This window comes from Cervus canadensis, chromosome 8, assembly GCF_019320065.1.
Source record: "Cervus canadensis isolate Bull #8, Minnesota chromosome 8, ASM1932006v1, whole genome shotgun sequence".
Taxonomy (NCBI): domain Eukaryota; kingdom Metazoa; phylum Chordata; class Mammalia; order Artiodactyla; family Cervidae; genus Cervus; species Cervus canadensis.
Genome location: NC_057393.1, coordinates 20,547,251 through 20,691,429, shown reverse-complemented (window position 1 = coordinate 20,691,429; position 144,179 = coordinate 20,547,251). Strand labels below are relative to the sequence as shown.

Here is a 144,179-nt window from a genome sequence, read left to right as displayed (position 1 = left end):
CTGCTCACAGTGTGAAGTAGTTTTACTTTTTCAAACTGTGGATCATAAACCATTAGTGGGCAGTGAAATCAATTTAGCCAGTTGCAATCCCTGGGTCAGGAAGATCCCCTGGAGGAGGGCATGGCAACCCACTCCAGTATTCTTGCCTGGAGAATTCCATGGAGAGAGGAGCCTGGCGGGCTACAGTCTGTAGGGATGCAAAGAATCAGACAAAACTGAAGTGACTTAGCACTTGTACACAACCAGCTTAAAACAAATGAATTTGACTAGAATGGAAAATAAGAGCACACTGCATTTAAGACAGATTTTTTTTTTTTCCCTGAAACACATGTACACATATGTCCGTGCTGGGTTATGCCAGCAAATGTGTTTCTCACTGTGGGTTGTGATAGGAAAGTTTGAAAAATACTGCCATAGAGCAGATGAAGGGAAAAGTCAGGTGAGAGGTGCCCTCATCTTCTGACTCAGCCTGTGTGACTCTGGTGAAGGCCGCGGGGACAGCGGCCTCTCACTGGCGGAGCGATTGTGGAATAGATTTTAGGATTAGCAGTGTCACCTTGCCGGACCCAGAGAATGACAGAGGCCTTCTTTGTTATTCACCAGGCTCCAGAAATGCAACTATTCTTTCATTCCTTTTTCAAATGCTGCCTATCCTCCCTGACCAGAAAGCACCTTTCTGTCTGGGAAAACAGGTTTATTGAAGCTCTCGCTTCTTGCTTCAACTTAGACATTCAGAAAGCTGCTTAAACTCTGAAGACTCACTTTGATGTCTCTAGCTATTGGATTGTCCTTTTTTTAAAACTGCAGTGACTTGGCCTAAGTCTTTTCTTTTTTCTGGTTCTATGTGACGGGTGAGTATTCTTTAAAATGTTGAGGTGTTTCATACTGACCAATTAGAGCAAACATCCTGTGGATCTTTATTTATTCCTCAATTAAGGTGTGCTTTTTTCAAGTCCCAACTCAGCACTTAACCAGTTGTGTGGCTTTGAGCAGGATCTGCTCTCTTTTTTTTTTTTTTTTTTTTTTAGGATCTGCTCTCTTTGTGCCTCTTTCTTCCCATCTGTCTAATGGGGTAATGAAATCTGCCTCACCAGGAAGTTATGGGGATTAAATGAGCCCCTTATCACAGTCCTGATGCATGGTAAGAGCTCAATTAAGAACTAATTTAGTCACTGCTCCTCCGCCTGCTTCTTGGAGTATAACTCATCTGTTTACTTGAAACCTGAGGTGAACTGGTTCAGCCTCTGTCTTTCAAGGGACGTTTCAAGGTTTGTAAAAAAAAAAAAGCCTGGAGTATTTAGATGTGGGTTCCCAAATCTCCAGATACCCTAGCTTTCTTTCACCTCTTCCCTGGATGGGAAGAGCCTAGTGTACTGAAAAATTCAGGTGGGCTCTTGTGTGCCTTGGGGAAGCACTTGGGACCTTCTGAAGCTGATCTCAACCTGCCTTCCCTATAGGGTCTGCCCAGGACTTTGCAGGTGGCTCAGTGGTAGAGAATGCGCCTGCAATGCAGGAGACATAATGAGACTTGGGTTTGATCCCTGAGTGGGGAAGATCCCCTGCAGGAAGGGCTGGCAACCTACTCCAGTATTCTTGCCTGGAGAATCCCCTGGACAGAGGAGCCTGGCAGACTACATTCCATGGGGTCTCAAAGAACCAGACACAACTGAGCAAGCACTTGCAGGAGTTTTCACTGAAAGTTCTGCATCCTGGGAACTGCCTCTCTCCCCAGAAAACACGAGTCAGTTACCCTACTTCCCAGGTCCCCTGACGTTTACCTCTACACCCTCAACCAGCGTTCACTGCAGCCTCTCACTGGGAATCACCTCCCTTCTCCAACACTCAGCCGTCTTGGCCCTGGGCTGGGCTCTGGCTCCCAGAGTCCCTTGATTTCAAATGCCCCAGGCTCACTGACATTTCTCGCTTGACTTATTCACCTTCTCAACTAGACTCTGGTCCCTTGAGGCCAGGAACTATGTCTTGTCCTATCAAATTCAGCCTTGTATCCCTCAGTAACTTTGAGAGCAGAGACCTGGGAGGAGGCCTGGTGAAGTCCAGCGACTGGAAGCAAGTGGGGAGGGAGGACCGGCGAGTGATCGATGTCGGGCAGCCCACTGGGGCGTCAGGGAGGCAGCAGCAGGAAGAAGATCCCGGACTGCCGCTTCCTTCCTTCACTGCCCAGTGTACAAACCCAGCCTGCCCCGGGCATGAGTAGAGCTAACCGAGAGTCCTTCTCTCAACTACAGCTTCCCACAACAGGGACAATGTGGACTCCGACCTTGATCAGAGTCTTGGTCACTGGGCCCTCTCATCAGAAATACTAAAGGCCTTTATTAAAAACATCTCTGGTGGACTCAATCAGAATCTTGGGCAGAGGCCAGGAACCTGCTTTTGAACAGTTGATTCTGCTGTAAACTAAGATTTAAGACACCTGTGATCTAGTTGTAGCACTTCCTTACTTGCCCCACCCTCCTGGACTTGACCACTGGCTCTTACCCTCCCAGGAAGGCAAATGTAGGCCCAGTAGTTTCAGGACAAGGGGACAGGTGTGAGATGGAGTTGCCCAATAGCATGGGCTCTCAGAAGAAGGCGTGGCTAGAGCTGACCTTTTCATCAGCCTTGGGGTAGATGCCAGGATCTGGGATTGGTGAAGGGGAAAGAGAGCTGCAGGGCAGCCTGGACGAAGACACCAGGCCTGTGCGTCCCTGCTCCAGCACGTGGTCTTCCTGGATGGGTAAAGGCGCATCTTTGTTTTGAGCTTTGATTTTTTTTTTTTTTAATTCATCCATAGTCATTGTTAACCTAGAATTGGTCCCCAAAAGAGGATTTCAGAAGAGCCTTATCTTATATTCCCTAAAATTAAGTACACAGTTTTATGTGTTTTGAACGGGGAAGGGTGCATGCTTCTCTGGAGTAAGGCAGAATAGAATAATAGTTAATGATGTAGACTTTGGGGTCAAACTCACTGAATTTGAAGTCTGGCTCTCGCAGTTTACAAGCATTGACACAGTTACTCAACCTCTCTGAGGCTCTGTTTTCTCATCCGTTAAATGGGTATACCCTATAGATTTGTTGCTAGGATGAAATGAATCAATATGTGCAAAGCACCTAGAAGAGTACTCGGGCCATGGCAAATATTACTGATCATTAGCTGTGATGACAAAATAATAGCTTTTTGGCACATCTTCCAACGTCGGTGATCCAAAAGTAGGTTAAGAAACACTGAAATTCTCTGGGGGCTTGAGAGGCAGCATGTAGCACGGTTGTTGTGTTAGCCGCTCAGTTGTGTCCGACTCTTTGTGACCCCATGGATTGTAGCCCAGCAGGCTCCTCTGTCCAAGGACTTCTCCAGGCCAGAACACTGGAGTGGGTAGCCATTTCCTTCTCCCGGGAATCTTTCCCACTCAGGAATCAAACCTGGGTCTCCTGCATTGCAGGCAGATTCTTTACTGTCTGAGCCACCAGGAAAGTACAGTACCCCCATCAGTGAGATCTGAAGGCTCTGTCAGTTATTGTGGGGTTGGGGACAAGTAATGTCACTCTCCAAGCTTGTTAACTGGTCTGTAAAATGCAAGCAGTCATAGTACTTACTTCCTGAGATTCTCATGAGGGTTAACAGAGAGACTGCCTATGGGGAGGCTCAGCAGGCATCCCCATCCATCATTTTGGTCACGCAGAGACTCCTAGAAACAGGACTTCACTAACATTGTCCCTTCTACTCATCTCCCCAAAGCCATCTTCCATCCCACCAAAGTAGTTGGGAAAACGGTCCAAGGAAAACTCTCTCCCTCTCTCCACGCTTTCAGATAAGGCATAACTTGTCTGCAAGGGAGCCGTTACAGGGAGAACAGGCTCCTAACTGCTGGCCTCAGGGTGGGAAGAATCAAGAATCCCCCTTGGAGCTGGAAATGAAAGGATGTCTCTCCCTCACCTCCCCCACCTGCCTCCCACTTGGCAAATCTGGCTTCCCTCTGCTTTCTGCTGGCTCCCAGGGTTCCTCCCAGCCCTGTTCCTCATATCTCTGGGGCATCAGGGCGGCTCTGAAGACAGCTCAGGTGCCCTAGAGCCATTAGAAGGTGCCAGAAAGTCTGACACTTTGATTCAGGAAAGACTTGCCTAAAAATAGAATCACAAAATCTCAGTCCACACAGGAGTTGGAAGCCCTGAGATGCATCTGGTCCAGCTTCCTCAGTGCTTGCCTAGTGTCTGCTGAAAACAAACTGCGGCCCTCCCTGGAGGTTCAACTGCGGTTCTGCGGTAAGGCCTGGGATGCTGGGTACAAAGGAACATCTAGGGTGATTCCTGTGATCAGGCAGGTTATTTACACCATCTCTGGAATACCTCTGAGAATGGGGAGCACCTCTAGGGGATGGGGGAGAGGATGGGTCTTAATGGTTAAAAGTGTGGACGTGGAGCCAGGTGTGGATAGGGACCTTCCCCACTTGCTAACTCAGCCACATTCAACCAGTTACTGAACTTCACTGAGCTTAACTCCTCATCCATGCTGTAAGGACACTAATTACTTGCAGGCATCTACTTCCCAGCCTGTTAGGAAGCTTACTTAAGGCAGTGCAGATATGAGTCCTTAGCGTAAAGCTCAATACCCTCCGCTGTCTTCAGTAAACAGCAGCTGTGAGAGTAATAATAACAATAACAAAAAAGCAGTCTTACTTATGTTAAGCTGACACTGCCCCCTTAAGACACACCCACCGCACTCTTTCTGCCCTCTGTAGTCCAACTTCCTGATCTCTTCTGTTAGGTTTTCAGGTATCTGCAAGAGGCAGATGCCACACGCCACTTTTTCTTTTCCTTTCTGTTTTACTGAGGTCTGATCGACAACTATAAATTGTATAAAGTGTACAAAATGATGTTTTGATATATATGGACACGGTGAAATGATTGCAACAATCAAGCTAATTAACACATAGCTATCTTTGTATGCATGTGTGTGTGCGGGTGAACATTTAAGGTCTACTCTCAGCAAATTTCAAGTACACAACACAAATTTCAAGTAACCTCATTCACCATGCTGCACTTTAGGTGTCCAGAAATTATTCATCTTACAACTGAAAGATGGACCCTTTGACCAAAATCTCCCCCATCCCTCCCATCACCCAGCTTCTGGTAACTGTCATTCTACTCTCTGTTACTATGTTTGACTATTTTTTAGATTCCGTGTATGAGTGAGATCATGCAGCATTTGTCTTTCTATGTCTGGCTTATTTCACTTAGCATAATGTCCTCCAGGTTCATCCATGCTGTCAGAAAAGGCAGGATTTCCTTTTTATTTATTTATTTTGGTTGCTCTGTGCCCTCATTGCTGCACACAGACTCTCTAGTTGCAGCGAGTGGGGGCTACTCTTCATTGCCGTGGATGGGCGTCTTCTCATTTTTTGTGGCTTCTCTTGTTGCAGAGCACAGGCTCTAGATACACAGGCTTCCGTAGCTATAGTACATGGGCTCAGTAAATGTGACACATGGGCTTTGCTGCTCCACAGCATGTGGAATCTTCCCAGATCAGGGATCAAACCTGTGTCCCCTGCATTGGCAGGCAGATTCTTATCCACTGTACCCCCAGGGAAGTCCCCCCTATTCCATTGTGTATATATGTATATGTGTGTGTATATATTTATACATAAACATAGGGTGTGTATGTATATGTATACATACTACCCACCATATTTTCTTTATCCATTCATCTGTTGACAATGCTTAGATTGTTTCCATATCATGGCCACACCCCACTTAATCACCCCCACCCCTGCAAGATTTTTTCTACCCTTGAATGTGAGGACCGCAAGGCAGGGTGACAACCTCCCAGGTTTGATTTGAGGAAAAGATAGAGATCTGTCCCTCAGACTTCCTGTGGTGTCACAAAACCCCAACACTTCCCATTTTAGTCCTGTAAGGCCTTTGTAAAAATGTTTGTGACTCAAAGGAGGAACAGGTGACTTTAGCAGCCAATAGCCCACTAGCTCAACTTAGCTGTAGAATATGTTGGAGAAGAGTCAGGTGCCGAGGAAAAGGGCCCCAGGGCCTAGGCTCTGCCTGGGATCAGAGGCCGAGGGGCCTGCAGCAAGCTGGCAAGCCAAGGTGGCTGATCGCAGGTGTCCTGAGCACGCACCCTCCCCACTCCCCACCCAGGACACTCCCCCTCCCAATGAACAAGTGCCCTGTGACGTCTGAAATAAGAGCTCCCTCTTTTCTCTGGAGGGAGAGGTGCCTTTTAAAACTTCCCATTAACTGGTTATCATGGAATGGAGGACAAGATGGATTTTTTCCAACTCTGAGAGGAATCCAGAGTTTCCCATGGTATAGTGGGTGAGAGCTTAGGCTCTGGAACCAGACTGTCTTGTCTCTACCTCTTAATATTTCTAAGCCTCTATTCGTTCATTTGCAAAATAAATAAATAACCAGTAATCACTTCACCTGGCTACTTGGGACATAAATATGTGTGTGTGTGCGTACTTAGTCATGTCCGACTCTTTGCGACCCCGTGGTCTATAGTCCACCAAGCTCCTCTGTCCATGGAATTTTCCAGGCAAGAATACTGGAGCGGGTTGCCATTTCCTCCTCCAAGGGATCTTCCCGACCCAGGAATCCAATCCGTGTCTCCTGCATTGGCAGGCAGATTCTTCACCACTGGGAAGCCCTTGAGACATAAATAAGATCACCCACATAAAAGTATATAACGAGCCTTTGCTACTGTTACTAGTAGAAGAAGCTAAAGCTACTCTCCAGCTGTGTGGGGAATGGTCCAAATGTGAGGTGTCTTTTGCTTTGCTCCCCATGTTTTGATCAGCCACAGCTGCTCTGCCTGTTTCCACAGCTGGGAAATGTTTGGTGTCAAGGTTCTGGGTGTCAAAGCATCATATGGGGTCCCTGCGAGCGGCTGTTTGTCCGCAGAGAAAGGGAAATAATCTGGACCAAGGGCTGGGGCTCACACCCCTGAGCAGCTGCTGGGTGAGGCAGCTGAAGTGGTGACGCCCAGGGCTGTTCCTGGAGCTGCCCTGGTGCCCTTTGTGACCGGACTCCAGCCACGGCTGCAGCCCCAGGAAGGGGAGGACCAGTCTCTGTGTCCTTTTCTCTGAGCCTGTGGTAGGCACTTTGGGGGCCCATGTGCAGGCCCCTTGCTGGGGGCAGGAACGGGTGTGGGTTAAAGAGCATTTCTGGTGACCTAGGAGGTTTGGTGGGAGGGGAGGGAGCAGTTGCGGTAGGGGTGGGGTTGAGGTGGGGATCTCTTCTTTTCCTAACAGCCTCAAGTCAGAGGTTTGAAGCCACCCACAGATGATTTTCCCTTCTGTTTGCCTTTGATCTCTGGGAGGCTAAGCCTGATGGGTGGTCCTTCCCAGAGAGGACCCCCCCCTTATTGCCTTCCTCCTAGCCCACTTATTGTGTAGCCACTGCGGGCTGCTAAAGCCACCAGTGGCCAAAAATGTTTTTGTTTTTTTTTTTAACTACTAACAAAGAAGACTTCCTCTATCCTCTACTGCACTGAGGATCAGTAAACTTTAGAACAGAGATGAGAGATTAGGATCAAAATATGAAACCAGAAAAAAAAATCTCATCCTGTTTCCTTGGGAGTTTTGCTGCAACTTGATGAAATATTCCTGGCTTTGGAGCTCATCCATACTCACCTCTCACCCAGGTCTAAGAGCGATTGCCTTAAAGTCTGGCAGCGGGTGGAGCTAGGGCCGGCATCCTGTCTCACGATGACTCCTCTTTGGAAGGCAATGATCCCTCTTGGAGAGCAAGATCTTCCTTTCCCTTCAGGTCCAGTGGTTTTCCACTTGACGTCTTGGTAGGCTCCTCTCGGGGCTCTGAGCTGGGAGGACCTCGGGGTCACACAGGGAACCCGACCCTGTTGTCATGATGAGGAACCTGAGAGGAAATGACTCACCCAAGATCACAGCCAAATGAATCCTAGGGGGAGATCACACCTCACATTTCAGGGTTGAACAGACTTGCGTCCAAATCACCACTGTACGATGCTGTATATACAGCCGATCTTCCTGAGACATACGTTCATCCACATAAAATAATACCTCCTTCTGCAGGGTGGTTGTGACTATGAAATTATGGTCTTATACAATGCCTGACCCTTAACTAATAGGCCATGAACTAATCATCTATGAGCCCCACCCCCGGCCCCCACACAGAGTTATTAGTCATGCCCTTCTCTGCCCCAGTTCCCGCAACACTTTATTACTCTCTTGAGGTATTTTTTAAATTATTTCAATATAGTTATTTAAGTCAGTCTCTATCTGTGAGCACCTTGAGAAGTTAGAAGATCCAAAAGGCAACAACCACAGTCCCGATTCCATTCTTATGCCTGTCTCAGCCTGAGGTCCAAAACTCACACACCCCAATCCATTCACAGGAAGATGGTAGACGTCATACACCATTGGCCAGTGGTGGCAGAGATGGCATCAGGAAAGTTGGATGCAAGGGCCTTGGCTTCCTGCTTTCTGCCTCTACCCTGGGGGTGGGAGACCTACCTCCTCTTTGTCAGGGTCCTATGCCCTTGGGGTCTTCCTTCTCCCTCCTCATTAAAATGTGAAAATGACCCACATGGCTTCAAGGAGGCAAGTGGGGTGGTAAGTCAGGGTTAGGATTTGCATTTTAATATAAAGTCTTTTAGCTCCATGCTTTTTGAAGTATAGCTCTAGGACCACATGTATTAGCATCACTTGACAGGCTTGTTGACAAATACTCAAGTCTGTAGTCTGAATCAGGAAGGTGGGGCCCTGGAATCTGTATATTTATCAAGCATCTGAAGTTCACCTCAAACTAAGTTTGAGAACAGATGAGTTGAGTCCCAAACTGCAATTTGGGGCACTAATCAGTGGGTTAGAGAGGGTATTTAAAGGGGATATATGCACTGACCTCCCTTTGACCCCCAGAAACATCCTACAGTGAGCATCCTGATAGTAAAACCTAGCTTCTTCGAATCAGTTGGATGCACAGCTCACCTTTTCACTGCTCATCTTTGTTCTTTCTTATCCTTATGCAGTGATTGCTATTTATATTAAAAAACAGAACAAAAAAACTCAAATGCAGTTGAGGCTGATCCTCCAAGTGAAGGATGAGAAGCAAAGTTATTGATGTGATTTGAAGGGCACTAAATAGACCTCCCTGAACTCCAAAACTCTCCCCCAGCACATTGGCCTTGTAACTGAAATCCCATTTTAGGTGTTGCTGTATGGTGTGGCTTTGAATTTCTGAGGGTCTGTGTGTTGGGAACACCAACGCACTGGGGATCCATCATTAAGCCACCGAAAATCCACAATAATTCCCCCACTGCTATGTGTTTCTTTAATTCTAATTTCCACAATTGGTGTTTTACACAGTGTTCTAAAAGTCAGATAACATGTGTGTCTCTCTTGCTAGTTTCTAGACTCCTCACTGCATATTTAACTTACATGACCAAGCAATTACTGTCATGCCCATTTACCTTAAAACAACTGCTATTTTTATTTTATGATGTCTTCCTGCAGTCGTTGTCACTGTGCATATATGATTTTACACAAGTATGAGTGCTCAGAAACTGTTTTGCATTTTTTGTTTTATAAGCATTATTTTGCATGTACTTTTCCATGGATCTACTTAAACTTCATCATCGTCCTTATTAATGGTAAAGCAATAGTTCTTCAATTTGATAACACGAAGTTTGCTTAACCAATTCTCTTTTGTTGGGTATTTGGGCAATTTCTAGGCTTTTAACACTCTGAATCACTCTGCTATCAATACCTTTGTTCAAATAACTTTTTAACTTTTGAAAAATTTCCTGGAGTTGGCTTCCCCAGAAGGGCATTTCCCAGGACCCATTTGGATTTCGAGCTCCTGGAAGGCAGAAACTGATCTTACAGTTTCACTGGCATTTCATATCCGCCCCGTGCCCACCTCCCAAACTCTGATCTGACTGAGGACAGAAATCTGCCTGTGGGGAGGGAAGGCTCTGTCCATGCGCTGACTGACACCGCCAGGGGGTAGCCCTGTCTTTCCTACTGTCCTTCTAGAAACAAGTTGATGATCTTTATTCAATAAATACTCTAATCCTTGAAGGTTTCAGCTGCTGGGACACATTGTCCAGTGGTGGCTGGAGAGGATGCTCCAGTGATGATGTAAGAAGGGCCCTCGGTGCAAATCGGCTGGCCACCCACATGTCAGCTGCAGAGTTTGACTTGGATGGTTCTTGAGAACTGCTGTGGGTCCTTTTATTTCCTGGCAGTGAGTGATGAGGGCAATGAGAGGTTCTTTGCCTTAGAAAAAAGGTTCCTCAACTAAAAAACCCAAAACCTTGGTGCTGAGCCAAAGTGAGGTTTGAGTTGTGTTTTCAGGAAATGAGGAACATTTCAAGTTATCTGCATTCAGTAAACAAGAAAGCAGAGGTTAATATCCTATTAGCGGGAAACTTCATGGGCCCTCAGTGCTGCAATAAACTGGTTTATTAGGGGCAGTGCGGGCCCTGGGAGTCCCAGTCCTGCCACTTTTGGGCTGTGTATCAAAGGGCGAAGTACTGACTCCAGTGCTATTCTTCGAGGCTGTACAATGGGGACAATGTTGATCCTCAGGGGCTCTGCAGAGTGGGAAATTCAACAATGTAATATATGTGAAAGTGCTTTGTAAGCTGTAAGCAAATGCCATGTATTTCTGTTATTATTGGTATTTGAATTATCATCATTGGTTAATGGGAGAAGACTCCTGTTATGCCTTCAAGTGGGCTATGACCTGTGCCTTCTCTTTGAGCATCAGGTAACTGAGCTTAACAGTTAAGTTCAACCTTGTCAAGAAAATTATGACTTTGATCATCATGTATTGAATGTTATTTTATGTGCAAGACATTGAGCTTCCTGTGGAAAGAGAAGGAGAGTCCAGGTGCTGGTGTCTTTCCCATCTACTGTTTGATTCAACCCCTATTAGAACCTCATATGATAGATGCTATTATTCCCATGTAATAGCTCAAAATTTACTTGCCACGGGTGCTATCTCTGACGATGCCAGACCTGGGATTCGAACTCTGTCCAATGCCAGGGTCTATGCTCTTACCCTAAGAACTTGTAATTTCTCTGCCCCAGGAACTTTAGTCTAGATGGGAAAAAGATCAAGATATATAGACATGAAGTATGACAGGAGGGAGAAAGTACACCAATAGCTTGCTATGGGTATTAGTTAGCTATGGCTGCATAACACACCACCTCCAACTTCAGTGGCTTAAAATAAAAAAGCAGAAAAATGGTGCTCAAGTCTATGTCTTGGCCAGGTGAATCTTCTGGTCTAAGGGGGCTGTACTCATGCTCCTGCGGACAGTCATGGGTCATTTGTGGGCTGATCATGGCAGGGCTTTCTCCCATGCCTGGGACCTCAGCTGGGAAGGGAAGGTGAAATCAGCTCTGAGTCTCTTAACATCCAGCAGGTTGGCCTGAGCTTGTTCTCATGGCAGAAGCAGGGCTCTAACAAAAGAGAAGTGGGTAAGACCTCTTGGGGCCCAGAACGGGCCCACTGTGATTTCTCAAAGTCACATAGCCAAGGGCTTAATTGAGGCCATCTCTGCACGAAATCTACAGTACAATAGTTCTGTTCTACATGCTTTATCTGTATTAAGGCATTTCATCCTCATAACACCTCTATGAGATGGACACTGTGTGTTGCCCCACTTTACAGATGGAGACATTGAGGTACGGATGGATTAAGCAAATTTGCCGAAAGTGGGCTTCCCAGGTGCTGCTGGTGATGAAGAACCCATCTGCCAATACAGGAGACGTAAGAGACACAAGTTTCATCCCTGGGTCCAGAAGATCCCCTGGAGAAGGTCATGGCAACCCACTCCAGTATTCTTGTCTGGAGAATCACATGAACAGAGGATCCTGGTGGGCTACGGTCCATGGGGTGACAAACAGTTGGACAACGACTGGAGCGACTTAGCACTCATACATGGTGCATCTGCTAAGTGACAGGGGGAAGACTGTGTGTGTCACAGTGAGGTGTCTTCACAGCACACTGCTCCCCTGGGGAAGGGCAGACCCCAAGGCCACGGAGGGAGATGAGACAGGCTACAAGGTGGTCAGTTTAACCAACTTACTTGACCTCCTCTTGAGAAGCTCTGAGGGAAGGGAGGGAAGGTGTTCTGGAAGGTGTCAGAGTGCAGCCACGACGGCCGGCCCCTGTATCCCTGAAAATGTTTGCTTTGTTGCATTTAATTTTTTAGAAACGTCCCCTGGCTGGAACTTCCCGTGTCTGGCCCGGTCTGTTTGTCTGGGAAGAGCTGGGAAGCCCTTGGACGTCGGAGGCCCCAGCTGCCGCGTCAGCTCAGCATTGTCACGAAAATAGCCCTTCTCAGGGAAGGCAGGTACTTCCTCTGGCTGGCTTCCCCTCTCAGCCTGGCCCTCAGAAGAAAAGAGGGGAGAACCAACTGCACACAGGATCGGGATGTGGTTGGTAAGAGGGCTTTACGGGGACTCAACAGTAACAAAGGGAGGAAATGAATATGCAGTATTAGTAATTATACTGTACACATCCCAGTTTGTATTTCAATATGTCATTTCCATAATAAAACTGCCAGAGCGAGTAACTAATGACACGTACTCACGTCAGGGAGTTGGAGGAGGGTTGGTGGGTGGGGGGGGCATAGAGGCTTTTTTTCACCTAATAACAAAATTGCCTTCAGTGAGAAACTCCTGGCAGGCTGGCTTTTTACAAGGCAAATGTATTCCAGGAGATGAAGCTTCGACCCAAGGAAAAGGAGTGAAGGTTGACTGGCCAGCTGAGAGCTCCTGGAGTTCCATAACTGGGGTAGTTGTTCCAGGGTGGAGAGGCAGCCTACAGGATGGTCAGGCCAGAGCAGAACAAACTGAGATGGGCTTTGGGCTTTGGAAACTCCATAAGATAAAATCATGAGCTGGCAGCAGCCTTGTGAATTGGACAGCCCTACAAAGGCTCCTAAAGCTGAAGCTCCAATACTTTGGCCACCTGATGCAGAGTCAACTTACAAGAAAAGACCCTGATGCTGGAAAAGATTGAGGGTAGGAAGAGAAGGGGACAGCAGAGGACAAGATGGCAAGATAGCATCACTGACTCAACAGACATGAATCTGAGCAAACTCTGGAAGATGGTGAAGGACAGGGAAGCTGAGCGTGCCGCAGTCCATGGGGGCCACAAAGAGTTGGACATGACTTAGTGACTGAACAGCAACAAGAAACAAAGGCTCCTGAAACTACTATATTGTTGAAAACCACCATGCCTTTGCACATACTATTTCTCCCACTTGGAATGCACTTTCCCCATCCTTTGCCTACCTGTTTGTCTGTTTGAACCCAGCATATGATCACCTCCCTGGAAGTCATTCCTGACCACCAGTCCCCAGCATCAGATTTCATATTCTGCGAGAATCTGTTTTCCAAAAATTCAGACAACATCCGCAATACTTACCAAACAGGTGGTAATTGTCACTTCACTTCTCCCCTCCCCGCCTGGACTGTAAGCCCCTATCCCCTGAGGACACAGAACTCTATGAGCCCCTCCTGGAAAAGAGGAACAAGAGCAAATGGCACATCCCTCTCCATCTCTCCTATGGCCAGGTAAGACTGGATTTGTCCAAAGCTCCTTTCCCTACATATAAATGGACTAGAATGTAATCTTCAGGAAAAATGACAGAATAAATATCTGGGCATTAAAAAGTAATGATAGGTCCGCTGAATTATATGGTGTTCCCTGGTGGTTCAGACAGTTGAGGATCTGCCTGCAATCTGCCTGGGAGACCTGGGTTTGATCCCTGAGTTGAGAAGATCCTCTGAAGAAGGGAATAACAACCCACTCCAGTATTCTTGTCTGGAGAATTCCATGGACAGAGGAGCCTGGTGGGGTACAGTCCATGGGATTGCGAAGAGTCAGACATGACTGAGTGACTAACACTTTTCCTTTCACTTTATCTTTCACTTTGCAGTAGTCTTTGTAGACTACTGCAACTGATTTTCTCATAACACAATGAAGTAAGTGGACAGGTATTATCATTATTCTCAATTCATAGAAAAGAAGCAAGAATAAGTGACTTGTCCAAGGTCACAAAGATGCATGGAGCTGAGACTTGAACCCGGGTCTTCAATTTCAATTCCAGAGCTCTTCCCATTAATATGAAAAGTGTCAGAGGTGGTTTCTTAAAGTAAACTGCTCATCAGACTCCGAAGCCATCATAGCCCTGAAAGAGGACAGCTGGAGTTACCATTAGCAGATATTTTTTAAAGAAGCTAGTACAAAAAGGTTTAATATATATATATATATATATACAGGAAGAGCTTGCCTTTTCTGAAGTTGACATTTGGTGAATGCTCTTTAGAAATATCCTCTAGTGAATTTCTATCTTAGACCCAGAAGTTTTGGGCAGAATGAAAGAAAATGAAGTTGGTTCCCCAACTGAGAGACCCAGCAAACACATGTTTTCAAGTTAAAATTTACATACTATTTAGTTTGATCTTAAATTTCTCAAAATCTCCCTTCTCATTCATTGCCTGGTGCCCACAGCAAAAATATTACACTTAGGCACTTCATTTTATCTTAAAAGATAAAACAATACCAACCAACAAGCAAATATAAGAAACATCTTCCCTCAGCCCTGTCTTCCTTTTCTGTCCTGCAATAGGCTTCTAGGAAGATCTTTCCCCAGTTCTCCACATCTCCTCTCTTTTTTTTTTTTTTCACATCTCCTCTCAAGTCCACTATCCACTCCACTTGCTTTATTCGGAGCCCCTTTCTTTCTCCTGGTCCATTGATGCAGGCTCTTGACCTAGGCTTATCCTCCCCACTGCCCACCAACACAAGCTCTCCAAAACCCCAGTGTTACAAACAGGGCTCCGTCTATGACTCAGCCAGGTCCTAGGCTCTGACATGGTTTCATTCAGAGGCCTGGGGTGGGCAGAATATAGGACTCATCCTACAGTGCCCACCTCCTAGTCCCTGGGACCTGTGATAAGTTACCCAAACGTGGAGAAAGGAACTCTGCAGCTATGTTGAAGCTGGGGATCCAGAGATGAAGCAAGCAGCCTAGGTTATCCAGCTGAGCCCAACATAACCACAGGGCTCCTTATATGTGGAAAAGGGGGGCGAGGGAGAGTGAAAGAGAAAGTGATTTGGAGATACTACACTGCCAGCTTTGAAGATGGAGAGGGGGCAACAGGCCAAGAAATGTAGGCAGCCTCTAGAGGCTTGAAGAGTCAAGGAAATGGATTGTCCCCCAAAGCCCCCAGAAGAAATAGAGTCCTGCGGGCACCTTGATTTTAGCCCAGTAAGATCCGTTTTAGGTTTCTGATCTCGAGATCCATGAGATACTAAATTGGTATTGTTTTAAGCCACTAAGTGCTAAGTGCAATAGGAGAGTAATACAGAGCCGTGGTCTCTCCTGACCTACTTTGCCAACCTCATCTCCTGATCATGCCCCCTTCGCCTGCCCAGCTTCTCAGTCCTCCAGTCAGTCAGACATTCCTCAGACATGCCGTAATCTTTCATACCTCTGTGCCTTTGCAAAGACTGTTCTCTCCAACTCAAACGCTCTTCCCCTTTGGGCTGCTTGCAAATTTCCCCTTGTCCTTCAAGACTGATCTCAAATGTTGTCTCTATGTGCAGCTTCAGGCTAACATAACTGCCCCCTCTCCCAGGCACTGAGTGTCTATCTCCCTTTATTTGAGCTTCTAAGGTAGGTTCTATGCATTTTTATTTGTTTTGTTCACTGCTGCATCCTTTATAGTGGAGTAGGCTCTCAAGAAACAAATGTTTGAAAGGCTGTGTCTTTCTTTCCTGATAGAACCAGGGATCCTGGCACCTAAACTTCTCCTTCTTTATATCTCTAGCATCTAGGGCAATGCCCTGTGCCTGGTAACTCCTCAAATATAGTCTTAATTGACTAATTAATGGCAGTAAACCATGGTTTAAAAATAGATTGCTCTAATGGCTCATGTGATTTCAGAGAAGTAAAACTTTGACTTCTCCCCTACTTCCTGGAAAAACTGGATTCCTCCACATCAGGGCAGGACATAGAACAGCTTGCTCGACATCCTGTCACCTGTTGCAGAACAACCCTGTGTGGTCTGTGTGATTTTCCCCTGCTTTACCCCTGAAGCAACTCTGAAGTCAGCCTGGGAGGTTGGCATCCAATCTATGTTCCAAACACCGAAGCTACGGCTCCTTCCACCCAATCTCTCATGTGTGGGATGACCAGCACACACCAGCACCCACATGGACTGTTATTTCTCTCCCTCAAAGCCCTGCCCTCTGCCAATTTGCATGGAGATAGGAGGAGGGAAGAAAGGGGGCAGTGAGGGACTGCTTGTGAATTCCCCCTTGCGGTTTAAATCACAGACAGTCTTGGCGCTATGCTTGTGTGTGTGCACAGAATATCTTCAGAAGAACACACAGGAAATCAAGCGACCGGAGGTGGCGGTCCAGGAGTGGGTGGGAGACGCCCTTCATTTACTGGGTCACTATATGTCAAATAACGTTTTAGGTGTCGGGTATATTTCAGTGGACAAGATAGGCACCACATACACCTCTTTGAACTCTTTGAATTTATCCATGTATGTATTCCCCTTTCAAAATAAAAACAACCATTTAATTATGAAATAAAATAGAGGAGGTGCAGATCATATCCATACTATTGAATACTACATAGCTATTCAAAAGGATGGGCTTCCCTGGTGGCTCAGTAGCAAAGATTCTGCCTGCAATGCAGGAGACATGGATTCAATCCCTGGGTGGGGAAGCTCCTCTGAAGGAGGAAATGACAGTCCACTCCAGTATTCTTGCCAGGAAAATTCCATGGACAGAGGAACCTAGCAGGTTACAGTCCACAGGCTTGCAAAGAGTCAGACACGATTGAGTGACTGAACACATATACACTTTCTTTTTTTTCTTTTTTCATTTTATTTTTATTTATTTTTTTATTTTTTTATCTTTTTATTAGTTGGAGGCTAATTACTTCACAACATTTCAGTGGGTTTTGTCATACATTGACATGAATCAGCCATGGAGTTACATGTATTCCCCATCCCGATCCCCCCTCCCACCTCCCTCTCCACCCGATTCCTCTGGGTCTTCCCAGTGCACCAGGCCCGAGCACTTGTCTCATGCATCCCACCTGGGCTGGTGATCTATTTCACCATAGATAATATACATGCTGTTCATACACACACTCACATACATACACACATACACCCTTTCAAAAGGATGGAAAGAACAAGATATATTTTTATGTGAAAAATAATCACAACTTATATTATTTTGTGCATGAAAAGTATACATCTATAAAATATAATATATTTATGTTTGCACAGATAAATGCAAAAGTATGAAGAAAAACCTGGAAAGATTGTGGTAAGTGATGGGGGATATGATAGGATGAATGAGAATTGTACTGTTTACACTACTCACTTCTTTATCATTTCAAATGTGTTTGAAATATATAACTTTTATGCATAGAAATATATAATTTTAGATTAAAAAAGGACCCTGAGACCCCCAAGGCTGATCTCAGAACAGAGATCCCAGTGGGGGGAAGATTCCATCGGTCCTTGAAAGCTGCTTCAGTTGCAAGTTTGGACTGGCATCCCAAACAGAGCCAGGACCCAAACGCGCTCCCTTCTCTTCTTTGCAAATATAGAAAGCCTGCTGGCCTTGAAAACTGATGATATACCTGCAGATAAGCCCAGAGCCCTTAGGAAGGCTGGAGGGGGTGGGAGGGCCGTGAGCTGATATGTCACCTCAGCCCCCACTCCAGGAAACAACAATGAAAAGATATTGGCAACTTTGACATGGAGGAAATTGCTTTCTTCTGTCGGAAAGAGGAGTTCTGTTTTGAGGACAAAACACCACTTGCCCTGACAAAATGCTTAATTAGGAGATAAGCCAGGGAGCAGTGTGAGCTGTGTTGTTTGCCAGGGGTCCTGGGGAGCGAGTACACAGATGCTGTCCTGGCGTGCCACGGTCACTGCTGATCATGGCTCTGCGAGCCACTGCAGAAGCGATGTGGGATTATGGTCAGGGCTCTCCTGGCCTTGGGACGAGCTGTCGGATCTGTCAGGACCTCAATTTATTCATCTGTAAACTAGAAACTGTCAACCCCACTTCACCAAAGGTGGAGGAGATCAAGTGAGACTCTGTGTTTCAAGTTCTCAGCACTGTGCCAGACACCCCGTGCATCTGTTCAGTGGCTGGTGGCCGTGTGATGACTATACGGGCAGTTCTGCATGGTGGCTAAGCACGTGGGCTCTGGGGTCACACCACCTGGGTCAGATTTCCAGCTCCCTCATTTATCAGCTATGGGACTTGGGCAGTCTCTTGACCTCTATGGGCCTTATCAGTAAAATGGGGATAATGCTGGTACTTACTTACCTCTCAGGGTTTGTTAAGATTAAATGAGCTAATTATCTGTCAGGCTGTAAGTGTCTGGCCCATGGTGGGCAGCACTTGGTATCAGTTAGGGACTATTAAGGATAACAGCGATGATAAACACAGGATGAGCGTGTCCTGAGGGCTCAAAGTCTGCTTTCTCACCATACATTTCCCCATTGTCCAGTCCTGCTAGGTTGCAAGAGACTTGAAAACGGGACATCCCTTCTCCCAGTTATCAGGATGGATGACATAGAGGGAAGAGGTTTTTATTCCTGATCCCCAGCTTCCCTCCTGGGGAGTTGGGACCCAAGACCCCCATTTCCTTGGTTTCAGAACCAATTCTCTGGGACTTCCCTGGTGGTCCTATAGGTAAGAAGCCACCTGCCAATGCAGGGGCATGGGTTCAATCCCTAGTCCAGGAAGATCCCACATGCCACGAGGCAACTAAGCCCGTGTTCCTCAACTGCTGAGCCCACTCTCTAGAGCCTGAACTCCACAACAGGGGGAGCTATTGCAGGGAGAAACCCACACATGGCAACTAGTGAGGTGCCCCCACTTGCTGCAGTTAGAGAAAGCCTGTGAGCAGTAACAAAGACCCAGCACAGCAAAAAAAAAAAGAATAAATAAATAAAATTTTAAAAAAGAACCAATGCTCTTCTCTTGACACGTGGCTCACAGGCAGCCTGGCCAGACTCTCAGGGATGTGGACTGATTGCCCACTTGGAGGGAGGATGGCAAGATGCAGATGATTCTGTGCGGAATTTGAAACCAGAACTGGGTTACAAGCAGGTGCTGCCATTCCTGAAGTTGATAATCCTGGAAGTAGAGAAAATATGTGCATGTTCTGGTCTCAAGGTACCCACCTTGAGAGATTTAGGTTCTACTGGTTTTGAATGGACTCAGTCCTTCCCAAAAGGGGAGGGAGAGAGGGGTGCTCACAGCAAACTGCCCTCCAGTGTGGTGAGTAAGAGTCGGGGATAGCCCAAAGGCACCTCCCCTGATCTCTGAGCACCAGAGCAAAGGTTACAGAGGCGGGTCCGTGAAAGGAGTCACACCACCCACCTCAGGTACCTGCATCTAAAATGCAAATTGCCGTGGAAAAGTCTGAAGTTTGTCATCATCCTAAACCTTTGGCATCAGTTAAGAACTGATCAGGAAATTGTTGGCAGCTCCTTGAAAAGCAGAATGGTACCCAAGTGATAGGAATGCTGCGTGAGTATTGGGGAGAGGGGGTGGGATTTTTTAATATGCAGAGAAAGGGAGCAAATTAACTGCAGGACAATTTGACAAAACCTTTTATAACCTAAAAAATGTGCAAACATATACCCAGCTATTCCCTTCCAGGAACGTATCCTAAGGAAATAATTAAGGACTAAGATTTTGTTCCAGGATGTTTATTGCAACATTGTTTACAGCAGCAAAAAATATTTGGAAATAATTTAAATGCCTACAATTGGGAGGCTGGTTAAATAAATTATGGTACAGTCATACAATGGAATATTGTGTAGCCATTAAAATATTGTAAAAGCGTATTTATTGACCTGGAAAGATGTTCATGATTCATTACTGAGTGAAAAAGAGGTTACAAAACAGCCTGTACAGTATGATCTCATTTTTTATTAAAAAAAAGTGTACATATATTTATATAAGATAGCTTGGGAGAATATTCTTTTAGGGAAGATCTTGCTAGAGGCATATGTAATATAGGACCTTATGCAGGATGTTTCTGCATTATGATAATATAGCTTTATCGCTTAACATGCCCAAGAGGGAAGGGTGGTACAAATTAAGGGCCTGAAGTGGATAAAGTAGGTGTATTTGTGAGTATATATCACCCAAGACCGGAGAAGGAAATGGCACCCGACTCCAATAGTCTAGCCTGGAAAATTCCAAGGACAGAGAAGCCTAGGGGGCTACAGTCCATGGGGTCACAAAGAGTCAAACATGGCTGAGTGACTGAACACATGGCACATCAAGCAAGATATTGTAAGTAGCAGCTGGGATTTTGATGGGTTTTATTATCTTATTTTTTTCTTCTCTGCGTTTTGTGTTATTTACTTTAAGTTTTTTAAGTCGATGGGGAAAAAAAGACTAAAAGCAATCCAAGCTAGATGGCTGGAGGACTGGGAGAGCTGGGAGGGAGGAGAGGCAAGTTGAGAGAGCAACCTGGCAAGCTCCACTTGCTTCTGAATCTCATCTGCAATCTGATCTCCCAAGGACAATGTCGATGACCTTACCTGGGCCCCGGGACACACATTACCAATTGCCAGGCCATCTTTTCTATAATCATGTCTCCTTCGGGCAATTGTCTGGACACGTACTAGATTCTGAATCTGGGCAAATAATGTCTCCTCAGCCAGACTGCCATGTGGCCCCCACATTTGACATACATATCTTCTGTATTTAAGAACGTGGGACATGGCTGTATCTTCTAAGGCTAACTCTAATCCCTTCCCCCTACTTTTTAATTAAATATTTTATTTTAATACAATTACGGATCCCGTCTACTCATTACCTGGTTTTCCCCAATGGTACCATCTTAACAAGAAACTTGTCAGTGTGTATGTTTATGGTTCTCTTTTCCCAGTTTTATGGAGATATAATTGACATATAAGACTGTATAAATTTAAGGCATGTAATGTGATGATTTCATACACATATGTATTGTGAAATGGTTGCCACAATCAGGTTAATTAACTTATCACCTCACATAGTTACCTTTTTGTATGTATGTTTGGTAAGTACTTCTAAGATCTGTTCTCTTGGCATCTTTCAAGTATATAATACAATATTATTAACTATAGTCACCCTGCTGTAATCAGATCCCTGGAACTTACTGGTTTTATAACTGGAAGTCTGCACTCTGATCACCTTCACCCATTTACCCCAACCTTGCCTCTGGCAGCCACTGATCTACTGTTTCTATGGGTTCAGATGTTCTTGGTTTTTTGTTTTGTTTTGCTTGTTTTAGATCCCACATGTAAGAGAGATCATACAGTATTTGACTTTCTCTGTCTTACTTATTTCACTTAGCATAATGACCTCAAGTTTTACCCATGTGTTTGCAGATGGCAGGATTTCCTTCTTTTTATGACTGAATAATATTCCATTGTGTGTGTATCACATTTTCTTGAACCATTCATCTGTTGATGAACACCTAAGTTGTTTTCATGTCTTAGCTATTGTAAATAATGTTGCAATGAACATGAAGTACAGATATCTCTTTGAGATAGTGATTTCATTTCCTTCAGATATATACCCAGGAATGGGATTGATGGATTGTATGGTAATTCTACTTTTAATTTCTTAAGGAACTTTCATACCATTATAGTGGCTGCACCAATTTACATTCCCCATCAACAGTGCACATGAATTCCCTTTTTTTCACATCCTCACCAGCACTTGTTATCTTTTTGGTAATAGCCATTCTAAACAGTGGCACTAGTAAAGAACTTGCCTGCCAGTGCAGGAGACATAAGAGATCCCTGAGTCAGGAAGATGTCCCGGAGAAGGGAATGGCAACCCACTCCAGTATTCTTGCCTGGAGAATCCCATGGACAGAGGAGCCTGGCTGTCTACAGTCCATGGGGTCATAAAAAGTCAGACACAGCTGACACGATGAGTATGTACATGTATTCTAAAAGGTATGAGATAAGATCTTATTGTGGTTTTGATTTGCATTTCCCTGATGATTAGTGGTGTTGAGCACTTTTTGTGTACCTATTGGTTATCTTTATTGAAAAAATGTTTATTTAGGACATTTGCCCATTTTAAAATTAGATTCTTTTTTCTTTGCTCTTGAGATATATGATTTCTTTATATGTTTTGGATATTAACACCTTATGGATATACATTGCAAATAATTTCTCCCACTCCGTAGGTTGCCTTTTCATTTTGTTGATTGTTTCCTTTGTCATGCAAAAGCTTTTTAGTTTGATGTACTTGTTTATTTTTGCTTTTGTTACTTGCACATTCAGTGTCATATCAAAAACTCATTGTCAAGGTCAAAGTCAAGGAGCATTTTCCTTATGTTTTCTTCTAGAGTTTTTATGTTTTCAGGTTTTACACTGAGTCTTTAATCCATTTCAATTTAATTTTTGTGAGTGGTATAAGAGAGAGTTTATACTAAGTCTTGATATCAAGCAGATGGAGTTAAAACTGTTTTAGTTATTCTGATTCACTTGCCTTTCCATACAAATTTTAGAATAATCTTGTTTACATCTACACTTTTTTTTTCTGGCTGCTTTCAGGATTTTTTCTTTGTTTTTAGTTGTCAGAAATTTAATTATGGTATGTCTTATCATGGATTTCTTTGAATTTATCATGTCTGGGATTCACTCAGCTTCTTGAATCAGTGTTTTTGTCTCAGCAAACTCGGGGAGTTCTCAATCATTATTTCTTCAAGTTGGTCTTTTTTTTTTTTTTTCAGCTTTGCCCTCTTTCTCCTCTCCTTCTGAGATTCCACTGACTTTAATCTTAGATGATTTTCTCTAGTCCCATGTTCTGAATCTCTGTCCTTTTTTTTTTTTAATCCTATTTTCTCTCAGTTGTTCGGACAGGATAATCTCTACTGCTCCATCTTCTAAATCACTGATTATTTTTCCTCTCCCCTCCATTCTGCTGTTGAGCCCATCTACTGAGCTTTCTATTTTGGTTACTGTGATTTTAGTTCTAAAACTCCGTTGGTTCTTTTGTAGATCTTTGATTTCTGTGCTGAGCCTTTCCATTGTTTAATTTGTTTCAGGCATTTTGTAATCATTCCTTGAACTACTTTCATCATGGCTATTTCTCTGTTATCTGGGTATTGGCATCCTTTGATTGTCTTTTTCCACTTGGTGTGAGATCTCCCTGGTTCTTAGAATGATGAATGATTTTTCTGTTGAAGCTTGGTCATCTTCATATTATAAGACTCTGCATCTTATTTAAACCTCTGTTTCATGTGACTTCCTTTGACACCGCTGTGGCAGGAGAAGAGAGAGAGGCAGGGAACTGCCTTGTTACCACTCTGCAGAGCTTGGAGTCCAGATTCCCCTCTCAGCCCATTTGACACCTGATGAGGATGCCCTTTTGTTAAGCTGTGCAGACGGGAATTCCCCATGTGATCTGTACTAACACTGAAGGAGAGGGGTCCTTTTCACCAGCTGGTAGGGGTGAAAGTCCTGGTTCTCTGTTCTGCCATTTCTGGGACCATTTTGGCAGAGGATGTTGGGGAGCCTTGTTACAGCCTAGCTAGGATGGAATTCTGTTCTCCCCAGTTGACCTTTACTGGTGTGAGTGTGGGTGGGGTCACAGTTTTTCTGTGGTGTTTGGCTGAAGCAGAGTGGTTATTATCCAGAAGTTTTTTTGTCTTATTAGGCTACCCCGTTCCTGATCATTTGGCTGGAAAGGACAGACTTTTGTTTGTCTCTCTCTCTTTTTTCTTGTCTGCCCTAGCTTCTTCAACTCCAAGTCTGGGATAAATGAGACAAAAACAAAACGCAGAGACTTCATCACTGTGTTGTTCCTTGGGTCCTGAGATCCCTAGCTGGTCTGCCTCTCTCTCTGTACCTCTAAGAGTTTTCTTATATTTGCTGTATACATAATGACCAAGGATTTTAATTGTGTTTAGTAGAAAGAATAGAGATTTATGTCTGCCTCATCTTCTTAGAAGTGGAAATTCTTTCCTCACTGTGTTTTACTTACATCTCTTAACAAAAGCAAAAAACCCACTGAAATTTAAGTATCACGCTAACTTCTAGCATAATTTACCAACACTTTTAAGTGATCAAAATCTTTTGCTATTAGAATATCTTCATGAGATATTTCGTGACTCACTTTCCAAAGAGATAATCAGTCTTGAACTATGCAAGGATCCTCTCTGGGTAAATCTGTAATCAGAGTAAAATTAACCCCATCAAAGGATGTTACATTTTGATAGTTCAAAGGGAGGAGGTGGATATAGCTTCATACCCAGGATGGCTGTCTTAAAAATACCAAAATGACCAGCTACTAAGACTTGCTTCACCATGCCAAAACTGCAAGTTTGCTGACAAAGTCCCCCCAGATTAATTATCTGCAACCCCGCCCAACCTTTTGGGTTGGATTTCCCAGAAATAGTGCCCCAGTTCTTATTTTGTTTCTTTCAGCACAGCAAGTTACCAAAACCAAATCAGGAAAAAAATCTCTGAATATTATTAATAAAGGAGGAGTTTCCTTTGAACTAGAGTTTTTTAAACCGCATTTCCCAGAGATTTCCTGTGCAGTTTCAAAAGAAGTTCATGACCACTTTGATTAGGACTTTATCTCAAGCACTAATGGAGATAGGCGTGTTCTCAGACTATCCATCAGCATGGATGTTAGCCAATTATGTCCCCTTGTAAAAAAGTAACAGAACCGCTCCTTGGGATCCACACTAATAAAATGATCTTCTTCATCAGAGATGAGAGTCTACTGTTTCTCTAGCTCTGAGCCAAGAAAACTTGGGGAAACCAAAGAAGATTTTTCTGTTGTAACTCGGTGTATTTGTAGGTCCATCCTGTATTGAACACACATGGACAAAATGCTGTCAGTTGCAACCAGACTCTTTTATTGCACTATTATTTCAGTTATTTAGGGGTTGGAGAAAGATGGTGGGTGGGGGATGGCTAATGGAGACAGATGGCCAGTGCAATCATCACTTGAAAAACAGGTTTGTCCTTTAAAAATGACAACAGCAGTGGACTCTCAGTGGCAGGTGAAATTTGAAAAAGGATTAGTAAGGGATTACCTAAGAGAAAAAGACAGGTGTATCTAGGGTGCTCCAGTTGGAGGGGGCACTTTAGCTTTTGAATGACACCCTTAAAATTGCCCCCTCACATTTCAGTTCCATTTGTACCCGTGGACTTTGGCAATGCCAGTGGTGGAGAGTCTGGACTCATCTTTAAGAAGGACAAAAGACAGAATAAATACTGAAGTTTCCCTCCATTATTTGAAGGGAAAATATAGAGAGTATATACTGGACTTTTTAGCAGAGTATGTATGTACCTAAAGAGAAGGCAGGAAGCCCACAACTCAGAGCTCTCTGTCCTGCTTGAATCCTGAATCTCTACTTCAGAAGCCTGGGAACAGGTAAAAAAGAATCTTAACTCTCCGAGGAGAGTGGCTAGGGACTCAGGGCCAGAATTTCTACAAGCGAGCTGATCACAGGGCACTATGGCTAGATGTGACCATCTGACCTACATCCTTTTGATAGATGAAGAAACTTAGAAGTGCAATGACCTGCCCAAGACCATGACTGGTCAGTGACAAAGTCATAAATGGAATTCAGGGAGTCATGTCCTTTTTATGCAATCCACCTTTCTCTTTGGCATGAGTAATCCTATCTTACAAGGCTTGGTTAAGGGCTCAAAGCCAGAAGGCTGAGAACAAGAGGGTCTGAGCTTGTGTGCTGGACTCCTTGGGGAGCTCTAGATCAGACAGGACTGTAGCCCCACCTGTATGATTTTTAGCTGCCAAGCTTTGGGAAAGGAAGCTCTACAGGGCCATCAGGGAAAGGTAGAAGCAGTGAAACAACAGCTACATTGTAGCTCAGATGGTAAAGAATCTGTCTGCAATGCAGGAGACAGGAGACCAGTGTTTGATCCCTGGATCAGGAAGATCCCCGGGAGGTGGAAATGGCAGTCCAGATATATATCCAGGAGTGGAATTGCTAGATTGTATGATAACTCTACTTTTAATTTCTTAAGGAACTTTCATACCATTATAGTGGCTGCACCAATTTACATTCCCCATCAACAGTGCACATGAATTCCCTTTTTTTTTCACATCCTCACCAGCACTTGTTATCTTTTTGGTAATAGCCATTCTAAACAGTGGCACTAGTAAAGAACTTGCCTGCCAATGCAGGAGACATAAGAGATCCCTGAGTCAGGAAGATGCCCTGGAGAAGGGAATGGCAATCCACTCCAGTATTCTTGCCTGGAGAATCCCATGGACAGAGGAGCCTGGCTGTCTACAGTCCACGGGGTCATAAGAGTTGGGCACGACTTAGCGACTAAACCACCACTTATTGGATGCTTCCTCCCTACTAGGCATTGGGCACTTTACAGGCATTATCTCATTTGAGCCTCACAATGAACTTGTGAGGTAAGTATAATTGTCACTTCCATCTGCAGATGAAAAACTGAGATTCAGAGAGGTTATGTAACTTGCCCAAACATATATATGAGAAAATGAGAGAAACAGAATTCGAACCCATCTCTGCTCAGCATCAGACCCCAAGCTTTTAACCCATGTGCTGTGTCACTTCTCAAAGGCACATTATACTCCGAGTTTCTCAAGTCACAGTCGAAATTTGGGTGCCTGCTTAATTCATATACACATAGGAAATAAAATTGGATGCCTGCTAGCTCTGCTGTATCAGGGTGGAGGTGGTAGAGGGAAGACCCATGCCTTTGGAGGGCACCAAGCTCCTTGGAAATGGTGCTGGGCCCCCCTGTGTGGCTCTGGAGACACGATACTGGCTGCATAATCCGGTGCTTGGTAGCTGGAATGTGGCCTGGAAGTGGACCCTTGGGTAAGTGAAGTTTGTCACATGTCTCTACCACTTTCTGCTCAGGGGTTACACACCCTAAGCCAAACCCCACTCCCCCTCCTTTGCCTTCCACCATATTAGGTCCCTTCTATCAGTGATTCGCAAGCCCAGTTGCACAGAAGAATCACCTAGGAAATCTTTTAAATTATTGGTAACTGAACCCCATTTCCAGAGGCCTAATTTAGTTGACTAGGTTAAGCTCTCCAGTTAAGTTGCTGGATAAAACACAAGACACTCAGTCAAATTTGAATTTCAGATGAACAACAAATAGCATAAGCATGTCCCCCAAACTGGAGCTTCCCAGGCAGCACTGTTGGTAAAGAACCCATCTGCCAATGCAGGAGATGTAAGAAATGCAGGTTCCACCAGGAAGATGCCCTGGAGAACGGCATGGCAACCCACACCAGTATTCTTGCCTGGAGAATCCCATGGACAGAGGAGCCTGGCAGGCTACAGTCCATGGGGTCGCAAAGAATCAGACACGACCAATCGACTTAGCACACACACACTCACACTTGTCCCCCAAATTGCATGGGTCATACTTATACTAAAATATCATTTGCTGTTTATCTGAAATTCAAATTAAAATGTGCATCCCTGTGTTTTCATTACATAAATCTGGCAATCCTATCTCCAGGTCATTCTAAGGCACAAGCCCAGGCTGAGAACCTCTTTCCTACATGACCAACAATCTTTCTAAGTGCACTTGTGTATTGCACTCAGCTTTGCAACCTCTGGGGTGGGTGGCCAATATGTAAGTTTTCTTAGGACCTTCTGTGGCATGGTGTCTGTCCTCTAGCCCAGCAGTGAGGCTAATTGTGGAAAAGGGTGGACAGATCATGAGAAGTTAGCTTGGCCACCAATGGAAGATTGCCAATATCTGATAAATAACACTAAAGGTGCTGCCTGCACCTGATTTGATCCGGAACAAAGTTCCTAGTAGTTGAACAATGTGTGTGTGGTTTTTTTTTGGCGGCGGGGGGGGGGGGCGAAGTGCCAAATGGAATGTGGGGTCTTAACTCCCGAATGAGGGATGGAACCCATGACCCCTGCATTGGAAGCATGGAGTCTTAGCCCCTGGACCACCAGAGAAGTCCCTGAACAAGGTGTATTGCACAGTTGTTTTATGAGTGATAGTTGCTCAGTCATGTCCGACTCTTTGCGATTCCATGGAATGTAACCTGCCAGGCTCCTTTGTCCACAGAATTCTATTTTATTATTTTATGCAAGGCACCTATTAGGCACTGCAGGGGAAGCCGTGGAAGCTGTGGAAGAACTCACAACCTAGGAAGGGAGAATCCAGGTTTCCTTTCCAGGAGAAATGTTCAGTCTATCATCTAATGAGGATTTTCCACAAGCTTCCTTGTTATGTACATAAACCCAGCTAGTGAGACTGCATAAACTTATACCCAACCCACATGCCTGGACAGAACTGGATGAAAGTAAGTGGGTTATAAACAGGAAGAAGGAACATCCTGCTGTGTTCGGCTGGAGACCAGGGAGCGCCCCAGCCCTGTCACTTGCTTGCTGTGCCATCTGAGACAAAGCACTTGTTTTTTCTCAGTCTCCATTTCTTCATCTGTAAAATGGGGGTGATGACAATAGCTTTTGGAGTTGTTTTGAGAATGAAATAAAACTATGCATGGAGAACAGGGCTTGAAGTATTATAAGCATTCCGTGAATACTAGCTGTTATACTTAAAATAACAAAATACGGGACCACATTACATGTATGTACAGTGCACTTAAAAGCGCCCACATCCAAAGTATGAAAAACTAACAAGACAAGAAGAGATGTCCTTAACAGTCAGACTATGATCTGACAGAGTCCATTTCTTCTAGGACTTTGACAAGTGAACCAGGAAATGGAGAAACATGTCTGAATTCTAGCCTCTGTATTTGGGATTTTCTTCTCAATTTTACATTAACAATGATGCAATTAAGAATCAAACGTCTAGGGCAGATTCTTGTGACTATATGCCAACATGTTATTCTCATGTGCCTGCCTGTCTAGGATGGTGTTTTTAGGGTGTAGTTATATGGAAATAGCCTCTGATTACGTTTCTGACTTTTCCAGGTAACTTATAATTTTAGACAGTTGTTTTGACGTGATTCTTTGCCAGGCTACACATGCCTGTGAGATTTTTTAGAACTCTGTGAATTAGAATAACATGAAAATTTTTAAAAATTTAACTATTCTGATACATAATGTAGTGCGCCTTACTACGTGGAACCACACAAGAGGTCAGTGTATACAAGTGAAAGTCAGTTTCCCACGTAAGCAAGAGAGAAAGGGTTTCCAGTGAAGGCAAACCCTTCCATAGTCTCTCATGATATTTCTGTGATGCATAACAGAATGTAACAGCCCTGCTGTATGAGTCTCTGTTACTCTGGCTCCAGCGTGGAGTTTGCCTATCATTTTCTGAAAGACACTGGAGTAAAGGGTTTTTGTGTGCTTGTATGTGCCTATATGTATACCTGCATGCACACCCACTGGTCCTAGGTCATGTGTACACCAGGATAAGAAATAAGTCCTGAGAGGGTGGGAGTTTGGACCCTTTGCTCACTTCTGTGTCCTGACACCTTGGAGAAGACTGATGTGTGGGAGACTCCGTCTTCTGATGGAATGAAGTCATGTGTATGTCGAGTACATGCTCACACATCTGTTATCCCTGATAAATCACACTTCAGTGCCCATCAGCCTTTTCACCCAAGAGAATTGAGCTCTTGGTTAGGAAGGGGAGAGTGCAAACTGCAGGCCTCGGGCAGGAGTGATGAAAAAAAGAAGGGAGAGAAAGAAAAGTTTTCAGAGGGGAGAAGAGCATGGGTGGTGGACAAGCGCCCAGGCAAAAGGTCAGGAACTAGAAGCAGTACCATTCCAGGCTGCTTCCTCCCTGGAGATTTTGTGTAGCCCCCAATGCGGGGGCTGCTTCCCAGATTGCTGAGTCCAGTGGTTCACAGACAGGGCTCCTGTTCCCCCAGACCTCTTTGAAGACACGAATGGGTCTCTTCCAAGTGTTTCTTGTTTGTTTTCCAAAAAAGAGAATCAAAGGGAGGAAAGTTTTTCCCAGACCTGAGATTGCCAGTTTCTTTACTTTTGGCTAGCATTTTACCAGCTCCGTGTGGTCATCTGGTTCTCTCAAGTTGATCCCAAACCCCCATGGACAGTGACATCCCTGTCTGTGATTAATGAACATGGAGGAGATGAATTGAGGATGCTTTTCAGACTGGGGGAGAGAGGTAGACTGAATGCCAATGGCACTCTCCCATTGTAGGGGAGAACCCTGACCCTGCAGATGGTGAGATTATTTCTCCAAAATGACAGAGCCATGCAATGGCCCCAAATTCTCACATCTTTTTGCCATTGTTTCTGTTTTCCCTGAAAATCTTCCAGGACTCTCTTAGCCCATTACTATCCTGACATGTGCACAATACTTCACAGTTTCCAAAGTTCCTTTATAGATACCCTTTCGGCAAGGCAAAGATTGTTCTTCCCACTTTGTAGATGAGAAGACCGAGGCTTTGAGTGACTTATACAATCAACCAGCTCATCATTAGGGGGAAGCTCCTTTGCCACCTGCATACTGCTTTCCCCTTCCATCTCCTAAAGCCTAACATTTCACCATTAGACCTGTATTCCTTTAGCTTAAGGCATTGGCCATCTTTTAATTCCAAATGTTTCTGGAAACGATCATATTTGAGCTAGTGTCAGTCACTGGTACCTTAAAGTACCTGAATTTGCAATCTTTGTTGAAATCGTTTTAAAAATATGGAGACGTTAAAGAAAATAGATTGCTGTAGGAATGCCCCCCCTGCCCCCCCCACCCCCCGCACCACCCCAGCCCCAGGATACACGAGAGAATAAGAAGGTGTAACGAAAGTAAGCTCTGTATGATTCTCACTTGGTCGCAGGGCACTGACTTCATTGCCTGGTAATCCTGGAAGATCCTCCTTTAGAGGCAATTTATTGTTTTGGAGGCTCATCTTGTCCCCAGATATGTACAACAGTCAGAACAGGGAAAGGGTGGCTGGGCCACTGCACTTTTGGGGAAGGGAATTTCCACCATCTGGCTCAATGTGTTTCTGGCTACTCTACAGAGGCAGCATTTTGATATTTAAACTTTAATGTGAGTGACTCAGGAATAGTTTTGCAGACAGTGTTCAGTGCCTCTTCTTACCATGCCGGAGCAAGGAAGCCGGGAAAGGCCAGCACCAAGGTTCAGCCAGGCGAGGAAAGGTCATTCATCTCTTTGATGAATGGGCCACACTTGTGCCATGCTAGGTGCTAGGGCCTGGGGATGGTGGGGGAGCAAGTCATGCTCCCTGCCCTTGATGAGCTCAAAGTCTATCAAACCCTTTAAGAACTGGGCATTGCATGGGAGAAGCCCAGGAGCTGCCTGAGACAGGAAGGGCCTGCCAACCTCAGAGGTCCAGGAGAAGGGAGGGCAGAGTCCAGAAGGGCAGAGATAATGCCCAGGAGTAGGTGACATCCGGGTGAGCTCCAATGTAGGGTGGAGGCTCTTTATCCTCTGCTTATGTCTACACCCACTGGTGAGTGTGTGGGTGGGGGTGGGGGCATGGGGAGTGGCTGAAGGAGGCCTAGTCAGCACTTCTAAGCCTGTGCAGGAGCCAGTGGGAGAGGCAGAGTCCCACAGTTCTAGTTCCTGCCATTCTGCTTGTGCCTAACAGTTCCTAACCGCCCCCCCCCACCCCCCCCCCCAACTCCTGGGCTTCCCCTGAAGCCACTTCTAATAGATAAAGACAAGATAAAGGCTCCTAAGGAGAGAAGGAGTCCTGAGCCAGCTCATCAGATCATTGCCGACAATCCCTTTCCAAAGGGAAAGTTGCCCAGGAAAAACCTGGCTAGGAAAGCTCTAAGGATTAGGACTCAAGAGACAATGCAGGGGACAGATCTCTTGATGGTGTTTACCAAGCCCGAGTGCAAAGACCACAGGTCAAAGAGCGGAGAAGAACCTGACTGGTTGTGCTAACAAGGATCAAGGAAAAGCTAGATGTTGGAGGGTAGCTTCAGGCAGAAAGGGCTAGTGAGGGGAGCACAGGTGAGGAGGAAGGGCAGGCTTAAGGAGCCCAGGAGAGCCAAAGTGGTCCAGGATGGGGAAGGGCATCCCATCCAAATGCAGGATGGGGAGGTCTGGGGGCAGCTCTCATATCACAGCCTCAGTAATTAACCAGCCTCTGTGTACCTGAAGACATAATTACAGGCAAAACAACTCCTTTGATGTAAGAGTGTAGTGTAGTCTGGGGGGAAAGATGGGCAAATAAAGAATGATTTTGCTTTAATATGCAAATAAGGTTGTTGGAAAAATAGTGCCAAATAGGCCAAGCAAAGAAACAGAAGGTTGAGAAAATGTGACCCAGGCTGAGTGGGCACCCAAGACATTTAGGGTCCTTGGGAACATCATGGCTGGCCTGACCGGGCACCGCAAAAATTCACTGCTTTCCTTTAACATAGTTCACATGTTCCTACAGGCTGATTGCCTTCTCATCCTCTCCCTGCTGTCTGCAGATATTCTCAGCAAGTTTCTAAAGAGGCCTGTTTATTTATGGAATCAAGGCTCCAGAGAAGGACTTCCCTGGTGGTCCAGTGGTTAAGAATCTGCCTTCCAACGCAGAGGATTTCAGTTTGATCCCTGGTGGGGGAACTAAGATCCCATATGCCACGGGGCAACTAAGCCCATGTGTTGCAACTTGAGAGAAGCCTGCGTGCCACAACTACTGAGCCTGCACGCTCTGGACCCCGTGTGCCCCAATTAGAGAAGCCAGTGCTTTGCAGTGAAGACTGAGTGCAGATGAAAAAAAAAAGGCCCAGGAGAAAGAGGTACAAAGGGTATGAACAGCTCCTCCTAGGAAGCAAAGGTAATCAGGAATGGCGCTGAGCTTGTGACCCAGCTCATTCTGCCCTGTGATATAACTTCTGAAACAGCCCTCTTTACGTTTGGAGCCAACTTTATTAGAGAAATCTATTGATTGGGGAATGGTTAGGGAGGAGGGATGCTCACATGATTTAACACTTGATGGGTTCTGAAAAAAAATAAGGAAGAGCCTTTGAGCTTTAGCACATTCATCGTTCCAAAGACACGTTACCAAAATGAATGTATGCAACTCTACTGTATGTGAGACTCTGGGGCACAATAGCCTAGATGCTGTGAAACAAAAAGGCATTTCTCCTGCCTCCACTGTGTCTCTTGTGGTGCCATTGTCTGATGCTAAGAACTCACATAATAACAAAAAACAATGCCCCTATGATGGGAGGGAAGACTTGATTTGGCACCAGCAGTGGTGTTTTCCATGGGAATGATGGTGGGGGCTGTGGCTGACTGTGGGAATAGTGCAAATCAGCACTTTTTTGTAGATTTTCTTCAAGCCATTGTTTATTTTGGCTTTGGTCAGATCCGTGGCCCAGCTTGAAGATTCCCACTGGGCTTTCTGAAGCTCACAGACCTATGAGAGATGAAACAGGGATAAATAAATAATGACAAAACACTCTACCCCTGCCCTGGCATTCATGTGTGGGGTGTGCCTATCTTGCTGGGTGTGTATACATGCAGATTGAAGTACAGTATATGTACACATTTGGCCCACACCTTCACCGGGGAATCAGAAATCAAGGTTTTCTCTGGGCTTAGAAGGTTCTTTGTCTCACTTTCACCAGGGGCAAGGGAGATCAATTTTTGCAAAATGGCATTGGATAAAACTTGTTTATACTTCCTAAAGTCCTTAGATGTTTATAGACTTTAAAATATGAGTAACTCAGATTGTGGTTCCAACAGAACAAAAAGTAAATAGCTGTTGTGAAGATGGAAAAAAAGTGAAGTGAAAGTGTCAGTCATGTCCAACTCTTTGCGACTCCATGGACTGTAGCCTGCCAGGCTCCTCTGTCCATGGAATTCTCCAGCCAAGAATACTGGAGTGAGTTTCCATTCCCTTCTCCAGGGAATCTTCCCAACCCAGGGATTGAACCCAGGTCTCCTGCACTGCAGGCAGATTCCATACCAGGGAATGAGCCACCAGTAAAGGTGAACTTTTATCTCACAGCTTTTAGGAGTTTCTTCTCTACCCTAGCTAAAGGATTCAGAGATCAATCAAGATGGAAAATGAGCAGGGAATATGTGTAGTATGATTATATTATGGTCCAAAATGTAGCTTTAAAAGCTTTTAAAGCTAAATCAGCTTTAAAATGCCAAATACTGATTCAGTAACAGGTTATTGCAGTCTAAAAATACAAGACTTCAGTGAGGGTGCATGTATTTATTTTACATACATACATAGTGTTTTGTGTTTTTTTTTTTTTACAAAGAAACACACTTTCTTATCCTTTTTTCCAAAAGTTTCCATTTCCAGGAAAAGTCTTCCTGACAAGTGTATGTGAAGCTGTCTCTAAGCAGGGTGGCTGGGTTGCACAACTCCAGGGGGCAGCATTCACTGTGTCTTCTATATAAATGGTTTCCCTAGAGGAAACCTCCAGGAGACCTTGCAAGGCCACAATATTTAGATAAGCTTATTGCACAGATGTTTTTCAACAAAGTGCAGAAGAGTCTTGTTTCCTATAACTTTTCTCCTTTTAGCTGCCAAGTAGGGGACTGAGGTTCTTATCTGGGTTTATATTGGAAGAAAAGGATCACACTACGAGCCAGGCAGCATGCTGACTGCAGATATACTTTAATCAACTCATGAATCTTATCAGAGGTTTCATGGATGGGGAAACAGGCTGAGAGAGTTTAGAGGACTTGCCCAGGCACACACGCAGTCCAGCCTGTGTACAGCAGAGCTGGGCTTGAATGCCTCTCTATGGCACTCCCCAAGGGCCCTGACTGCCACTACACTTCCCAGGCCTGGAAAGCATCCATGGTTCCTGCAGATCCTGAGTGGGTCTGCACTGGCCGTGGAACAGTGTCACCCAGGGTAGGGGTCTTCAGAACCAAAAGGTGGAATTCAGCCAGGGTCGGGGTGGGAAGTTCCTGGGCTGCCACCTGCGCCTTTCTGCCAAATAAAATAAAAGAGAGCCAGGTGTGGAGGCTCCCTACTGTGAGCTTTGCACAGCTGGAGTAAGGCTGGGAAGAGGAGTGCGGGGAGAGACGCTTCCATCTCCTCCCCCTTCCTGGAAAATAACTCTGCATTTGAAGGGAGAAAGAAAGAGTGAGTAAATTTGTAACTGGGATTTGGTGGCCTGGGGATTTCATTTGGCCCTGTGAAGGCAGATGCCTGTGCCTCTGTGTGTGCGTGTGCGTGCGTGTGTGTGTGTGTGTGTGTGTGTGGAGGAGTGTGTTCATTGCGGGGAGAGAACCTGAGGTAACGTGTATGATTTTTTTGGATTGGACTTTTATTTTTTAAGTCATAGCAGCTACCGTTGGAATCTAGTATGTGGTGCCAGGCATTGGTATTATTTTCACGTGAAGTAAAAGAATAACAGTTTAATAGTTTGTTTTTCTGTGGGTACGCTCAGAGCCTTCGAGTATTTTTTCCATTTGGGTTTAAATACTACGCTCTACAATGGGATAAGATTGGGGAGAGGCGGGGTAGTGTGCCGGGGCTGGCAGGGGCGGTCCCTGCCTCGCTTGTCTCCGCCTTTCATTTTGACCAGTCCGATGGCGACAGGCTCGCACTAGGACCCAGGCGCCAGAGCGCCTCCGTCTGTCCTGTAGGTTCATTCAATCTCCCATACACACAGACCCACAGCGAGACCGACACACACTCACACACACGCAGACACACAACAGCACGCAGCGAGGCTCGGGAAGTCAGGTCGCCTTCTCGCCTCGGCGCCTTCTTCGCTCCAGCCAGCCGGCTCTCCCCAGGGGCCCGGAGCTCGGTCCGGGCCGCGCAGCCCCAAAAGAGGACGAGCTCGGTGGACCCCGCGGTCCCTCCATGGGCAAACGCGGGCGGCCGCGCAAGGAGGCGCGCTGCGAGGGCGCGGGGCTGGCCCCCGCCGCGCCCCCGGCCGTGACCGCGCCCCAGCCCCCGGCCCAGCCGGAGGAGCCCGCGGGGGCCAAGCTCAGGTGCCCCTTCTCGGACATTTTCAACACCAGCGAGAACTCGATGGAGAAGCACATCAACACTTTCCTGCAGAACGTGCAGATTCTGCTCGAGGCCGCCAGCTACCTGGAGCAGATCGAGAAAGAAAACAAAAGTAAGTTTGGGGGCCCTGGCTCCTCTTCGGCGCCGGGCTCTTTCTTGCTTGCCCACTTCGGCGACCCCTGTCGCCTGCTTAGCCCCCTCTCCCCAACACACTCACATCCCGCCCGCGGCAGTAAAGCCGATGACACCGGAGAAAGGACACGAACGCACAAAGCTGCTAAAGATGTAACAAAGACGAGCGGGGGGTAGGCGGCGGCGGCGGGGGCGGGGGGCTGTCGGTGCGTCCGTCTGTCCGTCTCCGCGAGGCTGGGAGAACCGCTGGGCCGAGGAGCGGGGGAGTGTTGTTGTTTGCTGACAACTCAGCCGAGAGCTCATCTCTTCGAGGTCGCCTTTCTTACTTTTTTTTTTTCCCCTCTCCTTTTTTTTTTTTTCTTCCCCGGAGCCTTCTCGGGCAGACAAGTGTTGTTTTTCTGTCGCTCGTTCCTGGGTGGGGTGAGGATTACAAGACGAAAGTTGGAAACTGTAGGCAGAGCTCGGCGGTTCCAGAAAGAAAACACATAGACACACACGACAACGATAACAACAAGCAAACAGCCCTCCACGGCGTGGGCTCCGGCTGGCTCGGCTCTGCTTCTTCCTCCTGTCTACTTTGCTTTTTCCTCTCCTCTCGCTGCAAGGCTGGGCTCAGGCCATCGCGTCCACGGAGACAGTCCCCCTGCGCCTCTGCTGCCCTAGGTGCCCCTGCCCCCGCACCCCCCCCCCCGCCCCCCAAAGAAACAGGCCGGCAAAACCAACAGCTCGCCAGCAGCTCGCCCGGGACCCGCGGTGCTGCGCCGGGGAAACTTGGCGAGGGGGACGCAGCGAGAAGGAAACTTTGGGATCTCGCAGGAAACAATAGTTGTGGAAGAAGGTGTGGGCTGTTATGTGCTGTTTCTTTATTTTCCGGGATACGGCTCCCGAGTGAGCGCGCTGGGCGAGGAGGGCAGATGCCTTCCTGGTGGATTTCTACTGCTCCCCCCACCCCCACCGCAGATTCAGGTGGAGAGAGATGGCTGCGGGGGGGGGGGGGGGGTGGGGGGGGCGGCGGTGCTGGGAGCCCCACCCCGGCCTGGCCTCCTTTTTTGTATTTGTTTGTTTCATTTTTGCCTGGGTCCCCCAATCATCCCCAGGCCGTCGCCTCAGCGCCCTAACGGGGGCACGCGAGTGCGGCGTCTCCAGCACGGTCCTCACAAATAATAGCTGCGAGAAGGGGGAAAGGGCCGAGGCGGACAGACCGACAGACTAGAGAAAAGCTAGCTGATTAATCTGTCCGAACAAGTAGGAAGATCAATGAGATGGGGAGGGGGGTGCGGAGAGAGAAAGGGAGAAAAATGGTCCGATTGCAACGTGTCAGGTCTTGCAACCTACCCCCCCAAACACAACAACAACCACCCTCAAACACAAAAACACCCTAGCTGACCGACACCTCAGGCCTTCGGGGTTAAAGTAACCGCGTGATGGCAACGAAATCGTGCAGTAGCTTAAGGCAAAAACAAGGATTTGTGTTGGGAGGTCGGTGGTGCGTTCTTTTCTTCTCTCCCTGTTTTCTTGGGATGCCTGGGTTACGAGAAAGGCGCATCGCCGGCGGTTGCAGCCGAATCAGTTTGCGATTATTTGGGGTGTGGGATGGGGGGCAGTATGCCTTCGCCTGTAGGGTCAGAGCTGGCGGGGAGGTGGGTGAAGACGTGGTTTTGTTTGGTGTGTTTGCTTTTGTTGGAGGGGGGAGGGGCGTGATTTCTTACTCTACACCCCCCCCCCCGCCCAGGTCCCCCATTCCCCCAAGTCTGTCCCGTGGCTCCGCCTTTGGCGGGGGGTGCACCCAAAGAGGGCACCTTGGCAGAGAGTGGCAAACCTGGTTTGCCCCCGCCCCGTCCCCTCCACAGAGGGGTGTACCAGAGAGGCTGCTGGAGCTTCCTCGGCGTCCCGCGCCCCCCGCCCCTCGCACTCGCAGACAATCGGAGACCTCTGTTCCCAACCTCGCTGCCCCCACCCTCGCTCCCCGACCGCCTCGGCCGCCGCCACCTCCTTGTTTACCCGGTGCCGGGGCTCCGGCGTGGCCACCAGTCACGTAAGCAGAGGGCCGGGCGCGCCGGGCCGGACTGCCCCGCACGGGGCGGGCCAGAGGTAGTGGAGCCGGGCTCTGGGGACCGTGGAAGCCAAGGGGCTTCCTCCCGGTCCCCTTCCCTAGGCGTCCGCGCTGCTACCCCCCGAGAGGGGCTCGGGAACCTGGGCGCCCTCAACTTCGTGTGCGTAATCAGCCCCTCGGCCCGGTTGCCCTCCTCCTCCGGCCGGCTCCCCGCTGGAGTATTTTTAGCTCTCTTGCCTCTTTTCCAGCCGCTGTTTGGCTCAGCATGACGTGATGCCAGCGGCCCCCAGATTTCCCCGAGAGCTGGGACCCTGCTCTGGGCCCTCGCGCCCTCCCCACGAGCTCACGCAGGCGAGGGGGACCTGCAGCAAACTATGGGGCGACCGTCCACAGGGCCTTCTATTATCTCCTCTGCAAATTGGAGCGGCCGACGGGGGCCACTTTATTTTCCCCACTCTCGCCCCCGCTCCGGCCCGGGTCTAGGTCTCCCGGTACGGAAAACAACGGGCCCTACATCTGCCTCATTTAATCGGGGGTGCTTCATCGCGCTGGCGGCGCTCGCCGTTGTTTTCTGCTCGATGCACACAATGCCCGCGCGTCACGGCGGTCCGCGTGTGCACAGCAATAACGCGAGTGTGGGGGCGGGTCGTGCGTGCGCCGGGCTCGGGCACTGAGGGTCCCTCCGCGCGCGCGGGGCTTGTTTTGCTTCAGAGCCCTGCTTTCCGAAACGCTTACATCATTCAGTCGTTAGGGGAGGGAGGGGAATCTAGGCGTTCCGACAGGATTCCAGCATTTCTCAGGTCCCTCCCTGGTTTTTGGAAGGAAGCAAGGACCCTAGCTGTTTATTTTTATGATGGGGGGGCGGGGACTCAAGTTTTGTTTGTTGGGTAAGGTTTGTTTCTGGTTTTAGGTCACTACTGCAAACGACAATACTGGCCGGCTCAGGTGCACAACCTCCTCGCTTTCATTTCAGCCAGTTCTCCTGTAATCACTTGATCTGTTTCTCCGCCTCCACCGCTTCCCCCTCCCAGCGAGAGACACATGGTTTCCACATGGAGACAAACTTCTTTCCTCTGACTGGACTTGACCTAGCAGCGTCGCTCAGCCAATCGGCAGCCTCCGCTTCCTCTGACGTCACGCGTTGCTGAGGCCAGAGACTGGGGGGTGGAGCCTGGAGGCAAGCCAGAAAATCTCTGGGAGCTGTAGTGTGGCCAGCTGGTACAATCCCTTCTTAAAGGGACGCTCTTCACCCCGAGAAGGGTATTGAGCCTCAATTCTCCATTTCCGGTTCTGTGAAACATTCTCGAAATGCATCGATAGGCCCTGGTCATGAGTTCTCACGTTCCGCTTTTACTGTATGCAAAGTCCTTACTTGGCAGGAGCTTGCTTTATTTTCCATTGTCACCAGAACTGCTTTTCATGCTTCGTTGAGGTTTCCGTTCTAGGAGAGCTCACCAAGTGTGTCCACAGTGCTGAGTTATTCTCAGTATTTATGATGAGTTTCCTTGGGGTGTTCAAATTGAGTCACTCAGCATTGACTGCTCTGTGCAAGGCAATGATTCCCTAGAAGATGCAAGTACATTCTTGCAAAGTTCCAACTGATGTGAATCCCTAAGAATCTCAAATTAAAGGCCTCCAGAAATATTAATTATGGATACTGTGACCCTGTTATCACAAATTCAGAAATTATATATAAATAACTTCTGACATATCACCTATCCATTCAGGGTCCAGTGAAGGGGTAGCAATTTAGGACTCACTGATCAGTTGGGAAAAAAAATTTACTTCCTGTTTTGGAAAAGGTTAAAACGAAAGAGAAAAAGAAATTAATTCACAAAGGGGTGTTCTGTGCGTAAAAGTTGTTGAGCAGGCAAGTGGAATCTACAGGACACAAGAGGGCTTCCCAGTGTCTAGGGAAGGTGGCTTGGGGGCAATGCTTGAGATAGAAAAGAATGATGAAATGGGAGTAGAAGCCTTGAGTGGCTCTCCGGAGTGCATTACCTGGGTTGGAAGGTAAGGTGCTTTCCTAGGGGCATTGACAGGCCAAAGAGCAGCCTCTGCCTGCTGACAGAGTAAGCTGTGGTTGTTTGGTGTCATTTGGCCCCACCCTGCCTTCCCAACTTAATCTCCTCTACTCCCGTCCAGCAGGTCTACCAGCAAGCAGCCTTTATAGTCATCCCTCTGTGCTTGACTCAGACTCTTCCCTCTGTCTAGCATGCCCTCATTCTCTTACTCCCCTGGGATTATCTGTGTCTAACCTAGCTTCAAAGCCTAGGTCAGATCCTACCTCCTCCAGGAAGCCTCCCCTGGATATTTCTCAAGTCAGGGAATGAATGAGAGAATGAAAGCTTTACAAGTCACCCAGAGCAGGGCCCAAGTTACCCCTTCACTGCTTACTGGCTCTGTGGCCTTGGGCACAAGCTGCCTAACCTCTCTGAGGTTTCATTTCTTTTTTTGTCAAATGAGGATAGCCATAGCATCAGCTTCCTGCTGTTGCTGAACAACTAACTGAGACACTTCATTTAAAGTACCTGGAATATAGTAGGTGCTCAATAAATAGTCACTTCTCTGAGCTTTGATAATCAGCAGTGCTCTACTTCCATGCTGTACATTAGATTTATCCTCACAGGGAGAAGATTAGCATCTTAAGGGAAAAGATCACTCAACAGTATTTCAGTATATGTCACCATTGCATAACATTGGACATACACGAGACAATTAATATACATCCCTTGATTGCTTGGATTTGTCATTTACTGGCTGTGGCACAGTGATCAGGTTTGAAGGCAGAAAGGACACATGATAGACTTTCTGAAGACTTGGAGTTGGAAATAACTGATCTCTTTCAAGGAGGGAAGATGTCTCCCATAATCAATGCAGACTGCTCCTGGGCTTTAAAGATTAGGGCCTATACAGAGATGGCGGGTCAGGCCCGGAGAGCTGAAACTGCATCACCTGTGACCCTGCAGATGGATCAGTTATTGGTTTACAGAGCGACTTATGCTAAAATTTGACAGCAACTAGTGTTTATGCAGATCATATTTCTGCATGGCAGGCATCTTACGATTCAGTCATTCATTCATTCCACAAATTATGTATCGAGCATTTACGATGTGCAATTGCTTTTTTTCCCCCTGAAAACTCTGTGAGTTGATTTATGATGGGAATGGAGTGAGGTATTTGTTTTTGGTGAAGTTGTATAAAGAGCATTCTTAACTCAGGCTTCTATTTCCTCTACATCCTAAATTATGCTCCCCAGATTCAACTCTTTTTGATCTCTGCCCATTGCTAAATGCCAGAAGTGGACTTTTGGGGATACTGTTGTGGCTTTCAGAGTCCCAGAGCACCTAGGGACTGGGTACGCTGTGGAGGGGACCCAGGAAAAGAATCTGGACCTTACGAACTTAGAGAAGCTGAATTGAGTCATTCATGGTTTGGTGGGGAAAAAGAAACTCCATCAGATCCAAGACAGAACAAGAGCTGCTCACCTACCTGCTCTCTTTGACCAAAACACTCTCCTATTTGGCACACTTAAGAAATGGAGATTTTCATCTGAGAATGGCCAGCAAAATCTAGAGGTAGAACTGAAGGAAGTGAAGAGGGTGCCCGCATTGCAGCAGCAGCAACTAACTGCACTGTGTAACACCAACACTGGCAACCATTCACTGAGCACTGACTACACTTGGTAAAGTATGGGGCTAAAGACGTGTTATCTCCTCCCACACTTCACAGCAACCCCATGGCGTGTGTACTTTCAGTTCAGTTCAGTCGCTCAGTCGTGTCTGACTCTTTTTGCGACCCCATGAATCGCATTGCTCCCATTTTACAGAGGGGGTAACTGAGTAACTTGCCCAAAGGTCACATAGTAATGGTGGAGCTGAGTTTTGAACCTAGACCTCTGATTGGACTGAGCCCGCAGTTTTATACAACCATATATGCATGGATGCATTTTCCAGTCAAGGAATGAAGTCCAGAGAGGTGAAATGACTTGCTCAAGGTCGCCCAACAACCTGAAGCAGAGTGGGTGCTTGTAACACCTTGTTGATTGTTCAAGGTCTTCCTAAACACACCCTGCTTAGAAAAGGTTTAGAAACGAAGCTGGAGACAGAAAAGCCAACCAGAGAGGTTTTTTTTTTTTTCTTTTTTGTCTTTGTTTTTCAGAGTTGTTCAACTCTCCTGGCCCTAACTCAAGTTTAGGCTCCTAGGAAACACCACCCCCTTCGTGCTGCCGTTCCCAAGTCTGTCCTCTGGACATATTAGAGGACTTGGGGCTGTTGCTATGGTACTGGGGCCAACAGCAGGTTCATCAAAAGCCGAGTCTTTTGCCTTTTAAAAAAGAAAAAAGACTGGCCCTGCAGAAACGAATTGGCCACAAAGATTTGCATCAGTCATTGTGGCTTGTTCTGTTTTAGATCCCCCTGCCTCCCCACCCCACCCACTCTTCCCTACCACCACCACTTTCTATAAATACAGTTGGATAAATATTGATTTAAACTGGGTTTCTGGAGGAGAAGCACATGGTTGCCCTGGCCTGGTCCTCACTTAGATACCACCAGTATGCCAGGCATGACACACCTAAACCCTGACAACTCTGGCTTCCAGATGACCCGTTTTGGGGAGGTGAATTGTGGTTTTGTGGCTTTTGAGTTAAAAAAGAGAGACAGAAAGAAAAAGAAGTGTAAAAGGCAATAACCCAGCAAAAAATGGAAATCTTCCTGCAGGATGAAGAAAGCCATTTTCAGCAGGCAGAAATGAGGGGAGGTTTACGGTAGCCTGGCCTTCTGAACCAGTAGTTCTCTTCCCTTTCCCATTCTTCCTTCCATCCCCTTTCGGTTATGTTTTTGAAGGAGGCAGGTGGTAAGAGAACATCAGTGCCAGGAAAAGCCCCAGAGGTCATAGAGCTTCCATCATCCTCACTATACAGATGGGGAGGCTGAGGCCCAGAAAAGGACAGTGGCCTGCCCAAGACGACACAGCAGAGGCAGAACCAAGTCTGTCTGGGCTGTGTTCCCTCCTGCCTGATGTGAGAATGGGTCCCAGGCAGAGCCCCAAACTAGGCTTTTGTTTTACAGGTCAGGTGCTCATAAAGTCAGCAACCCTCAACCCTGGTTTACTGATCGCAGGGTGTGTCTGGTTATTGCAAAGGTCATTGCAACATTCTCAATAGTCTTTCAAAATGAAGATAATTTGAATTCACCATTTAGAAAAAATATTTTCTTGTATGTCTATAGTAGGGAGCGTGGGTGGAACCCAAAGGTGATGACAGTGATAGGACGGCTCTCCAGCCTTAACTGAGGAGGCGGCTTTCAGGTCTTCCCAGAGGGGCCTCCCTCTGGGGGTGGAGGGTGGAGCTCTTGCTCCACTGGTGAGAAGAAGCTTTGATTCCAACGGGAGCGACACCTGCTCTCTGACTCTTTTGCTAAACTAAAGGGAAGTGATTTTCTCTGATACTGTTGTCCCTGAGTGGCCTGGCTGGAGGTGTTAAAGCTGTCAGCAGCTGACTTGATCTCTCTGGCCAAAACGAATGGGCATTTGCCACCACCCATTTGAGCTGGAGGTTCCTCCTTTGCTTCCTCATCTTGGCAGAATGTTCTACTGGGCCCCCTGCTTGTGAAATATTTTGAAAGTTCAGGTGACCCTCATTTTGAGCAATACATCTCCAGGAAATATATGTAAATAGGATCTCTCTCTCTCTCTCTCTTTTTTAAATTTAGGTTAGTGAACCTCTCTTTAAAAGGCCCCCATGGCAAATAATTTTATAAAATGTGGAATTATGTTGCATGCCAGGAATTCTCCCTAAATGTGTTCTGTGAGTCTGTTCATCCAGCCATTCATCAAGCTGGTATTTAAGGCGTACACATTGCTTTATGTCAGGCTTTGTGCTAGGGTCCAGAGATACAGTCCCTGCCATCGTGGACTTAAACTCTATTCCAGTGCCAGATTTTAGAAATTCACGTGTCTTAAAGTAAACCTCAACAATGTGGATTGCATCTGACGTGGGCTTGGTGTCTTTGCTTTTAGCCATCATTACAGAGAGAACAAAAATTTATACTGGGCTTCAAAAAAAAAAAGAGAGAATAGTTCCTCTCCTCCCTCCATGTACCCTGCCATCCCCCAGCCTGATGTTTAAAATCCTTTGTGTTTTGTGTTTATCCTTATAATTTTTATAGATCTGACTCTCGCCCACTCCCCCTTTTTAAGCTGCCCAAGCCTAGGAAATCAAGTACTGTGTAAGCAACCTTGTAAATAAACACATTCCATTCTTAGTTGCTTACAGATTGGGGCACTCTGCACTTGGAGGATTGTCCATACCAATGTTTCTACCATGCCCGCTGTCCCATCGAACATGCCTTTGGACTCATCTCTCTAATATCCAACTACAGTGTCTGCTGAGGAAATTTAAACATAGCAAAATTAGAAAGATAAACACAGTGTCCCAAGGGAGAGAAAGATTGGGACATTTAAAGCTAATAAAGGGGGATTTGGATTACCTGTTATTTGAGATATTTTGCTCTGTATTTTTATTGCCATTAGCAAGTATACTTGACTAAAGATGACTTGGGACTGTTTTAATACCACTGTATTAAAATGGAGGGCATGCCCAGGGCTGCTCTGTTTCTGGTCAAGAGTGGCAAGCGCGAGCCTTTGTTTTTATTTCTATAGGGGCCCAGAACTACTGTACAGTCCTGTGTGATCTTCTTACTTCAACCATACCTGACCATCTCTACTATATTTCTTGACTCCCAAGATTCTGAGTGCCTTGCATACAACTTTATTTCCTTTTTTCCACCAGCTGTAAAGTTTAGCTCAATACAACACGTCATTTCTAACACCTGTGAGGAGCCGAGCATCATGCCTGGTGCTTCCAAAGTGCAATGTGTATGATCTCCAGGTCGAGTTCTATATTCTAGTGCAAGTGACAGACAAATAGGGATCAATAAATAATACCTGTTTCCTGGGAGTCTGATAGCCTGTCCCTAGGGTGGGGGCGGGTAGCTGCTGACAAGTGTATTGTTGTCTCTGTTTTCCAAAGGAACAGTGATAATGGTGCTTTTTTAATGAGCAGTTACTATGCACCAGCACAATGCTACGTGCTTTATATTAAATCCTGACATTCATCCAATAGGAGGGTGCTATCATTATCCTCATTTTACAAACGAGGAAAGCCTTAGCCTTAGCAAGGCAAGCTAACTTTCCCAAGCCCACCTGCTAACAAAGAGTGGGGCTGAGACTCAAAATCAGGTTTTCTTGCTAGGAGACTTCAGGGCTCTTAGAGAAGTGTCAGAGAGCAAGAGGCAAGACATGGAATGTGGAATGTTTGAAGACCAGGCTGAGGGTCCCCTTGGGGAAGCCTCCCGGGAGTGACTCTCTACTTCCCATTCATCCGAGGGCAGAGAGAGGACAGCCAGAGCCTTCTGGGGTTCTTCAGGCATTGACACCAAAGCAGACAGGGCCCTTGTTCTGCAAGGCACTGGCCTAGGGTGTTCTGCTTGGCCTTGCAGTACCCCCTGGGGAACTCACCCAACCAGCAGGGCTCCTGAGGCTCTGCACGCGCGGGTGTCGGGTTGTGAATCCACACCCTGTCAGGCTCTTCTAGGTTTCCCGAAGGCGCCTGAGCTTGTAGGGCAACTGGTCTGGCCCAAGCTTGGCAAGTGTGAGCCACACAGATGAGCTTTAGGCCCTGGCTGCCTCCTTGCTAACGTGGGCCAGCTGGTTCTGGTCGAACGGCATTGGTCCAACCTCTTGCTCTCCTCCATCGAGATCTAGGAAACCAGCATGATCTTAAATAGAACTGGGTTCATATCATTTACTTGGTTAAAGCCCTTCAATAGTTTCCTTCCTGTCTCACTTAGAATAAAATCCCAATTCCCTGCATGGCCATCACCCCTACTGTTTGGCATGAGTGTAGTCTGAAGATAGAAGCCTTGGTGTCTCCTAGGACCTTGTCAGAAATGGGTCTCCCAGGTCCCACCCCAGAACTGCTGAATCCAAAACTCCATTTTAGCATGATTCCCAGGTGATCTATGTGCTTATGAAAGTCTGAGGAGCTGGCCAAATACCCTTGTGATTGCCCTGATCCCTCCACCCACCTAAAGCTATCCTCACCCTCATTTATTATTTATCCCTTATTCCTACTTATCACAATTTACAATGCTTTTACTTGCTTATCATCAGTCTGTCAGGCTAGAATGCAAGCACTTTGAGGACAGAGACCACAAGTAGCTTTGTTCTTTGTTCTCTTTGGCATCTAGGTTAGTGTGCAGCAAGTAACAGAGGCTTAAGGAATATTTGTTGAACAAACGATAAGTTCTCTGCCTTCAACCCTCTGACCTATCAACAAGGGGACTATTGATGAGACAGTTCCTCTTGAGCAGATTAATCTGGAATACTGCAGGATTTAACATCCCTGGTTCCTACTCACTAAATGTCAGTAGAACTCCCAAGTCATGGTGACACTCAAGAAAGACACTCCTACACATTTCCAAAGCCTCCAGGTGGATTGTATTATCCTGATTGAGGCCACTGCCTTAACCAGCTTTGTTTGACCTTGTCTGACAAAACATACCCTGATGTACTCTAAGGGGTCCAAGAGTTAGGAAACCGAGGTTTGAATCCGTTAGCTACCTGTATGACTCTGGGCAAATCACTTAACCTTTCTGGGCCTTGAATGCGAAACAAGAATCTCAGAACATGTTGAGGATTAAGTGAATTGACTGTACCAGTGGCACCACAGCTATAGGCAAATGGAAGCATGTTATTCTTGGATCTCTGGAGAATCCTGGAATCAGCATGCTGGAATTGGAAGAGATGGTGAGATCACACACGTCCTTGGGCAAGCAAGGGCCTGGTGTTTTATTCTAACTAGTGTACCTGAGGCTGAAAACTCAGCCACAAGGTAGCAAGGCTGGGTGTGTGACTCAGTGTCCAGGGTCTGGCTGAGCCCTAAGAGTGACTGCCACAAGTTTCTGCTGCTTGGAAGTGGGTGGTGATGTCAAGGGGTGGAGGCAGGGCCACTGTAGGCAGGCTTCTGCCAGCGGAGGGAGGGTTACCGGGGCTGTGTAAGAATGTGGGCCATCCTCCCAACAGCAGGGGAAGGCTTCTGGTAATCTTTTTTTTCTTTTTTTAAGGCTTTAAAATCAAGTTGCATCTAACTTTGAAAGACTAGGTCATTACCTCCAAAACCTGATAAGTGCAACAAAAAATTACAGTGCATTCTGGCTTTTGAATGTGGATGCAAACATTCTAAATAAAATATTCACTCATGGAATGAGCAGTGTTTTAAAGAACAACATACAATGGCTGACCAGGATATATATGCCAGAGATGGCTGAAAGTCACAAGATCTATCAGTATAAAGGATTGTAATCACAAATTAAGGAGAATAAACATGACCACAGCAACACAAGATGAAATGTCATTTGAAAAAAGTATTCAGGAGACATTCCTAATGAAGGAAGCTACTTCCATACAACAGAGATCATTTACCTGTGCTGGTCTTCTAATTAAAATGAGGTAGTGTGGCTGAGCCCATGGCTTGTGATCATCACCAGCAGAGGAGTTGATTTTTTCCTTTTCCTAAGACCCTTGAACAGAAAACAAAACAGAACAGGCTTTGGATCCCTTTGGAATATAACTTGATATTGAGAGGATTAATCCTTGGGGCTCCATAAAATTTAAAAGACCATAAAATGTATTCCACTTTATTTATCTGTTTATTTTTAAAACCACAGATCAACTAGAAGAAGAATTAGGGAGATGGGTAGACAGCACTGGATGAGATTCTGTAGGACTAAGTCCTAATCCTTGCTCTATCAGTTTGATAGATAGCAGTGTGGCCTTGGTATGTTACCATACCTCTCTGAGCCTCAGTTTTATCATCTGAAAAATGGAGACTGGACTGCAGAATAAGCTTAATGATACAGCGTCTATGAAAACAAACCATGAAATGTTATTTGGAGGAATATTCATTTGGGATGGCCGAAGCAAGAGCTTCCATCAGTTGCACCCTCAAGTGAAGTGCCCCAGGGTAAGCAAGAATCTTATGTGTGCATATTAATTAAGTCCTGCAATGCAGATCTCTTCTTGGACCCACGTTAATGCAAAAAAAGAAGGAAAAGGACATTTGAGAGATTAACACATTCATTATAATCACCTAAATAGGCCCTAAATAAGGGCCATTTAATAAAATGTAAGAAGCCCTTTTCTAAGAGAGAAGACACAGGCCAGGATGGAAGTCAAGTGCAGCTGTTTGAGCCTCTGCCAGTGGCCTGATCTCACCAGAAAACCAAAGTTAAAAAACAACAAACTTCCAGATTCAGCGATCTCAGAGTACCGCTGCCTCCCCCTGCCATTTCCTCCCACCCCCATGTCCTTTCTTTCCCTTTCTCCCCAGTTCAGGCACCTGGGTCGTGGTGCTTTTCCGTGTGGTTGGGATGTCAGCCGGCAGCCCTGGCGACTGGAGCCCTGGGAGGCGGCAGCCACCTCTCTGGTTTAGCATTACGTCATCCCTTCTAGACCCAAATTTATCTCGGCTGCACACAGACCCGCAGCTCTGAGCTGCTGCTGACTCGAGGAGAGCTTACGCATGAAGTTAGGCAAGGCTGACTCACTCGGCAGAAGAAAAGGTTTTCTGCTGCTTTTCACGTTTCTGGGCTCCGAGGGGAGAGGCAAGGAGGACGCTGTGGTTGTCACTCTGGGGTGGGGGATGGAAAGATGTATAACTGTTACGGTTCTTATTTAGGAGCTCAGGACTCACCCTGTTCCCAACCTTGATTATTTGAAGACACCGCCCCCCCCCCCCACCTTAAAGATAATTTCGGAAAACAGTGCCCTGCACAGTTAAACACTTTGCAGTTTCAAGGAAGTTCTCTTAAGCACCAGGTGTCACTAGTAGTGACTTTGGACTTGCACCTTTAACCTCAGGGCCCCTTCCCCTCTTTTCTGTCTGCAGAAGTGATGTAACACAGACCAGGCTCCTCCTCTGTTCATGAATCTGCAATAAGGCTTTTGAAAATCTACCTTGAATAAACCGTTCAGGGTAAGGACCCCTAAGAATGGAGAGCTTTGCCTGCTTCCTCCAGAAGACAGACTGTTCCCATCCAGGCTGTGTTTGTTATAGGGCTGGGGGACTCTGGAGGACTTTTTCCACCATCAAATGAGACTCCCCTGAGTGAGATACTCCCTTGAGGGAGAGGACAGAAGAACCAGAGCCTATGACTAAGATTCCAGGTTCTTTTGTCAGTAGACTTTAGAAGCCCTGTTTTTCCTCAGTTTCCCCATTTGCATTTGTAGTGCAATTCGGATTTATCTGCAAAAGAGAAGACATGGCTGCCTCTGGGTTCCCACAGGCTGGGCTGGTGCTTAGGATGGTTTGTGAGTGACATCCTTTTCTAGGCTACAGCCCCAAGCTTTGTGCCGTAGGAGGCCCTTGTGGCCAGTATCTGGGAGTCAGCTGGAGCAGGAAAAGGAAGTGACACCTTCAACTGCTGTTAGAAAAGGCTGGATATTTCTGTACAGAAACCAGTGCTTAACACTGCCCACCATCACCATCATCTCATCTCTTCTTCAACATATGCAGGTGGCTTTTTGGGGATTCTCACACTACTTTTCATCTCCTCCACTCCCTTCTGGCCATAGCTTTAAAAGAAGGGTTGGTTAATTCATCTGGAGGTCAACTGTGAAAGGTCAGGCATGTGCACCAAGCATCCTGCTTTCTCATAATAACCTGCTAGGGCTTATGATGTGTGGATTTAAACCCATCTTGAACCCATGTGTATTTTCAGTCTGTACTTTTTTCCTTGATTGAATGTCACAAAGTTTACCTCCCATGGGGTAGAATTTTATTTGTTATAAAACTACCTCTTTTAAGTTCCTGGGGTAGCCCTTAGCAATTTAGGATCTAAAGCTTAAAGTGGTTTTGCAAGTGGTAGAAACTTTCCACCTAATAATTTCTATCCTCAACTTACAGATGTTCTGAGTGAATAGGTATTTTCTTTTAAATAATTCCTTTCTCCCCCTACCCAACATGTCCCTTGTTGAATGTGGAGGGTGGTAGTTACCAACACCCAGTGGGAAAGCCCAGATCTGAAGCAACCTAGCTAACAGCTGAAAAAGCACAGTTCCTGTTTCAACGTCTTTAAAAAAATTCTCTCGTGGCTTGTGAACATCTCTCATTTTGGGTCTCCCTGTATTTGATGGAACATCTATTCAGTTCTTAAATGTGGTGCCAAGTGTAATATTTTAAAAGGTTGGCAGAATTTTGCAGCTTTTGACCTCACTGGAAATCTTGTTCACTTTGGGGGGAGAAAGGGGGGAGAGTATATTAGAAAGCAGCATGAAGCCCATGACATTTTTGAGAATAACATTTTCATTCTGAGATGGTATTTTCTGCAGTAGCCGCTGGAATGACCACAGGGAAGGGGACATTCTCCCCTCACCAAGAGCTTCCTGTTACTCTGGATGTCCACCAGCAGGATAAAATAATCAGGGTGGGGAAAGTTATGGATGTTTACACAATTCCTAGCTTGCTCCTAGAGTTTTCAACAGTTATGATCTTCTGGCCTTTCCTTGCCCTAGATCAGAGATGATCAATTAGAGGTGATCTGTGCCCCAAGAGGCTCTTGGCAATGTCTGGAGATGTTTTTGGTTGTCATACCTGAGTTGGTGGTGTGCTACTGGCATCTAATGGGTAGAGGCCAGGGAGGCCCCTGAATATCCTTCAATGCGCAGGTCTCCACCAAACCTCCCACCCCACCCCTCCCCCAACTAGGAATTATTCACCCAAAATACTGCTAAATGCTGAGGTTGATAAACTCTGGTCTAGACTTTGAGGACTCGGAAGGACAATGTGTGGGGGTGGGGGTAGGGGGCGGGCAGTCATTGGCAGTCTTTTAATGTGGTCCTGCAGCCTTTAGCCTCTGCTTTCAGTTCCCTCTCTTTGGAGGAGAACATGAGAGAAACGATCATCATAGCTTCCATTTATTGAGCGCCACGTACTAACTTATGGTATTATTTCCTTTAATCGTCACAATAAGCCCTACTGACTATACACTCCTTAAGAGCAAGGCCCATGTCTGTTTCATCTGTTACTGTACACGTTATGCCTAGTACAGTGCCTGGTACATGGCAGGCCCTCAGTGTTTGGATAAATGGAGTCATTACATCCGATATAGATGTGAGGCACATGAGGTCTGAAAAGTCCACAGAGTTAGTGTTAAGTAGAAGGGTCAGGATTTTAACTGAGCCCTGTGTGACTCCAGCACCAAATCACTTAGCGACCGAACTAAGTTGCAGCACCAGGGAGATTTGCTAGTCTCTAAAATCACGAATGAGGGGCTGAGGGAGGGGAAAGGAAGTTTTAAAAATAAGATTAAAAAACAAAACACCACCTCTTTGTGAACTATGAAGTGAAGAAGGGCCTTTGTGAACTATGAAGTGAAGCCAGAGCCTCTCTGGCTCTGACGGGATCATCTCTTGTTCCTCAGCTGGGATTTTTGGCTTTTCAAGTATCTATTGTGCAGATAGGGAAACCAAGGCGCGGAAGTTCCAGGAGAAAGTAGTAGTAGATGGAGAACTGGAGCGGGGCACTGTGGAACTACATGCTCCAGCTCCTGGGCACCTTCCAGGAGTCATTGAGAGAAGGGCTCCCCGGGTGTAGACCCACAGTCGTTCAAATCCTCCCCTCCAAGAAGCAAAGCCCAGAAAACCTCTTAGTCTTTCCACCGGGGAGACAGAAATCAAACGGACTACGTTTCCCGGCGGCCATCGCGGAATTTGGCAAGGCGCAGGCGCACTAAAGCGTCGTGCGTACTACGAGTCCCGGCGTGCAGTGGGCAGGGCGGGACTACATTTCCCAGGAGGCAGAGGAAGGGGCGGGAGGGGGCGGGTCGCGGTACTGCTCCCGCCCCTCCCCCGTGCTCGCGCGGAGAGGTAAACAAACCCCGCGCGGGTTGTCAGCGGAGCCGCGGGGGCGGCAGGGCGGCGGGGTGGCCGGGGTGGCGGGGGCGGCGGGGGCGGCGGAGAGCTCGCCGAGCCGCGGCGGGGTTGGCCCGCCAGCCCGCCGCACATGTCCCGGGGCGGCGCCGGACTGTAGCCGCTTGCGGCGCCTCCTGTTGGCCGGGGAAGGGAGTGCGGAGAGGCCCGGGTTGCCGCCCGCGGTGCCCATGGAGCAGGTGCGGATGATCAACGTGCAGCGCCTGCTGGAGGCTGCCGAGTTTTTGGAGCGCCGGGACCGAGGTAACGGCTGGACGCCGCCGCCTCTTCCACTGCCTGAACCCGCGCACTCCTCTTCCGTGCGGGGAGTGCGGTGCGGCTGATGTGAGGGGTGTGTGTGTAAGGAGAGGTGTCTGTGAGGAGGGGGTGCTTGTGAGAAAGGGAGTGCGCTGCGAGGAGGGGGGGTGCGTGTGTGAGGAGGGAGTGTGTGTGAGGGCGGCGCGTGTTTGAGAAAGGGACGCGTGTGAAGAGGGGTGTGCGTGTGTGAGAAAGCGGTGCGTGTGAGGAAGAGGTGTGTGTGTGTGAGGAGGGGTGCGTGTGTGAGGGAAGTGCGTGTGAGGAGGAGTTACACGTGAGGTAAGTGCGTGTGTAAGGAGGGGTGTCTGTGTCAGGAGGGTGGGGTAAGGGAGGTGCGTGTGTGAGGAGAATTGTGCCTATGTGAGGGGGGAGCATGTGAGAGGGAGTGAGCATGTGAATGAAGGGGTACATGAGGCAATACGTGTGCATGTGTGTGAGGGGCACCTGTGGGTGTGTGTATGTTCAGGAAGGGCAGCAGGGGAGGACACTGTCTCCTGGGGAGACTGAGGGAGGCGTCAGGCTGGAACCCGGGGCTGCCCTGAGTGGACGGGAGGAGAGGGAAGGGGAGGGGTGTTGAGAGTGGAGGTGATTTGAGGACCTGGGAGGAAAGAGGACGCCAAGAACCGGAGGAGGGGGCGGGAGTAGTGCTTGTCGGGGTGGAGGAGCCAGGACCCGGAGCCCAGACGGGGAATGCCTGCTGAAGAGCAGGGAGGTGGACAGATACTTGTGAAGAAGTGACCTCTGCACATCCAAATACGGTGCACTGGGATTCCCTTAGGAATAGAGACTTAAGGGCAATGTAAAGAGATTGGGGTGCTGAGTGCAACCCCTGAAAATTGTGGTGTCGTGAGAAAATGTCTTCCTAGAACGAGGTGATTGAATTGTTTGAAGTACACAAAAAGAGAGAGACACCTTGAAGGGGGATAGTTATACGAAAAGGGATTTTGAAACAAATGAAATAATTTAGGTGAATGGTAACTGGTCTCAGAAATGAGGGTCCTAACACCTCCTCTAAACCAAGGAACTTGGCTACGCCTAGTAGCCGAGTGTGAACATGGCTACGCCTCAACGTTCCCCTCCATGCCGAGCCCCGGGTTGCAGCATTCAAAATGAGGGTGTTTGCGTCAAGATTTCTTGGAGAAAAGGATTTTGAAGAGGAGGGAGAAGTTCCTTGGTTTAGAGGAGGTGTTAGTACACCTTCCAAGCGTGAGTTGGGTCTGTATGTAATGTCACAGGATTGATGACCAGGCAAGGACTGGGAATCTTATTTTCCAATCAGAAAGAATGGAAATAATTTACCTCTTTTTCTTCTCTGTTTTCAACAACCTGTTACTGAAAGGACTGGAGTTCTGTAGATCCAGGAATTTGGGTATATCTTCTTACCCTCTTACCTCTTCCTCTTTTTTTCTTGCCATTTGTTTAGAGTGTGAACATGGCTACGCCTCAACGTTCCCCTCCATGCCGAGCCCCCGGTTGCAGCATTCAAAGCCCCCACGGAGGTTGAGCCGGGCACAGAAACACAGCAGTGGGAGCAGCAACACCAGCACTGCCAACAGGTATTGAGCTGCAGAGGTTTAGAAAGGGCAGCTGAAGGGAGGGAGCACATACTCAGGCGGAAGTGCTGACCCAGCTGACCTCTAATATCAAGTCTACAGCAACACTATCAGCCAAGCAGGTGCCTTTATCACCATCCCTCAGAATTTGGCCCTTTTTAAAATAATTAAGTCTAGGAATCCTAACCTGACTTTGTGTAGAAGGGAAAAAATAGAATCTGGCAAAACAACCAAAGAAGTTCTTGCTGGGGATTATCAAGTGGAGATGTCTGTGACTGAGAGGGATAGTGAGTTTAGAGATTCGGCAGCTTGGGTCCATGCATGCAGCCATATGCTAAAAGTAATCTTGGGCCGGCTTTAAACTTGAGAGATGCAAGCATTTTTAAAAATCAGAAATAAGGAGGATATAAAGCAGAATCAAGGGTTTTGTTAAAGGAATAAAAATATTTAGATGCAGCAGGAAGTTGGTCACGATCTAATTTTTTTTAAGGATGAGAAGAGTTAATTGGTAAGGGAGCTCTTAAAGCAAAAGAAAAAAAAAGGAAAGAAGATGTTTATCCTTCAATCAAAACAGATACTAGAAAATGCTTACTTGGATATATACTCAGACATAGTTGACTTCTCTTTTTTTGAAAATTTTTGGTAGTGTCTGGCTGTCTTTTCAGTGTTTTTTTCTAGAGAGCCTGTGTATTCTAAAGATTCATCTCATATGAAATTTTCAAAAGCCTGTCTTAAAACCAGCTGTTGCTTGCCTTTTCCACGATGAAAGGATTTAAATGAGATGTTTTTTCCAAAGTTTTTTTCTAGAGAATGTAAGCATTCATTTTGGAGGGGCACAGAGCATTCTCTGAGTAACTAAGTTTGCTGGATGACTTTGGAGAACTCGAGACAGGAAGTTGGATAGCACTTGAAGATGTGGGTTGGGAGGGAGCAGGAGTAGGGGCTCTTACTCATTGATGCAGAAAACCTGAGGTTCCTGTAGATAACAGTAATCAAAACGTTGGACCTTTCCTCTCTGCCTTTCTAACATTACTGTGGCAAGTCACTAATATCTTTAAATCTGTCTCCTTTTTTGGTTTTTTTTCTTCACTAAGACTATTCTATACATTTTAAGTAATTTTTAAAATTATAAAATTATTTAGCCATAAGTGTATTATGCTGTATTTATGTTTATTTGTGGGCCTACAGTATTTGTTTTGGTATGGCAGATATGGGATGAAAATATGTAGGCATATTAAACAAAATAGGCAGCATTAAACAAGAATTACTTAAAAATTTTCCTGCCCTTCAGGTTCTCTGGTTAAGGTATCAGCAATTAAAACCTATTCAGGAATTTATGAGTTTTCCAATCCATGCATAGACTAAAATTTTTTCTTTTTTTTTACTTTGAGGCATGGGAAGAATACTAGATAGGAAATTAAGCCTGGGTTCTGCCGTGGTATAAGTATATATTGATTGTTTCCTGCTTTCTAGAAATCAAGTATATGATCTCATTACATTTTTTCTCTATCCTTAACTGTTGTCATAGTTTGAGGGGATTAACTACATGCTCACCAAGGTCTCTCTTTCCCCTGAAGTTCTGTGACACTGATTTATTGACAGTTTTAGAGATCAGTTACTATATTGGTTATTCAGTACACCATCCCATCACAGATGTGATATTTTTACTGACAACTCAAGAATTACAAAGGCATAAATTGGATGTGTGTTTCTAGATTTTACCAGTTACTTACAGGTCATTAATGTGTTTGTCATCTGTTGACTTGTACTTTGCTTAGCTTGGAATTTCTCTTTCATGCTAGTGTTCTTTTTAGGAGTCTACTATTGTGTGTCGGACCACATTGCTAATTACTCTGTATTTTAGCACAGCATGTCAGAAAATTTATAAGACTACAAGTATGCCACTTTATTCTTAGTAGTAGTACTCAAGAGAAAATAATCACATGTATATTGGACCACCTAAGACTAAGTAGAGTAATTTTTCATGGAAATATAAATAGTAAGAAAGACAAAAAGAGAGAAAAAAAGATTTTAGGATATATTATCTGAAGGTCTACGCATGTGTGGGATTTAGGGAGGAGCCTTTAGATGAGAACTAGTATGTTAAAGGGGAACACTAGGAATTATTTCTCTTTACCTTTTAAGATTTCTGCTTCATAGAGTAGGGAGCAAAGGATCAAATTCTAGTACTGGGGTACTGGGAAGATAGTGTTGTTATTTCATTTGTAAGGAACACTATAGACTCCATGTTATTACTACATTTAATAAAGATTTTATTATACTGGTTACATAAAACAGAAATAAAACTGGTAAAATTTTTTGTATGTTAGTCATCTGAAACAAGGAAAGGGATAGAGTTGATGAGTGTATGTGTCTTATTTTCCTATCAAAAATGTACCTATATGGACATTGCTGTTCCTATTAAGCATCTTGAACATATGTCATAAAGTAATATTTGTTTCCCTGATATTGTAGCATACTTAAGATACAATGTTGATTGACTCCCTCCCTAATATTCTCAGGTATAATATGATATTCCTGATATAAACTTGTGCTGAGAGTTGACTCATAATATATGAATTCCTATTCTTTCTCCCAAGTCTTGAAACCTTGCTTTCATAGAAGTACAAAGGAGAGAAAATGAATGATACAATGTGTTATTAAAAGAAGGTACCATGAAAATTTAATTTTATCATTTGGGATCTGTTTGACAATTAGAGGGTGGGATATATAGTACATAATTATTCTTTAAATTCATGTTTGACTTTACTGTAGTCTTGGTTCATGGCCTTCTGGCACACTTCCTAAAATCACCCTTGCTAAGGTGTTACTGCTATTAGAGGACTGGCAGCAGTTGCTCTCTGGCTTATTGAGTAGTATCAGATAAATTCACAGCTTCTTTACTGTTTGGTTTCACAACTGAAAAATACCAAGATCTCTCACCTTTAAAACTCTACTAACACCGCTCTACATGGCTTTGGTGTAACACCAATTTTCTCCTAAATATCTCTTGAACCTGCCTTTTCTCTTGGCTTCGTTACTACCTTCCTAATCCAAGATACAATTACTTCTACCTGAACAGCTCTTGTGACGTCCTAACTGGTATCCCTGCAACCACCCTCGTCCCAAATGCAATTCTGATGAGCTATATTGGCTAGCCTCCCTTCAGTTCCTTTAATACACCACATTTCCTCCTACCTCAGGGTCTTTGCACATACTCTGTTCTCTTCTGAGAATCGTTTTTCTTCCCCTTTTGCCAAGTTACCGCTAATTACACGCTTGCTTCAGCTTAGTAATAACTTCTTCAGGAAAGCATTTTCTCACCTGCCAAAGTGGATCAGGTAGTCACATACCTCATGGCATCCATACTTTTCCTTCAGTGTTTATCACAGTTTGTAGGAAATATAGTTATATGATTGATAAATTCATGTCTCATTTATTGGACTAAAAACCCCATGGAAGCAAGGATTGAATCTCTTCTGCTTAAAGATTTATCCCCAGTAACTATCACAGTGCTCTTTAAACAGTAAGTTTTTGAAGAATGGAAGGTTTTTCAAACTCCAAGCAGACTATCTGAAATTGGAACTGAGTTTTTCTTTTGTGCCAAATATTATATTAGACTCTGAATAGAAATAATGTAAGAATGTGCAACTTCTGCTTTGGCAAACTCTGATTGCTTTGTACTTGGAAGGATATTACTGACAATACATTTGGAAGGGAAAACAGTGTACAGTATTTGAAGAATAAAAATCTTCAATCTGCCAGTTTTTTTAAACACATATATTAGATGTATAAAATACTAAAATTAATATACTACATGTATAAAGTACACATATAAAATACTCCAATTAATATTAAAGAATACTGTTATTATCCTGTGTCATGAGAGTAAAATGATACCAAAACTTGTCTATGCAAAGAACCAGAAATCTGTCAAATATTGGCAGTAAATACTGGTATGAGATTGTGACACACATACAGAATTTTCTTTATTTTAAGGTGGTCTATAAAGTAGAAAATACAGGCAGACCTTGTTTTATTGTACTTCCCTCTATTGTTCATCACAAATACTGTGTGTTTTTTTTTTTTTTTTTTTAACAAATTGAAGGTTTGTGGCAACCCTGCATTGTCAGGTGATGGTAAGCATTTTTAAATAATAAAATATTCTTGAGTTAAGGTATGCACATTGTTTTTTTAGATATAATACTGTCGCACATTTAATAGACTATAATGTAGTGTAAACCTAAGTTTTATGTGCACTGAGAAACCAAAACAATTGTGAGTCGCTTTATTGCAGTGGTCAGGAGCCAAATCCACAGTATCTCTGAGGTATACCTTTACCAGTTTATTGTTGAATTTCAAGTTATTTCTTTAGTATTCTTTGGATACTAAAGAATCTTATAACAGCAGCAGTATTTCAGTACTATCTGCTAAGATTGAGGACATAAAAAACAAAACAACTTTCCCTTTGCTTTTAAGATTTTAATGTAACTTTTTTAAACTACAAAATAATGAAATGTTTTAGCCTTATTTTAGAGGGGATGATGTATTGTTACATTTTCAGCTTTATATCCTTTTTGTCTATCATCTTCATGGATTTTTAGGGTTTTGGTTTTTGTTTGCAGGAGTAGGGTGAATTCTTTTTCTAGGATAGTTGTAGAGGATTTTTTTTTCTAGTGGAAGTAGTTTGACATATATCTTCTATTTTTATTCTTAAACATGTATCTATTTGTTCACAGGATAAATGAATGAAGCCTTATTTTTTATTTTTGAGAAATTTATTACTAGTCTTTATTTTTCAGTTTTTCTGTCTTAAAGAACTAGTTGCTGGATCTTTGTCCAACAGAGACCCCTCAAAGTTTCAAGGCCAAAAGTAGAAATTAGTAGTAGTTAAACTCTTAATGATATTAGTATTGTTCTTCAGGTACTTTCCATATGTTGAATGATGTGATCTGATGTGTTCTGTGATATTTTGTCTTCCACTAAAATCAAGTTTAAATGAAAACTTCTGAAGAATTATTTATGTACTTTAACAAACTCAGACTTATTGAAGCATAAGTTTGTGGTTGCTGGATTTCTAAAAAATATATCTCCCTGTGGAAGTATAATTGAAGGAGACTTTGATGATCATGGCTTGTAAGTTGGTAGAAAAACTGTTGTTCCTATTTGATAAAAGGCTTTTTGGTAGAATAGTCATTTGATGCTAAAGTGTAAAAGATCACAAATCACAGAAAGGGAGTTCTGGATTTCTTCTGGTATAGCTCTCTGCCTTATGAAGGTAAGATATTATCATATATTTTATGATTAAAACTCATACTAGGGATGGTTAAGTGATTTGTCCAAGCCTTATAGCTGTAAGTGACTGAGTTTAATATCAAGCCTGATTTTAAGCAGTATATGCGTAATTCTAACCAGGCAGGACTTTTGGCCTGAAGAAAGGTTTCTCTTCTGGATTTCTCCTTACAAATGAAACAGCATTGCCTCCTTTTGTATATATTGTAGCATGATTCTTTGTTTTTTCTTAAGTGAAGACAGTTCCCCCAATACTAATCTAATCAAAGAGGTTTTGTGGTATGGTTTTGACAAAATACGTATCCAGATCCCATTTCTGTTCAATAGTGCTAATGTAATTTAAGCTTGTATATTTTTATTTTCATTTTGACTTCTGGCATTTTAAAATACTGGCAGACTTTTTTCCCCCTCTGTATGTGTGTGTGTGTGTGTGTGTGTGTGTGTGTATGTGTATGTGGGGGGTGTGTGTATGTATCTGTATACACATATGTATTAATATGTCTTCTTCATTATCTAATACATGTTATCAAGTAAACATATCAATTTATTATTTCAAACTATGATGAGCTTAATAGAAGAAAGCTGGAGGATCCTATGAAGGTCATAATAGAGGACTGGATCAAGTTTGAAAGAAGGCATGTTGGGATTGTGAACCTTTGCAGTCCTGCTTTCACTTATTCTGAACATTTTTTCACATTCATACATGTCTATTAAATCATTTTTGATTACAGCATAATACTCTACTTCATGTGTGTACCATAATTTGTTAAGCCAATTATCTGCTAATGACATGAAAAATGTTAATTTTTCATTCCATACAGGGCTACTGTGAACATCTTTATATGGATTCTTTCGTGCATTTGTCCTCCTAGATCCTTAGGCTAGACCTGAAGAAGTAGAATTGCTGAATCAAAGGGTGGAATCCATTTTCAATAATAGTAACAGTAACACTTTGCATTTAATGTACTAGTCGTGTACAGAGCCCTTTAGTGTACATTATTATTTCTTTTGAATTTCAGAACATTCTGTGAGATAAAGTGGAATTTATTTCTTTCTTTATTAATAAGGAAACTGGACTGATATACAAAGTAACTTTTACAGGTACAACTAGAGGATGAGTGAAATCCCTGGGATTTGTTTCTTTGGAATCAGCAAACAGTCCTTAGTGATAATCTGCCTAAAAACCAAGACTCAGTGACTACAACCTGAATTTTATGTGTTTTAGTGTTCTCCTTGTCTGCTCTGGGAAATGCCTGAAGTGAGTGGTCTGTACCTCCTGCTTTAATGCTTTCCCACCAGAGCTCTTTTTTACCGTTTCCAATTTGCTTCCTTATTTGCTATCTATTGAAACTGTTCTCTTAAAGTAATTTGTAACCAAATTTATTGAACTTATACATAGAGTTGTTGTTATGCATGCTTGTGGTATATTTGGAAAGACACTGTATATAGTAAAAATGATAAATAATACAAGTCAGTAAGATGTTATAGACAGGGCAGTTTTTATTTATGTTAGATGCTGGTACAGAGAATAAGTAGATAGCTTAAATTTGTTTACAATTTTTTTTTTTGCTTGTAAACAACAGAAATTTACTTCTCACAGTTTTGGAGGCTAGTGAGAAGTACAAGTTCAAGGTAGCAGTTTGGCCAGATGAGGGCCCTTTTCTGAGTTGCAGACTTCTCTCCTATAGGAAGTCTCCTGCATATGAACGAGTTCCATTCTGAGAGCGCACTGGTTGTTTAGTTTTTTACAAAAGGTTACAATAAAAAGATTATAATAGGTTACTGTGAAAATGCTATACATTCACAGTATATACTTGTTCACTGATTAAACTTAATGTGCATTCAAAGAGATACAGGGATTCCATAACATAGTGTTAGGGTGAAATTTCTTATGTTTTGTCTAAGTAATGAATTTATTATAAGAGGAATTATTTGGTTTAGTAGACAATTTTGTCATTAACATTACTGCATACATTTCAGGGAAAAGTATTATGGATTTTCTTTTTATTTAATTTTATGACATTGTATAAAAGGATTTCCATGTGGTATTTATTTCCTTGTCTTTGTTTATCATGGGAAATACTTTTGATAGTCTTTTGAGAACACTATGTAAACACCATTTGTGGAGGCCACATAATGAGAGCTTTGAAGCCATTTGAAATGAGCATTTTTAAATTATAGAAGAACATAATTTTAGTCTTTAGTCAGTCATATATTTTGATAAAGCAACTGATTTTCCTTTACTCTCATTTTGATTAATTAGACAGGGGCAATTTAGGATTCTCTTTGAGGAACTTTAAGGAACTTTTCCTTTTATGTAGTAAAGAGACTGGAGAGTAAAATGTGGTTAAGTTTACCTTGGTATTACAAGAAGTAAATTTTTAGGTTTTTAATTTTGGTCACCATAATCCTATGTCTTCTATGTGAATAACAGAACAAGTGATCTTCAGTCTTCACAAAAACTCTAGATAATATACTGTCATTAATACTTAGTCTTTTGGATTGATTTTTATAGTCTTTTTGGTAACAGTAAATGCATGTAAGTTACAATTTAAAATGTAGATTTCTAGTTCTGTCTCTAAAGGTTTGGTGTACTTCATTTTATCATTTTAACATGTTACCCACTCAGTTGTCTTTTGGAAGGCAGGTTACATTTCTGTAAATAGCGTTATATGTCAAAAAGAAGTTTTTGAATTTCATTTTTCTATAGAATCATTGTTTATTGGGCAAGGGGGAGGGTGTTTACTTAAAGCTCAGTCTATATTTTAATGGAATTTACCAAACACTGTATTTAGTCCACTGACTGTTTAAAGAAACAGAATGACTTATTTGTATAAAACTTAAACACTTTTTAAAAACTTTTATTTTATATTGAAGTATGCCCAGTTAACAATGTTGTGAAAATTTCAGGTGGACAGCAAAAGGACAGCCATACATACGCAAGTACTTTAAAAGAGTTACATGGTGGTTATCTAACATTGTAAGAATATAGTGCCCCAGGTATGGTGTATAGGTGCAATTTTCTTAATAAATTCTGCCTTATTTATTTACTTTTAACAAAAAGAATGGATGATGGAATGTGAGCTACATAAGAGAAGAGACTGAAATTTTAGAGTACTTATATTTCCAGTGTAGGTACTCAATAAATACTAAGTAAATGAATGACCGAATACTTTGAGCATGATTATGTAGACCTGAAGGTAACGTTTAAACCAAATGTTGACATAATTTTGAGAAGACTTTTAGAAAAGCTTAGGCTTAATTGATTGCTTTGTATGAAATGGGTCTAGGGATGTTTAATAGTTTTATTCTGTAACAGGTGTACTCAATGGAGACAAAATTATGTGGTTTTTTTTTTAACATTTTAAGACCCATATTATCAGAAATAGCTGAGTAACATGTTTCTTTTATTCTTTTAACAAACATTTTAAATATCAGTAGGAATTTAATATTTATTAAGTATCATTGTGTGCTTCATATTGTTGGCCATTTTACAAATGTGAAAAATAACTTGGATGTTAATGATAAAGTGTAACAAGTATAAGGCAACTGTCCGATAAGATGAAGATCTCCTACAGGAGCCCACAGGAAGACTTGAACATGCATGGTCATGGCATTAATTCATAGTCACCAAAAGTTGGAAACAGTTGAAATGTCCGTCAGCTAGTGAGTGGATAAACAAAATATAGTACATTATACAATGGAATACTACCCAGTAATTAAAAAAAAAAAAGTGCTCATACATATGACAAAATAGATGAAACACAAAAAAGTATGTAAACAAAGTCAGATATATGAGTACATATTTGCATTACTCCATTATATGAAATTTGTATTTATAAGGCAGAACTATAGAGACAGAAAACAGATTAGTGGTAGATGAGGGCTGGGAATGGAGATTGTCTGCAAATGGACAATTTTGGGAGTGATAAAAGTGTTCTAAAAGTGGAATGTGGTAATGGTTACACAAATATGTAAGTTTACAAAAACTCATTGGATTTTTTACAGTAACACTTAAGATGGGTGAATTTTATAATATGTATCAGTAAAACTTTGGAAAAAAGATTACCTGTCTTATTTATTGCAGTAAAATAGTGAAGGATCTTGAACATATGACAAATGCTAAGAAGAACTAAAGATGGAATGGATGAATGAATATTAAGCAATGATTCCTTTTTTATTTCTTCCAGTTTTATTGAGATATGATTGACATATAGCACTATATAGATTTAAGGTTTACAACTTAATAATTTGACTTATATACATCATGAAGTAATTATCACAGCAAGTTTAGGGAACATTCATCTCATATAAATACAAAATGAAACAGAAAAAAATTTTTGTTTTCTTGTGATGAGAACTCTTAGAATTTACTGTCTTAACAACTTTCATGTATGTTGTATGTTAAATCCCTGATATTTACCTTCTAACTGGAAATTTATACCTTTGAATGCCTTCATCCAATTATCCCTCCCCTCAGCCCTGGCCTCTGGTAACCACAAATCTGATCTCCTTTTCTATGAGCTTGATTGTTTTTTGAAGTATAATTGACTAACAATACTGTATTAGTTCCTAGTGTACAGAATAGTGATTTATTATTTCCATGCATTACAAAGAGCTCCCTAGTTGGCACAGTGGTAAAGAATCCACCTGTTAATGAAGGAGATGCAAGAGTTCAATCCTTGGGTCAGGAAGATCCTCTGGGGTAGGAAATGGCCGCCCACTGCAGTATTCTTGCCTAGAAAATTCCATGGACAGAGAAACCTAGCAGGCTACAGTCCGTGGGGTCACAAAGAGTTGGATGCGACTGAGCGTACAGGCACGCATATATTACAAAATGATCTCCACAGCAGTGATTCCTTTAAAACTTGAAATAAACCAGTAAGGAGTGGGGAGTGTCACCTCCATTCTCCTGCTGCAGCCAGAGCAAGAATTCAGCTCTCCTGCCAACCTCTCCTCCCTTATTCCCTTTGAGAATCACTTTTTTTTTCCCCTTTATTTTTATCAGTTGGAGGTTAATTACTTTACAGTATTGTAGTGGTTAATCACTTTTTTATATGATATATTTCCTTTAGACAGTTAGGTTCTTTGAAATAGATACACGTATAACATCTATGTTTGCTTCTAGCACTGTAGCAAAGAATGGAGTGTATTAACAATGGAAATTAGGATCTATAGGTTTTCTGTTATGAGTAGTGCTATTAATTATGGTACCACTTGGTTTTTTTCCCTTCAACGAGTATCTACCGAATGTTTATTTCATGCCTGAGTCCTTCCTAAAATACTAAATTACAATTTGGAAGTCAAATGATTTAGGAAATCACTGATATTTTTTCCATTTAAAGGATTTGTAGAATGTTGAAGCAGTCTAGATGATTAGTGGTTTGTCTTCTTAAGTGTCTTGTTTGAACTTTTGAAAATACGTTTAAGAGCGTTATTTTTAATCTTCACAATTCTCTGTGGTTTCCATTATTGCTTTTTTTAACCTAAGAAGTGATTATTTCACAAATATTGTATAACTTTAGTATGTATTAGATGCATCTTAATTTCTGGCACTAAGAATAGAGAGCTGTTATCTTTTATTTTACATTTATTTTTAATATTTAAAAAAGAGTATATGTATATAGTTTTAAAAGTTAATACTAATTGGCTTATAAAGAAAAATAACACTCCCCTGCCTCATCTCTCCTCATCCAATTTTTGCTTCCTAGAGGTTGCCGCTTCCAATAATTTAACAGTTTCTTCTGCTGTTTGCTTTCATATTTCTAAGTTATAAACTTACCCTGCTTGTTATCTGTTGACTTCCTGTTGTGAGGATGAAGATTTGACTGTCTGTACTCTTCACTGACAGCAGATTAATCATTTGCCAGAAATGAAAAAAAATTAAGTAGATGAAAAGTCCAGATAGTCTCCAGATAACTTACGTTTTAAAAATATGCACTTTCTAGTAATGTTTATTATTAGATTTCTGGAATAAGGAAATGATGTCTTAGTCTCATTCTTGAGTACTTTGCGGTAGATTAGAGTATTGCCCCAATTGCAGGATGAGATTAATAACTTTAAAAAATTGTTTTGTTGCAGTGTAATTTCTATACAGTAAAATTCCTCAATTTTTAGGTTATGATTCAGTGACTTGATGTGTATAAAGTCATACAACCTCCAAGACAATTATGTACAGAACTTTTTTTTATCACCTCAAGCATTATTATCTCATGCTCCTCAAGTCAGTTTCCTATCTCCACTTTCTGATCTGCTTTCTGTCACTATAGTTTTTCCATTTCTAGAATTTCATATAAGTGGAATCATATATATACTATTTTGTGTCTGACTTCTTTCACTTGGTGTAATATTGTCTGAAATTCATTCATGTTGTTCTGTGACTCAATAGTTAAGTCCTTTATATTGCTGAGTCCATTGTATGAATCTACCAAGTTTAATCATTTACAAGTTGATAGACATTAGGTGGTGTGTAGTTTTTAGCTATCATAAGAAAAGATGCTGTATACATTTACGAACAGATCTTTCTGTAGAAATGTGTTTTCATTTTTCTTAGCTACCTAGAATTCTGGGTCTCATAGTAACTGTGTATGTAACTTTATAAAGAAACTACCAAACTATTCTCCAGAGTGGCTGGACCATGTTCTATTCTGACTAGCAGTGTAGGGTACTTCCAGTAACTCCAAATCCTGGATAGCACTTGGTATTGTCAGTCTTTTAAATTTTAGCCATTCTAGTGGGTGTGTCATAGTATCTCACTATTTTACTTTGCACTTTCCCAGTAATTTTGAACATTTGTTGTGTGTTTGCCCCTGATATATCTTCTTTGGTGAGGTCTCTGTTCATATCTTTTGCTTTTTATATTATTGAGTTGTTTTCTTATTAAGTTGTAAGATTTCTTTGTAAATTCTGGATACAAGTTCTCTATTACATATGTGGTTTGCATATGTTTTCTCCTCAGTGGTTTGCCTTTGTCATTTTCTTAATAGTGTCTTTTGAAAAACGAAAGTTGTATTTTTTGATGAAGTTCAGTTTACATGTTTATCTTCTAAAGTTCATGCTTGTTATGTCCTGAGAAATCTTTGCATAATTCAAGATCATAAAATTTTTCTCTTAATGTTTTTATTCTAGCAGTTTTATAATATTAGTATTACATTTAGATCTAAGATTAATTTAGAGTTAAATTTTTATAGATGGTATAAGGTAAAAGTTGAAGTTCATTTTTTGGCAAATGGCCATTGTTTCAGTATCATTTATTGGAAAGGCATTTCTACATTTAATTGCCTTGGCATCTTCATAAAAAATGAATTGACCACATATATGTGAATATTTCTGGACTCTCTATTCTGTCCCATTGATCTAAATATTTATATTTACTACAATACCACACTATCTTAATTGCTGTAGTCTTTCTAATAAGTCATGAAATAAGGTAGTGTAAGTCTTCCAAATTGGTTCTTCTTTTTCAAGAGTTCCTTTTACTGTTGTAGGTCTTTTGCATTTTCACATATATTATCAGATCTGCTTTTCAGTTTCTACAACAAAGCCTACTGGAGTTTTGATTGAGATTGCATTGAATCGCCAGATTAATTTTGGGGGACTTGACACATCTGAACAAAATTGAATCTTTTGTTGTGTGGACATGGTATATCTCCCCATTTATTCAGTTATTTAGGGTTTTTTTTCTAGTTCAACAATATTTTGTAGTTTTTTAATAGTATGGGTAATGCACATATTTTGTTGAGTTAATATTTGTTACAGTAGTTAATATTTTTTGATGCTGTTGTAAATGGCAATTGAATTTGGTATATTGACTTTATAAACTGACTTTGAAGAACTCACTTATTATTTATAGTAATTTGCATATTCCTTAGAATTTTCTAAATGTACACTAAATAATGTTATTTATTCCAGTATTCTTCCATGGAGAATCCCATGGATAGAAGAGCCTGGAGGTCTATAGTCCATAGGGTCACAAAGAGTTGGAATGACTGAAATGACAGCACAGCACAATAAAGCTCTTTTTACTTCTTCCTTGCCATTCTGTATGATATTTATTTTTCTTGCCTTATTTCGTTGGCTAGGACTTCTAGTACTGAACAGAAGCTGATGAGAGGAAACATCTTTGCCTTGCTTCTGATAATGGGAATACATGTATTCTTCCACCTCTGAGTATAACTGTAGTTTTTTTGTAGGTGCCTTTTAACAAGTTGAGGAAATTTCTTTCTTTCCTAATTTGCTGAAAGCTTTTATCATGAATGGATGTATGAATTTTGTCAAATGCTTTTTCTTCATCTATTATGATTATACTATGGGTTTTCTTTTTTATTCTATTAATATGGTTAATTACATTGATTGAGTTTTTTGAATCTTAAACTAATCTTGCAGTCCTAGAATAAACCCTATTTGATCATGGTGTATTTTGCAATACTGCTGCTAACCATCTCTAGTTAGCAGACTCCACGAGTTTAAGGGTGCAGTCCCCAACATGAGTGACCTCACTACAGATACCAGACATGAGCTCAAGAGTTCCCAGCCACCGAAACTTCTGACCAATTGGCTACAAATTCAGGGGTTCCCACAGTCCCCTCAGGTTCAGTAGTTTACTAGAACTACTCATGAAAGTACTATATTTATGATTTCAAGTTTTATTATAAATAATATGAATCAGGACCAGCCAAATGAAGAAATGCACAGGGTGAGGTCTGAGCGAGTCCTGGGCATGGAACTTGTGTCCTCTTCCTAGAGAATCAGAATGCCCTACCCTCCTGGCAGATTGATGTATTCCTCAACCAGTAAGCTCATCTGAACCTTGGATTCTAGAGGTTTGTTTTTGTTTTTTTCCCATGTTATTATGTAGTCACAATTGATTGAATCCTTGACCATGTGATTGAACTCCATCTCTGCTGACCTTCTTCTCCCCAAAGGTTGGCTCCTATCAGTTGCTTAAAGCCCAAATCCTCTAATTACATGATTGATCTTTCTGGCATAACTAGCGCCTGATTTAAAGTCATTTCCTTAGCACAAACTCAGTTGTGGTCCAAGGGCTCTAACTGAGGAAATTCCTATAACTGAGGAAATTTCAAGGGTTCAGAAGCTCTGTCCTTGGAATTTGAGACAAAGACCAGGCAAGTTTTTTTTTCTTTTTAATTATAAAACTGATAGTTTCTGTAAATTTGCTAGTATTTTGTTAAGAATTTTTGTGTCTGTGTTCATAAGGGAATGGTAATCTGTGGTTTTATTTTTCAGTGTAATTTGTGAGGTTTTGATATCAGGGTAATACAATCCTCAAGATGATTTGGGAGATGTTCCCATTTCCTTTATCTTTTGAAATACTTTCTGTAGAATTAGTATGATTTATTCCATAAATGCTTGGTAAAATTTGCCAATGAATACTTCTGGGCTTGGAGGTTTTTTTTGTGTGTGGGCAGGTTTTTTATTATAAATTCAATTTCTTTAATAGATGCAAGACTATTCATGGTTTCTGTTTCTTCTTGAGTTAATTTTGATAATTTTTATCTTTTAAGAAATTTGTCCATTTCATCTCAATGTGGAATTTTTTGGCATAAAGCTGTTCATAATAGTATCTTATTATCCTTTATTGTGTGTTGGATCTGTAGTGATGTGCTCTCCTTCATCCTTGATAATTGGTTTGTTTGGGAAATTTTTGTATTGGTAATTTTTGCCTTTTTTCTTCATTAATCTCTGAAGAGGTTCATCAGTTTTACTTTTTTTTTTTTTTTAAATCAACTCCTGGCTTTTTTGATACTCTCTCTAGTTTCCTGTCTTCTATTTTGTTAATTCCTGTTATTGGCTTTCTTATTTCTTCCTCTACTTGAGAGTTTTTCAACCCCAGTACTATTGACATTATGGACCAAATAATTCTGTTTTGAGCATCATTGTATGTTTAGCAGCATCCCTGGCCCCTCCTCACAGAATACAGTAGTATCTCTCCCATATGATAACCAAAAATATCTCTGTACATGCATGCGTGCTAGGTCGCTTCAGTTGTGTCTGTTTGCGACCCTGTGGGATGTAGCCCACAAGGCTCCTCTGTCCATGGGATTCTCCAGGCAAGAATACTGGAGTGAGTTTCCGTGTCTTCCTCCAGGGAATCTTCCCAACCCAGGGATTGAGCCTGTGTCTCCTGCAACTCCTGCATTGCACACTGATTCTTTACCGCTGAGCCACCAGGGAAGCCCCAAAATATCTCCAGGCATGACCAGATATCTTCTGGTGAGAAAAACAGCCCCCAGTTGAGATCCATTACTCACCTTCTGTAGGCTTAGTTTGGTTCTTTTCTACCTTCTAAAGGTGGAAGAATTGATTTTGTACTTCACCTCTGCCTCCTACCCCAAAGGATTTAAAGCTAGAAACATTTTTTTCTGAACATAGATTTAGCTGCACTCTGCAAATTTTGAAATATTGTATTTCTTTATCATCCAACTGAAGATACTTTGTTTTCTTTGTGATTTTTTTTTAACCTGCAGCTTCTTATTTTCTTCCTGTATTTCATTGGTTTTAATTTGCTCTTTTTGTAGCTTCTTAAGGTTGAAGTTAGACCATTGATTTTTAGCCTTTCTTTTTTTTTTTTTTTTAACTAATAGAAGAATTTAATGCTAAATATTTAAAAGTACTGCTTTAGATACATCCAACAAATTTTGGTATGTTGTGTTTTCATTATTCAGTTCAGAATATCTTCGAATTTCTCTGTCATTTGTTCTTTGATTTGGCACTTATTTTCTGAGTATTGCTACTTTCCTAGTTATCTTATTGTTACTGATTTCTACTTAGAGAACTTACTCTGTATGATTTTAGTACTTATAACTGATTTTTACTCAATTTAATTGATGTGTTATCTTTTAAATTTTTTCATCTTTTTTGAAAATGTACATAGAGAAAAGTATATAAATCCTAAGTGTATAGCTTGATGAATTTTCACAAAGGTGAAGAAATAAGATATTATAGACTTACTGTCAGCCCCACCTGAGGTAACCACCAGTCTTCTTTTGATACCATTAGTTTTGCCAGCTTTTTACTTTATTTGAATGGAGTTATGCAGTATGTATTTTTGTGTCTGCCTTTTTTCATTCAGCATTGTGTTGAAATTATGAAAATTTATCCATGTTATTGCATGATAGTTGTTCATTATCAGTGCTCTATAGTATTACATTATATGAATGTTCCACAATTTATTCATCCATTCTGTTAGTTGGTGCAACAGTAATTGCAGTTTTGCATTGTTGAAATTTGCCATTTGATATTGGAATACATTCTTAAATAAATGTCATTATGTTATGCATCATTTTAATGTGCATTTTTCACTTCATGTCTTTTGCTAATGACATTGCTGTTTATTTTATTTTAGACTATGGAAATTATGTTAGGCAAAAAGCAAATTTGAGTGATTTTCTTATTTGAGTTCAAAATGGGTTGTAAAGCAGAGGAGACAACTTGCAATATCAACAACACGTTTGGCACAGGAACTGCTAATGAACATCAAGTTCAGTGGTGGTTCAAGAAATTTTGCAAAGGAAAAGAGAGCCTTGAAGATGAGGAGTGCAGTGGCTGGCCATCAAAAGTAGAAATGACCAATTGAGAGCCATCATTGAAGTTGATCCTCTTAGAGCTACATGAGAAGATGCCAAAGAACTCAGCATCAATCATTCTACCGTCATTTAGCATTTGAAGCAAATTGGAAAGATGAAAAAGCTCCATAAGTGGGTGTCTCATGAACTGACTGCAAACCAAGAAAATTGTCATTTTGAAGTGTTGTCGTCTCTTACTCTACACAACAACAATGAAACATTTCTCAACCGGATTGTGATGTGCAAAGAAAAGTGGATTTTATATGACAACTATCAAAAGACCAACTTAGTGGTTGGACTGAGAAGACGCTCTAAAGCACTTCCCAGAGCCAAACTTACACCAAAAAATGGTCATGGTCACTGTTTTGTGATCTGCTGCCAGTCTGATCCACTGCAGCTTTCTAAATTCCTGCGAAACCATTACATCTGAGAAGTATGCTCAGCAAATCGATGAGATGCACTGGAAACTAAAACGCCTCCAGCTGGCATTGGTCAACTGAAAGGGCCTGATTCTTCTCCACTACATGGCCTGACAGCAGGTTGCACAACCAACACTTCAAACGTTGAACGAGTTGAGCTACCAGGTTTTGCCTCATCCACCTCACTCACCTGACCTCTCGCCAATCAACTACCACTTCTTCAAGCATCGTGACAATTTTTTGCAGGAAAACTGCTTTCATAACCAGAAGGATGCAGAAAATGCTTTCCAAGAGTTTGTCAAATCCTGAGACGTGATTTTGATGCTACAGGAATAAACAAACTTATTTTTCATTGGCAGAAATGTGTTGATGGTATTGGTTCCTATATTGATTAATAAAGATGTGTTTGAGTCTAGTTATAATGATTTAAAATTTATGGTCAGAAACCGTAATTACATTTGTACCAACCTAATACTGTTGATGGACATTTGGGTTTCCGGTTTTTGGTTAGTATGAAAAGAAGGAGTATTCTCTTGTGTCCTTTAATGAACGTCTGTGTGTGTGTGTGTGTGTGTGTGTGTGTATTAGATTGGTATATGCTTGCAAGGGGAAATGCTGAGTCATAAGATATGCTTATATTCAACTTTGATATGTAAGTTTTAAGAAAAAGTTATTATTGTTATTGCTATGCATCCTTTTTAGGCACTTGCTTTTTTATGGTCTTAGTTATTGTGGTTGTTTTTGTTATTGTTATGAGAGGAGGAGTACATTTCTTAAGAGGCATTTTCCCTAAAAATCTACAGTATTCAAGTTTTACTGTCATTAATGGTTTTTTAAGAATATTTAAAACTTTTTTTTTAAATATGATAGAAACAAATGTATAAAACTACTTCTTTGAAAGAATTACTTTATTGGCAGTAAGCATGATTTTCTTCTATTCTGCTGCTGCTGCTAAGTTGCTTCAGTCATGTCCGACTCTGTGCGACCCCATAGACGGCAGCCCACCAGGCTCCACCGTCCCTGGGTTCTCCAGGCAAGAACACTGGAGTGGGTTGCCATTTCCTTCTCCAATGCATGAAAGTGAAAAGTGAAAGTGAAGTCGTTCAGTCATGTCCGACTCTTTGCGACCCCATGGACCGCAGCCCACCAGGCTCCTCCCTCCGTGGGATTTCCCAGGCAAGAGTACTGCCAGTGCCTTCTTCATTCTTCTATTATAGTGTTCTCCAAACTTATTGACCGCTTATATACCACTAGCAGCAAAAAATTCAGTATACCTAATATATTTGTATGTATTCATAATTTTATACATGTATTGCTGTACTAATATTTATAAATACCAGAGTATTAAGGTTATGTATATAAGAAGAATAATAAACAGAAATAGAAGTTTTAATATTCAGCTAATTCTTTTTCAACCCCCTTCAGGTATATACTTCGGAACCCTCTAACAGACCTGAAGTATAAGCTTTAGGATACAGTTAGAAAATACTCATTTAGCTTCATAGAATGTGTTTTTTTCATTGTGAGGAGGACACCATGCCTTAGGCACTTCAGGATTGGAAAGTAAGTGAAATGAGAATGTTAACAAATTAGGGGTTGGCTCATTAATCCAACAAAGATGGAGGTCTTTTCTTTTGTTGGAAGAGAATATTAATTCTGGGAATGAATCTTTTATTTTCCTTCTGTGGTGGTACTAGTCTTGAGCCAAACAGTACCATTTTGTGCAATTTCAATTCTATGCTTCATTTCATTGACTGCCACCAAACTGCACCCTGAAGAATTAAAAGTTTATGTATTAGAGCAGTGTTGTAGTCAATGAAAAATCACAGATCTGGTTGAGATAATGACTCCCATTCAAATAGGAAATGTGTTATCATGTCTCTTCAAGGCATGTTGTTTGTGAAAAAGATTATCTGTGATTTGATGATAAATGATAGAAATGTCTTTATCCCTGTCCTTGGAAGTTGTTAAGCATTCAGAGGAAGGGTGTCTGAAAGGAAGACAGTTCATAGTGTTTACTGTCAGAGGTGCATTTTTGTTAGGAGAAGAAAGGTGTGCTAACCAGATGGATTATTCAGAACATTCCAGCTTTGTAGGGAATTTATCATAATGGAGTATTTTAATGGCATATTATTGGAGAGACTTGGTTGAACACGTGGGCTTAGGGAAGCAACCTCAGGAAGGTTGCTTCTGCATGTGCTGGGATGTGATTTGTTCAGCCACTCTGTTTGCCAGCACTATTTGGGTCATTATTTTCTCCATGTATGTGTAGTTATACATCTTCGGCTTCTCTGTCTTACTTTCAGTCTTCCAGTGTCCTCATAGTCAACTAAATGATCAAAACACATATTTTCCTTTAGTTTCTTTTTTAATCATTATTGTTGTTTGTTTGTTTCCAGGCTAATTCCAAGTGTTACTGAGAACTCTCAATTTGTTGCCCCAAGTAATATGTTTAACATTGTTTTAGGTAGTATATTTTCAGTCTTGTTAAAAATAATATTTGCAGTGACTGGCATTTACTGAATGGTTACTATATGCTGATGCTTTTACATTACTCTCTAATTTTCAGAGTAACCCAGTCAAGACATGTGGTGTTACTCCAGTTTTACAAATGAGAAAACTGTTAATTAGAAAAGTTAAATAATTTGTTCAAAGTTCTACAGCTAATGTGAGTGATAGGGCTAATATTTAAACTCAGAACTTCTTTTCCATTTTTATTCTGTGGTTTTGCTTTGGACTTGACAGCTCAGCTTGTTTTGCTTGTGCTATATCCTTTCCACACTTGAAATGTCTTCTCCCTACCAGGTCTAGTTTCTGGTAGGAGCAGATGTAATCATCATGTAAGCCCCAGACCAAATGCTCCCTTTTCTAAAGCCCCATTTTCTGAGAGCCCCATTTATAAGTAAACATTGTCGCCTTTAAACTCCCAGAATACTTTGTACCTTTCTTCGTATATTTATTTTGCCTAATTTATTTTACATAATTATTCCTGTATATGTCTTAATCTACCAGCTAGAGACTTTGATTCCTTGCAACCTGAGATAGTTTTGAACATTGAAAATGTGCAGTATTTGTTGACCTGATATTAGAAGCAAAAATGTCATCAAAATAGGAGTAAACAATATTGATGGATTTTTTAAAAATTGAAGGAACATGGCAATATGATAAAGATTAGTATACATGTGATTATTTTGCCTCTTGGTATTTGGAAATCTTGTTAAATTTTACTAGTGGTATAACTAGATATGGCATGTGTTTTCTGGTTTTGTGAAAAAGTTCATATTCTTAGCTATCATTTAATATTTTTTAGGAAGAAGATAAATAATAAAAATCCGAGAGAGGTGGGAAAAACCTGCTGCTTTAATTTTGTTCACAGCAGTGGTTCAGATAACATTCTTTTGGTGCTAGCTTTGATAATAGGTTCAGTATAATACTGGAATTCAGTAATTGGTTATCTTTGCGTTATGTATCTTTTGCATTTAACGCCATATGTGGGATGCCGTACTGTTTGGAATAAGTATATGGTAAATGCTTCTCTCTAAATAGATTGTTTCATTTATTTACTTTAGCATTTCATTGTTTTTGTTTTACTTGTTCTGAGTTTTCTTCCCAGTAAAAGGCAATTAAACCAAAATTTACTCACCAAGGGGGGATGTCTTATTTTGGGGAAATTTTATTATTGATGACCCTTTCAGATTTTGAACAATGTTTTTTGTTTTAAATCTCTTTAAAATATACCTATTACCTCTTCTAACTTATTTAGTTTGACATTTCATTCAAACAAGAAAGAACTTAAATCTTTATATAAATACTTCTATGTGGTAGAGATTTGGATGTAATTTATTAATTGAGTTTTGAAGTCTGAGTTTGTGTTATACTAAGAAGTCTGTGTTTTTATATCTTCTTCTGAATTGTACATATCCTTGCCATTAATTTGGCTGAACTCTTAAAGCATCCTGAGATTTTTTAAAATTTCTGTCTTTTGAGAGAGGTGTTTTCTTATTAAGATAATCTGTTGAGAATGAAGATCAGTCTTTTTCATCATGTGTCACTTGGACCTTACGATAATGCTAAGAGCAAAGGTGGACAGTAGACAGTAACTCAAAGAAGCCTTTTGGCTCTTGAACTAAGACAGTGAATAAAATTTCCACAAATTGTGAGACTGATAAAAATATTGTTGAAGTTTAGAAATTTGATTATTAAATATCCATTAGAATAATAAATCAGATTATAGTAATCAGTAATGAAATATTCTGAAGGCTTTTGACATTAATCAGAATACACTAAATGATTGAAGTTTCAGTTTTGATGACAGGAACTTAAATTTTTCTTTATAAAATTTTGTTATTGTTAATGCTAAGTTATAAAAATAATGTTTGTTCAGGAGAACTTAGTATAAATTCTAATAGTGGTTAACTTTAGATCAAGTTACATTTTGTTCAGTGTAAACATGTATATTTCTCATAACAATCTTATGAGGCAAATACTGTTATTTTCCTATTTCATAGATGATAGAGCTGAACACAGAGAAATGAAGAGATTTTTAAAAGGCCACACAATATTTGATCCAAGGCAGTCTGGCCTTAGAGTCTGTGCTCTTAATCACTTTTCAATATTGCTTGTCACTCAGTGGTTAAGACATTGGGGTTTGAAATAAATAAATTAATTAATAACAGAAAAATAAGTTGGGGTTTGGAGTAAGAAAGACATGGGCTTAAATCATGGCTGCAACTTAAAACTCTTAGGACAACAAGATCATGTCTCTTTACCTCTCAGAGTCTCAGTATTCTTGTTTATAAAACAAGGGTTGTTTGGAGGATAAAATGAGATAATGTATGTTAACTGTTCAGCAGACACTCAACTTGTTGTTCAGTAGATGGTAAGTAATATTATTATAACAAATAGTTGTAAGTGAAATGAAAAAATTCACAAAGACAACTATTGTTAGCATTTTGAGATATATCCTCCCAGTCTTTTAAAACTGTGTTTTTTTAATTTTAGTAATATATCTTTTCTGTTGATGTTGTTTTTTCCTTGTATGACATTTTTGGTTTATGTTTCACACACAAAGAGGCTTGAATTTGTCTATATCACTTAGCAATAAGGCAAGCCTGTTTCAGCTTCTGTGCTGGCCAAAACTTTTTCTATCCCTATTTAAGAGTGGGTAAATGGAGATAGAAGACACGGAAGTACACACACTGCTTTTTAAAAAACAAAAGAATGGGATTATGTTTGAAGTAAATTTTCTAATAGAATGTCTACAAACCAGTAAAATGTAGGACCCTAGAAGTGGGCAAGAGAACATGTGCTCATATTAATTTTATTAAAAATAACAGTGAGATTCTAATTTCAAAATATTTAGTTGTTAACTGAAAATGCTCTATCTGAAGTCTTAATTAACATAGATTACTACTTCTTGACAAGTGAGATAGCTAGAACTCTGTCCATATATTGCATTGTTAAATTCACTCAGTGAATTTATATAGCAATACCTAAACTAACCCCCCTTTTTATAGCCTTAGCAACACAACATGGCTAACGCTCTTTTTCCCCCTTTCTTCCCTCCCTTTTAGGTCTACACACAATGAGCTGGAAAAGAATCGGTGAGTCAGTGATGAGGTGTAGTTTTCATATATGTTAAAAAGCAAACTCAACACTTGATCTGTGAAAATATAATATTGCATATGTAGTTACAACTTTTTTACATGTGTAACATACCATAATTCTGATACATGTGTATTCTCTCCCAAAAGTAGTAAGTTTATGCTGTCTAAACTAGAAGACATAAACACACTTCAAGTTCATTTGAATTTTGGGTTTATGTTGAGCCTTCTTTATTTTTGTCTTTGGAAACAGGTTAATTGTGATAGGCTCATGGCTTAAATATGGTCTTACTAAAGGATTAGGTTTCTGTAATGTTGCTAATAACTGTTAAGGCAAGTTGTAGGACACTGACTTTTTGTGAAAAAGAGAAGTGAAAGGACACTTCTCTTTCTTTGCAGTTTGTTCTTTCATTCATTCATGTATTCATGCATTCAACAAATCTTTATCTAGTACCATTTATATGTCAGTGCCAGGCAGGTGTAATGCTTTACATAAGAAAGGCAAGAATGTGTCAGGCAATTTCTGACCTTAAGGAATTTATAGCTTCCTTCGGGAGACAGATTAGTAGTTAAAATACTGTATAGTGTGGTAAATATGGTGGTAGAGAAGCAGATGATCCTGAAAGAACATTTTTGAAGGTCACCTGATTCTCTCTTGAAGGAATCTTGGAATGCTTTTCAGAGGATAGTGAGCTTTGTTTATTGAGGAAACTGCTTCCCAGGTGATGCTAGTGGTAAAGAGCCTGTCTGCCAATCAGTGCAGGAGATGTAAGAGACGTGGGTTTGATCCCTGGGTCAGGGAGATCCCCTGGAGGAGGGCATGACAACACACTCCAGTATTCTTGCCTGGAGAAGTCCTTGGACAGAGCAGCCTCGTGTGCTACAGTCCATAGGGCTGCAAAAAGTTAGACACAACTGAAGCGACTTAGAAGCACGCACACATGCAAGAAGTTCAATTTGAGTATAAAAGACTAGCATGAGGCAAGCCAGGCCAGATGTTGACAGTTATACTGAAGAGTTTGGACTTTTTCTGGGGACAATAGAAGTAGTTGTATGATTTTAAGGTGAATTGTCTTATGATCAGATTTGTGTTTTGGAAGAATCACTTTGGCTACCATGTAAAGAATTGGTTGATTGGCAGACGAGATCTCAGAGACAGGAAAACTCTTTTGGAGGCCATAGGAAGCCTCCACTGTAAGAGATAGTGGTAGCGATTGGAAATAGACAGAATATAGAATTTGTATGGAATATAATCAATAGAAATTGGTGATTAGTTGGCTCTAGAAGCTTAAGTTTTAGATGGTATTAACTATTTACCAAGAAAAGGAATATAGTAAGAGGACAAGTTTGAGAGAGATGATGAGGATCGTACAAGTAAAATCTTCTCTTTTGGATACAGAGGTTATAAATTAATAAGCAAGACACTGGAATTATTTACATCAGCTGTTTCTTAAGTTATGTTAGTTTCAGCTGTACAGCACTGTATTTTGAACCGGTGTGCACTAAAAAGTGATCACCATACAGTTGACCCCCTTCATCCACTTCACACTGTGCCACAGCCTCCTTCCCCTCTGGTAACCACTAATCTGTTCTCTGTATCTGTAAGTTTGTTTTTGTTTTATTTTGTTTGTTTTGTTTTTTTAGATTCCACATGAATGAAATCATAGGTATTTGTCTTTCTCTGGCTTATTTCACTTAGCATACCTTCAAGGTTCATTACTATTGCCACAGATGGCAGATTTCATTCTTTTTTATGATTGCATAGTTTTCCGTCATGTGCACCAGTGTGCGTGCACACACCCATGTATACACACACACACACTGTGCCTAGTCACTTAGTTGTGTCCAACTCTTTGTGACCCCGTGAACTGTAGCCTGCCAGGCTCCTTTGTCCATGGGAATTCTCCAGGCAATAATACTGGAGTGGATTGCCATGCTCTCCTCCAGGGGATCTTCCCAATCCAGGGATCAAACCCAGGTCTCCCACATTGCAGGCAGATTCTTTCCTGTCTGAGCCCCGACACACACATACCGTATCATCCATTCATCCCTCCGTGGGCACTTAGGTTGTGTCCATATCTTTGCTGTTGTAGATAATGCTCCAGTGAACATAGGGGTGCATATATCTTCTCAAATTAGTGTTTTCCTGTCCTTCGGATGCGTATGTATTAGTCTCTCAGTTGTGTTTGACTCTTTGTGACCCCATGCATGGACTGTGGCCCACCAGGTTCTCTTTGTCTATGGAATTCTCCAGCCAAGAATACTGGAGTGGATTGCCATTCCCTTCTCCAGAGGAACTTCCCAACCCAGGGATCGAACCCTTGTCTCCTGCATCGCAGGTGGGTTCTTTACCGTTTGAGCTACAGGGAAGTCCTTCGGATAAATACCCAGAAGTAGAATAGCTGGGTACACCAGCCCTTTTGACAAACAAGATCTCTATGACCTTCAACTTTTTGTCCTGCCCTTTTTTAAATAGAAGGGTCCTTACAGATTGACTAACCCAACTGCCTCATTGCAGATGAATTTAAATATCAAATTCTCTTGAAGAGGCTTAGCATAGTCCTCCAGGCTGATTTAGTGGCTTTTACTACTTTATTTGCACAATGCTCTGTTCATATATCCTATTATAAAACTTAATCAGGTAGTCTTATAATTACTTGTTTATATGTCTCTTTCTGTCAAATGATTCTGACTACCTCAAAGGTAGGGATTCTGTTTTGTTCAGTTTGTAACCTTGGTGTCTAGCATTTGACATGTATTCAGAAGATGTTAGCTTTAATATTAAGTGAAGGATAAAACTGAAGCATAGTTCAGTAGTCTAGTCAAAGACGTTTTGCTAGTTTGAGGCAAAGCAGTTTGGCAAGAAATGCTTTATTTTAAAGAATCTCTTTTCTGCCTTATATTTCTCATATTAAAAGAAGTATCTGGCTAGCTTAAACATGGCAAAAAGACCAAGATATGACAGCTTTGAAGATTCTAAAAATAAAACCTTATTTTGACCTTTAGAGCACAGAGTGTATTTTGAGCCATATGTTTTAAATAATAATAAACATATGGCTTTTATAATTATTTCACCTACTTGAATGTTGTTCTTGGGAGACCCTCATTGGAAATCTAGCAAAAACATTTAAAACTAAAGAGACTCTTTCTTTAAGTAAACTGTTTGGAATGGAGCTTTTAAAATCTTTGTGTAAAGTTTGTTTAATGCATTCTGTATATCAATTCTGACTTACTGATAACCTTATCACCCATAGTATTACTTTGATATACCTTATAAATTGTTTAATCTAGTACTTGTTTGTCTATAGTGCTGGTGTAACATACATAGCTTTTATCGCCTTAACTGTACATAATCTCTGCTGTGTCCAGTGAAGGCTTTTTGTTTCCATTTTACTTACTTAGGTCTAAGGCTTTCTGGCTGGTTTCCTAGTCTACCTCTTTAAGGCATGGTTCACTTGTCCTTTTCTGTCCTCTTCTGGTAGTCCTAATGTCTTTTTTCCTCAGATTAGGTCTTCTTCTTTCTCCCTTCTCTCCTGTTCTTTTTCCCTCCCTCCTTCTCTTCCTTGAGGTTGAAAGGTAATATAGAATTAACCTTTTTTTCCCCAAGATATATTTGTTTTTAAAAGGGGTATTTATCAATATAAATAAATCTCTAATTTAGTGGAATGTGTCAGAGGATGAGTACTAAAGGCAGAATCCAGTTTTAATAACCTGTACTCCACTTCTGAAAAGTGGATCTAACCAAAAAAAAGCAAGAATATTGGTAGACTCAGGATGATTTAAAGGTGGAGGGAGATGTTTTAGCCAAATAGCAAGAAAGCACAAGAATATTGTTAATATTTAAGCCTGTTTGTTATTATACTTTTTAAGGCCCCACCAAGTTCTGTTTAATAGCTCTTTTTTCCAAGGTGCTGTTTTTATTTGACATGTTAAAAAAAAATTTAACCTGGATTTGACATCTTTTAAAATAGAATTTTAGCTTTACCTTTCATTTGCTTTTCAGTGTAATGAGAGTAATTCACTGTTAAAAGAGTGATTTGATTTTGTTTTCATTCTGAAAAAAATATTCCTGAAGCAGTCCATATTTTTGAAATTTTGCCATTCTAGATATAATACTTTTATGTCAAAAATTTTGGGTTTTTTTGCGGGGGGGGCTTAGTTCTAAAATCTTGCATATAAAGCTTCTCTGAGTTAGTGTCTTTTGCTGGAGCAATGCAGGGAGAATTAGAGTAGATGATTTTAAATTGTTAGTGAATGATAGAGTAATTCCAGATGGCTGTCTTAAACAAAGCCCTAACATTGCTGAAGCCCTGGGTCTGCCCTTGAGGAGACAATTGCCAACAAATGCTGAGGTTCATACTTCCAGATTTCAGAGGGTCTGGAGCACAGAGTAGTTTGTTCTGGCCCACAGTTACCCCAGGATGCCTGCAGCCTTTAGGAAGTTTCAGACCTGATAAAGAAATTCAGATTCTTTCTTGGATAGGTCCTGGAGGCTTATTTCTGCCTAAAAGCCTGAGCCTGGTCTAGGTGGTATAGAGAGCATTTGTTTGTTGTGTATTTGCCTTGTCTCCCTAGACCTGCAGTGGGTCATAACAGACTCAGAAGGTGGAAGTAAAATGCCTGTAGATGTTTTGCATTCCTCAGGAGCCTATGGGAATCATCTCATGATAAAATTAATTTTACCTTTGAGTCTTTGAGATTTGAGAATTAGGAATTTACATTGCCCCATTGGCTTATCTTAAAAGTTGGGTCCTTTACCAGAGAAAAAACCATTCAGTACAGATTTTAGATCCCTTCATTGCTTTTTCATTTTCTTAATTCAAATTACTGAAGATGTTTTTGAAAGAGTCAACAACTTTAATAGAACTTTAATGGTCAAGTACCTTAGTGCTGACAGCAGGAGAGGCCATTCAACCTTAATAACTGTCATTCCATTGAAACAAAAGGCTTACTCTTATCCCAACTTTGGCAGATCTAAAAGGGCCACATGAGGACACTGGACTTACAATGCCTTCCTAGGCAGAGCAGAAGTACCCAAGTATCTGTGATAAAAGAGAAGCATGCCCAATGAATGGTAGTAGGTGTCCTCCATATAGAGATTTTCTCATATCTCTGCAGAAAAGGTGAAAATGAGTGTTTGTTGAATACTTACTGTGTTCTCTCACCTTGCAAAACCATTATTTAATCCTGTAAGGTAGGAGAGCAGAAAGAATAGATCAAAGTGTTGTTGAAAACTAACCATTTTGACCATCATAACTACAGTTTGAAACAAAATGATGGGAACACAAAACAGTCTTAATCATGATCCTGTCTGATTGCAAATAGTCTTTCTCTTCAGTAAGGATTAATAAATACTGTGTTTGGCATCATGGTAGATAAAGTGGTATATAAAATACCCTGTCCTACCATTGAGATTGGGCTTCCCAGGTGGCACTAGTGGTAAAAAAAAAAATTTTTTTTTTAAACCTGCTTGCCAATGAAGGAGACATGAGAGATGCAGGTTTGATCCCTGGGTTGGGAAAAATCTCCTGGACGAGGACGTGGCAACTCACATCAGCATTCTTGCCTGGAGAAGAATGCCATGGTCAGGGGAAACCTGGTGGGCTACAGTCCATGGGGTCACACAGAGTTGGACATGACTGAAGTGACTTAGCATGCATGCATGTACTATTAAAATTAAGGCCACTGTAGTTTGATAGTTATAAGTTTCCTCATACTAGGATTTGGTTAAGTTACCACTGCATGTCTAGAAAGATGCATTAAAAATGTTTTTGAAACTGAAAATTGAAACCCGTTAAGTAGTCTGTGCAGTCATTTTAGTGAGTCATTTGAAAAAGAAATAGAATAGAATAGGAAATACCAAAGAGCATTGCTTGAAGTAAAGGTAAATGTAGATTTGTGAAACTTGTATATTGTGGGTCATGATGTAAAATGCTATGGTTATAGTTAAACAGAACAGCCACTGCCTGGATAGTCAAGGAGAATGTATCTTGAGCCATGAAGAAAAAAGAGACTTCGAATTTAAGGAAAGATTAAGGGAAGGGATCAGAGCCATGGAAGCAGCAAGTCATAAGCTCTGTCCAGGAAAAACTGAGTAGACCTTATAGAGTGAAAGAGTAGAGTAAGAGCAAATTTGGAAAATGCAATGGTGGCCATAGGACTGCAAAAAATCAGTTTTCATTCCTGTTCAAAAGAAAGGCAATGCCAAAGAATGTTCAAACTACCTTACAATTGTGTTCATTTCACATGCTAACAAGATTAACATAGTCATAGTACTAAGTTAAATATCAACAATCTCACATATGCAGATGATGCCACTCTAATGGCAGAAAGTGAAGAGGAACTAAAAACCTTTTGATGAGGGTGAAGAGAAGATTCATGAAAAAGCTGACTTAAAACTCAACGTTCAAAAAACGAAGATCATGGCATCCAGCCCCATCGCTTCATGGCAGATAGATGGAGAAAAAGTGGAAACAGTGATATATTTTATTTTCTTGGGCTCCAGAATCACTGCAGATGGTGACTGCAGTCATGAATTAAAAGAGTCTTGCTCCTTGGAAGAAAAGCTATTACAATCCTAGACAGCATATTGAAAAGCAGAGACATCACTTTGCCAACAAAAGTCTGTATAGTCAAAGTTATTGGTTTTCCAGTAGTCATGTATGGATGTGAAAACTGGACCATAGAGAAGGCTGAGCACTGAAGAACTGATGCTTTTGAATTGTGGTGTTGGAGAAGACTCTTGAGAGTCCCTTGGACTACATGGAGATCAAACCAGTCAATCCTAAAGGAAATCAACCCTGAATATTCATTGGAAGGACTGATGCTAAAGCTGAAGTTCCAATACTTTGGCCACCTGATGTGAAGAGCCGACTCATTGGAAAAGATCCTGGTGCTGGGAAAGATTGAGGGCAGGAGGAAAAGAAGGTGACAAAGGATGAGGTGGATGGATGGCATCACGGACTCAATGGACATGAATTTGAGCAAGCTTCGGGAGATCGTGAAGGACAGGGAAGCCTGGCCTGCTGTAGTCATGGGGTCACAAAGAGTCAGACACAACTGAGCAACTGAACAACAACAACAACACAGTCTATCACATTAGTAGTGGGAAGTGAGGCCAGATAGGTGGTTTGATATTAGGCTGCAATGTTACGGAATGTCAAGCAAGGAATTTGGATTTTATTTTGTTGGTAGTAGTGAGTTTTAGAGGCTTTTGATCAAAGCATACACACGCACACACATGCATGCATGTACATGTGTGCACACTTACACACACGTACACTAGTTATGGAAGCAGGGAGACTAGTTTGGATATTTTTGAAATAGCCCAGGTAGGAGAAGGATATAAGAATCAGTATTCAGTTGATGGAATTGGGAATAGAAAGGGAAAGAGGAGACTAAGAAACAATACAAAGAAAAAAGATTATTATTTTCTGTTAACTGCTACTGTTCATTCCTCCTTACATTTCATTCTTTACATGCCAGCAAGAGTGATCTTCTTAAAGTATATGTCAGGTCATACCATTTCTGTTTACAGTCTTCCACTGGCTTCCTGTTGCAACTAGATAAAATCTATGGCGACAAAATCCTACCACTCCATCCCTCATCTCGTATGGTCTGGGATGACAGTTTTCTTTCTTTTCCTCAAATACACTATGTTGTTTCTTTCCATTTTGTTAGAGCTTTTGTACCTGCTGTTTCTTTTACTTGTAAAACCCTTGCTCTACTCCTTTATCATTATTTAGTTCCCAGTTTTCAGGTCATCTTGTTAGAGAATAGTATGTGCCCACCAGTCACTCTATCCCATTTTGCCTTTTCTGTCACCTTACATTTATCTCTGTATAAATTATTTATTTGTTTGAGTTATTTGACTTCTTTTGCTAGAATATAAGTTTCAGGAAGACAGGGACTTGGTCTTTTTTACCCTTAGCACATAGCAGTCATTTAGTAAATGTTCATTGAATGAAACCATGACTATATGTGCTATATATTGAGCATATCTATAATCAATAATATTGCATACTGAATTATGATGACTCAGTCCTGAATATTAATTGGAAGGACTGATGCTGTAGCTGAAACTCCAATACTTTGGCCACCTGATGTGAAGAACTGACTCATTTGATAAGACCCTGACGCTGGGAAGAATTGAAGGCGGGAAAGAAGGGGACGACAGAGGATGAGATGGTTGGATGGCATTACCAACTCAATGGACATGAGTTTGAGTAAACTCCGGGAGTTGGTGATGGGCAGGGAGGCCTTGGCGTGCTGCAGTCCATGGGGTTGCAAAGAGTTAGACACGACTGAGCAACTGAACTGAACTGAAGTGAAAAATGACAATACATAAAATACTCTTTTGTTTAGCTCAAAAGGCATATTATTATAATAAAAGAGTGTCATAGGAGGTAAATAGAAAGCTTAATTCTTAAAGTGTAAGTAAATTATATGAAAAAACTTGATAACTGGTGACATACTAAAGAATTTTTACTGTGCAGAACTTTATTTTGCTCATAAGAAGAGAATCTGCTCTTTTTTTAAAAAGGCTAATTGACTCTTTCAGTTCATTAAGATGTCATATTGCACACTAAGAAAAAGACAAGTAATTTTGTAAAGAGTAAACACTTAACAGAGTTCAAACTCAACTTGTGAGGTCTTTATGCTTTTTTCACTCCAAGAGTTGAAAATTGTTAAGCATTTTTTGAAGAAAAGATTTATATATACTTGGAGACTAGAATATCATAAATAATTTCAACTTTTTTGTTAGAAGTTTTGATATATTAGTTATGTTTATCCCAGTGGTTTGGACATGATAATGAATACAATATATTTTTTAGACTATGTACATGTCCTCATTTGGCATGGACATTTTGACAGAGTGATTGTTTTGGTCTACTTTATCTTGGAACAGGATATAAGAGTAAACCTTTGACCATTGGATAGGCAATTGTTTCTTAGTACATCACCTGACTGTTTAGGATTCTATGGCAGGAAGAGCATATCTGAACTGGTTTTAGCTGCATATTTGGAGTGCTTGAATGTTATTTGTTTAAAAAGAACATATACTTCTTTGTACAGTGTACACATTCTAGAAAAAAAATGTATATTTGTTAGGAAAAAAACAAGTTGCAAGATTGGTTTGCCATAACTTTCATTAAAACTCTTACCTCAACTAATAGTACCTAAAGAATATTTGCTTGTGCTAAAAACAAGTTATGGAGTTAAGGAAACTAAACCTTTACTGTCAGTTTGAAATATGTAACTGCAGCTGGATCAAACATGTACAGTTTTAGATTAGGTCCAATAATTCTGGAACCCTCAGTTTAAATGTTTTTTAGCCTTGGTTTATTACTGAGATAGAAATTTTATTATGAAAATACCTTATAATAACTTCCTTAGCCTGATAAAAGGCATTTATGATAAACCCACAGCTAACATTGTACATAATGGTGAAAGACTAAATTTTTTCCCTTAAGATCAGGAGTAAAACAAGTATGTCTGCTTTTTTGGCTTCTGCTCAGCATTATACTGGAGGTTCCACCCAAGACATGTAGGTGAGAGCATGCAGATAGGAGAGGAAGAAGTAAAACCATTTCTATTTGCAGATATCATAGTCTTATGTATAGAAAATACTAAGGAATACACATAAAAACTAGAGCTCATTAAAAAATTTAGCAAAGTTGCAGGGCAAGATTGACACACACAAACTAATTGAATTTCTATAGATAAACAGTGAGCAATCTGAAAATGTACTTAAGAAAACAGTTCTATTAACAATAGCATCTAAAAGAATAAAATACCTAGGAATAAACTTAACAAGGGAGGTGAACGATTTGTACATGGAAAACTACAAAACACTGTTCAAAGAAATTAAAACCTAAATGGATGGAGAGAGACCCTGTGTTTATGGATTGGAAAACTTAATATTGTAGTATGCCTTCTATTGATCTGCAGATTCAATGCAAGCCTTGTGAAAATCCCTGCTTCTTTTTTAGCAGGGATTTACAACTAATCCTAAAGTTCATACGGAAATGCATGGTACCCAGAATGGCCAAAGCTATCTTGAAAAGAACAAAGTGGAAGACTCATACTTCCCAACTTCAAAACTTAACAATAAAACTATGAAACCAGGCAGTGTGGTATTGGCCTAAGTATGCTTATACTTGTAGATAAGCATATACTTACAGATAAGACTTACAGATCAATGGAATAGATTCCAGAAATAATCGCTCACACTTATGGTCAATTAATTTTGAACAAGGGTGCCAAGACAATTCAGTGTCTTTTCAACAAATAGTACTGACACAACTGGATAGCTACATGTGGAATAATGAAGTTAGATCCCTGTCTCACACTGTATACACAGGTGAACTCTGAATGGATCATAGACCTGAGTCTAGGTCTAAAACTATAAAATTCTTAGAAGAAAACTTGAGAATAACCTTTGTGACTTTGACCTAGGCAGTAGTTTCTTACATAAGACACCAGCAGTACAAGAAACACAAGAAAAACAGATACATTGGGCTTTATCAAAATTTAAAACATTTGTTCTTCAAAAGGCACCATCAGCAAAATAAAGACAAATTACAGAATGGGAGAAAATACTTGAAAAACATATATCTGATAAGAGACTTATATCCAAAATATATCAAGAACTCTTAAAACTAAACAATAAAAAGACAACCCAATATAAAAATTGGCAAAGGATTTGAACTGATATACAAATGGTCAGTAAGTATATGAAAAGATGCTCGACATCAAAATCACTAGGGAAATACAAATCAAAGCTGTAAGATACCACTTCACACTCAACTGAAGTGGCTAATTGCTCACCAACTTTGTGGTCATCCATTCGTCATACCAGTAACCATTGGCTGGGGAAAAGGTCTGAAGAAGTCCACTGACCTCATGATTTGGCACCTAAAAAGTGCTGATTTCATCACTGTCTGATGGCGTTGTACAAATGACTCAACACTTTACAGTTACTTAAGACATCTTATTTATCACAGATAAATTTCTAATATATTGTATGCTGCTACTACCAAATGTGCTTTGAGTACTTGGTAGTGAGGAAAGATTGAGTTCTGCATGTAAAAAGGGAATATTTTTAAGAGCCCCTAATTAACAATGAAATCTAACAAAATTAAAATCATATGTTGAAAGAATATAGCGATTGTTTCAGTTTCACTTAAGGATTGGAGAAGGAAATAGCAATCCACTCCACTATTCTTACCTGGAAAATGCCATGGACAGAGGAGCCTGATAGGCTACAGTCCATGGGGTCACAAAGAGTTGGATACGACTGAGCGACTTCACTCACTCACTAAGGATACTAAAATATAACTTGATTGTTTTTGTTAGACTTTGAACTACAAAATTTTAAAAGTGTAGCTGTGGAGGGAAGGTGAAACAGCTTGTCCAGAGACCAGGAAATAGCTACTGATCTAGTTTTCTGATAGGCAAATAAAAATGATGACTATTTCCTCTTTTTAGTCTACAGATGGAAAACTGATACCCTTGTTTTTTAAATTCATGTCTAAGTCCTAAAGAAGTTAATTTTATTCTTTGTACTTTTTAGACGGTAGGAGTCCAGTTATAGTACTAAGTTAAAAAAAAAGTAGGGGACACATATTCAATAGAATTCGACTGTTTCTGAAACTATAGAACCAGATAAATATAGAAATTAACATCAAACAGTGTACAGAGTAACATCATCATTTTTCAGAAAGACATGTAATTGATTCCTTTATTGTTGTGTGCAATAATTTTTTTTTAACTTTAGTTTTATAGGGTAGGAATGCTGAAAACTAGAAAAACTAAAAATAGCTGTCAAAGTGCAGAGATAGGCACCTGTTAGAGTTAGAATTGAATGTTATATGAGATAGAGATGAAGTAATGGGTGGGTTTTCGAGATAAAATTTATGGTTAATAGAGGAAGCGTATCCGAGATAAAATTACACATCTAAAATGCAGCCTGTGCAGTGAAGTCATTGCAGCAGTGTCTAGATAGATTCACAGTTTCTATATTGACCTTTGTCAGAAATAGCTCATTAAGGCTAAGCTGACCCAGGCTGCAAGGTGACAGAGGCTGACTCAGACAAGGATTGCATTCTAGAAACTAAGTGTTCTCAGAACTTCAGTTATCCAGTTCCTAAAGTTTAAATGAATTCTACAGTGGATAACCTGGGAAGAGATGAGATCATCTCCTGGCTTCAGAAATAACCAGGAAATATTATAACTTGAAACTCAGATTCTAAAATTATGCATATAAATATCAGACTTTAGATAATTGACATGGTATTATAATGAAGGTGTAGTAGCTTTTTATCCAAGTGATTGCAGATGGTGTATCTCAGTGCAACTATAACTTGTTTAGGAAAACATTTCCTCTAAAACTATGAATTTATCAGTTAAAAAGAATAGTTTAATAGATTTTCCTGATATATTTTAGGTGATACAGTACACAAAAATCTATTTTATATCAACTTTAAAGAATGTTTTTGATCCATAAAATTGACTATACCTTTTACAGTGATGTTCATAGTAATTAAACAGCAGCAGAATTTCACTAGATTTAAGGCAGTGTGTTAGTGTGCTAAATTCTTTTGTTGTGTACAGTAATTAATGCTGTATAAATGCTCGGATAAGTATTGATTTAATAGTCGCAATTCAAGTAGTTTTCTTGAACTGTCATATTCTTTATGTAAATAAATTTCAATTTTGGTACAAATTTTGGCACTTAAAGCATGCCAAGAGGTACATCAGTATGAAATCTTTTTATTACATGAGATACTTCTTTTAGTATCTTCCATTTATTTACTTCTAAAAATGAAGAGATTCAGACCATTTGATATGTTTCAGCTGTTGGAGAGAAGAGGATAGTTATTGTATATGCTTATCTTTTTCTGTGCTTAATTTTAGTGAATAATGCCATTTGCAAGTTCCATGGGTCTTAGGCATGCAAAGCTATAGGTCTAAAGAAGAATTCAGTAATAAGAATAGAATTTTCTAATATGGTTACTTGCTAACCAGTTGGTGAAGGCAAATTTGCTTGGAAAATAATTAATTCAGCCCTGGGACATTATTGCTTATATTCATAGCTTCTAAATCAAGAAAAGTTGAAACTTTATGAACTAATAAGTATAAATAATTTCCTTATTTTGTTTTATTTAGGGGAAAGCCAATAGAGGAAGGTAGATTTTAATACTAAACGTGATTTAGGAGCTAAATTGTCAAAAAGAATACCTGTAGTCTAACACAGATGACTTCTTTGGGAATATGTAATGCATTGGTGTGAAAATTATACTAGAAGTTAGAAGATAATTTTTCTTCTCATCTCTACTACTGGTAGGTTGTAGACATTATACAAGTTATCTAAATTCTTGTTTTCCTTAGCTGTAAAAAGGAGACCTGGATGCTCTCTGATTCCCTTCCTACATGAAAAGTTTTATAGTTCTGTGAATTTTTAAGTTCAATAATTATAGACCTGTTAAAAACGTAAATACTATTCTGCTGTCTCCAAAGCACTTTCCTTGATATATATATATATATAAAATATATATATGCTCATATATATGAATGTATGTAATGCCCCCCCTCCCAACAAACAGAATTAAAGAGCAGCTGGAAAAATGAGCTTAGAACCGTGTCTCATTCAAACTTCGGTTTTGGCTCAGCTGGTAAAGAATCTGCCTGCAATGTGGGAGACCTGGGTTCAACCCCTGGGTTGGGAAGATCCTCCAGAGAAGGGAAAGGCTATCCACTTCAGTATTCTGGCCTGGAGAATTCCATGGACTGTATAGTCCATGGGGTGGCAAAGAGTTGGATACGACTGAGTGACTTTCACACACATACTTATTTTATATTGAAAAATGGTAGATAATTGTATAAAAGTAGAATTTTCCCTGTAGTAATTCTACATTTAAAAGTAGAATTTACATGTAGCAATTGAACGGTTCTAAGACCTACAAGACCTTCTAGAACTAACAACCAAAAAAGATGGCCTTTTCATCATAGAGGACTGGAATGCAAAAGTAGGAAGTCAAGAGATACCTGGAGTAACAGGCAAATTTGGCCTTGGAGTACAAAATGAAGCAGGGCAAAGGATAACAGAGTTTTGCCAAGAGAACACACTGGTCATAGCAAACACCCTCTTCCAAAAACACAAGAGAAGACTCTACACGTGGACATCACCAGATGGTCGATACCAAAATCAGGTCGATTATATTCTTTGCAGCCAAAGATGGAGAAGCTCTACACAGTCAGCAAAAATAAGACTGGGAGCTGACTATGGCTCAGATCATGAACTCCTTATTGCCAAATTCAGGCTCAAATTGAAGAAAGTAGGGAAAACCACTAGACCAGGTATGACCTAAATCAAATCCCTTATGATGATACAGTGGAAGTGACAAGTAGATTCAAGGGATTAGATCTGATAGAGTTCCTGAAGAACTATGGACGGAGGTTTGTGACATTGTACAGGAGACAGGAATCAAGACCATCCCCAAGAAAAAGAAATGTAAAAAGGCAAAATGCTTGTCTAGGAGGCCTTACAGATAGATGAGAAAAGAAGAGAAGCTAAACGGAAAGGAGAAAAGGAAAGATATACCCATTTGAATGCAGAGTTCCAAAGAATAGCAAGGAGTGATATGAAAGCCTTCCTCAGTGATCAATGCAAAGAAATAGAGGAAAACGATAGAATGGGGAAGACTAGAGATCTCTTCAAGAAGGTTAGAGATACATTTCATGCAAAGATGAGCACAATAAAGGACAGAGATGGTATGGACCTAACAGAAGCAGAAGATATTAAGAAGAGGTGGCAAGAATACACAGAAGAACTATACAAAAAAGATCTTCATGACCCAGATAACCACAGTGGTCTGATCATTCACCTAGAGCCAGACATCCTGGAATGTGAAGTCAAGTACGCCTTAGGAAGCATCACTACAAACAAAGCTAGTGGAGGTGATGAAATTCCAGTTGAGCTGTTTCAAACTCTAAAAGATGATGCTGTAAAAGTGCTACACTCAGTATGTCAGCAAATTTGGAAAACAGCAGTGGCCACTGTACTGGAAATGGTCAGTTTTCATTCCAATCGCAAAGAAAGGCAATGCCACAGAATATTCAAATTACCGCACAGTTACTCTTCATCTCACACACTAGCAAAGTAATGCTCAAAATTCTCCAAGCCAGGCTTCAACAGTGTGTAAACTGTGAACTTCCAGATATTCAAGCTGTATTGAGAAAAGGCAGAGGAACCAGAGATCAAATTGCCAACATCCATCCTTTGGGTCATCAAAAAAGCAGGAGAGTTCCAGAAAAACATCTATTTCTGCTTTATTGACTATGCCAAAGCCTTTGACCATGTAGATCACAACAAACTGTGGAAGATTCTTAAAGAGGTGGGAATACAACACCACCTGACCTGCCTCCTGAGAAATCTGTATGCAGGTCAAGAATCAACAATTAGAACCGGACATGGAACAACAGACTGGTTCTAATTTGGGAAAGGAATATGTCAAGGCTGTATATTGTCACCCTGCTTATCTAACTTCAATGCAGAGTGCATCGTGCGAAATGCCACGGTAGATGAAGCACAAGCTGGAATCAAGATTGCCAGGAGAAATATCAATAACCTCAGATATGCAGATGACACCACCCTTATGGCAGAAAGCGAAAAAGAACTAAAGAGCTCTTAATGAAAGTGAAAGAGGAGAGTGAAAGCATTGGCAGGTCAGGTGGTGGTGTATCCCCACCTCTTTAAGTCAATAGTAGCTTTTTAATAATGTCCTCACTGCTTCGATAGTCTGCCAAACCCATCCCTAATTTTGAGACATCTCCACAGTTTATTTTTTTCCTCTTCAGAGTTGATAAGATTTGCTGGAAATCAGAGCTGTGCTGACTGAGTCCAATAGAAATATATGCTGTCTTTAAATGTATCATTCTCACTTCTTATTGTGTCTCCATAGCATTTACCAGTGACTATTCAAACCCTTTTTAAAAAATTCTTTCAGCAGTGTGGGGTAAAAACTCAAAGCTAGGGGTCATCAAAATCACATGCTAATTTTCAGATACGACTTTAGTTTCTCCAAAATGTGGTAATGTATGTGAATGATCTTAAAGATCCCTTCTAGTCCGAAAATACCCAGTTCCACTTTTTACTGTCAGATCTAGTTTGTGAACCAAGGGCTAGGACCCATGTCTCTCAATCCTAGTCTAAAGATACTTGTAGTATATTTTGTGACTCCCATTTCCTCCTTTGCTGAAAATAAGAATGCCTGTTTTGAACTTCTTTATCTTCCTCTTTATCTTCTACCTTTGTGTTTTTAGCTCAAATTTCTTACTCCACCCCACATGCCCCTTTTGAACCTCTAATGCACAGTAAGGTATGAATAAGAATAACAAAAATGTTTATAATAACCCCAAGTTAGAAGTAACATGAATTCCAATCAAAGGGGAAATGGCTAAATAAATGATAACACATGTATACTTTGTATTGGGTGAAAAGAATGATATAGATTTCTGTGTGTATATGTGGGGAAATTTCAAAGACATAAAATGAAAAAAAGCAAATTGAAAAATGGTATTTCCAGTATCTCATTTATGTTCAGTTCAGTTGCTCAGTCACGTCCAGCTCTTTGTGACCCCATGGACTGCAGCATGCCAGGCCTCCCTGTCCATCACCAACTCCCAGAGTTTACTCAAACTCATGTCCATTGAGTCTGTGATGCCATCCAACCATCTCATCCTCTGTCATCCCCTTCTCCTCCCGCCTTGAATCTTTCCCGGCATCAGGGTCTTTTCAAATAAGTCAGTTCTTCGCATCAGGTGGCTAAGTATTGGAGTTTCAGCTTCTGAATTAGTCCTTCCAGTGAATATTCAGGACTGATTTCCTTTAGGTTGGACTGATGTTAATAACAAATGTATAGATACATAGGAAAGATACATGTCAAACTGAAACACTTGTTGCCTCTGGGGAAGGCAATGACAATCAAGGAGAAGCTATCTTGTTGATTTTGTTAGAATTTTTATAGTAAGAGTTATTACTTGTGAACTGAAAAATTTTTATGAAAGGTGATAAATGTAATTCTGTCTATACATTTCCATAGACAATAAAGCTAGAAGGATCCTTAAAAATCATCTAGTCTAGTGTTCTCTTTTAATGGATAAGGAAAACTAAGTTCCTCCAAGTTTTATGCTCCACCAAGCTAATAAACAAAGTCAGGATGAGAGTCTAGATTTTCCGATTCCCAGAGCAGAACTTTTTCACATGCTTTCAAGGTACAGCTAAGTTACATTTTTCACAGTGTCTTTTCTGTTTGTCTGAAATGGTATCTCTTCTAAGTTCCCATCTGTTCATTGTTTGTGTCACTTATGTGAACTTTAACCCATAAATACTGTAATGTCCTTCCTTTCTGGATCACATATAGCCTATGTGAAGACAGACTGTAACTCAATGTCTTTATATCTGACCAGGGTCTTGCATGTAACAGGTGCTTAGTGAATTAGTAATTTCCATTTTTGTTTGATTTTTATAGCTGGCTATGCACATTGTGTTAGATTAAGAGGAAAAAAAAGTTAAATGCCAAGTAAAATAAATAGCTGGGTTTTTTTTTAAACCTGCCCCTTCAAGATAGAAAATATTTTAGGAAGGCACATAGTGAGATATTTGCTGCCCTGAAAATATCTTCCCTTTCCAAGGAAAATACTTTTGTTCTTCACTCCTGCTTCAGAGAGAACAGTTTGTCCTCATAGGATATTCTAGGTAATATGACCCACTTAGGAAATATGTGATGATTGTGCTTCATAATGGGCCCTCTACTAAAGTTGTACCATGGGAAAATGCTTCTTGAGTGTGATGTTTTTACAGATGCACGTACATGTCTATATACCTGAATTGGGTATAGCAGACCAAAAAACTCAATTTTATGACTTAAAATTTTCCTATAAGTAGCTAGAAGCCGTGACAGACTGTTCTTTTGTTGTTGTTATTATGAAGACATTTCCTCAAGATGTTTATACAAGTGTCTTGTGTAAAATTTTATACAAGTGTCTTGCCATTGATGTGTTGTTACCTTATTTTCTGTCTACATAGCTCTAAGATATTAACATCTTTTACATATTAGCTTGCTTTTTGTGATATACACTCTTCCCTATAATGTTTATCTACAGTTGCTTCTGAGTTTTTGGTAACTTGATTTATTCTGATAGCTGTTTAATTTGACATCATTAAAAGCCTGTAGAATTATCTATAGAGATTACATGGAAATTTCCATGATCATTTAGAACATTGTTCTTAGGTGGCACCTTGGGAAGATGTTCTTTTTTTAAAAATTTTATTGGAGTATAGTTGATTTACAATGTTGTATTAGTTTCAGATGTACAGCAGAGTGATTCAGTTATACATATATTCATTCTTTTTTTAGATTCTTTTCTTTTAAAGTTTATCCCAGAATATTGAGTAGAGTTCCCTGTGACATATAGTAGGTCCTTGTTGGTTATCTGTCTTATATTTAGTGTTATGTTTATGTTCATTCCAAGTGCCCGATTTACCCCTCCTCCCCTCTGCCCACATTTCCCTTTGGTAACCATAAGTTTGTTTTCCATATCTGTAAGTCTGTTTCTGTTTGTAAATAAGTCCATTTGTATCACTTTTTAAAAATTAGATTCCACGTATGAGTGATATCATATGATATTTGTCATTCTCTGTCTGACTTTACTTCACTTAGTATGTGAAGCATAATCTCTAGGTCCATCCATGTTCCTGTAAATGGCATTATTTCATTCTTTTTTATGGTCAAGTAATATTTCATTGTACATATGTACTACATCTTTATCCATTCCTCTGCCGAGGGACATTTAGGCTGCTTCCAAAGACATTCTTTTTTGGAAGGCTAATGTCTCTCTTAGTTTAGAATTATTAGCTTTAGAAAAACATCACAGAATGCTGAGAATTTCCATAAATGCTTCTAGCCAAATATGGCCAGTTGGTACTGTATTTGCTAAGTCTCTTCGGTTGTGTCTGACTTTTTGTGACCCTATGGACTGTAGCCCCCCAGGCTTCTCTCCATGGGATTCTCCAGGCAAGAATACTGGAGTGGGTTGCCAGGGGATCTTCCCGACCCAGGGATCAAACCCATGTCTATTCTGTTCTTCCAGGCAAGAATACTGGAGTGTATTCATCTAGAGCCATTTCTGCTATGTGAGAATTTAAAAATGTATATGTATATGTGTGTCTGTATGTGTAGATTTGTTTAAAAACTAGCTATGAGTTTGGCTCATTTGAAAGTTGTGAAGTAATTAAAGTAGAGATAACAAGTTTATTAAATAGAAAGTGATCTGTAACTAGTGAATTTCAAATATGGTGTCTTAAAACTTGTTCTTGCTCTGTTGAGCATTTTTTAAATCAGATTTATCACACTTGGATCTGTTCTGCTTGGAAGGGAAGATATTAGGTGTTAGTTATCCCCTATTCTTGAGATCCTAGATTTTTCATTTTCATACAAAGATATGTAGGTTAATTTACTTGTGATAAAGTTAGTAGATATCTGCTATTTTCTAAATTTTTAATTGGTCTTACAGTTTGCTATAATAAAATTCATTTTATTTTAAAATTATAGTGAACAAACATACTTAGTTTAGTAATATTTGAATGGAATAGGAAAAATGGATTTTTAAACATTAACTTCAGGTTATTTTCTGGTTAGTACTTTAAAATTTAAAAAATTTTTTTTTTCAGATAGTAGTCCTCTATGGAGGAATTTTTTTAGAAATAATATAAAGAAACATATTTTACTTCTATCTAGGATTTCTTGATTTAGAGTTAGCAAGCTCAGATATATGTTTAAACTTCGCAGCTTCGATTTGCAAAATGGTCTACCTCTGCTGAGAAGGTGAAAGTTAATTGGAGGTTTCTCAACATTTTTGGTAGAGCTTTGAGTACTTTGAAGAGTTGGGTGGATGCTAGTACAGGTCCAACAAACAGTGGTTAGGAGTAAACAATTTTTGTCTTTTAGCAGCAGTTTTACTGTTTCCAACAAGATACAATTTGACCTCTCTCTTCCCCCTGCTCTACCCTTTGCACTTTTAACTCAGAAGTATGTTGAAAATTTAGGTTTAGGATTTGTTTCAGACTTCCATGATCTTGAAAATTTAGAATTTGTTTTGATATTCCTCTGAATATCAATCTAGGATGACAGAAGTTGTTGGTAATAGTCAGATGTCTATGATAATGTCTCTTTAACAGTCTTACATACTATTAACCCCAAGGTCATGTTTTCTAATTAAAAATATTTGTGCGGAAATGGGAGATCATTTGTGAAAGTGTGGAAGTGTTAGTTGCTCAGTTGTGTCCAACTCTGCAACCCCATGGACTGTAGCCTGCCAGGCTTCTCTGTCAGTGGGATTCTCTAGGCTAGAATACTGGAGTGGGTTGACATTCCCTTCTCCAGGGGATCTTCCCAACCCCGGGAATGAACCTGGGTCTCCTGCATGGCAGGTGGACTCTTTTACCAAGTAAGCCACCACAGAAGCCCAGGAGTTCATTTGAAGTGGCTTAATTCCTGGCACTGACAGTGGACTCTTAGAGATAATAAAGATAATTACAAATCAACTGACAAGCATTTATTAGTCTTTGACTGTGTGCTTGGTACTGGGGATAGGATAAAAGAAGGAGAAATTCCAGGCCCTGCTTTTGAGGATTTTTAGTCCAATTAGGTAGAAGACAAAAGATTTTATAAAGCCCCTACAAATAATATGTAATTAATTGCTAAGTTATGTGTTGCCCAGATGGGAGTTGAGGTAAACTCAAAGCAAGGGGTTATCATGGGCTGAAGTTGATATGAACATCTTAGGAGTGATTATTTCTGTGACTTGCATGATTCTCTGTAGGAGTTTGCCAGAACTGGTTTTAAGACATTGTCATTATGTTTGAAAGGGTTTGCAAGAGAAATGCTGCACCTGAAACTTTCTTGTTTTTTAGTCACTAAAGTATAATTTGTCACTTATTCTGGGGTGAAAGTAGACCTTTTTAGCTATTTAGCATGGATAAGATAGATATGACCCTGCTGCTGCTGCTGCTAAGTTGCTTCAGTCGTGTCTGACTCTGTGCGACCCCATAGATGGCAGCCTGCCAGGCTCCGCTCTCCTTGGGATTCTCCAGGCAAGAATATTGGAGTGGGTTGCCATTTCCTTCTCCAATGTATGCATTCATGCATGCTAAGTCGCTTCAGTCATGTCCAACTCTGTGCAACCCCATAGACGGCAGTCCACCAGGCTCCTCTGTCCCTGGGATTCTCCAGGCAAGAATACTGGAGTGGGTTGCTATTTCCTTCTCCACAGCTATAAGCCTGCGACCACATTTAGAGAATATGATAAGGCCTTCTTATTCTCTTACTCTATAGTTGCTTTCCTGGTGTGTCTCTAATGACAGCTAAAATACAGTGTCATTGTTAATGCTGTGTTTTCCCCATGAAGGGGTGTCTACTTGGGCTCTCCCTCCTGTGTAGTGCAGTGTAGGTGAAGGCCCAAGTGTCTGTGAAAACAGTCACGACCTTCAACTGGAGAAGATATATCTGCTGTAGCTTCAGGGAAATAAGGATAACACCAAAGGCCTGTTTTCTTAGCTCTCTAGAAATCACTTAGATGTCATTTTGTTTTGGAGTACTGTTGAAGTACTCATTTTATTCTAGTAAGCCGTTTATGATGAAGAGCCAAGTAACTTTTGCAATCCTGTATTTACCCTTGTAACTTATATTTCATCTGAATGCTCCTCAATTTGTCCTTTAACAGAGAACCCTGAACAAGATATATCTGTGAGAAATCCTGTGCCTTTGTAAACTTTATGCCTACTTTAGTACATCAACCATAGATTGTTGACTTTTAAAAATTTCAGCATATATACTACCCAAAGCAATCTATAGATTCAATGCAATCCCTGTCAAGCTACCAATGGTATTTTTCACAGATCTAGAACAAATAATTTCACAATTTGTATGGAAATACAAAAAACCTCAAATAGCCAAAGTAATTTTGAGAAAGAAGAATGGAACTGGAGGAATCAACCTGCCTGACTTCAGACTATACTACAAAGCCACAGTCATCAAGAGGGAGGTGGGAGGGAGGATCGGGATGGGGAATACATGTAAATCCATGGCTGATTCATGTCAATGTATGACAAAAACCACTACAATATTGTAAACTAATTAGCCTCCAACTAATAAAAATAAATGAAAAAAAAAGGAAATGAATAAGATATTACAATCAGTTCAAAGAAGAATTCAATAAAGTCCATGTTTTAAAGAAAAAAAAAAAAAGACAGTATGGTACTGGCACAAAGACAGAAATATAGATCAATGGAACAGAATAGAAAGCCCAGAGATAAATCCACGAACCTATGGACACCTTATCTTCGACAAAGGAGGCAAGAATATACAATGGAAAAAAGACAACCTCTTTAACAAGTGGTGCTGGGAAAACTGGTCAACCACTTGTAAAAGAATGAAACTAGAACACTTTCTAACACCATACACAAAAATAAACTCAAAATGGATTAAAGATCTAAATGTCAGACCAGAGACTATAAAACTCCTAGAGGAGAACATAGGCAAAACACTCTCCGACATAAATCACAGCAAGATCCTCTATGACCCACCTCCCAGAATATTGGAAATAAAAGCAAAACTAAACAAATGGGACCTAATGAAACTTAAAAGCTTTTGCACTACAAAGGAAACTATAAGCAAGGTGAAAAGACAGCCCTCAGATTGGGAGAAAATAATAGCAAATGAAGCAACAGACAAAGGATTAATCTCAAAAATATACAAGCAACTCCTGCAGCTCAATTCCAGAAAAATAAATGACCCAATCAAAAAATGGGCCAAAGAACTAAACAGACATTTCTCCGAAGAAGACATACAGATGGCTAACAAACACATGAAAAGACGCTCAACATCACTCATTATCAGAGAAATGCAATTTAAAACCACAATGAGGTACCATTACACGCCAGTCAGGATGGCTGCTCTCCAAAAGTCTACAAGCAGTAAATGCTGGAGAGGGTGTGGAGAAAAGGGAACCCTCTTACACTGTTGGTGGGAATGCAAATTAGTACAGCCGCTATGGAGAACAGTGTGGAGATTTCTTAAAACACTGGGATTAGAACTGCCATATGACCCAGCAATCCCACTTCTGGGCATACACACCGAGGAAACCAGATCTGAAAGAGACACATGCACCCCAATGTTCATCGCGGCACTATTTATAATAGCCAGGACATGGAAGCAACCTAGATGCCCATCAGCAGACGAATGGATAAGGAAGCTGTGGTACATATACACCATGGAATATTACTCAGACATTAAAAAGAATTCATTTGAATCAGTTCTAAGATGGATGAAACTGGAGCCCATCATACAGAGTGAAGTAAGCCAGAAAGATAAAGGCCAATACAGTATATTAACACATATATATGGAATTTAAAAAGATGGTAACGATACCCCTATATGCAAAACAGAAAAAGAGACACAGATGTACAGAACAGAATTTTGAACTCTGTGGGAGAAGGCGAGGGTGGGATGTTTCGAGAGAACAGCATCGAAACATGTATATTATCTAGGGTGAAACAGATCACCAGCCCAGGCTGGATGCATGAGACAAGTGCTCGGGCCTAGTGCACTGGGAAGACCCAGAGGGATCGGGTGGAGAGGGAGGTGGGAGGGGGGATCGGGATGGGGAATACATGTAACTCCATGGCTGATTCATGTCAATGTATGACAAAAACCACTACAATATTGTAAAGTAATTAGCCTCCAACTAATAAAAATAAATGGAAAAAAAAAATTTCAGCATACAACCTGTTGCTTTTAAGTATGCCTGAAAACTGATTGGGAGGTTGATATAGGATTTTATGCCACTACCAAAAAATCTGTTTTTATAGACTCCTTTATCTTCTAGTACTTTTATCCCAAAGTAAGAACAATGCTGAGCCTTCAAATAATCTAAAATTAAATGAGAGAAATTATCCTTTAAATCTGGAAATGCAATACCTAAATTAGAACAAGGGAGAAATCTGGAAATTAAGGAGTACAGCTAAGATTTTTTTCACCAAAATCACAATGGACTAGAATTAGAAAGTATACTCCTTTGAAGTTTTGAAACCTTAAAGGAGGAATTTTCAGATTAAGAAAAACAAGGACAGTCCCGCTTTACCCAGTGAATGCTAACTATTTATTACCCTAATAAAAAATGAAAATAAAAGCAAACCAATTTAGATCAATTCTTTGAAAGAACATTGCTATTGGGCTTTAGTAGGAAGATGTTAGGGATATATCTCTGTAATATATAGGTATTGTCATGGAGGACAACCATCATATTTAAGTTTTGTCCAGCCTGTTGGCGTCACTGACAAACACTTACTTTTTGGCATTTGAATTAGTGGTGTGACCAATTATTGAATTTTTCTCTAGGGCTGTAATGTCTGTATGGTTTTTCTGTCTTGATTCACTTTATTCCAGGCTGATTCACAATTATTTCTTTACAGAACAGCTTGTATTTGGCATAGCTGTAAAAAAAATTCAGGCTTTTCTAAGTAAGGTTCTTTTTCAATTGGAAATTCCATCTTTGCAGTTAAAACATTTGTAAACATAACACAATTTAGATAGAGCTGAACGACTTTGCAAGACTGCTATTTTTGAAATGGAGGAGGGTTTTCCTAAAGAACAATTTGGTGATACTGGGCTCTTAGAACTCCCTTGAAAGCAGTTGGCATTTACTGCTGCATGTATTGGGTCAGATGAAGGAAGAAACATGTATTTTTTGGCTTGCAATATTCAGGAAATATTGGTGTGTTTAGAAGAATGATGAATAAAATTTGGAGTCTTATTTTCCTTTATTTCAAAGGATCCTTCATGTATCTTTTGTTTCCTGAGACTAGAGATGTTGGTGATCCTGAAAGATGTTTCAAGACTTTCACCTTGTAATATTTCTAATACCTGAAAGGAATTATAACCTTGTTGGGCAAACTTAACCTCCAAACTCTACCACCTTCTTTGGTTGAATCAACAGTTTTTATGTTGTTGTTGGGGTATACCTAGGCGAGAGAGCCACACAGCCTCCCCTGATGAACAGTCAGGATTTTGACTGGCAGTATTAACAAAATGGAACATGTTCGCTCTGCCTGACTTTTCCTTCTCAAATCCACTGAACAATATAGATTTTTCAGCTCTGTTCTCCAGAATCAAAGTGTAATGGCACTTCTTGTAGTAGATCTTCTTGAACAAAAAACTATAATGGTATTGAGTTGTGGCTGGAATCATGAAAAATAAATATTAGCTCTCTGATTCTTCTCTCATTTAATTTTTTTCTGGGCTTATCCAGAGGAGAGTCAAAGTAAGATTTAGACAAAATAGAAACAAGTCACAAAGTGTAGTGTTGCAACCCAGTCTTAATTTGAGCCCAGTCTTTTACTGGTAAAGTTTGTCTTTTAAGAGACTATTGTTAATTCTTTGAATACCTTTCCTTTTCAGAAGGGTTTTTAACAGTAGTTTTTAAAGCATGTTCATTTTCTACCTGCTTAAAAATGCTTATCTGTCAGTGCCCTAATACAGCAATAAAAAAAATTTTCTGTTTTATCAGAAGAGAGCATGCCCAAGATTGGTGCCAGGTGTAATGTGAAGCTGCCTCCAGAAGCAACTCTCAAAAACTACTCTTCAGTTGGGCCCTTTGTGGTCAGAAAAAAAAAAAAAAGAGTGATATAGTATAATGAAAGAGAAAGATCAGAAGAGTTTTAAGTAACTTTGAAATGAAAACATTAATTCTCTGTCATTTTCAAGACTGTGGAATGTTTAAAATTCTGTGTATCTTTATTCTTCTAGAGATTCCGAATGTCCTACAAATACTTTAGGATTAATAGTTTAAAAATTATACACTGACCAACAATTGCTCTTTGTTACCCTTCTCCTGCCCCAAATTTTACCTCCCCAAACAAAAACAAAATCAGAAGCCCCTGCATTTTGATTTTGGGGAAATTTTGCTAAAATGCGTCTTTAAAAATAATCCCTAGCTAGAATGACTAAATTGGCAGATGTCCAGCAATATCAAACCATTGTGCAGTCTGCCAGTGGCAAGTATGGTCACTAGTTCTAATCATTCAGCTCTCTATTTCAGGTTACTTATATTCAGTCCAAATTGTGAATATTCATCTTCCGGGGATGCATTAATTCTTAGACCAGAGCGTTTCTGAAAAGGTGTCTTTCCTCCTAAGTGAATACACCTCCTTAAAGTGAACTATTACACTAATCACATCTTAATAGTGGGGCTATTTTTAAAGGTGTTATGCTGTTTTCATTTTCTGCTTCCAAGTGAAAATTTACATAACAAAGCATTCTGGGAGTGTGCTGTTTGTGCTAAATAGGATCGCCATTTTATTAGAGATCAGTAACAATATTTCTTCATTTCCCTCTTCCATCCTGGACTATGATTTGATAAATTGGCAATGGGTATGAATGCAGCTGTGAGAGTTAGACTTCAGCTTTTGCAGAATAGTAGACTAATGCTTGTTGTGTGTGTGTTTGTATATAAAACTAGGGCAGTGTCTTAAAGAACGTTATCTCCGTGTCTCAAATCTGACTTACCAGCACGTAGGAAGTTTGTTTTGGTTTCAAAATGTACTTTACCCCATGGTGGCTGGCAGGGTACAATGCTATTGACATCACTGTGTTTCAAATAGAAAATTAACAAGTAGCTACTGTTGTGATTGCAGATTGCCTTCCCAGTCCCTGTGAGAGAATGCTTTTTCTTTTGGACAGCAACACTTCTCAGCCCCTTGGTACCATTAAATCAGCCAATGGGGGCTGCCAGAATAGGGATGAACACCAACAAAAGACTGGAGAGTAGAAAAACCGTTAATAATGCAAAAATCTTTAATCAGTTTCCAAACTGATGTGAAAGATAAATAATTTAAAAAAATTTCTTTCCCACCCACAGCCAAGTTTTGACATTAGGCCAGGTTCAGAGCCTGATCTCTCCAGAGAGAAGTATCCTTTCCCTCCACCCAAAACCCTGGAGAGTTGCCAAAGGAAAATAAGCTATTTTGTATTTAGAACAAATTGCCACTGTTTTCACCAGTGATGTAGCCCTATTTCCCAGACTTTGAAACTTGGAATACAGAAAGTTCTTGTGTGACCAAAGAAATATGGTGAATGAGTGATCGTTTTTTGTTTTTTTCTTTTTAAAGAAAAAAACCAAATCCTCGTAAACAGATAAGAGAGGGAATGAGATGTATGCATGGAAGCTAAGTTGAGCATAGAATGGACATCAAGTGAGTAATATCTGTTAAATCACTTTGGAGATTGGGTTCCTTGTGGAAGTTTTAGTAGAGAACATATGCCTCTGGAACCAGATTTTAATTAATTTTTTTCAAATGCTATCAATAGTCGTCTCCCTTAGAGAGGAATGCAGGTCAATAAAAAAATGTATGTGTTCTATGCTATAGGCTTCAAGTGATCAGTAATCCTGGGATCTTGTAACACTATGCAAACATGAGTTTCTCATGTTATCAAATGAGATTAAAAAACATTCATTTAATTTTTTCCCCCTTTGCAGTATGGAGTATTTCTTTTTAGACTTTCCCCTCTCATACTTGGGTTTTCTTACCTTTTTTTTTTTTTCTCTTTTCTCCTTAATAATTGCCTTCCTGTCATCATAGTTGTCATTACCATCATTTCTTGAGCAACAGCTGGAACAGAGGCCAAACTTAAATCAGTCAGATGATCTGCATGCTAGGAGGCCTGTTAGTAAGGTCAGAAAGTTGATATTGGTGGTGACCAAAAATATTGGATTTTAAAAAATTATCTGTGTATTTGACATTGTTATTTTATCCTAGTCCCCCATCATTGTCAGTACTTTAATAAGTTACTCTGTTGTAATGGCTGCAATTCCCAGTCCTCTGCTTCACTACTAAGAGAGATGTCAACCCTAAACAAGAGTTGGTTGGAGAATTGTCAGTTACTCTACATGTAGTTGTCTTTGGTGGTGACTTCAGCTGCACACCAAAGTATAAGAGTTCCGACATCTGTAAGCACGTCACTCGTGAATGTTGGCCTGCCATCTGATTATACTGTTTTGAGGCCCCTGTATTACTACATCAACTTTGGTGAGTTCAGTTCAGTTCAGTCGCTCAGTCGTGTCCGACTCTTTGCAACCCCATGAATCACAGCACGCCAGGCCTCCCTGTCCATCACCAACTCCCAGAGTTTACTCAAACTTATGTACATCGAGTCGGTGATGCCATCCAACCATCTCATCCTCTGTCGTCCCCTTCTCCTCCTGCTCCCAATCCCTCCCAGCATCAGGGTCTTTTCCAATGAGTCAACTCTTCGCATCAGGTGGCCAAAGTATTGGAGCTTCAGCTTCAGCATCAGTCCTTCCAATGAACACCCAGGACTGATCTCCTTTAGGATGGACTGGTTGGATCTCCTTGCAGTCCAAGGGACTCTCAAGAGTCTTCTCCAACACCACAGTTCAAAAGCGTCAATTCTTCAGTGCTCAGCTTTCTTCACAGTCCAACTCTCACATCCATACATGACCACTGGAAAAACCATAGCCTTGACTAGATGGACCTTTGTTGGCAAAGTAATGTCTCTGCTTTTTAATATGCTATCTAGGTTGGTCATAACTTTCCTTCCAAGCAGTAAGCGTCTTTTAATTTCATGGCTGCAATCACCATCTGCAGTGATTTTGGAGCCCAAAGAAATAAAGTCAGCCACTGTTTCCACTGTTGCCCCATCTATTTCCCATGAAGTGGTGGGTGAGTTAGAGAGGCCCAGAAATATCCATTGGAAATTGTTACATCTTTTCTATCCACCATGGGCCATTTTTCTGTTTGGTTATTGGAAGAACTGAAATGACTAAAAAGTATGGATTCATTCTAAGCTGGAAGGTAATTAGAATATAATGTGATTAGTGTAAAAATCAAGTGTTTATTATCTGAGAAAGGTGATATGGCAAAGAAGCCCTCATGGAAGAAACAGTAGTTTGTGGATTGATGAATGAGTTAGATGCCCAGTGGACAGTGGAGGAAAGGGTATTCCAGGTAGAGAAATCAGAAAATAGAAACCTTTGGTTTGTGGAAGAGTTTTGCAAAAGGGAATGGATAGTGACCAGTGAGGCTAGAAGGATGGTAGGCAGGTAAGATTAAGACAGATTGTCTGTCTTCAGACAGATAAAGATTACTACTGTCATCTTTAAAAATTTTTTACAGCATGTAATTCAGGGCATAATAGGGTGTAGCTTGTTGTTTGCGGATGGTCATTGTTATTGACTGGCAGTTAATTGTCTTCATATCTCTGAGTTGTGAAGAGTAAATGAAATTTCGGCCTATATAGAATCTGTGTAGCTTAAGAAAGAATATGCCACTATTTGTCATCATTAATTTATTGAGTACTCACATTTCTCGCCCATTCACTTGCGCCCCCCCCCCCCCCGCTTTTTCTCTCTCTCTAAACCTTTGAAAAACATAATCCCAACAGTAATCCAGAATTGATGTTCTGAAGTCCCAAGTTCTTATAGTAATCTGTGGTAATTTGCTTTAATAGTTTAACATAGATTCCTGGAGGCCCTTGGTTGTAGTGTGAAATAATGAGAGATTTGTTTGAAGTTTTTATTTTAAAAATACACTTTACATTATCTCTGTTTCTGTATAAAATAGTGTTTTTTTCCTAAATCTTTGAGGAAAACTATGACTTCTGGAAGGCATACTGTGTTTAACTTTCTGGCTTTAAATACTGTCGGCTCCCTAACCCAGAGTAGAACTACTTTGATTTTATTGGGAGAAAGTGGTTTTAAAAAAATCTTTGAAGAATGAGTAATGTGTATCTCAACCTTACTGATTTTATTCCTTATCTTGTATATAGATGAGCCCTTTAGTGGTGAGGTGGATAATGTGACTATAGAATAATTTATATTATTATAATATTATGTAGTTTATATAATTTACAACTTCATTATAGCAATTGTTGATATTCCTATCTCGTTATTTTATAAGATACCAAATGAATTAAGGGGAATATTAATGAAAGCAGCTTTTTTTTTTTTTTTTTGGAAGAGTGAGAAGAGGGTCCTAGCTATTCTCCTAAGTTTTAATTTTGTTTTCATTAAACCCCGTGACACCACAGTCAATTCTGATGCTAGGGAAATGCCGCTTACCATGTTGCTCACTGGGAGTTAATAGTCTGTTTATTTTTTTATGAAGTAGATAGTACATAGACTGTAAATGAAACATATAATTATCATGTGCCATTTTATGGGAATAGCATGCCTAAAGCTTATTTCACAAATAGGATAAGCTGAACAGCAGTATATAATATCAGTTTTTGTAAATAAAATTCATGAGTAGCATGATTGTGCTTGGATTCTGGATCTGCAATATCTTTAATGTCATTTTTTAATAAGAAAAGGAAGCAGGCAGGTTTTTGTTTTTTGTTTTTGGTAACTTTGCAGACTTTCAGAAAATTCTCAACATGTTACATTTTAGAGAAATGCTGGAATATAAAATGTGTGGGATAAGCAGCTAGCTGCTGTCATGTACAGAAGTGTTGTGTAGTTGGGAAACCTGGCCACGAGCCACTACAGCTTTGAAGAATGTGGCTCAAGGGAGGACTCAGCCCGTTGCATAACGTTCAACAGAGAGGAATACAAGTACTGTCCCTATCACTTGACTTGTTTTCCATTTTTATTTAGTTACTTGGCAAAGTCTTGGTATCCCATAGTGGAGGAATGAAAGACAAGCAAGTTTCAGTGAAGGACCATGCCTCCAAGGGCATCAGCCAACGGATGGTTTGTGAGGCTGGGCAGGTGTTAAATTTCTTATTGTTGTTGGGCAGAGGAATAAGAGTTTCAAGAGACAACTTGAAAAACATCATCATATGATACTTGCAATTTTTTTCTGAAAGGGAATTCTTTCCTCTCTCTCCCCTCAACACTGTGTGTGCCTCTTCTGGTTGATATACCTATGCTTTAAAATATCATAGCTACTGGCAGGGGCCATTTTATAGCAAAATCATTTCCCCTCATGTTCTGTGATATTTCAGTTTGGCAGTAAAGTTTACAAGGTTTGAAATCAAAAGCAGCACTGGTTCCTTTAGGGAAAAATGATCCCAATCTACCAAAATAAAAGCCAAACAGACTCTAATTGTTCCTTTTCCCACAAGGGGCTTGCCCTTTTGGAAGGTGTGGGTAATTTTGATAGGACCTTCTCTCTAACAGGGTTAGTCACTGGGAATTGCCTCTTCCCCTGGGAAAAACCCACTTTTATATCTCATTTTAAAACAGACCTCAAAGTGTCTTTGAAAATAAAATTACTTTGCTATCTTTTCATTGTCTTGCTGCCTCACTCTCTGCAAGGAGACTCCAGTTTTCTCACAGGGCGTTTCCTGCTACAGTGTCTAATTCTAATTTTGCTTTACAGTCACACATGCTAAATTAGGAAAGATTTTAGTTGTATAGTTTTTATTGAGCTATCAATGTGTTGTGAAAAGTAAATGCTAACCAGGGTGCTAAATTCTTTTCCATCAAGTTTAACTATGTAAATTTACAATGCTAGGTTTTTTCCTATTGGTTGTTAGTCTAGTGTTCATCAGAATATTCAGAACAACAGCCTTAAGTTTCCCCAACCTTCTTATACTTTGACTATTGGTGCAGGACCGTGCCTTTCATGGTTCCTCCACTCCGTGACGACTTGAAAAACATCATCTTATGATACTTGCAAGTTTCTTCTCAGTACATAAGGGTTTTCAAATCAAACCAAGCTTTTTTTCTTCTCTGTCTCTTGTCCTTTTTTCTTCTGCCAGCGTCTTACAGTTCATGATTTGGCAACTCCGTCCAGGAGACTCCAGAGCCACCAGTCACATGAGAATGAAGGCAAGAAAAGAAAGGACCAGATGGCATCAAAAGATATGCCTTTCTAGGTCATTGGTGGTTAAGCTTGCAATCTGGTTACCAGCAGGGAGACTGGGGGACAGGGTGGAGAGCAGCACAGCACCATTGTAAGGGAAGAAGAATTCTGTCATACAATTCGTTTTGTAATTTGCTGAAGAGAAAAAACTTACATATGGAAGATAATGGATTTTTCTGATTTAACTTTCCAGTTTACAGTCACAGGGAATCCATTGCATTTACTTAAAGGGGCATATAAGCACATGGAAAAACTGTGTATATTTGAATGGCCACTTTGAAAAGTGTGGCTCCGCCTTGGTCAGCTGCTATCCTTTCAACTTCCATTAACCCTTTGTTACTCTGTTCTCCTAATGCCTGATTCACTTACAAGTATTAATACAAAAACTGGAGGAAATAACATTTAGCTCCCCCACATATACCTGTCCCCTTAGAAGAGCAGAGGACATCATTCACACTCATTCTTCATGAGGACCCTACTTACAAAATATGGACAATGGCATCACTGGCCTTTGTAAGACATATCTCAGGGTATGTTTTCTTGGTATAAACTGTATCTTGGAACACATTTAAAACTACTTGACTGAAGAAATGTTCAGTAGTGGAACCCTTCTACCCTGTTGGTGGGAATGTAAATTGGTCCAGGGACTATGGAGAACAGCATGCGTGCACGCTAAGTCGCTTTAGTCATATCTGGCTCTTTGTGACTCTGTGGATTGTAGCCTGCCAGTCTCCTCTGTCCATGGGATTCTCCAGACAATACTGGAGTGGGTTGTCATGCTCTCCTCCAGGGGATCTTCCTGACCTAGTGATCGAACCCATGTCTCTTAGATCTCCTGCATTGGCAGGCAGGTTCTTTACCATTAGCACCACCTGGGAGGCCTGGAGAACAGTATAGCGGGTCCTTAAAAAAGTGAAAACAGAGTTACCATATAATCCTGCAATTGTACTCCTGGAGTATATATCCAGAGAAGACTAATTCAAAAAGATATATACACCCCAATGTTTATTGCAGCACTATTTATAATAGCCAAGACATGGAAGCAGCCTAAATGTTCACCAAGGGATGAATGATAAAGGAGATGTGGTGTGTATAGACACACACACACATATATATAATGGAATCTTACTCAGCCATAAAAAAGAAGGAAATGCTATTTGCAGCAACATGGATGAACCTAGAGATTATCAGATTAAGTGAAGTAAGTCAGATATAGAGAAAGACATCATATGATATCACTTATTTGTGGAACCTGAAAAAATGATATAAATGAATTTATGAAACAGAAATAGACTCACAGACATAGAAAATAAAATTATGGTGGGGAGATAAATTAGAGTTTGAAATATACACACTTCTATATATAAAACAAACAAGGACCTACTGTATAGCACAGGGAATTATATTCAGTATCTTGTAGTAGCCTATAATGGAAAAGAATCTGAAAAAAAAAAAAGTGTGTGTGTGTACACACACACACATAGATATAAAACCAAATCACTTTGCTGTCCACCTGAAACTAATGCAACATTGTAAATTAACTACACTTCAATTTTAAAGAATGATCTAAAAAATTGACTTGACTGAAGAAATGTTCAGTAGTGACTAACAGTATTTTGGAGGGGCAGTCTGCCTTCCTGGCTCATTTAGACATTACTTACACCTTGACTCCTTTGGCCTTGGCAGTTCCTGATCTGACAGTGCTGTTGTACATCACCAGACTGCTGAACTTGGTTGATATTTCCTTATTGAATTCCAACTCAGTTGTTTTGTTGTGAATGAAAAAATCTAAAGTATTTTTAATTTTAGGTTTAAACTTGGTCCCAATATTTGAATTTTAAATTTTTTACTGTTTTAATTACCTTGCTTTTTTCATAAACAAATTCAGTATCCTTTAAGTTTCAACCTCTTTTATTAGGCTGTCTTCTTCAGTTATAATCTCTTCTTTCATTTAGATTCTGTCACCCTTGATATCTGTATGACTCATTTCATTGTGAACCAACTGAAACAAAATATATTTCATTCTGTAGTCTAGATTGTAAACTGTTAAAATTTACCTTTCTTTTTTTACTTCTCCCACTCAAGCATCCAGAACATTGCTGAGTACACAAAAGTCATGTAATAAATATACAACTGAATGATTTTTTAAAAGGAGAAAACCAACATTTTAATATTGTTAGTTGATTTCTGCCCAGATTTTATTTTTTCACATTAAAGGATAGTTCATTTTATTCATCTTTTTCATCTTTATCATTTTTATTTATCTAGTTGATTTACACTGATGTGCCAATCTCTGCTGTACAACAGTGACTGTTATACATACATGTTACACATATACATATACATACACACATATGTTACACATACATATATATATATATATATTCTTTTTTTAAAGTATTCTTTTCCTGGTTTATCCCAGGAGATTGGAAATCGTTCCCTGTACTATCCCTGGGACCTTGTTGTTTATCCATTCTAAATGTAATATTTGCATCTGCCAACCCCAGACTCTCCCGCCCATACCTCTCCCGCCCCCCTACTCCCACCTTGGGAACCACAAGTCTGATCTCTGTGTCTGTGAGTCTGTTTTATATGTAGGTATATTAATTTGTGACGTATTTTAGATTCCACATGTAATGATATCATATGGTATTTGTCTTTCTGATTTACTTTTAGTATGATCATCTCTACTTTTATCCATGTTGCATGATAATCTCTACTTTTATCCATGTTGCAGTACATTCTGCTTAGATTTTAATATGACTTTTAGATTTTACAAAACAGAAAATTGACCCACACATTTTTTTCTGCACCCCCCCCCCATTTTTTTCTTGATGTACAACTGTAGTAAGGAGTCATCTGAAACTTCTTAAACTAAAAGTTCTACATATGTACTGAATTTCTGGGATTAAATATGACAAGTTATTCCTTTGGCAAAATACTTGTTAACTTTGCAATTTTTTTTAGATGATTGAATTCAAAGCCCTCTTGGGAGCCTCTAATTATTGCAAGAGAACCACCAGTCTCTCTCCACCCTCCAGTCATATCATATGAGTTCAGTTATTAGGCATATGCTATAATAATACTAATGAAGAGTTTAAAGGCCCTTTTTACTGTGGACCTTATTTTGTTTAGTTTTAGCCTGTGATCATGTGAGAGTCCTCACCTAAGAAATTTTCCAATTAAAAATTACAATTCTGTGATTTTGGTTTGTACATCAGGGGAGGAGAGTGACTTTAAAATTGTTAAATCTCATTAACCAGGAATCCATTGATAAACTTTTAAGGAAAATTAAAAAAAATTTTTTTTCTTTATCCACATCAGGTATGTCAGGTTTCAGCCTGCAGCCAATTACTAGATTTGAGTTATTGACCTCAATAAAGAGGTTTGGAATGGAAATACTAACAGACCTCTAACTATGCTGGGCTAGTAGGTACTAGAAGAATCTTGACAATTCATCGGCCAAACCTCACTTCACTACCGTTAACATCCTTGCCTGTCAGTGACATAATTGGCTGCCTTCTGCTATCCCTCCTTGAACTTGCTAGCATTTGAGAATTTCTCTTGACATTATTTCTTATGTAGTAAGGCAGAGAAAGCATAGTTTGATGGGTGAGCTAGTAAACCGTTTGACCGTCTTTGAGGAGAAAATGGAGGATGTGTTTTGGTCCTGCGGCAGTTGACACAGTTGCTAAATGTTCAATTATAGTTCTTTAAGGAATAGGGCTAATCTGTGAACACATACGTGGGTTTTCTTTTCAGATAGACTACCAACTTGTGGATTAAGTTGTACATTATGAACTGCAGAACCAGATATGTAAACTAATATTGTTTCAGGGTGAAATTATGTATCCAGAATTCTCATCATGGTAATCATAGTTCCTGTAGGGTAGGCACATGGGCTTCTCTGGTAGCTCAGCTAGTAAAGAATCCCCCTGCAATGGAGGAGACCTGCGTTCGATCCCTGAGTTGGGAAGATCCCCTGGAGGAGGGCATGGCAACCCATTCCAGTATTCTTGCCTGGAGAATCCCCATGGACAGAGGAGCCTGGCGGGCTATGGTCCAGGGACTCAAAAAGAGTCAGACATGACTGAGCAACTTCAGCACAGCACAGCAGAGCACACAGGGCACATGGAATGTACATTCACGAGGCTCTCTGCTAGCATATACAGGAAACATTTCCCTATCCAGCCCACCGGATGAGTGCGTTAAAGAGTACAGTGACTTTTGGTGAAGAATTCTGTCACCTGGCTTTTTTCCAGGTGTAGAATATGGGAGGTGGGTAGTAAGAGAGGGGAGAGGGAGACAGAGAAATAAAAAGGAAAAGCTAATGATAGCTGATACACTTAGATATTAGGAAGCAGGGGACTATTTTATAGGTTGTTGATTCAGTGCCTGGAATTGACCTTAGAGCCATGTATTTTGTTTCACCCTATCCTCACTGGCCACAAAATTTTGCTGTTTTTTTTGTGTTGGATCATATGAAGTTGTCATTTTTATAAGCGAGAAATGGCTGAGTATCAGAAATTTTATATGGTTTAAACTAATGCATAATAATATAAACACTATAGGATGGCTACGGTGTGTGTGTGAATGAAAGGTGGAAGGGAGGAAATGGAAATTTATGAGCCTTTTCGGGTAGTGAAGCTGAAAACCTCTAACCTAGCCTTTGGTCTTATACATTCAAAATCAAATACAGTTGCCCAATGTTTTCCTACTTCGACATTAATACAGTTGAGAAAGTTTATGGGACTGGTTAAATCACCTGTGACAGAGGTTACCATTGGGGATAATAATCTGAAGTGACCAATGTCTGCCGTGTACAACAAAAGTGGCAGGAGACGGAAGCCAGGAGTAGGCACGCCTGCACTTGAATTCAGATACTTTTTTGAAACTGAATAATGTGCAAGTTCTTATTTGTCTTAAAATAGGCTCTAAGATGTTTTTAGTGGAATATTCAGACTGCTGATTTGACTTACCTTTGTCTTTCTTAGACGAGCTCATCTTCGCCTGTGTTTAGAACGCTTAAAAGTTCTGATTCCACTAGGACCAGATTGCACCAGGCACACAACACTTGGTTTGCTCAACAAAGCCAAAGCACACATCAAGGTAGGAATTTTTTTTTTTTTATCTTATTTTCACATGACTCTCTCAGTCCTGCTCTCTTTTTAGTAGTGATTTCTGTTCACATATATTAGCTAGCTCACAATGCTCTCCTTTAATAACTGACCTCAAAAGAGAAATTTTCTGAAAATTTAACGCTAATCTGATAGGAACAACATAATCTGATCACACTAAATTGTTTTGACAGCATGGCCATTTTAAGAGCTGGGAATACCAGGAAAATAACAGTTACTCTGCTGATACCCGAAGGAAGGCAGTTGTGCCCCCTGGTGGAGATGACTCTGGCTGTGTCCCTCAGTGTTTTTCCATCAGGCTGTGCTGCAGAGCAGTTTTCTCTTTTATGGCAATAATTTGACAGACTTTGAAAACCCCATATTGTTATAGTAATGTAGCATTCATTATACACACACACACACAAAGTGAAGAAAAAATTAGTTTTGATGTTTAAAAATACATACTTATGTATGTTTTTATACACACACATATACTTGTATAGTCATTCATGTTTTCTCTGTCAAAGAATAAATCTTCTGAGATGTTAGGAATCAATTTTACTGTTTGTACTGTACAACACACAAACTTAAATATCACTGTATCATTTCAGAAACTTGAAGAAGCTGAAAGGAAGAGCCAGCACCAGCTAGAGAATTTGGAACGAGAACAGAGATTTTTAAAGCGGCGACTGGAACAGCTGCAGGGTCCTCAAGAGATGGAACGAATACGAATGGATAGCATTGGATCAACTATTTCTTCAGATCGTTCTGATTCAGAGCGAGGTAGGCAGTGAGCTTCTTCCCTAATGAAACACAAACCATCCCTGTCTCTGAATTTAGAGAGGGTAGGATAGGTGGCATTGTGTTTGCTTCCTTCTTCTACACCAACACTGTATGCAGCAGTCACAACATTGTCTAGCAAAGCCTGTATGAACTATAGAACATTTTTTCTTGATTATATATATATACACACATATATATATATATATATATATCAAATATTCCACTTTGAAAAAATTTTAGACTTAAAGTTGTAAGCTTTCTGTAGAAAATTGTTCTCATATACCCTTCACCCAGGTTCCTCTAATTTTAATCTTATGTAACCATAATACAGCTACTGAAACCAAGAAATTAACATTCATACAATACTATTCATCTATTAACCTTATTCAGATGTCACTACTTTTCCTAATAATGTTCTGTGTCTGATCCAGGATCCGGTGTAAGATCTCCATTGCCTTAGAAATATTTCTTCAGTCTTTCTTTCGTGACCATGACACATTTGAAGAATATTGGTCATTATTTTATTTTATACAGTGTTCCTCAATTTGGGTTTATCTGATGTTTTCTGTTAGACCGAGGTGTTACATATTTGAGGGAAGAAATACCACAGAAGTGATGTTGTGCCCTTCTTAGTTCATTGTATCAGGAAGATACATGATGTTGATATGTTTTATTACTGGTGATGTTAATTTTTATATCTGTATTTTAAAGTACGACACCCTCCATTTCTCGTTACATCTGTCCCAGAACATTTGTCTTTGGCAGAATTAAAGAAAAACAACCAGAAAAGAAATTGTAATTGTTTGAATTTTACTGATCTGTTCATCTATAGCTCCCACCACATCAGGCCTCACACCACAATAAAAGATCCCAGAGGTGAACTCTGGTCACTTCATATTTGGGAAACTAGAGCTCACAAGGTTTTGAGGATTCTGAAACAAAAGAGAAAATTTTGTAAAATTTCTTTTTATTATGGAAATTTGAAAAAAAAATTTATTATTTTTGGTTGCTGTGCAAGCACTTTCCTCTAGTTGTAGTCTAGAGGTTCCTCGAGGCTGCTCTTCAATGCAGTGTACAAGCTTCTCATCACAGTAGCTTCTCTTGTTGGGCTCTAGAGACCAGGCTCAGTAGTGGTGGCATATGGGCTTGGTTGCCCTGAGGTATGTGGAATCTTCCTGAACCAGGGATTGAACCCATGTCTCCTGCATTGGCAGGTAGATTCTTAACCACTGGACTACCAGGGAAGTCCTAGTATGGAAAATTTAAAACATATACTAAAGTAAATAGAATAATGAACTCTCAGGTATCCATCATCCAGCTTGGACAGCTGTCAACATATTGTCATTCTTTTTTCACCTGTTCTCTACCACCTGTATGCCCTGACCATTTCTTCTGAAGTTTTTAAAATCAAACCTCAGGTAACATTTCATTTTGTTCCTAAATACTTCAGTATGTATCTTTAATAAAAAGGACTTTAAAAAATACATAATACTGTTATAACATCCCATAAAATTAATATTGAGTTGGCCAAAAGTTCATTTGATTTTTTTCCATAAGATGGGTCTAGTATTGCTTAGTTGTCTTTAATTTCACTCACAACAATTTTATTAGATTGTACTGTGATAGCTCTCATATCAGTGTGCATACTTTTAAAAACTTTAGTGAATTTTCATGTAGCCATTTTAATATTGAAGATGGAAGAAAAAAAACATTTTCAGAATATTATATTATTTCAAGAAAGGTAAAAATGCAACTGAAACACAAAGATTTGTGCAGTTTATGGCGAAGTTGCCATGACTAATCAAATATGTCAAAAGTAGTTTGTGAAGTTTTGTGCTGGAGATTTCTTGCTGGACAATGCTTCACAGTCAGGTTGAAGTTGATAACAATCAGATTGAGACATTAATTGAGAACAATAAATGTTATACCACGAAGGAGACAGTTGACATACTCAGAATATCCAAATCAAGCATTGAAGATCATTTCCATCAACTTGATTATGTTAATCGCTTTGTTTGGGTTCCACATAAGAAGGTACTTGACTGTATTTCTGCATGCGATTCTCTGCTGAAACATAACAAAAGCATTCTGTTTTTAAATCAAATTGTGATGGACAATGAAAAGTGGATACTGTACAATAATGTGGAATGGAAGACATCGCGGAGCAAGCAAATTGAAGCACCAAGCACATCATCCAAAGGTTATCTTGTGTATATGGTGGAACTGGAAGGAGTCCTCTATTATGAGCTCCTTCCGGAAAACCAAATGATTAACTGCAACAAGTACTGCTCCCAGTTAGACCGAGTGAGAGCAGCACTCAACGAAAAGCATCTGTAATTAGTCAACAGAAAACGCATTATCGTCCATCAGGGTACCACAAGACTGCTTGTTTATTTGATGACCAGGCAAAAACTGTTCCAGCTTGACTGGGAAGTTCTGATTCATCCGCTATATCCACAAGACATTCCACCTTCTGATTTCCATTTATTTCAGCCTTTACAAAATCTTAATGGAAAAAATCTTAGTTCTCTGAAAGACTATCTTTTTCAGTAAGGAACTGTTCCAGGTGCCTTTTACAAAGTTTTAGGAAGATGGAATTATGAAGTTGCCTGAAAAGTGGCAGAAGGGAGTGGAACAAAACTGAATTTGTTGTTCAGTAAACTGCTTGGTGAAAGGGAAAAATCTGTCTTGTATTTTTACTTAAAAACCAAAGAAACTTTATGGCCAACCCAATAAAATTGGATAATCCTATTTAATGTCATCTAACACCCAGTCTCTGATTGGAGAGGGAAATGGCAACCCACTGCAGTATTCTTGCCTGGAGAATCCCAGGGATGGGGGAGCCTGGTGGGCTGCCATCTATGGGGGTCGTACAGAGTCAGACACCACTGAAGCGACTTAGTAGCAGCAGCAGCAGGAGCAACACCTAGTCTCTGATAGATTTTTCTCAAAAAAGGCATTGGTGTGTTTGAATCAGAATCCGAAGTCTACATTACATTTGTTTGTACCTTTTAAGTACAGTTGGCCTTTGAACAGCACAAGTGTGAACTGCACAGGTACATTTATTTGTAGGTATTTTTCATTAAATATGTGGTACAGTACTACATGATCCATGGTTGGTTGAATCTGCAGATAGGGAGGACTGACTGTAACAGTAGACTCAGATTTTTGTCTCTTTGCGGAGGGTTGGCATCCTTAACCCCCCATACTGTTCAAGGGTCAACTGTACTTCTCTAGTTTTCCCTTTCCCACTTTTTTTTCAATGCCATTTATTTGTTGTAGAACCTGGGAAACTGGATAATTTTTCTTACAGTTTCCCACATTCTAGATGTGACTGAATGAATCTTCATGGTGTCATTTAACATGTTCTGCCCTCATATTTCTTGTAAACTGGTTGACAGGTATAGGGGTTTGATTATATTCAGGTTTTTTTTTTTTTGGAGGCACAGATACTTCATAGGTAGTGCTGTGTATTTCCTGTTATATCAGTATTATTTTTAATTGCCCCATGCTAGTGATAACATTGGTCAGTGGGTTCAGATGATGTCATCTTGATACATTAATGCAAATATATCAGCCTTTTACTTAATAGTTCAACAGTTATTGATGATTGTTGCCCTGATCATTATTTCATTAGGTGTTCCCAAAATAGTGATTTTCTATCATTGTTGTTTATTAACTTTTTCTTCTTTAAAGAACAGTTTTTCATCAACTTTCTGGTTACCTTCAAATAAAGTCTTTACTAGAAAGATGGGATAAATGCTTGCTTTTGCTTTATCAATTTTCTGAGTAATGAATTGGCACCTTAGCAATCTCCAGAGATAACTTTTTTGTTTAACTCTTTGTTTTTATCTTGTAAACTCATTATTTTTTCATGTACTGAATATGTCCCAATCCACTGTAGTCATTCTTGTCAGTTCTTTTTAATACCTGAATTCCACATATTCTGTGCTGCTGCTGCTAAGTCGCTTCAGTCGTGTCCGACTCTGTGCGACCCCATAGACAGCAGCCCACCAGGCTCCCCCGTCCCTGGGATTCTCCAGGCAAGAACACTGGAGTGGGTTGCCATTTCCTTCTCCAATGCATGGAAGTGGAAAGTGAAAGTGAAGTCTCCCAGTCGTGTCCAACTCTTAGTGACCCCATGGTGTGCAGCCCACCAGGCGCCTCCGTCCATGGGATTTTCCAGGCCAAGAGTAGTGGAGTGGGGTGCCATTGCTTTCTCCACATATTCTGTGGGAACCTTTCAAATAGGTTTTTAACAGAACCCTAGGAGTTCTTGGATTTGTTGTCATTATGTAAAAGCTTACTTTTTTTGTGTGGCACTTGGTTTTGAAGAACAGTAGTTCACCAGAAGCAGCAGCAAGAGCCTCAAGGTCATAATGCATTTATGAGTGAGAGGCATAGCAGAAATAACCCTGCGTAAGGAGGTAGACCTTCGTCCTCGTCTTTCTTTTGCTGGCTACAAAGCTGTGTGACCTTGTTGAGTCTTCAGGCTTTAGCTGCCCTTGCTGCTATTATCTCCTCCAAATTTCAGAGAGGTAGTATGTCTTCATGATACCATTCCTGTTCTTACCTGGCAGCCCTCTTTCCCAGTGTTAGGGACTTTTAAATTTAGCATGCTCTATTGGATAGGGTGTTTTGATTTTGTTTCCCAAGTGCAGGTCGGATGAGTGTTCTGTGATCTAGGAAACACTAAATAGCCTGTGAAGGATTAATGGATATGAAGCAAATAGTTATGCATTCATAGGATTATTTGTACAGTTTGCTGGATAACTGAGTGCATTTTAAAAAGATTGCTAAAACTTTTTGAAGCAGTATGCCGTCTTGAAAATTATATTCTTCAAAATGACTTGCTCTGTCTTCTTGTGCTCAGCTAGAATCCACTTTTCTAAAGCAACTGTGATCAGTGTGAACCGTTAAAATCAATGCCAATATGAAACATCAAGCTTTTGAATTTAAGAGAATTGAAGGGAGAAAATAGTCTTTCGGCTCAGTTTAAAAAAAAAAAGTATTGCTTTTTATGTATTATTGCTGATTGCATATGTAGTATTTAACAGTTAAAATACAGTATGTATAGATAGCTGGGTCACATGTATTTAGATTTTATCATGTTTTGTTTTTGAAGTAAAGTTAAATACCAGTATTTAAAATGCCTTTACTATAATCTTTACTATAGATCTGACTATAATCCAGAGACTCTTAAGCCTCATGCCCTCATTTCAAGCTATATTTGATAAAAGAAAATTAATTTGAAGACAAGTCTGTGTTCTCTTTGCACTTTATAATGATTGTTTATTTTGGTTACTGAAAAGTCAGAGATCTTTATGATGGATCCTGGAAGTCTATAGAACTATACCACCAAAGGCCTGGATGGATACATATTCTATCTAGTTCATCTATATTATGTTATGTTCCCCCTCCCCACCAACCCCCATGAAGGGAGTTCTGTTTAAACATCACTGAGAATTAGTTTCTAGTTTAAGGCAAAACAGATGTTGTTAAGCCACTCAGCATTGGGATCTTTTAATATTAAACACTAATTCCCAAATAGGTCAAGTGCTTTTGGTGGAAGGTCTAGACAGACTGGTGTCAAAAGCTTTAGTAAACTTGCTACATAAATTGAGACCACCACTGTATACCAGACATTTCTTTGCAAATATATCCATTTCTCATCTTTGGTTCCTTCTGATCTTAAAGAGATCGCTGATAACAGTTTGTATAGTAATTCCTCTGTACTACAAAAGTAATTACTTTCCCTCATACCCTGTTCGTTCTTGCCAGTGCACATATACTGGATTACTAACGTTCCTCCTTTTTTCCCTTTGGCAGAGGAGATTGAAGTGGATGTTGAAAGCACAGAGTTCTCCCATGGAGAAGTGGACAATATCAGTACCACCAGCATCAGTGACATTGATGACCACAGCAGCCTGCAGAGTGTTGGGAGTGACGAGGGTTACTCCAGTGCCAGTGTCAAACTTCCGTTCACTTCCTAGAACCCAGCATGACATGACAGTGCAGGGCAAAATACTCACTGGGCCAGTTCAATCCAAACAATCTCTTAAATTGGGTTCATGATGCAGTCTCCTCTTTAAAGCTAAGCAAAACTATACTTGAACAAAAGGGTTGAGAGACCTCTATTTAAGCAAATACTTAGCAAAAAGTGGGGCAGAGCCTCCCCAGCAGAACAAATATTCATATTTGAAAATCACAGTTTCTAATGGCAGCAGAAAATGTGTGTGAAATTTTCTCAATTTGATTTAGTTGATTTGAAAGAGGACACTGGAGATTACATCCTCTTTTTCTAGTTTCTAGTTTGCTCCTATCACATTGATTGAGTAGACACATTTAAGGATGGGATTATGAACCCTTCCCGCTCTTTGTTCCTAAAAACAAACAAGAATCAAACCTATAGTAATGACAAGATAATCAGGCATTAATCTTGGATAGCTAAAAAGCTATTAAAACAGCCTAGGACAGCTTATCATGAAGCCTGTGGATGATCTTTATAAAAAGGAAAAAAAAAAAAAACTCATTTCATGCTCTGCAAAAGGAGAGACTCCCATGAAGCCTTTTGAAAGGGATCATCATGCAGCTCAGCTTTCTGTTGGATTCCATGCTAAGCAAGCTAACCTTATCCTGCATTGTTAGCACTAGGGCACCCAATCGCCAGCTCTACAGTCAGCCGCCCTTAGGCCGTTGGGCACATGGGGCAGTCCCTGTGCGTGACAGCCTCTACCACGCAGGGCCTGATTTCGGATTGAGGGGCCAGAAGGAAAAAGCTTCACGTGCCTCTGTGTCTGCGTGGGCCAGAAGAGTTGTACACGCAGATTAGCAGGCCAAGGTCTGAGCCACGGCAGCATTTTTATTTCAGATTTTGATAACTGTTTGTATGTGTTGAAAACCAAAATGACATCTTTTTAAAGCTTGTCCATAAAAAACATAGACGTCTTTTATAGTGTAAAACACATGGGAAAAAATCATCTATTTTGATGCAGCATTTGATAATGATAAAACACCTCACACCTCACTCTTTATAGTGCACAAAATGAATGAGGTCTGGGCTAAGTAGAAAAAAGGTCAGTGCTGTTTTGTTTTCTTTTAGAATCATTACCTTTTATCATCTCTTAACCATCTGATATCTATAGTAGACACACTATCATAGTTAACATAGTTAAGTTTGGCACTTGTCTCATTTTAATGTAAAGATTTGCTTCCGTTTTCCTACAGGCAGTCTCTCTCCTTCCTCACAGCTCCATTGTGCAGGTGCTATTGTTGCTCTTGTCAATATTTTCAGAAACGTTATTTTACGTGAAATTTCTAGCCTGCACTTTGATGTCATGTGTTCCCTTTGTCTTTCAAGCTCCAAGGTTCTCCCCGGCCCTCCCCCTTACCCTGGGAAGCCTTGGAGACCTTACCCTGACTCTTTGGACTTCGTATACTTTAAATAATTTAACTACCCTTAATTACTTAAAAAAGGAAAAAAAAAGCTTTATGATTTTCATAACTTATTGCTGATTTTAATGGGTTAATTTCAGTCCTGTAGTTCTATTTTGTTTAGATAGGGCTGGGCAAGGAAAAAGAAAATAAAGACAACCATATTTAGCAGTGCAGTTGAGTTGTGTGTATAATGTTAAACTATCCTTTGTTAGTAGCACTTTTAACAGCTCTCACTGCTTCTATAAAGTGAACCATCTTGGTCATACAAAAGGCCTCATCATAAACTTATTTGTTCTTGTGCTCTTCCTGTGCCTCCAGAAATATTTTATCCTTGATTGTGGTATGTTTGAGTGAAAGAAATTCTTTGAAGTAGATGTGTGAAAAACTGCATGCCTTTAGAAGCCCATTATTAGAACTTGCTACTTCAGGTGCTGGGGACTTAATGCAAAATATGGTAAAAGAAATTTGTTTCTGTGGCCCAGATAAATTATTTCTGGTTTCATTTATAATTACTCCTGGCCAAGTCAAAATATTCCTCTATATGCTTACTTTTGACTTTCCCAAGGGAGACAGTTTGAAGACTCTGCTAACTACCATGGAAAGTAAATGGAAGCCAGTGACAGTGTTTCTGTTTTGTTATTCCCATGGCAGTCACTTGAATCACTTGCCTAGGGCTGGAATTTAGGACTTCATTTAGGTGAACTTGAGGCGCTGCCATTTTGCTGTATATGTACAGGATGGTGGGCTGGGAAGCCTTTGTCACAAACCTATAGAACCTATTTCAACTGCCCCCTAAATTACTCCTTCCCTGAATTTGTTTCCCTTGGGGGAAGGGAATGGATTGTATGATGAGTAAGTATTAATTTTTTAAAAGACAAACTGACTTTGAAGATACAAAAAGTTAACTGCAAGAAATAAAAATTGTGAATGAAGAACACCCGAGTGCTTTTTGTACCACCCTTCTCTACGAAGGAAAAAATACAAGTGAACATCCACGCCTTGAGAGGCAACTCTCTCTCAGTGTCCATGTTGATACTACTTCAATGGTCGGAATTAATGGCAGTTTGAAATCATTGCCATTTCCTATTCTATAGTTTTACAACAGGTGCCTTCTTGACTGATAATTCCATGTAAACTAACTGCAGATGGTTTAATGTACCAAATAATCTTAATTTCTTCAGGCAGGACACAGAGCCATTTATCATTATCTGTTCTCCAAATAACTTTTTAGGGAATCCCTTTGGCTATGTACTATTATTCAAATTGAAAACCAGTCTGGAGGGTCCCATTTAATGCTAACCTGAGTTAACACTGTCCCCTATATAAAAGATCTGTGTGCTATATGATGTGTCCTCAGTTACTCAGTCATGGCTGACTCTTTGAGACCCAAAGGACTGCTGCCTGCTAGGCTCCTCTGTCCATGGGATTTCCCAGGCAAGAATACTGGAGTGAGTTGCCATTTCCTCCTCCAGGGGATCTTCCTGACCCAGGGATTGAACCCGTTTCTCTTGCGTCTCCCACATATTCAGGTGGATTCTTTACCAGGTAGTGCCACCTGGGAAGCAACAACAGCTTTTAGTACTATGAAGGGATTTTAAAAGACAATGAGAATTACTGAGGCAAAGCTTCTAAACCTAAGGCCACACCGAGGGTTTCCTGGGTCATTTCTCTTGAGAACTGTTTACCCTCTAGGTAAAGGTTTACCAACTGTTTACCCTCTTGGTAAAGGTTTTTTCAAGGGTTTGTTTTCTTCCACTTAGTCCTTTTTCTTCTATTATCCTTCCATCGCAAAATATTCCATAGCCCCTTCCAAAAACTGCATAATAGAACAAGGGTTTTGGCTACATTTAAATAGCAGTTTTAACATTTGCTAAGGATGCTGGGCAAGTTACTGAATTTCTTCATGGAGACTGTCTCCTGAAAAAGTTGTTAAAAATACTACCTCTATTGTGAAAGACTGTTAAGGATTAAAACTGACATAGGTAATTCAACCCCACCCCCACAATCTAGGGGCTTGTAGCACCTAGATGAAGAGGTATAAACTCCTGTACTTTCTCTGATGAATGCAACCGTCTAATCTCTTCATCTTTAACTTTAGTTATTCTGACTTTGGGTCTTCCCAAAAAAGACTATTAATAAAATGGTTCATTTTCACAAAATTCTGTGGCAGGTTATACATTGTAAGACGTAAATTTTGACATCCAATAGAAATTTTTAAATAAAGGCTTTATAAGAGTCATGTATCATTGGTTTTAGTGACTACCTGGTCTTCCTAAAAAAAGAAAAGGACCTGAGTTTGAGTATGTTATACACTGATAGTAACTGCTGCATAATAAATTGAGTGCCCCAGTTAATATTTTAGTGCTGGCCTCACCATGAAAAAGCATCTTATTTGCCTATGTACTAGATCTAACAGGAAACTAGTTTTCTATGGAATACATCTGATTCTTTTAAATAACAAGTGTAGTTCAAAACAGAGTACTGGTTGGCAGCTTCAGTTCTTCCTTGTTTTACCTTTGTGCTCAGTAACCCAGTTGTGTCCGACTGTTTGCAGCCTCATGGACTGTAGCCCTCCAGGCTCTTCTGCCCATGCAATTTTCCAGGCAAGAATGCTGGAGCAGGATGCCATGTCCTTCTCCAGCCCATCTGACCCAGGGGGTTGAACCAGAGTGTCTTTTGTCTCCTGCACTGGCAGGCGGATTCTTTACCACTAGTGCCACCTGGGAAGCCCTTTACCTTTTCATACAGTAATCAATGATTAGGGGAAATGACTTAAAATGAAGCTCTTTTAAAGTTCTGCCAACTTTTCTGTAAGTTTGGACTTTTCTATTTTCCCAAGCTCTTAGCTATGGAGGAATGCTTTTAAAAATCTTTACCAGTAGGACAGTAATTGGGATATTCTAGATTTTCATACCAGGGCACAGAATAGCATTGTAAAAACATAAAAGCCATAAAATACCTCTAAAATGTATATAATACAAATTTAAGAAGTCAACTGTTTCTAAGTTAGCAGCTTCATCACACTCACTCTGAAAGGTCAACTAAACTTGACGGTGCTTTTGGAGGGAAAAACTCTGGGCAAAAGAACCAAATGGATACTTAATCCTCCTTCCCGCATACTTCTGGGCAATGAACAACTGGACAATTACCATCTATTAAAGACTAGCCTAGCTGCAGATCTCAGACTTCAACACTAGTTTTCCAAAGTCAAGTGTTTGCTCCTGAGTCAAGTGTTTCCTCCAAGCCTGAATTGTTTCTGTGGTCAGAAATTCACTGCATCTTGCTAAAGTGAGTTACAGGGCTTAAAAGGGGGAAAAAACAAATGCACATCAGTTCCACCAAAAAAATGAAAGTCATGAGCCAGCAAAATAATAATCATGATTTTGGGGCCTCAAGCTGACAGATTAGCTCTTCAAACATTAAAAAACAAAAAAACCCTTTTCTTCTAATGAGCATAACCATGGCTTCTTTAGCTGTGCTGTTTAACTGGGGAAACAAATTACAATTTTAATAACTGTAACAAGTAACAAGTCTACTTGTCCTGTAAAAATGAACTGGTCAAGTGCTTGATGGAAGTAAACTACCAGTTTTTTTTTTCCCCCTAGCAACTGAAAGATGACTTAAGTATCCAAAATTTGGTATTTTTAGTATAAGTTCAGCTTATTCTCAGATCTGCTTTTCCCTGCTCAAGGCACACACAAACAAACTTAGGTTGGTGCAGAAATAATTGCGATTCTGCTTTGTTGACCTTTTTTGTTTGACATTGGAATACATTCTTAATCATTTTAATGTGCATTTCATGCTTTTGTTTTTTTGCTAGTGGCTTGTTACTTGCTGTTTATATTTTAGACTATGGAAATAACATTAAGACAAAAAGCAATTTGAGTGATTTTCTTATTTGAGTTTAAAATGGGTTGTAAAGCAGCAGAGACAACTCACAACAGCACATTTGGCCCAGGAACTCCTAATGAATGTACAGCGCATGGTGGTTTAAGAAGTTTAGCAAAGGAGGGAGCCTTGAAGACGAGGAGCACAGTGGCCAGCCATCAGAAGTTGACAACGACCAACAGAGAGCCATCGTTGAAACTGATCCTCTTACAAGTACATGAGAAATTGCCAAGGAACTCCACGTCGACCATCCTATGGTCATTCAGCATTTGAAGCAAATTGGAAAGGTGAGAAAGCTCAGTAAATGGGTGCCTTGTGCACTGCCCACAAAATCAAAAATATTGTTTTGAAGTATTGTCTTCTCTTACTCTACGCAACAATGAACCATTTCTCAAGACTGTGACATGATGAAAAGTGGACTTTATGTGATAACCAGCTCAGTGGTTGGACTGAGAACCTCCAAAGCAGTTCCCAGAGCCAAACTTGCACCCAAAAAAGGTCATGGTCACTGTTTGGTGGCCTGCTGCTGGTCTGAGCCACTACAGCTTTCTGAATCCTGGCGAAACTTACATGGAGAAGTGTGCTCAGCAGATTGATGAGATGCACCGAAAACTGCAACTCCCACAGCTAGCACTGGTCAACAGCAAGGGCCTACCTCTTCTCCACTACAGGGCCTAACTGCAAGTCGCACAACTGCTTTAAAAGTTGAATGAATTGGGCTATGAAGGTTTGCCTCATCCTCCTTAATCACCTGATCTCTCGCCAACCAGATACCACTTTGAGAATCCTGACAATTTTTTTTTGCAGGGAAAATGCTTTCACGACCAGCAGGAGGCAGAAAATGCTTTCCAAGAATTCACTGAATCCCAAGGCATAGATTTTTATGCTAACTTATTTCTCATTGGCAAAAATGTGTTCATTGTAATGGTTCCTATTTTGATTAATAAAGATGTGTTTGAGCCTAGTTATGACTTAAAATTCACGGTCTGAAACTGCAATTACATTTGCACCAACTTAATATACACCTAAGCTGAAAGGTAAGTGAAGACCCTCACAGAAATCCAACACCTTCATCTCTGTGTTTTTTTTTTAAAGTACTTACTCTGGCAAGGCCAAAACAAATTCATAGAAAGTCAATATTGGTTTCTGAACCTCTTGAGATGTTTCTTAAGAGTACATTTATACAGATATGCTTTAAAAAAAAAGATCACAGTATAAGGTGATTCAGTAACTTTGGTTTTGTTTAAACTATGGTATTACCTGTTATTTTACCTGCTATGCTCTTCCTCTCCACTGCAGTAAAAATTCAGTCTAACTTGCAACTCAAAAATCCTAAATATAAAGAATGTTTACATTTACTACTGAACTTGTAAATTATAATTTATACTACTTGGTGGTTTCATAGTATAATACAAATACTTAATACAATCCAGTGCATGTTTATTGAACTCTAAATATTTTAACAAATACAAAACCTTATTGGTTTTAATAGATTTTCTTCCTTCTTTTATATTTCAGTTAATACCAAGTTGAAGCAAAAATTCAAATCAAAGCTTTAAAAATACTTGACTTAATTTGTAAGTGGTATTTTTCACCTTATATAATCACAACCTACAGACATCACACAACTTAAAAACTATGAATTTCCTTTGTCACTTAATGGTTTTCCCTTGCTATTTTAAAGGCAGACACAGCATTAAAACTGCACTGCAATGGGAAGCCACACACATATGCACACCTATCACTATGAAAAAAACAAGCATTTAAAAAAATGAGTTGTTGCATTAAACGGATATATTTCATTTTGGTTTGATGCCTAAGTCTTCATAATAGCCCATCTTCTGTGGGCTCAGAAAATTGCCGCAACTAAAATTTAAAATTGTTTTTTTGGCAGGTGTTAGGACTGTCCTTTCCTTGAAACAGTCAATAACAAAGTCAAATGCAAAGTTCTGAGAAGACAAATGCAACCATAGCCACATGGGGGCCATTAAGTATGGTTCAGTCCATCAGTTTCAGAGCTTCAAGTAAGTCCCCTTTCTTGACAAGCAGGGAAACTACATTAAATTTTGTACAACCTTCACAAGACCAAGCATCATATTTGATTTTAGAATGCTGAGAAGTTAACCACCTGCATTTGTAAAATACTACTGGTATCATGCTTCTCACTAAGCATTTCTCAACTTCTGCTTCACACTATGAGACAGGTCTCCCCAGGATTCCTAATTTTTAAGTTTAGTCCAGAGATTCGATCATCATCCTGAAAACAGGATTTCTCAAAGGGTCACATTTACATCTTTGACACAAGAGCTCTTGATTTCATGCCATATGCCTGTTTGTAAAAGGAAGGCCCATAGGGCCAAAGGAGGCACAGGTTTACCAAAAAAATTAAAATTCATGAAATAAATTTTATTTTCCCCTTCTACCAAAAACTTACAAATATCTCTATTAAACACAGCCCTTAAAATAAAAAGAAAACTAGTTTGTCCTTTAGGATCCAATTTCTTATGTCCAATATAAGGAGTACATAAAGATTTACCGAAACCTTTATTACTTACTCAATATTCTTTTCTGTGGAAATGATGTATGCTTTATCACTGTATCAATGCTTGCAGCTAAGACTTTACCTATCGGTTAACACACCCTGGAGATTTTAAAAACACTTTATTTAATAAAAGTTAAACATACAAAAACTGAAATTAACACACATCTTAAAAATCATCTTCTTCCACTAATAGGAAGACCCTTTTCTATGCATATATTTGGCTTAAACTCAACTCAGGGTAATTGTGAAGTTCACTTACCAACAAATGCTGACAACTTGATCTAGTTAACAAAAATTATAAACTCAGCTACATGAACATAATATACAGGGAAATTATGGTCAGATTAATGCACAAGAAATACAGTAAATTTTTAATGATGAAACATTCAGTACTCTTGTTCATTAATTTAGCCTTGTTTTTTTACAAAAATAGTATCTACATTGTATACAGGGCTATACATCAGCTTTTTGTTTTCTCATATAAACATTACACATCCAAAAAATGTCACCACTACCGTTAAGTGAAAATCAACACGGGAGGAAAGCAAACGTACAAAAAAAACAAACAAAAAAAGAACATTAGAAAAGGTAGCTGGTCCTAAACATGGTTTCTTACATAAAACTAAAATTCACTGAAAAGAATAAAGAGCTGGATCAATTTTAGAGATGGCCTAATAGGCTTAGGAAGCAAGTTATTGAGAAAAACCTCAAAAAAGAAAACTTTGCCATTTACCAATTAACCTAGTTTTAGGTTAATTGGGCAACAGCTAAATTTAAGCTGAAGATAAGAAAAACAATGAAGAGAAATTCTTTTTAGCACATTGGTATTTTGCCTTGATGTTCCAGGGAATTGCTAGAATATGTGGCACATTCAAAGCATCTGAAAATTCCCAGTTAGAACTTTACAAAAAGTATTTACGATCCATTAAGTGGGTACCTGATACTAGGAAGATGAATAATTCATTTAAGTGCTGTATTTATGCAGCATTTATCTAGAAAAGTTGCTTTATCCAATAAACTTTGAGGAAACTGGTAGTAGTAATGAAAAAAAAGTTTAAATGAGTAGCAGTTATTAAATGCAATTTCAAGTTTCATTCTATTGAAGTCAAACAATGACAACAATGGTATCTTCCTTACTCATCTAACAAATAATTTACCTTTAGAAAAATATAAGGATAAAAAGGTAAATGTAAAGCCCTGCAGAGATGAAATCCAACAGTTTTTCTGACTATTGTGGCATCAAATGCCGAACATTGTATTTGGAGGTATCCTGATACTGTGTCATAGGTTTATCAGCGATTCCACAAGTTCCCACTCCAACTTTGCCAGTGACGCTCTCAGGTGAAGCAAAAATACTCCTCTTTACCTAGAAGAAACAAAACAAGAAGAGTTCGTGATTGGTTTTGGAAAAAAATAAAATAGGAAAAGTACATCAAGAACACTTGACTGCTCAAAAAATCCTCCAGTGTTACCCAACATAAGGAAGGTTCAATTCACTCTATAAACAAATAGCTTTTCAAATTTTAGCTTATAAAAGAAAATAACCTAGATCTTTTGTAATTCCTAATATAACCTCATTCACAGTGCTTCCACTGCAGAGACAGTGGCTAATGGGGATATTTTATATTAAGTCAAAAAGAAGATTAAAGAGGATTCTGAAGTCAAGATCCAGTTTATTTTTTTAAATCTCATTGAACCTCCTTTTTCATTTTAAAGTTATTTTAATGACAGCCACGCTCTGCAAATTTACAAAGTATGTGTGATGAAAGGATTTACTAACCTGGCCTTTTTTGTTTTTAGAATAGGCTCTGTTGTTGAACTGTTGCCATTTCACCTTCTGGTCCTCTCTTTCTTGTTCAAGTTCTTTTATTCTCTGTGCTTTTTTCAAAGCTTTCTTCTTTTTATATTCACGCTGCTGGGCAATCATTTCTTTTCTGTGTGGACAGAACAGGTAAATGTCAACTCAAAATGACTTCAACTAAAAGATGACTTCAGTGCAACCACTCTCCCGCCAAAGAAACCCCAAAATCTAATAAGCTTACACACTTTTCCCTCCACAAATAAAAGCACTAACATCAATGTCAATCACTCAGGACTAGTAATAAATAAATGTTATTTGGAATATACAGTATCCGTGGAAGCTTTTAAACACAACTGTAGTGGTCTATTACCCTTTTAAATCCAATATTTCAACTGAATTTTAATTTGTCATTTATATAGCTTTTACAAGTTTTGTTTCAAGAAAAAGATGAGTTTCAACATGAAAAGCTAACTAAACCTTTATCAATTTTTAAATGGGGAGTTAGCAAGTATGATATGCTGCATTTGGAAAACGCAAAGATTCAATGCAGATAAAACTATTTCATCTAGATTGGAAGAGCTCAGCAGCACAAAGGGAAATCATAGCAAGCAATTCTTATAACAACAACTAGCGTTTTCCAATCAGAGCCTAAAGTTCTCTCAGTAATTCCTGCTAAGTTAACACTGACTTATCACCAAAGGAATGACTATAGAGGTCTTCAAAATGAGGTAGTATGATTCAGACTTCTATATCATAGAATCACTTCCATGAAGTATGGTTTTTGACACAATGTCAAAGACTAAAAATAGAAATATGTTGTTCTACAATCTATTTTTCTTATTGGGATGCTTAAATCAAAGGTTACTGTTAATAGATGACTTATTTTCCCAAATTCAAATATATTTATGTAGCAAATTAAGTTCTCAAAACACCTAGACAAATCCAAAAGACAGCAAACTGTGACAAATACACAGAAGTTAACTGAAAACTGTTAATTCCATCTCCTAAATAACTCTCAAACCATACATCCTTACTGCTACTCCCTGGGTTCAGGTCACCATCATCTTATACCTGAATGATAGCAGTAGCTGCCTTCTCTCTGCTGCCACTCACTAATCACGCAAAAGTTGAAGTATGAACATATCAAATCCTCTCCACTTGAAATGCATCAGTGGCTTTCTAGCTCTTTATGATCTGGCCTCTACGTTTCTAACCCTTTCTCTTGTTAAGCCACCCAGCCTCAAGCCCCAAGTTTTTAACCAAAGGATTTCTTTCTATTACTTCTATGTCCCCCGCCACCCATTTTTTGGTTTTAAATGTAAATGTTACTTCTTGTTTAACTTAACTTACTTGTTAAGTCATGTCTGACTCTTTGCAACCCCATGAACTACAGCCCGCCAGGCTCCTTTGTCCACGGAATTTCCCAGGCAAGAATACTGGAGTGGGTGGCCATTTCCTTCTCCAGGGGATCTTCCTGACCCAGGGATCTAACCCACATCTCCTGCATTGGCAGACAGGTCTTTATCACTGAGCCACTAGGGAAGCCGATGTGTCAATAACTGTGCCACATGTTTTACTCAAGCTTTATCAATGAATCCTTACAACCCCATAACGGAGATACTACTATTCCTGTTTTACAGATGAGGAATCAGGAAGCAAGCAGCTTGCTCAAGATCACACCTTCTAGAGTTCATTAACTGGCCAACATCCGTCCTTTTCGAATCTCAGTTTACATGTCATTTCCTCTAAGAAATTTGCCCTCATGACAAAAATGCAGCTTATTACCTTTTCTTTGTTCTCTAAAACATCGTTAACCATACACTGCTAACCTTCAAAACAATTGTAAACAGTATTATAACTTTCATACCCTAATCTAGCCTGCACAGATTCTGCAGACAACCTCAAATACCCAAATGGGGAAAATTACATTTAAAATGCTAAAGTCAAAGTCACTTACTTTGACATGGGTTTGTTGCCACTGTCCTCCTTTGCCTTCCTTCCTTCTTCTACAGGCTTGAGGTTCAACAGTGGAGTCACCTCAGCATTGCCATAGCCAGCGAAAGTGATCGCAGCGGTGCCGTTTTCTTCGTCTATCTCCTCAATCTCCGCTTCGTAACACCTGCAAAGATATCATGGCTGTAAGCAGGTGAGTAAAGGTTCAGTACTCAGCCTATTAGACTTATACTGCAGTGATTCAACTATTCAATGTGTCTAAAATGAAACTTATACAATCAAATGTACCTTTGGCAAAGATAATACAAAAGAGCAGCTAGAATTAGCCATTGCCTTTTAAGGAAGGAAGTCCCAATCAAAATATTGCCCGGAAGTCTCTGACACATCTACTAAAATGTGTTTTAGTCAATTTCTGTGAGAAAACATACTTCTTATATGAATCATTTCAGTATATGTGCTTCAGAGAGGTCTAAGAGAGCGAACCATTACTCAATTTTCAATCCAAGGAAAAAAGAACTTATTGACTGTATTAAAATAAATAAAATCCATTCACTTTCCTCTATTTCATGTCTATTTCCTCTAGCATCCAAGCCATTCTTCTGCCCTAAAACTTACTCTAAAGCTAAAAACTAAACTATAGTAATGGTAACCACCCAAGAATCAAACTGGTTGTGTAAGTCTATCAGCCATATAAAGACTAAAATAGAGTAGTTCAAGCTGAATAAAAATCACCTTACCATTGTACTTTACTAGTTCATGTTACAGTTACAGTTTTTTTTCTACACTTACTGTCCATCTTCACTCCAGATTGCCATACACTTGTCTCCCACTTTCCATGAATGAGTGGGCTGAGTAGAAGCAAAGTTGTCTGAACTTGCCAGAGTTTCAGAAGGCTGAGTTGATAGAAGGTCTTTGGTTAGTTCAATAACCTCCTAAAAAGGAAAAACAAAAACCGTTATCTTTATAATTCACATTGTCACCTACTTTCAACAAGAAAGTTCTTTCAGTTTTTGATAACAGCTCTCATACCATGTAGCACTCATTAACTACTCTACACATATTTGCAGTTCATAACGATACTATGATGTAGATACTGTGATTATTCCCATGTAGAAACTAAGATAAAACATTTTATACAGTGGTGGTGGGACTTAAACCTAGGCAGTTGCCTTTCAATTTAATTAACCTCTAATACTAACAGAAATACAGTGGACTTGAATTTACACTGTACATTATTTTTAACCACCTATTTTAGCTAAACAGATCTCTCTAAAGGTGAGAAATAGTCAGGCACTGAACTAGATTCAAGATCCTTTTATCTCATTATCACTGTCACATGAACTTTTTACAGGGCATTGCTTGGCAGTAGTATTAACTGCCTAGCCAACAGGGATGCTCTCCTTGCAAAAAAAAAAACAAAAAACCCAAAAAACTTGAAGGAGCATTATTAATAATAAAAATGTTCCTGCTCATATGTATTTCTACTAAAATACTATAGGCATATATAAAAAAACAGTAGTTTTTCTATTCATTTATTCTAATACTTAACCCATCTGGGTAAGCAAATTACCAAGTCAGATTTAAAATATCCCAATACTATAATGTTAAACACATTAGCACAGCTTCAACTAAAAGGAAAAAGTAAAATAAATAAAACACACAGGTAGGCAAAGCCTTTCTGTGTGACAAATACATTTTCTAACTTAGGCTTACACTTACTGCTGCTGCTAAGTCGCTTCAGTCGTGTCTGACTGTGCGACCCCATAGACGGCAGCCCACCAGGCTCCCCGGTCCCTGGGATTCTCCAGGCAAGGACACTGGAGTGGGTTGCCATCTCCTTCTCCAATGAATGAAAGTGAAAAGACAAAGTGAAGTCGCTCAGTCGTGTCCGACTCTTAGCGACGCCATGGACTGCAGCCTACCAGGCTCCTCCTCCATGGGATTTTCTAGGCAACAATACTGGAGTGGGGTGCCACTGCCTTCTCTGCTTACACTTACTGAATTCATTCAAAGGTGTTTGGTAGAGTTGGTTAAAAAACTTAATAAAAACAAATTGATAGATTCTGCTACCAATCTGCTATATTTTCACTCTGATGAAGACTCATCCTTTGCTGTTGCATATAAAATACCTTAAACATCACACTGTATGTTTTGGGAGAAAAATTAGCAAAGTTACACCCTGTATTCAGTTTCTCCTGGCTCCCACTGAGGTTTAATAATAGCCAAGCAAATGAAACATTACTTTTCTCCTAAAGATTTTAAATGTTCCCAGCTAGTTCTTAAAAACTTATATTTAAGCCTTAAGGCGGGGGGGGGGGGGGGGGGGGGGGGAGATTATTAAAGCCCTTGGAGAAAGATCAGTTTTATGAATAAAAAAATTTTACAAATGAAAATACTAGAAAATCCAGATTTAGGTTAAAAATTCAGTAGATTAGTATCTTTAATGAAGTTCTATTAGGTGCCAAATAGCCATTCAAATACCTTTTAATTAGACAATCCTTTGCAAATAAGCAAGGGATGTCCAAATAAATAGATGATGTACTACACAAAGAAGGAGAGTAAATTATCCAGTCTTGTTTTTAATTAACCACTTTTAGCACTAGGAATTTAATCCAGTAAGTCTGACTCAAAAGCCTATACAATTCCTATTATTAAATAATTCCATTTAACTAGGGATCACTGGACTACTAATGCACAAACATGAAGTCTGTGTTTTTAGATCTCAAGATTTAGAACTCTACTTCTCTTAAAATAAAACATCTTTCCACTATGTTTTCATAAAAAAAATACATTTTAACCAAAGAGAAGGGTCCTGAAAAGCTGTGCAGTTATAATTTCCAGGGCCCTGCACCGAAAAGACACTTTAAAAAAATCCAAAGCATTTATTTCTACCTATTTATTTCACTTTGCCATGTTATACATACCCCTCCCAACAATTATGAAGACCCTTCTAAATGTCTTTTTTTATTCACATGTGCATATGGACCAAAGTATTATAAATATGATTTCATGTATGAGGGAGTTCTTAAAGGTACATACCATTAATTACTTTTCCTCCCCCAAGTCTGAGTTCTGAAACTGCTCCTTCATTGACAGATGGGCAGCAGTTACAGTAATCGGCAATTCCAGGAAGCATCAGATGTTGTGATCTACATATCAGCAGGTCAAAGGGGGTGCACTCAAGCACTCTGCTTACTGAAGGAAGGCGTTTCGGGGATGCAGAGAGCCACTGTAATATATGAGACAAGTGACTTGACCCCTGCCTCCTTTAGAACCAGTTTATTCAGCAAAACAGCCTAATAAATTGACTATTTTTGTGATTATCACAGACTGCCTGGGGAGCTAGTCAACTAGCTAGCCTGGATTTTACTAAACTCACTTCTTTAAAGTGAAAAAAGAAAACAAATTAGGATTTCAGAAGATTGATTTGCTGCCTATTGAGTAACTTTATATGAAAGACAGTGTGTTAAGAGATAAACATAGAAGCCTTACTGGCAAAATGAAAGTCACTAGAAAAAATGCAGAAAAAGGATTCTGCATAAATGAAAGTGCAAATTCTTAACCAGAGTAAGGATATTCCATAAAAGGAACACAAAAAAATAAAGGAGACTACAAACTCAGTCATCAGTCTGAGAAGACTTTTCAGCAAATATAAAAGGTAGAGTTAAATACCAATGGCACAAGGCATATCTCAGAAAGCAAGGAAGGAAAAGGATTTTTTAAAAAAACAAAAACCTATGACAAAATAGAAGCTGTAGCTATAGTCAATGGAGATAACAATTACTAGACAGAAGCAGATAGCAAAATATTTTTCAGAATTTTACCTAATATTAAATGATGTGTTCCATCTTTGAGTAGTTTTCAGTTCAAAAACAAACCTATATCTAGTAACCAAAATCACTGCTTTTTTTCCACGAGAGGAAAAAATTTGAGGTCAAGGTTGGTTGGGAAAAACACTCTGTTATTGCTAACTGAAGTGTTAGAACATACGCTTCTAAATCTGTGCCATCTGATATGGTAGCCGCATATGGTTACTTAAATAAAATTAAAAATTCAGTTTTTCAGCTATCCTAGTCTTATTCCAAGTATTTGATAGCCCATGTACCTAGCAGCTATAATATTGTACAGCAGATATAGAACATTTCCATTACCACAGAGAGTTCTATTGGACAATGTTTTTCAAAATGGTTATTTAAAAAAGAATATTTTACAGAACGACCTCCAGGTCATTATTAACTGAACCCTAAGTAAGCCATTTACCTGGTTACTACAATGCCTACAACAATGGTCTCCCTTCCTACAGTATTTCCACTATAGATCATGGCCTAACACAATTCTGCCCAGGCTCTGAAATGTATTTCAGAAATACTAAAATACCAAGACTCATAATAATGCTGTCTTCACTCCCAACTCCCCCCTTCACCAGTTCCACATATACCCTTCCCTCTTACTGCCAATTAAATACAAGAAGCAATGTATACAACATTGGCACAATGTTTTATTTTCTTCAAAGGAAAAAAGCACTGCTTTTAAGTTGCTTTTTAATAAGAGAGAGAGAGAGATGGGGGTAGGTCAGGCTAAGGCAAGCAGAAAGTTGGCCTGAGATGAGAGAAACTGCTCCCAAAACACCTTTTTCTTACTGACTGGCTCCCTGAAATTCACTGGCCTGACTTCTACATACTGATGAGAGGCCTTGGTTTCTGTGTGTCTGTTTTTTTTTTTTTTTTAAATAACATACTATTGCAACTTCATGCATGTCTCATGCACGTCTATCCTAAATCCAGAAATTGAACCTGAAAATATTCAACTCATTTAAATTATGCCCAGGTAAGCTCTTTTAGAATTGTGAGTCTCTTCCCCATTTCAAATAAGTTTTGTTTGTTTGCAGTTCTATAATCCCTAAAATATTGATAGCTTTAATTGGTAAGAGGATGATATTAAATGGAGAGAAATGATATATAGCATGAAGATGATCTGAGTTGTTTTGAATCAGTGAAGATAAGTCATCTAATCAAAACATCTTTTAAAACTCTCCAAAAAATCAGATTCAGAATTAGATGAAAAGCCATAGATATTTACAAATATTATATATGGTGTTTTTATTAATCAACCCAGTGTTGTAAGAAACAACAGATATTTACTTCTATGGCTTTATGTTTTTCTTGAAACCCCAGAACAAGTTTTAAAAAGCTGGTTTCATACTTACTGCTCTTCCAGGACAAAAAGAACACATTAAATTAAGATCGCCTTTTTACATAGATTCGGTTTAATTTCAAGTTGCTAACAAGTGTCAACAATTACATATAAGACCTAGCCTTAAGTTCAAACATTATGTAACATTTATGCAGAAAACAAACATCTCTTTAGGGATTTTTATAATGTGTTTTCAACACAGGGACTAGAGCTAGCTTTGTTACACTTACACACACACAGGATCTCTGGCATGGGTGCTCTATTTCATTTTCAAAGAAATCTTGCGGCATTGAAAAAAATTTGATACAACCTGATTAGGTTATATTTTCCTCCTTTAATTTTAGTTATCCTTTGAAGTAAAATTCGTTTTCCAGGTCTTGAAAAACAGAAATGTTATCCACTATCAAGCTATATGTTATCTCTTTCTCTAGAGTGATAGTGACTTATAAAATTAACTCTTACTTTTAAAAATTGTAAGAGCATATAACGGTGACACAACAAAGAACTATGTTTCAACTGTTTTGAGGTACACAAACTAAGGAAGCAATCCTTCTCCTAGAAGCCATGTATGCCTCTGTGCGTGTACACACAAGGGGTGTGAAGGGGAGAAACACTCCCTCCAAAGGTATTTTGGGTACCCATAGATTCTAGGCAATAAGCCACATATAAGCACAGAAATACTCCTTTCAAGCAATGAAATTATTAAGTATCGCCCCATACTTACTTGTAAATCTTTCTTTAATTTTAGTAAATCTTCATTTTCTCCATTTCCAGACAGTGCAGCCTCAACTTGCTGGAGTTGAGCTTTGTAGCTTGCCAGCTGCTTTGCTAGATCCTCTGACATCTGGTGAAAATAGAGTAAAGTCATTAAAACAGAACCAAAAAACCAAAACATAAACAAATTTTTTTTTTTTTGGTCGGCCTGAATTAACCCTTACCAATTTTGTTCCCAACTCCTTATTATAATTCACTGCAGCATAATTTATTACTAATACCTTTATTTGCAGTTCAGAGAAAAGCTGTGCGCCAAACCACAAACTTCAAGTATTCTGAAGATTATAAACATGTTAGATATATTCCATATAGAAACAGAAAACAAGATAAGGTAAAAAAGGAGAATAATTTCTAATTTTCTTTAAACTATTAACAGGGAAGAGACACTGTTAGGCTCAAGGAAAAGGACTGTTATATCATCACCAAAAAATAAAACAGAAGGAACTAAACAGTTGACAGAATTGAAAAAATAAAATAGAAGGCACTAAACTGTTGAGTTGAGGCTTCCGATTTTTAAGGGCTAAAAAGTACTTCGAAAGCCAAATATAAATGGCTTTGGATTAACTACACAAATAACTTTCTCCACAAGAGCTATAATACGAGTGTTTAGAAACTTCTTCACAGTGCAAAAACCTTTCACCCAGTCACTTAAATACTGCCAATGCATTTTTCCGCAGTAAAAGAAACATCACAGATACTCTCCAGTTTACGCAATCTAAAGTACGTGCCTTTCACCAAATCCAGCTCTACTTTTGAAAATAAGACCGGAGAGAATTCTTCCTCGCATTATTAGCAAACGTACAGGGTTTCCGAGACCCGTCTGTGTTACAAATCCCGGCCAACCACAGCCCGGAGCCTGGAAGGACTTCAAAAGGGTTTGTGCAAGCCAGGCTGCTCCCCTTCAGTCACCCTACACCTCAAAGCCCGCCACAACTAGCTCGACCATTTCAGACCTCGAAATTCCAACAGCTTCCAAGGAAACCAAAAACAAGAACTGAGCCGAGGACCCAGGAGCCGGAGCCCCACCCGCAAACAGGCTCCGTACAGAAGGGCCGAAGGCGTCCTTAAGATGCCTCCCGCGACCCAACCCCACCCGTCGGGTTTCCGCGGCTAGCCCAACTCCGTTCAGGGACGCTCAGGGCTCAACTCTGCGTGGAAGAGGAGGCCGGCGCCCGGGCGTCTCCATCGCGGCCTCAGCCTCTGGCCTCCGGTTCAACTCGTGAGAGGTCGAGGCCCAGCGAGGCCTCACTGTCTCCCTCATCGCGTTACCTTGTGTGGGGTTGGGAGAGTGGCGACGGGAAGGGGTAAGGGGCAAATGAGCCCAGCGGTGGCACCAACAGCAACAGCAACAAAAAAGTCCGCGTCGACAACTAGTTAACCCGGGCTAGAAACTCGGATCTCAACCGGGAGTGAACTGGAGAGGACTAAAGCCGGGGACTGAAGGAGGTATAGAAGAGGCGGGTGAAGTCTCGCGAGAGGTTAAAAATCCTCGCGAGATCTCTCTCGAGTCACGTGATTCCTAGCGCCCTCTAGGCCGCCGGTCCTTAATCACGTCAGGGACGTGAAGTGGACCGCGCGGGGAGCGGGGGGAGGCGGCGGAGGGGTGAGGCGGGGTGGGGGCGGAGGGGAGACGGAGAGGGAGGCGGCGGTGGGGGGAGGCGGGGCAGGTCTCATAGGTAGGAAATGACGTAATGGGATGCGCCAGGCGCCGGATATAGGTTCGTTTTATCTTAGTTCCGGCTCGGAATGGGGAATCCGTTTGGTTATTTTATGTGTGGGCGCATTCCGGCGGATCCTGAGGTTCCCAGGGTGCTGGGTGGCGGAAAGAACTGGGTCTAATGCAGTATTCATCCTAGAGGTTGGTTCTCAGAGTTTGGTCCCAGCACCATCAGCATTGCCTGGTATTTATTTTTTACAGTAATTTATAATTTATTGCAAAAATAATGCACTATAAATACATACTTTCAGTACCCACCGCAGACCTTTGAATCAGAAACGTTGAAGATGGGCTGAGCAGCCTGTTTCAGTAAGCCTTCTAGGGGATACCAATGTCCGCTCAAGTGTGAGAACCACTGCTTCATATTAATAGAATAGTAAAAGTCTTAATGGCAACAGAAAGCTGATTAGATTGTGGCAGAACCTATTGGACAGTAGGTTAGGTTATTTAAAACCTATTTTGACTTTTCGAGGGTGGTTACCCAGGCTGTGGGCCGCCCCAGGAGCAGGAGCTGTGTATCCTCCCCTTTTCCGTTTACCGTTGTAAACAAAGGCCTTTCGTACCATTAAAAAAAAAAAACAACAAAACTTACTTTGTAAGCACTTACTGGTTTTAATTAAGTTATATAGGTTAATGCCACCTGCAAGGGAACAGTCTTCAAGTTACAATCTTAAATATAAGCAGACTGTGTAAGCACTTAATGTTTAAAAAGAGATGTGTATTAAGTGTAATAATATATACTATTTATGGACGGGTACACAAATCTATATAGAGATTTGGAGTGGAACCCAAATGTTTTCACTGATTATCCTTCCTACTTTTAATCTTTCCCCGATACGCGTGTAATTTTTTCCAATTAAAAAAAAAAAAAAAAACTAAAAAGACCTGAGACACGAAGAGGCTCTATGAATGTCAGGAAAGAAAGTTCCCTGTTTTGTTTTGTACAAACACACACATCCCTCATTGAGTCAGAGAACCTGTAGAGATGAAACCAGGTTAGGTTTGTGGCAGTCAACTTGTAAGACTTGAAAATGCTGCAGAGGGCAGCCACGTGTAGCTAGAATTAAGGAAGACAAACCAGAGGGGATGTACTTTGTTGGAAATATGTTAAAAACAGGATGTAGTTTTTGACAGTTGCTCTTATTTTAATCGTATATTTTAAGAACTAACGCCAGGAGGATCTTCCTTGAAAATAAACTTTACAGCTGTGTAAGTTTGTCACATAAGAACTCTTCATGAACCCCCTAGATCAGAGAATAGGAAAATATGTATAAGCTCCAGTGAAGTTTTTTGATAACTTTTTGTTTTTAGCATTGCTTTTAATCTCTCCTTCTGTGCAAGGTAGAGTATATTTGAAAAGGAGAGTTATATTGAATGTTATTAGTTCTCACAAAGAGATAACAGTTGCGTGTGCCAGGCAGCATTATAAACTCTACATATATTCATTTATTTTTCACTGTGATTTGGTGTGTTTTTAAAGACAAAACTGAAGCAAGGATAAGCTTTGACTAAGTCTGCTACTTCAAATAGGTGTTCTGACTTACCGCCTCCTTTGAAGTGTCAAAATCCTCTTTCAGTGTCAGATTTTTCTTAAAACATTCTGACTCAAAATTGAATCATGTTTATTCTTCAACAAGAACAGTATCTAAAACCTCTAGTTCTTTAAACCTGGTATTTATTTTAATGAACTCAGTAAGTAAATAAAATTTAAAGATGCCACAGCTATTTCCTTTCACTCCTAAAGAAAATTAAAGCATTTGAAAATGCACCAACTCTTTCCAGAGCGTAAAACTATGCAGTAAATTCATACATTAATACATATTGGTTAAATGGGACGTTGCATTCTTTAGCTTGGCTTTTATCATATCTCTTCACTAAAGTAGCCCCAGATTTTCCTACATTTTTGCTGTCTGTACAGATGCCTAATGTGATGAGAGATGTGCACATAGTAATAATAACAATACCCTTTGCCCTTTTTAATCGTAAGTGTTTTGAATGTTGACATGGGGATTTGTTGCAGGGCAAGCTATTGGCTTTTTCTGCCTATTGAGTATTTGGGGGGGGGGGGTACAGTGCATTCAGAACATATCCTGGGATGACTCTTAGGTGGTATCATCCATTTAAGTTTGATGGATAAACAGCCTTGCTGATGATTACAGTTGCTCACCCATCAGAGCAATCCTGATTTGTTCAGTGAAATATGCATTGTCTTGCTAGTCTTAAGATGTACATTTTCAGCCATTCTGTATTTCACATGTACCATCAGAGAACAGAAAGCACGCCACTGAAAACAGAAAACAAGGATTTGTTCAGTTTGAAAAGATGATAATCTAAGACGTTAAAAGGATCAGAAATAACAGAGTCATTGAAGTTCTTCAGATCTGTTTGAAAGTGATGTTTAACTGTACCCCTATTTTCTCAGTTTAACTGTACTCCTATTTTCTCAGGAATATATTCTGAGGGTAAAAAGAACAGAAACAAAAAAGTCTCAAACATCACAGATTTATTGCTAATAGTAGTATTGGTAAGGTAAGATAATTTTAAAACTTTTATGTCTACTCTAGATAAAGTTAATAATTAGTAAGTTTTGTTAGTTAAAACTCTAATAAGAGGGAGCAAAAATAAGAGGGGAAAATATTTAATAAAAGAATTTTTGTGTGTAAAGTCCTCTGGTGTTAAATATGAATTTTGAATATATATTTATATATCTTAGAAGTAATGTTACCCTAGTGGAGGGTGCCAATATCTTGATATCTAAATACCATTCCCCATGAGAGGAACAGTATTTATTGGAAAAATGATGGATTTAGGGTCTCAGGCCAAAAAGTACAACAGTACAAACCTGAGCCTGGAACATCTTGCCAGAAAACAAGGAAGTGCCCTGAAACAATAATCCTAATAATGATCAAGTCAAAAACTCACAGAACCCAGCTTGAGGGGACTGCATTGGCCAAAGATGAGTCAGTCTTGACATTAAAAGAATAATGACTATGATCAATTATCAAATCATTCAGTCAGTTCAGTTTGGTTGCTAAATTGTGGTGGACTCTTTGCAACCCCATGGACTGCAGCATGCCAGGCCTCCATGTCCATCACCAACTCCCTGAGTTTACTCAAATTCATTTCCATTGACTCGGTGATGCCATTTAACAATCTCATCCTCTGTCATTCCCTTCTCCCACCTTCAATCTTCCCCAGCATCAGGGGCTTTTCAAATGAGTCAGTTCTTTGCACCAAGTGGCCAAAGGATTGGAGTTTCAGCTTCAGCATCAGTCCTTCCAATGAATATTCAGGACTGATTTCCTTTAGGATGGAATAGTTGGATCTCCTTGCTGTCCAAGGGACTCTCAAGAGTCTTTTCCAGCACCACAGTTCAAAAGCAACTCTTCGGTGCTCAGGTTTCTTTATACTTCAACTCTAACATCTGTACGTGACTACTGGAAAAACCATAGCTTTGACTAGATGGACCTTTGTTGGCAAAATAATGTTTCTGCTTTTTAATCTGCTGTCTAGGTTGGTCATAACTTTTCTTCTAAGGAGCAAGCGTCTTTTAATTTTATGGCTGCTGTCACCATCTGCATTGATTCTGGAGCCTCCCAAAATAAAGTCTGTCACTGTTTTCACTGTTTCCCCATCTATTTGCCATGATCTTAGTTTTCTGAATGTTGAGCTTTATGCCAACTTTTTCACTGTCCTCATTCACTTTTATCAAGAGGCTCTTTGGTTCTTCTTCACTTTCTGCCATAAGGGTGGTGTCATCTGCATATCTGATGTTATTGATATTTCTCCCGGCAATCTTGATTCCTGTTTGTGCTTCATCCAGTCCAGCATTTCCCATGATGTACTCTGCATATAAGTTAAATAAGCAGGAATATACAGCCTTGACATTCTCCTTTCCTGATTTGGAACCAATCTGTTGTTCCATGTCCAGTTCTAACTGTTGCTTCTCAGGAGATTTCTCAGGAGGCAGGTTAGGTGGTCTGGTATTCTGATCTCTTGAAGAATTTTCCAGTTTGTTGTGATCCACACAGTCAAAGGCTTTGGCATAGTCAATAAAGCAGAAGTAGATGTTTTTCTAGAACTCTCGTGCTTTTTCAGTGATCCAGCAGGTGTTGGCAATTTGATCTCTGGTTCCTCTGCCT

The 144,179-nt window shown here is 40.2% G+C and overlaps 2 protein-coding genes and 1 long non-coding RNA gene across 5 annotated transcripts; 1 reads left to right on the top strand and 2 right to left on the bottom strand.

Annotated features, from left to right (window-relative positions):
- Positions 1-35,441: 35,441 nt before the first annotated feature.
- MXI1 (MAX interactor 1, dimerization protein) lies at positions 35,442-123,101 on the top strand. Of its 2 annotated transcripts, none has more exons than XM_043475470.1 (6): positions 35,442-36,073; positions 53,859-53,991; positions 76,858-76,887; positions 113,827-113,941; positions 114,561-114,732; positions 120,562-123,101. In XM_043475470.1, the coding sequence occupies exons 1-6, from the start codon at positions 35,812-35,814 to the stop codon at positions 120,723-120,725; spliced, it is 876 nt and encodes a 291-aa protein (XP_043331405.1). In that variant the 5' UTR covers positions 35,442-35,811; the 3' UTR covers positions 120,726-123,101. The 2 variants fall into 2 exon arrangements, with proteins under 2 accessions (XP_043331405.1, XP_043331406.1); XM_043475471.1 differs by lacking the exon at positions 35,442-36,073 and adding an exon at positions 52,249-52,381.
- Positions 45,779-48,673, bottom strand: LOC122445924. The gene is made up of 3 exons (XR_006270726.1): positions 48,549-48,673; positions 47,633-47,730; positions 45,779-45,909 (listed from the first exon to the last, which is right to left on the bottom strand). It is a non-coding gene; the product is annotated as an uncharacterized LOC122445924 (long non-coding RNA).
- A 5,600-nt stretch (positions 123,102-128,701) lies between the features above and the next one.
- Positions 128,702-139,793, bottom strand: SMNDC1 (survival motor neuron domain containing 1). 2 transcript variants are annotated; one of them, XM_043475473.1, is made up of 6 exons: positions 139,590-139,793; positions 138,271-138,390; positions 133,143-133,285; positions 132,358-132,519; positions 130,380-130,533; positions 128,702-129,965 (listed from the first exon to the last, which is right to left on the bottom strand). In XM_043475473.1, exons 2-6 carry the CDS (start codon positions 138,388-138,390, stop codon positions 129,828-129,830), a joined length of 717 nt encoding a protein of 238 aa, XP_043331408.1. In that variant the 5' UTR covers positions 139,590-139,793; the 3' UTR covers positions 128,702-129,827. The 2 variants fall into 2 exon arrangements, with proteins under 2 accessions (XP_043331408.1, XP_043331409.1); XM_043475474.1 differs by lacking the exon at positions 139,590-139,793 and adding an exon at positions 135,393-135,582 and having other exon boundaries at positions 138,271-138,396.
- Between the last annotated feature and the right edge of the window lie 4,386 nt (positions 139,794-144,179).

Coding starts and splice junctions, on each gene's coding strand:
- MXI1 (XM_043475470.1), top strand. CDS start 35,812: ATGGGCAAACGCGGGCGGCCGCGCAAGGAGGCGCGCTGCGAGGGCGCG. Junction 36,074..53,858: donor GATCGAGAAAGAAAACAAAA/GTAAGTTTGGGG, acceptor CCATTTGTTTAG/AGTGTGAACATGGCTACGCC. Junction 114,733..120,561: donor TCGTTCTGATTCAGAGCGAG/GTAGGCAGTGAG, acceptor TCCCTTTGGCAG/AGGAGATTGAAGTGGATGTT.
- SMNDC1 (XM_043475473.1), bottom strand. CDS start 138,390: ATGTCAGAGGATCTAGCAAAGCAGCTGGCAAGCTACAAAGCTCAACTC. Junction 132,520..133,142: donor ATCTGGAGTGAAGATGGACA/GTAAGTGTAGAA, acceptor ATATCTTTGCAG/GTGTTACGAAGCGGAGATTG. Junction 130,534..132,357: donor GGCAACAAACCCATGTCAAA/GTAAGTGACTTT, acceptor CTGTCCACACAG/AAAAGAAATGATTGCCCAGC.